General features: G+C 35.6%; 9 protein-coding genes and 1 long non-coding RNA gene across 30 annotated transcripts; 5 read left to right on the top strand and 5 right to left on the bottom strand.

The window, feature by feature from the left end:
• Nucleotides 1-18,567: 18,567 nt before the first annotated feature.
• Nucleotides 18,568-22,210, bottom strand: LOC147539144 (uncharacterized). The gene is made up of 6 exons (XM_086638868.1): nucleotides 21,875-22,210; nucleotides 21,604-21,716; nucleotides 21,094-21,183; nucleotides 19,802-19,854; nucleotides 19,563-19,665; nucleotides 18,568-18,847 (listed from the first exon to the last, which is right to left on the bottom strand). The coding sequence occupies exons 1-6, from the start codon at nucleotides 22,107-22,109 to the stop codon at nucleotides 18,728-18,730; spliced, it is 714 nt and encodes a 237-aa protein (XP_086494994.1). The 5' UTR covers nucleotides 22,110-22,210; the 3' UTR covers nucleotides 18,568-18,727.
• Nucleotides 22,211-31,750: 9,540 nt separating this feature from the next.
• Nucleotides 31,751-33,597, top strand: LOC147539143 (GATA transcription factor 21-like). The gene is made up of 3 exons (XM_086644083.1): nucleotides 31,751-32,321; nucleotides 32,429-32,815; nucleotides 33,013-33,597. Exons 1-3 carry the CDS (start codon nucleotides 32,100-32,102, stop codon nucleotides 33,400-33,402), a joined length of 999 nt encoding a protein of 332 aa, XP_086500209.1. The 5' UTR covers nucleotides 31,751-32,099; the 3' UTR covers nucleotides 33,403-33,597.
• Nucleotides 33,598-43,104: 9,507 nt separating this feature from the next.
• Nucleotides 43,105-43,796, bottom strand: LOC147539142 (uncharacterized). Its single transcript, XM_086643075.1, has 2 exons — nucleotides 43,214-43,796; nucleotides 43,105-43,172 (listed from the first exon to the last, which is right to left on the bottom strand). The coding sequence occupies exons 1-2, from the start codon at nucleotides 43,794-43,796 to the stop codon at nucleotides 43,105-43,107; spliced, it is 651 nt and encodes a 216-aa protein (XP_086499201.1).
• Nucleotides 43,797-46,401: 2,605 nt separating this feature from the next.
• On the bottom strand, nucleotides 46,402-46,953 carry LOC147539141 (uncharacterized). The gene has a single exon (XM_086643074.1). It carries the CDS (start codon nucleotides 46,951-46,953, stop codon nucleotides 46,402-46,404), a length of 552 nt encoding a protein of 183 aa, XP_086499200.1.
• An 11,429-nt stretch (nucleotides 46,954-58,382) lies between these two features.
• Nucleotides 58,383-68,528, top strand: CYP90D1 (cytochrome P450, family 90, subfamily D, polypeptide 1). 3 transcript variants are annotated; one of them, XM_086638867.1, is made up of 9 exons: nucleotides 58,391-59,043; nucleotides 59,529-59,592; nucleotides 59,709-59,853; nucleotides 63,598-63,747; nucleotides 64,196-64,444; nucleotides 64,677-64,766; nucleotides 65,149-65,334; nucleotides 65,412-65,533; nucleotides 68,152-68,528. In XM_086638867.1, the coding sequence occupies exons 2-9, from the start codon at nucleotides 59,585-59,587 to the stop codon at nucleotides 68,237-68,239; spliced, it is 1,038 nt and encodes a 345-aa protein (XP_086494993.1). In that variant the 5' UTR covers nucleotides 58,391-59,043; nucleotides 59,529-59,584; the 3' UTR covers nucleotides 68,240-68,528. The 3 variants fall into 3 exon arrangements, with proteins under 3 accessions (XP_086494991.1, XP_086494993.1, XP_086494992.1); XM_086638865.1 differs by having other exon boundaries at nucleotides 58,383-59,043; nucleotides 59,529-59,853; XM_086638866.1 differs by lacking the exon at nucleotides 63,598-63,747 and having other exon boundaries at nucleotides 58,464-59,043; nucleotides 59,529-59,853.
• A 243-nt stretch (nucleotides 68,529-68,771) lies between these two features.
• SCY2 (SecY protein transport family protein) lies at nucleotides 68,772-79,006 on the bottom strand. The gene is made up of 14 exons (XM_086638864.1): nucleotides 78,606-79,006; nucleotides 77,416-77,916; nucleotides 77,171-77,259; nucleotides 74,565-74,644; nucleotides 74,353-74,442; nucleotides 73,836-73,927; nucleotides 73,565-73,648; nucleotides 72,559-72,700; nucleotides 71,970-72,086; nucleotides 70,795-70,924; nucleotides 70,579-70,702; nucleotides 70,373-70,479; nucleotides 69,659-69,779; nucleotides 68,772-69,054 (listed from the first exon to the last, which is right to left on the bottom strand). Exons 1-13 carry the CDS (start codon nucleotides 78,691-78,693, stop codon nucleotides 69,690-69,692), a joined length of 1,734 nt encoding a protein of 577 aa, XP_086494990.1. The 5' UTR covers nucleotides 78,694-79,006; the 3' UTR covers nucleotides 68,772-69,054; nucleotides 69,659-69,689.
• A 3,901-nt stretch (nucleotides 79,007-82,907) lies between these two features.
• Nucleotides 82,908-89,973, bottom strand: LOC147539138 (uncharacterized). Of its 2 annotated transcripts, XR_015225942.1 has the most exons (8): nucleotides 89,678-89,973; nucleotides 88,370-88,445; nucleotides 87,348-87,492; nucleotides 87,195-87,271; nucleotides 84,659-84,748; nucleotides 83,608-83,732; nucleotides 83,318-83,408; nucleotides 82,908-83,162 (listed from the first exon to the last, which is right to left on the bottom strand). It is a non-coding gene; the product is annotated as an uncharacterized LOC147539138 (long non-coding RNA). The 2 variants fall into 2 exon arrangements; XR_015225943.1 differs by lacking the exon at nucleotides 87,348-87,492.
• A 1,792-nt stretch (nucleotides 89,974-91,765) lies between these two features.
• LOC147539137 (non-structural protein) lies at nucleotides 91,766-95,862 on the top strand. Of its 5 annotated transcripts, none has more exons than XM_086638863.1 (9): nucleotides 91,766-92,063; nucleotides 92,843-92,992; nucleotides 93,408-93,465; nucleotides 93,546-93,851; nucleotides 93,932-93,956; nucleotides 94,067-94,161; nucleotides 94,361-94,485; nucleotides 95,020-95,102; nucleotides 95,526-95,862. In XM_086638863.1, exons 1-8 carry the CDS (start codon nucleotides 92,014-92,016, stop codon nucleotides 95,078-95,080), a joined length of 870 nt encoding a protein of 289 aa, XP_086494989.1. In that variant the 5' UTR covers nucleotides 91,766-92,013; the 3' UTR covers nucleotides 95,081-95,102; nucleotides 95,526-95,862. The 5 variants fall into 5 exon arrangements, with proteins under 5 accessions (XP_086494989.1, XP_086494988.1, XP_086494987.1 ...); XM_086638862.1 differs by having other exon boundaries at nucleotides 93,932-93,980; nucleotides 95,543-95,862; XM_086638861.1 differs by having other exon boundaries at nucleotides 93,932-93,980.
• Nucleotides 95,863-103,835: 7,973 nt separating this feature from the next.
• On the top strand, nucleotides 103,836-116,651 carry LOC147539136 (DNA double-strand break repair protein). 14 transcript variants are annotated; one of them, XR_015224874.1, is made up of 8 exons: nucleotides 103,836-103,941; nucleotides 104,137-104,679; nucleotides 104,761-104,909; nucleotides 105,121-105,200; nucleotides 105,381-105,557; nucleotides 110,524-110,583; nucleotides 115,347-115,922; nucleotides 116,181-116,651. XR_015224874.1 is itself a non-coding variant. In XM_086638857.1 (5 exons), the coding sequence occupies exons 2-5, from the start codon at nucleotides 104,147-104,149 to the stop codon at nucleotides 105,459-105,461; spliced, it is 843 nt and encodes a 280-aa protein (XP_086494983.1). In that variant the 5' UTR covers nucleotides 103,836-103,941; nucleotides 104,137-104,146; the 3' UTR covers nucleotides 105,462-105,763. The 14 variants fall into 14 exon arrangements, 2 of the variants coding, with proteins under 2 accessions (XP_086494983.1, XP_086494982.1); XR_015224868.1 differs by having other exon boundaries at nucleotides 105,360-105,557; XR_015224865.1 differs by having other exon boundaries at nucleotides 105,360-105,593.
• A 3,325-nt stretch (nucleotides 116,652-119,976) lies between these two features.
• On the top strand, nucleotides 119,977-124,893 carry LOC147539135 (glycine dehydrogenase (decarboxylating) A, mitochondrial-like). The gene is made up of 15 exons (XM_086638855.1): nucleotides 119,977-121,266; nucleotides 121,425-121,670; nucleotides 121,759-121,836; nucleotides 121,925-122,025; nucleotides 122,106-122,301; nucleotides 122,411-122,536; nucleotides 122,633-122,818; nucleotides 122,910-123,023; nucleotides 123,102-123,254; nucleotides 123,370-123,558; nucleotides 123,663-123,740; nucleotides 123,823-123,948; nucleotides 124,036-124,134; nucleotides 124,267-124,384; nucleotides 124,500-124,893. Exons 1-15 carry the CDS (start codon nucleotides 120,040-120,042, stop codon nucleotides 124,592-124,594), a joined length of 3,132 nt encoding a protein of 1,043 aa, XP_086494981.1. The 5' UTR covers nucleotides 119,977-120,039; the 3' UTR covers nucleotides 124,595-124,893.
• Nucleotides 124,894-129,913: the final 5,020 nt, after the last annotated feature.

The raw sequence follows: 129,913 nt of genomic DNA, 5'->3' as shown, positions 1-129,913 counted from the left end.
AAATTTTGTAAGTGGTAGTGTAATAGTCTAAGGTGCTGTTTGTTTTTTTATAAGGGTCTGAATCTGAATTAGCTGAATCTGAATTAGCTGAACTGAATTAGCTGAATCTGAATTAGCTGAATTGTTTTACGAGTTAGATGTTTGTTTTCTACATCTGAATCCTTAAATCTGAATTACAATTTTGACGTTTATACCCTTCAGGCCTTCACTAATATATTTGACAAACAACCATATATAAGGTTTCTTTTTCTTCCATCTTGTCTGAATAAATTAGGGTTTCTCTCTTTCATCTCAAAAAATGGAAAACCACACTCCCTCTTCCTCTGTCTCTCTCTCTAACCCAAGGTATAAACCCATCACCGGATCTCTTTCTCTCTCTATAACCGTATGTGTGGGAAGATGAATCCTCGCCGGAGATCTCTCTAATCGAAAGTATAAACCCCTCACTGGATCTCTCTCTCTCTCTCTTTATAACCGAAGGTAACCTTCGTCGGATCTCTCTCTGTCCATAGCCGAAGGTATTAACCTTCTTCGGATCTCTCTCTCTAATCGAAAGGGGTGGAAAGCTCGACCTTTGCCGGATCTCTCTCTCTCTCTCCCTAATCGGAAGTGTCGAAAGATCATCCTTTGTCTGATCTATCTCTCTAATAAAAGGTGTGAGAAGCTGAATCCTTGTCGGATCTCTGTTTGCCATTAGCGAATGGGTTAATAATCTAGGTCAGAGGTATTGGTGGTGTCGATGGAGAGAAAGAGGGAGATAAAGCTAAAGAGAGAAGGATCAGGTGGTGGGGGGAGGATGAAGAAGACGCTGGAAATATTTCTATTTTGGAGGGCATATTCGTCATTTTCATCATTTCAGAAGTTAGGCCTCCTTTTCAGACTTGTTTTAAAGTCTGAATTAAGTGACCATTATTTCAGCTAATTCAGATGTTTAACCTAGTCAGCCAACATTTCAGATTTTCATCAATAAGAAAAACAAACGTCTGAAATCTGAATTGGGATCCAATTCAGATTTCAGATCTGAAAAATGAGAAAAACAAACAGCACTTAAGTTCCTAACAAAATATTTATGTAGTGATTTTTTTTTATCCAAAGGGTTAGTACAATTAAAAAGTAGTCTTAATAACAATCACATATTATTGGACACCTCTGGTGTAGTGGTTGGACACCTCTCTTAAATTCATAAGGTCGCGGTAATCGAGTTTCGGTGGAAGTAGTTGTCATCAAGATTTATCTCATGTAATTTAGATTATAAATAATGTAGTAATTTGTCGGGCTTCAGGCCTCTTTGTTGTTGGACTTAGGCCTCTTTGTTGTTGGATTTTAAGCCTCTTTCGTTCTTGGTTTATATTAGGCAGTTATCGTGTTTATTCCATCTTCATGATGTATTGTAACGACTAACGTAGATCGTAGTCGAATTCTCACAAAAAAAAAAAACATCCTCATATTATTGTCATCCATCATCATTCATGAAACAGGTAAATAGTTCAGCTCTTTCAACAAAAAAAAAAAAGGTAAATAGTTCAACTATGGATATGCCTAAGACTCGTATGGCTACTATTGGGTTTTTATCATTTTTGGGTTCTAATTTTGAAATGGATGGTTCCACACTCGAGTTTAACAGAGAAAAATTAGACAGAGTTTGAATATAAGTCTTATGTAACTAGTCGTGATTCGTGTTTTGGATGATTTGTATTCACTGAACTGCAAATTACATTAAGTCAGATAAAATTTATATCGATAATCTATCTAGTTTTTCTTGTCACTTAGAATTACCCTTCGACCAAAATATTTCAGGATTAAGTTCTGATTTCTAACCGTCTGTACGTTCGGGCAAGTACCAAACTAAAGATATATATTAATTCTAACATCATATGTTTAGGGATCACAAACAGTATAGACTGACACACACAAATAGTTCTCTTCTGGTAGGCTAAGCGGGCTATATTCCTTCGAGCCGGTATCTTATTTCTTTTTCTTTTCTTATACTAATAAAACATATTCTTTGAAACTTAATTTTTTTTTTTGTTGAAATACTTTGAAACTTAATTGATTTTGAGGAAGTTTAGAGTCGTGACAGACATAATAAATTTTACTCTCCACCAAACAAACACACAACTATACATTTTTCATGGTTGGATCAGACAGATCGTTGACTCATTTGTATTTTATTATTATTATTATTATTTTGGTATTAATAAAATCACGAACATTACTTTCAGACAAACTCATAAAATTAACATCATGACGTAGTATTTTCAACCTTAGCATATTTTAGCAATTCATGTGAAAGAACGTAGGTAGGTACATCATAATCAAACTATTTATTTCTTATAAAAACAGCAAAAAAATAGTAGAATATATAGGATAATTAGGAAAACTTAAGTATCAATTATCAATACAAATATAGTAATTAGTTATCTTAGTGATGTGAGGTCTTCTAGGAACCAAAAAATTAGGTAGCTTGTCAAAATATGTCTAATTAAGCTAACTACTTTTGGGGATACCTTGATTCTTCTTTTCTTCATCATTGAAGAAATAAGTTTACTTCATAAAAATATTTTCACATCTATTAGTTCTACGAAAAATGATTTATTAGAGGAGAGATGTTTAATCCAACATTTTTTATGTTAAAATAATATACATCAACTTCTTCTACAACATGCTTTGTTCTCTCTCTCCATCTGATCCTTCTTTCTAACATCTAAATTACTCCCCAAAAAGATATTTCTTGAATAGACGTAAAAATATTTTTCAAGAGGTGTATTTTCTTTAAGAAACCATAATTCTTATGTAATTTTCTCTGTTTTTCTTTTCTTTTCAAACAAAGAATGAAATAAAAGAAGTAAATTTCTTCATGAAAAAAACAATTGAAAACCAATCTCAATTGGTGTATACAAGTTGACTAGATTTACCTCTCTTATAAAAAAGATTATGTAATATTCAAGCGGTCAACTACGTTTATAAAATCTGAACCTAATTTCATCTGATAATTGTAATAAATTTTACAATTGTTGATAAATCAAAAGACAAAAAGTGAAATAATGTGGAAATATTGGTGAAAGGTCCAAATATGGACCCTAATATCATAATATGTCCATTATTAACACAAAATAGGCCAAAAGTCCAAAAAATACAAATTTTGAAATGTATCAAGACTTCAGTAATACGTTTGTCTATTTGTATAAGGAAAAAACAAATATTAAAAAAAAAGGACTTTGTAATTCTTTTATATTAAGTTTAGACTTTAAACTCAATTTATTTTTTATTTTGGACTATTTGCCCACAGACCCTACTGAGGAATGCAATGATTTAACGCAATTAGTTTAAGATCTCTCCTCAAAGTGTTCAAACTACATCAATCAATAAAGAGAAAGCTCTCCGCAACTACTTTGTACTAATCTTCACAATCGAATCCTTTATATGATAATAAAATACTTTAATCATTGTTGTTTAGGTATTTCAAGAAAAAACTTCTACAATTGACTTGTGGGTTACGGGTTTTCAGCTCCGTTCAATGCTAAGAGCATCGCTAATGTAAAACCCAAGAGAAATTGTTTTGTTACATGTGTGTCAAGTCTATGCCCGGATGGCACTGTCCGCTACGAATCGTCCGTGCGTGGAAATTAACCCTCTAAGGTCTTTTTTCCCTGGTTTAGGGCTTCTTAAATAAAATGACTCCTAGTTCCTCTATTCTAGGTGGATCTTATGTATTTTTGGTCTATGTGATTATTTGAAAAATATTTTATTTGTCTAATTACATGTCACTTGGTAACTTGTGATCAATTAGAAATCTTCAAGAAAACACTCTGAATTTATAGTGCCATCTTGAGGATTTCTAAAATAACTGTCTTCGCGTAATGATGAAATCTTAAATAACGTCTACATTGGGAAATATATCTATGACCAAAATATATAAATTCTATATGACGCCACTTCTTGAGTCTCCCTTGAATTTGCTCTAATTGTTACAAAACACATATCAAATTCAACAAACTTGCTCGATACTCTGGATTTCATCGCCAAATCTATCATACAATTTTAGGTCTACTTACAAATAAAAAAGAAATTGAAATTGGTTACTTCAAAAATCCCACTTTGAGGTTAGATAATTTTCTATTGTAAGATAGAAACTAATAAATTTAAGTGATAAAAAAAAGAGTCTCTCTCCCAATAATTAAAAGCAGGGAAGGGTGGCTTACTTGTCAGGAGGAGAAACAAATGAAAAGGAAAGGCTTCATGAATGAAACATTTTCATTATTTTGTACTCCAACAATAATTATAAATTGAAAAGAAAGAAACCAAAAGTGAAATAAGATTACGAAAAGAAATAATAACAACTTTGCATGCATCCACTAACATGCAAATAATTAATATTTGTGTGATTTAGATGTACCTGATCTCTTAAAAATTAGTTATTAGATGGTTTATAATAAGCTCACCATAACTTTAAATTGTGGATTTGAAACTAAGAAATTCTTGGTGACCACTTATTAGTTAGATTCATGACATGAAAGAGTAGAAGTACCAAAGCATCAAAATGGATTGACCGGGACTGATTAATAAAAATTTGAGATTAGTTAACAATTAACAAGTTAATCTTCTATAGATATCATTATTAGTATGCTGATGACAACTATATGTATGTGTACGTAAAAACTTTCAAGTAAAACAGGTGCTAGGCGCAAGAGAGTAAGGGTCCCCCAAAACTCGTACTTATAAAATAGTAGTTAGCTACCTAAAATTTCTTACTTTTCAATGATTAATTATCACATCTAAATTAGCATTATGAATTAATTACAAATAAGCTTAAGAATAATATTGAAGTCAATGTTTAATGGTCAACGAAATTGGCCAACTCCTTCCATTGCCCTGCCTACTTCTAAAATGGTTGGTGATTAATCACCAAAACGTGGACCTTATCAATTCATAACCGGCATTTTTTTCTTGTACAATTTTATTATTTTTTCTAGAAATATTACATTTTCATATTACTTGCATTTTTTTTTGTGAGATATGCACTAAATTAGGTTATTTTATTCTCACCCCATTTATTATACAACCAACTCAACTATTCTTTTCTTACTAACCTATCATTCTATCAAGGGTTATTTTCCAAATGGTCCCCAACTTTGTGACCAGCTTCCTGCCTGACCCCCTACATTATCAATAATTCCCGTATGCCCTCTTTTTCCGTTATCTTTAACATTCCTTTACTCTCTCCTCCATCTCATTTTCTCTCTCTGCCACATCATTTTAGCACGACACATCATCATCTTCTCCGGCAAGGTCGCCGACCGACCAAATTTCCGGCCGGCGACCTTCAAAAATATTAAAAAAAAAAAAATTTATTTTTCTTTTACTTTCTCTCTCCTCTCTCTCTCTCTCTAATTTTTTTTTTTTTATCATCTCTCTCCCTCCACACTCCGGCGGAGGGAAACCTAGGGGTGTACTCGAGTCGAGTCGAGCCGAGCCGAGTAGATGTTCAAGCTCGGTTCGTGTATTTGACTGTCGAGCTCGAACTCGGGCTCGTTCGAGTAATTGTCCACTTGTTCAAGCTCGGTTCGTATAAGTTTGAAAGAGCTCGAGCTCGCATTGTTTTAAGCTCGTTTATCAAAATACTTCAAATTAAAACTTTCTAAATCATCAAAATACTTCAATGATCATTTGTCACATACAATAATAATGATTAATGATTCATATTCCGATAATTATTTAATGGTTGATATTTCATGTACAAGTTTCAATACTAATACGTAATTATGTACTATACTATTATAAGAGTATGTTAAACGAGTTGTTCACGAGTAGCTCGTGATACACTAAAGAATGTTCAAGCTCGGCTCGTTTATGTAAACGAGCTTGATTTTGAGCTTGTGTTAAGCTCGGGCTCGTTAATATTCGAGTCGAGCACGAGCAATAGTCGAGCCGAGCTCGAGCAGCTCGTTAAGAGCTCGGCGCGTGTACACCCCTAGGGAAACCCTTCGCCGGAGTAGGTCTGTTCAAGGTCTGTTCCTTGAACAGACCGGGATCTGTTCAAGGAGCAGACCTTCAAGGTATGTTCCTTGAACAGACCGAGGTACTCCAGCGAAGGGTTTCCCTTCGCCGGAGTGTGTAGAGAGAGAGAAAGGGGAAGAGAGAGAGAGAGGAAGAAGATGAGAGAGAGAGAGAGATAGAGGAAGAAGAAGAAGAAGAAGAAGAGAGAGAAAATAGGAGAGAGAGAGAGGAAGAAGAAGAAGAAGAAATGAGAGAGAAAATAGGAGAGAGGAAGGAGAAGAAGAGAATAAAAATTATTATTATTATTATTATTATTATTTTTTAGTTTGAAGGTCGTCGGCCGGAAATTTGGCCGGCCGGCGACCTCTGCCGGAGAAGGTGATGAGGTGGCGTAACAGATGATGTGGCGTGACATGGCAGAGAGAGAAAAAGAGATGGAGGAGAGAGAGTAACGGTGTTATAACGGAAGGGGACCATATGAGTATTTCTCGTAAAGTAGGGGGCTAGGTGGGAAGCTGATCACAAAGTAGGGGGCCATTAGAGAAATAACCCTTCTATCAATTATATACTATGTTTATAAGTTGTTAACAAAGAGATGATTGATCTAAAGTTATATATCTTGATTTGATGCCTAACATTTATGATTCTTGGGAAAGTCTTAGTAGTTGCGGGTTAAAATTAGTACACACCAAATGAACAACTTAAACTTTCAACAAAAAAAAAAAATGAACAACTTAATCAAAAATTTATAATAGTGCCAAGACAATCATAAATTTGTGATGCATTTTGAAGATGATCTACATAGTGAAATGACCACCTTATGCACAAAAAAGAGATGAAAAAAAGAAAAAACATAGAAGTATAAAGAGTCTCTATGGTGCCATGGTGGTACGGAAATCAACGAAAACGTTATGTAAGAAAAGATAAAGAAAGTTTGGTGAAAAGTCAAGGTTGATCCAAAACTATTCGAAAGTATATATGGGTGTTTTATATTTATTAATTTTATAAACATAGTATGAAAGCGTACATTATTGGTATATGTATTTTATTCTTTGTTGTCTTTGCATCATCGACTTATATTTTTTTTTTTTTTTGTTAAGGAATCGACTTATATTGTTGGTAGGGTAACTAGAAAAGTCTAATGTGATATGGTTAGGTTACAATGAGATAATGATGGAAGATCTAATTAAAAAGTAGATCTCATTATGGTAGGTACATATTAAGGTATGATTTTGATATCTCACTTGAAAGAAACGCTCCTTTGAATTTTGGAAAGTGTTAAAGGGGTTTCCGGTTTGTTTTATATCGGGTGGACCATTCGGGTCCAAGTTTTGACCCGGTTAAAAGTGTACGATACCCATAAATGAAAATAGCATCATATATTCGTATACCAACAATGGTTGTGAGAACTTTTTTTTTGTAGATGTAGAAGAGTTTTACAGAAGGCTATAAATTATGAGTTGATGACTAGGGCAATACTCTCGCTAGAAGAGAATACTAGGTTTCGGTTAAGGTTATTTCTCAAATGACCCCTAACTTTGTGACCAGCTTCCTGCCTGGCCTCCTACTTTAGTAATAATTGTCGTATGGCCTCCCTTTTTCGTTATCTTTAACTTTCTGTTACTCTCTCTCATCCATCTCATTTTCTCTCTCTGCAACTCACATATCACGCCACATCATCATCTTCTCCGGCAGGGATCGCCGGCCGGCCAAATTTCCGATCGGCGACCTTCAAACCTAAAACAGAACTATTTAGGCATGATTTAGAACATATATGAAACCTATTTCAAAGTAATTAGGGAAAATTCGACTAATTTTATCACATAAGACAATTACAGTCCATTATTTTAGACAAATTTGACTAAAACATAACTATTTAGGCATGATTTAGAACATATATGAAACCTACTTCAAATTAATTAGGGAAAATTCGACTAATTTTATCACATAAGACAATTTAGGTCACAATTTAGACAACTTTGACCAAAACAGAATTATTTAGGCATGATTTAGAACATATATGAAACCTATTTCAAAGTAATTAGGGAAAATTCGACTAATTTTAACACATAAGACAATTTAGGTCCAAATTTAGGCATGATTTAGGGCAAAATCAGAATTTAGGGCAAAATTGGAATTTAGGTCAGAATCATAAGTATTACTTATAGACAAAGATAATCAAATAAAGTTTAGAGAGATAGAAAACCATGAAGACTCCCTCGGTTTGTAGAGAGATCGGAAAACTAGAGTGAAATCTTCAAATTCGTAGAGAGAGGGAGAGTTAGACATTAATGATAAGTTGTGGGAGGAATAGATAAAACCAAAACAAAATCAAACCTTACCTATGAAGGAGAGAAGACGACGCCCTAAGCAACAATTTCCCGCCAAAGATAAACCCTAGTTTTCGCGAGGAAGGTGAAGGAAGTCTGGTCGTGATTCTTGTTATGAAAGAAAGTTGGGCAACTCATGGTTTAAGTAGGGGTCCTTGTTTATAATTAAACATGATATGAAGGACTAAAACTAGATTCTATATAAAATCAGATGAAATCAACCATCCACGTCATGATACTACGCCCGTTTGACTTGCCAACTCACCCGGCCGGGTTTTGGGCCAAGAAATCAGCCAAGCCCCTGGAGTTGTATCATTGTTGTTTGGTTAATGAGATTTTGGGGCATGCATGTAAAGTAAGTTGTCTACCAATAGTCGAAAACTTGTATCTGATTTTTATTCGTATTCAAAATATCTGAATTTTTTTTATATCACAGAATTAGCTAATATTTCAACAATTTTGATTTTAGTCTATATGTAACTGTAATATAGACATATTTCAGATTATTTTTATATAGAAAAAGACGTTAGACCATATAGTCAAATGTGTTTTTCAACAAAAAAAAAAATTAAGTCAAATGTATAAGTAGTTAGCTAAAGATAGGATAAGAATGGTACGTGGATTAATATTTAATAAATTTTTTTGTCAAGTTTGTGTTATTTTTTTCTAATTATTATCAAGAACAACAATATATACAACTAAGGGTATCTCCAATAGCATTTAATTCTTTGTTTGTGGGTATGAATTTGTACCCCAACAAAATGGATGAGCTATAGTTCAACAAAAAAAAAAAATGGATGAGCTATTGATTGCAAGAATAATCTCTATCTAATGCAGAAGATACTTGGAAATTGACAAGTTTAGAACCAGATTGAAGTTATTATACTTGGTTTTGGTTCTACAAACTTGGCATACCTTGGAACCAATGATAGTAGGTAATAGAAACACAAATCAAGTGATAATCCAAGGGCCTTTCATCAAAAAAAAAAAAAGTGATAATCCAACTGTTGATTTTCTACATTTATTTTTTTAATCAATTAATTATATATTTTTATTATAATAAAAAACTATTTATACAATCATAACTAAAATTACGAGGAATTTTGAATAAAATAAAGGGATAAAAGCTCGTAAGTAGTTATAGGGAGATTATATAGAGGCGCCACATTTTTGTTAAAAAGACGTCTCTTTTAAAAGCGCTCCATCAATTTCTCATTTTGGTTAGAAGGGCCCCCTCCAGAAAAAGACACTCTACCTTCTCTCATTCGACCAAATGGTAAAGTTCGTAAATAAGCTTGTAAATGGGAGGGTCCTATAAAACTTCCCGTAGTTAAATTGAGTTTGTGGTGATTTCAAGATGATTTCAGGGTTTTTTTTGTTGAAAGATAACTTATATTACTAAAAGGTAAGAGTGTAATTACTATACGTATTAGAAATAACTTTTAAAATGTATTTTCAGAATCTATTGCCTTAAATTTTTCTAGTCTATTTCGTTAGCTTATCAACAAGAATATTGTGATTTCATTGCAACAAAAGAAACTAGATAACAAAGAAATAAAAACTAAATGACTTCCCAAATGGGAAAAAAGGGACAATGGAATAGAAGAGTATGAGGCCAAAAGAGAAATTCCCTATTTGTTTTACTTCTAAAAGGAGAAAGAGGATCGTCCTTTGGGGAATATAGTGTCACTCATTTTGAGTGCACATCACATAAATATTTTCTTAGTCCAAGTTGAACCTTTATTTGGATGAGATTGGACCTACAGTACACTTTCTCAAAAAAAAAAAAAAAGAAGATTGGACCTACACTTTTCCATTCATCTTATATCCATTTCTCCTCAAAGACAATTCAATAGGAGTTGGCTCAAATCGAATACAAAGATTGGGATTACATGTCATCTTACTATCTGAGTCTGCCTGTGATAAGACCACAGTCCACATCATATTGACACATCAACCAAATTAGTAGGACTTATTTTGAGTGTAAATTCCAACTGATCAATTCAACTACAAAATCAACTAATCTATTTTATTGATTTTAGTGAAGATTGGGACATCTTTAATCCAACTAAAAATTGTAAAGTTATTGAGAAAATCTAAGATAGGATTGAGTTCCACTTGGATTCAATTGAGAAAACTTTATCTGAAGTTAGTTTTTTGTGTATAATCTGAATTATATATGAATATTTACGTGCAATGTTGTATGATGAATCCCATCGATATGAGTGTGAAATGAAAGGTTTGTATTTTATTTAAATTAGGCGTATACTCAACCATATCCACACTTTGTAGGATTTTATCTTTCCAAATTCTATCCATTGGGAAATTTCTAAATGCATTATATGGTTAATAGCAAAGTTTGCAAGTTGATAGAGATCACTTTCAAATCTACATTTATATGAATGTGGGTCATATTTAATTGAATCTGTTTTTGTTGTGAGCCTTTTCATCTTAAAACCTTCTAGAAGAAGGCAGAATACAAAATCCCTAGTGTTTGGGGATAATTTATAATGTTGGTTAACTACAAGTTGGATAGTTTAGTTTATTCACTCTCTGGAGCTTCACAAAGTCCATTCTCCGGATCACAAAATAATGATTTCATCTCTTAAATTCCAGGTTTTAAACAGGGCGTATGATATTAACAGGTTGGTTAATTAGATACGTGACGAATTAAGAAGATGAAGATTCGACAATCAACAACAATTTAAAATATTTGAAGACTCAAAAAATCGAATTTCCTATATCAAGGATATTGTACAATACAACGAATCATTCCATAATTCACAATTATGAAGATTAATATTAATAAACAATGTTTTAACAATATATGGACAGTTGTTTCCTATAAATTCATGTTCATAAACTATAACACCATCATATGATTTATATTTTCAATCACTATTTCTCAATGTCATAGTACTTATCAAGTTGTCTCTCTAGGGTTTTAAGCAACAACTTTATGTTTAGATAAGCCATATTAACCCAATCAATTCTTCATCCATTAATGAGCATACTTCTAATAATAATATAATAGGAGTTAGAAAAAGAAACACACTAAAATGACAAAGACCACAAGTTGGGATGATTAATCACTTCTTGGCAATAGAAAAACAAGTTAGGTTTCACATTACCTTATTTTTGTGTTGGTACAATAAATAAATTCAAATTTTTTAAATCAAAATTATTTAGTTTGTTACTCATGTTTGTTGAGGTTTCAAAGGCAAACTATTGTACATAATTTCCATATCTATTCACGACCTAGTTTCTTTATTAGTATATCTACATATAGAATCCCTTGAAAGCTAAAGTTTGTCTTTTGTTTATAACTAATTAATATCCAAAATAGATTATTTATTAATAAAAAAATAATAATAAAATTTTGGGGTTGTTTCAATATACAGAGGGTAGGCAAGATAGATGACTTTGTGTTTTTTCCTTGTACTTCAAGCTTCCTTGTGGTGGCTATGGACATGGTAGATGGGTCCCTAAAACTCCTTAACATCCCCACTATTTCTTCCTTCTAATGGATAAGTTGCACTTTTTCTCCTTGTTGTGTCATTTCTAAGACTCGTTTTCCATTTAGAAATGTTTTTTATTGAAAATTTGTCAAGGTCGTTATTGCTTCTTACACGCATGGTTGGACGGTAACTCAAGAGACTAAATATTGTTACTGAAAGTTCGACCATCGATCATTTCAATTATAAATATCGTTTTCAAATAATATCATCACTTTCTCATCAATTTTCAAGTAGTTAACCAACTTAAATCATCAATTATTTTGATTTAAATCTAACATCCACCTTTGTTATAATCTTTTCGTTTTTTTTTTAAGTTGCAAGCAAAGGATATGGGAAGGTACTTTGTTTGTTATGTTTTTTAATGGTAGATATGGTTGGGGTGTCACTAGTCTCATTCAACCCTAACAATAAGATTAGTCTAAGGCGGCACGTAAATTCAAAATTCTATCTTGAAATAATACTTTTTAGTTTAAGAATGAATTGTTGGTTTATGTTGGCCTGTCAAGAAAACTTTAGTTTATGCTCAGAGGAGAGAAAAAAGAATATAATGGACTCACTTCCAAATCAATCGCACTCCATCTCACAACGTCTACGAATATTTGTTCAAAACATTGTTTAGTCTGTTTGTCTCATATCTCCATGAACTTGAATATGCATACATAAAATATATAAATTTCTTATTTCTTATTTCAACTTTTTTTACATTGTTTTAAAGTATTAGGTCAACAATACTAGTCAAGTGCTAAGTAGAAATTTTTAGGACTCGATAAATTTAAGAACGTAGCTATTCATTTATATGATAGTATAGACTATTCACTATATTAACTTGACATTTAAAATTATTCTCATATTTAATAGTTTTCATATCATCAATTTCTTCTTTTCATTTCAAGCACAACTAACTTGACAATGAAAGAAGCAACAAGTTTGAGTTTGTTAAGCTACTCTTTTTTAAAGGAATTCATTGAAAAAAGTCCTCTTAATTTAACCACCCACTCCCCAACTTCTTATCCATCTGGACCATTTCTCACATGTTAATTGAGGTTGGTCCAACTTAGGTCCATGGGCTTCTCAAATTCCAAATCCAGGCCCAGCAAGCTCAATAGAGGGATTGCAATACTCAACTAATCAAGTGAAACTGGTTCTCTAGCCACCCACAGGTAAAGAATTGTTCCTCCTTCAATGGATTATTGGATTACTTCGGAAATAGTGTCGTAAGTTTTGGGTAAGAACCGTTCTGCCTTTCATTGGATTATTCGGATTAGTGTCGCATGTTTCGAGGCAGCTCTGGCAAGGGGTATGGTCGATACAATGTTTTGAACCCAAACTCAGTTATGTTGAAAGGATGGGAGCCAATGGGTACTGATATTATTCGAAAGGAGCTTTTAAGAAGCCTAAGATACTCCTAGTTCTGCTAGGGCAAAGGACAACCAAAGAAGTTCTACCACTGTCATTGCCTTGTATTCAGCTTCAGCTGAACTCCTAGCAATGGTAGGTTGCTTTCTTGAGTCCCATGAGATAAGAGTTGACCAAGGAAAGTGCAATAACCAGTAGTGGATCGCCTACTATCGAGCTGGACATCCACCCCGGTCAGCATGTTAGAATATATGAGTGATAGAATATTTAGTACCACATTGCCCAATAGATAAAACTTCTCTCCTTATAAAGACTTATGTAATAGCTTAGGAAATCAATACAAATCATTACAATTTCTCTATTTCTTACATGGTATCAGAGCTTCTAGGTTTCTTTCTTGGGTTAGTCGTTATAGTCTTCCGCTAGCCGGCGGCGGTAGTCCCATACCTAAAGATTCTCTAAGATTGGCCCTCAATCCCCAAGATATAATGCAAGAGATTGCAAAGTAAACTTGCAGATTGGAAATGAGGTTGGAAATCAAATCATTACTCCAGCCCGTCACAATTATTCCATCAACATAGAGAAAAAGCACAACAATACCTTCTTTGAATATAAACATAGGATTATCGGCTATGCTCTCTGTGAATCCAATGTGAAGAAAATGAGTACTAAACTCATTAAGCCAGGCTCTAGAAGGTTGTTTTAAGCCATAAAGGGATTTTGGAGAATGCAGACAAAAGAAGATTGATCTTTATCTATGAAGCCAAGAGGTTGACATGTATACACTTTTTATTCTAAGTTCTATGCAAGAAGGCATTCCACACATTAGATTCCATTAGACCAATGGCAAGTGATTGCAATACTTAAAGACCACCACTGTAACTGTTGCAATTTTAACCTATTAACTATTCGAAACTGATTCCTCAATAAAAAAAAAAAAAAGATGCTAGAATCACAAAAGATTTTGATAAAAAAAAGTTCCCAGCTGTTTTCATCTCTCAACAGCCTAGATTTGGTCAAAGTTTAAAACCACACCCGCCACATCAACTGGGAACGGACGAAAAAAAGTTCCGAGCTGTAATGTGTTAGGGATTTTTGATAATTACAAAATAGTTTCCGGTTTGATCCTTCGAATTTAGGTCAATTCAAGATAAGGCCTTTTAGTCAAAGCCCCCACTATACTCGACCACAAAGCGTTCGACCAAAACACGAGAACACATTTTATATAATACTAAACTGACAAAGACTAGAAGTTGGGACGATTAATCACTTCTTGGCAATAGAAAAACAAGTTAGGTTTCACATTACCTTATTTTTGTGTTGGTACAATAAATAAAAATAAATAAATTCGAATTTTTTAAATCAAAATTATTTAGTTTGTTACTCATGTTTGTTGAGGTTTCAAAGGCAAACTATGGTACATAATTTCCATATCTATTCACGACCTAGTTTCTTTATTGGTATATCTACGTATAGAATCCCTTGAAAGCTAAAGTTTGTCTTTTGTTTATAATTAATTAATTAATTTTCAGAATAAATAATTTATTAATAATACAATAATAATAAAGTTTTGGGTTGTTTCAAACATATAGAGGGTAGGCAATAGATGATTTTGTGTTTTTTCCTTGTACTTCAAGCTTCCTTCTAGTAGTGGTGGACATGGTAGATGGGTCCCTAAAACTCTTTAACATCCCAACTTATTTCTTGGTCATTCAAGATAATAGATATACTCCATCATCATCAGACAATAACTAATCTACTTTTATAGTTTTTCTTCCTTCTAATGGATATGGTACACTTTTTCTCCTAGTTTGTGTCATTTCTAAGACTTTTTTTTGTTTAGAAATGTTTTTTTATTCAAAATTTGTCAAGGTCGTTAGCTTCTTATACGCATGGTTGGACGGTAATTACTCAGGAGACTAAATACTGTCACTGAAAATTCGACCATCATTTCGATTATAAATATCGTTTTTAAATAAAAATATAAAATCATCACTTTCTCATCAGTTTTAAGTAGTCAATCAACTTAAATCATCAATTATTTTGGTTTAAGTCTAAAATCCACCCTTGTTTTCATATTTTAATCTTCCAATCAAAGGATATGGGAAGCTACTTTGATTATTATGTTTTTTAAAAGGTAGATATGGTTGGGATGTCACTAGTCTCATTCAACTCTAACAATAAGATTAGTTAAGGCGGCACGTAAATTCAAAATTCTATCTTTCAAATAATACTTTTTAGTATAAGAATGAATTGTTGGTTCATGTTGGCCTTTCACGAAAGCTTTAGGTCATGCTTAGAAGAGAAAAAAAGAAAATAATGGTCCACTCACTTCCAAACCAGTCGCACTCCACCACAAACGTCTACGAATATTTGTTCGAAATACTGTGTAGTTTGTTTGTCTCGTATCTGAATGAAGTTGAGATGCATATATAAAATATCGGTCGATGTTTTGGGAGAAATAAGAATATTTTTCGGTGCAGAAAATTTTGAATGGAAACAATATATTTTTATTTTCTTCTTCATCCATCTTCATTCTCGCCACCATAAACTCTGGTGACTATTAATTCCGGCGGCAACAACACCAGTCATCTCTCTTCATCCCTCTCTCTTTTCTCTTCTCTCTCTTTTTACATTTTTTTCATGACTCCCTTCGCCGGAACTTAGAGAGAGAGAGTAAGAAAAGAGAGAGTGAGAAGAGAGAGACATAGAAGAGAGAGAGAGATGGTGAATAGACAGAGAAAGAGAGGCAGTGAAGGGAGAGAGAGAGACTAGGAAGAAAGAGTGAGAAGAGAGAGAGTGAGAAGAAGAGAGAGACAAAGAAGAGAGAGAATAGAGAGAGAGAGACAGTGAATAAAGAGAGAGAGGCAGTGAAGAGAGAGAGTGAGAAGAGAGAGAGTGAGAAGAGAGAGAGAGTGAGAAGAGAGAGAATAGAGAGAGAGACAGTGAATAAAGAGAGAAAGGCAGTGAAGAGAGAGAGAGAGAGTAAGAAGAGAGAGAGTGAGAAGAGAGAGACAGAAAAGAGAGAGAGACAGTGAACAGAGAGAGAGACAGTGAACAGAGAGAGAGAGGCAGTGGAGAGAGAGAGAGAGAGAAAGAGAGGGAGAGAGAGAGAGTAAGAAGAGAGAAAGAGACACAGGGAAGAGAGAGAGAGACAGAGAAGAAAGAGAGAGAGACAGTGAACAGAGAGAGTGAGGCAGTGAAGAGAGAGAGAGAGAGAGAGAGAGAGAGAGAGAGAGAGAGAGAGAGAGAGAGAGAGAGAGAGAGAGAGAGAGTAGAGAGATATAGCATGCCGTCGTCGGCCATCTCCGACCGATGACTTTAAGGTGCTTTGGTACCTTATTTTTTAATTCCTACTCTTTTGCCCGAAACTTTTTTAGTTTCCCCGAAACACCGACCAAAATATATACATTTCTTATTTTTTCATTTCAACATTGTTACATTGTTTTTAAGTATTAGGTCAACAATACAAGTCAAGGGTTAAGTAGTAAATTTTTAGGATTCAATAAATTTAAGAACTTAGCTTTCATTTATATGAAAGTATAGACTATTCACTATATTAATTTGACATTTAAAATTATACTCATATTTAATAGTTTTCATATTATCAATTTCTTCTTTTCATTTCAAGCACAACTAACTTGACAATGAAAGAAACAACAATTTTTGAGTTTGTTGAGCTACATTTTTTAAAAGGAACCCATTGAAAAAAGTCCTCTTAATTTAACCACCCACTCCCTAACTTCTTATCTATCTATCTCTCTCACATGTTAATTGTGGTTGACCCAACTTAGGTCCATGAGCTTCTCAAACTCCAAATCCAGGCCCATCAAGCTCAATTTAGGGATTGCAGTACTCAACTAATCAAGTGAAACTGGTTCTCTAGTCACCCACAGGTAAGAACTGTTCCGCCTTCAATGAATTATTTGATTACTTCGGAAATAGTGTCGTAAGTTTTGGGGTAAGAAATCATTTATCCTTTCAGTGGATTATTCGACTAATTGGAATTAGTGTCAGTATGTTTCGAGGCGGCTCTGGCAAGGGGTGGGGCCGATACAATGTTTTGAACCCAAACTCGGTTATGTTGAAAGGATCGGAGACAATGGGCATTGATAGTCCTGCAAAGGACAACCAAAGAAGTTCTACAACTGTCATTGCCCTGTATTCAGCTTCAGCCTAACTCCTAGCAATGGTGGGTTGCTTTCTTGAATCCAATGAGATAAGAGTTGACCAAGGAAAGTGCAACACCCAGTAGTGGATCGCCTAGTATCGATCGGGACATCCACCCCAGTCAGCATATGAGAAGGCTGCAAGAGAAGAAATTTCAGAGATCTTCGCTGGTTTGATTGTGATACCCATACCTATAGGTTCTCAGAGATTAAGATTGACCCTCAATTCCCAAGATATAATGCAAGAGATTGCAAAGTAAACTTGCAGAGTGGAAATGAGGTTGGAAATCAAATCATTACTCAAGCCCGTCACAATTATTCCATCAACATAGAGAAAAAGCACAACAATACCTTCTCTGTCGTTGAAGATAAACATAGGATTATCGGCTATGCACTTTGTGAATCCAATGTGAAGAAGATGAGTACTAAACTCTTTAAGCCAGGCTCTAGAGGCTTGTTTTAAGCCATAAGGGGATTTTGGAGAATACAGACGCAAGAAGATTGATCTACATCTATGAAGCCAAGAGGTTGACATGTTTACACTTTTTCTTCTAGGTTCCATGCAAGAAGGCATTCGACACATTAGATTGCCTAATGGACCAATGTCAAGTGATTGCAATACTTAAAACCAATGTAACTGTTGCAATTTTATCCACTGGGTTGAAGGTTTCATTGAAGTCAATTCCTTCTTGCTGATGAAAACCCTTTGCTACCAATGAATCTCTCCATGGCGCCGTCTGCCTTATATTTAAGCTTGAAAACTCATTAATAGACATTCATCCTTTTTTCATGTTGAATGAAAGTCTGAGTATTGTTCTTGTGTAAAACACAAAATACATCTTTCATAGCTTGGAGCCAGTTCTGATCATACTCTGCTTAAATACTACTGTAACTGTGTGTTATTCTCTACTTCTCGTATTCTAGTTGAGGTTTTCATAGACAAACTTTATAATACCTGGACAATATCTTTTCCTTAGAATAATTCAAGAGCACTCAGCAATTTACAGAAACGAAAAGACAATGAACCTTCAATCAGCAGAATATATGAAGATAAGAATTAAACATAGGTTAGTAGAAAGAGAGGCTTTTGATGGCATACTACCTCTGGCGACGGGTAAATATGAAGTTTCGAAGTTTTACTCTATGATGGAATATCAATCAAATTGACGAACGTAAAGTAATCAAATACTGAGGGAGTACGTAAAAATGAATTCATCATATTGGACTGATTAGCAGATATTCGGTTAATTTGATTATGTACATGATAACGAGTTAGTTCTAATAGACGTTAAAACAAAATGAAGATGGTTCCAAATATAAAAAACAAGGCAAGAAAATGGGCTCGCTATATGAAATCTTACTTTGACTTACTCTTGGTTTGTTCGAGTATAGGTTGCTTGGAAGCACCACTTGAGAATCCCATTTTTAGCATGATTTCGTCTAAGCGTTTCACGTTCGTTAGATAAAGATAGCCGACCTACAAAGTAATAGTTACCCGAAAGATAAGCCTCACACTGAGTACATGTTTCCCATTATTAGGTTTTCCGGATGCTTACTTGAAATAGGAAAATCTGTTCAAGCGAGATAGAAACGAGTTTATCGCGGAAAATTTTGGACCACTATAACAATAAGATAGTTCGAAAATTCAAAGCTTCAGTTTCGAGTTTTCATAATTTCTCCAGAAAGATATCGAGTTATATTTGTTAAAGTTTGTAGACATCTAGCTCTGAACCATTGGGCAATGAGTGCAGGGGTTCGAAATCTTTCCCTTTTCAATTCGTCCAAGCATTTGGTTGTAACAATGATTTGAATCTTCAATTTAAAGATCTACACCGAAGCTAATTTTTAATGCTCAATTATATTGCCAACCAGTCCGGCTAAATTACTTCCCTGAAACCAGGAGTTGGTCTAATGGGACCGAGCGGCACTTTTGGGAATGGGAACCGTTCCCCTCGCCGTGCTCGCCCCTCGGGGGAATAGCAGGAACTAAACTCGGAAAATCCCTTGAATCACACGATAGACTAGACTACCACGGGGATTCTTTCGCTCCTCAGATTAGGGGACTAGGAAGATAGATAAGGGTTGATTCTTGGGTTGTATCCACAGGGCTATGTATACCTCCATACATAGGAGTATCCGGTAAGGAGTAATAAGTATCTACCCTTTTTCAGAGCAGGCGAATTGGAACTCACCAATGTTTCAAGTGATGATGCTCTATTGTAGAGTGCAACACCTGCACGCTTTGTGGTTTTCGTTTTCCTGGAGTCAATATTTCTTCCCCATCGAAGGATATCCCTACAATTGGAACTTACAAGACATGTTTAGATAATAGAAAAAATGTATGATTCAATTGCTTTTATTAACATTTAACAGGTCGATATATGTAATAAACAGCCGAAAAAGGGTAAAATCTAAAGAAGGAAGTACTCACCTTTCTTCTTCTAATAAGTAGTCCTCAGCTGTAAGTTTTTTGAGTAATGCATCCTGGAAGTCAATAAATGCAATATAAGCTCGAAGACTTCTACTATTTTCTCGAAAATGTTAATAGTTTCGAACAACGAAAAACCTTCAGTCGAGTAAGAGAAAAATTACAACTAGTGAACTATTCTAACTTCTTGTTTTAAGAGGAACTATACTTTTGGTTCTTTCAATTTAAAACCAACTTAAACCATAGATGTAACTCTAGCAAAAGAAAAGACTAAGAGGAATACAGATCCTTGATTTTCACCAACTGGTTGTCCTCACCAACGTTACCAGATAATCTTCTCCCCCTTGCGTACCGTGTACCTGATTCCCCGTAACCTTTTTCGGCGGGTTCGCAATCCAATACTCCAAATTAACATACTAGAATTTTTAGTCTTAGTTAACCCCAAAGTCTTGGTAAAAATCAATAAACTTGACTAGTTGAGTAGTTAACTACAAGTTTACTAATTAACTTGTTTGATTTTAAGTATTATGGAGGTAGGATGTCTGAGAGTAGGTATATCTATTGTAAATGCATCATATAGAGTATATATTGTCTAGGGAAATAGTCCAAAACGAACTGCAATCGAAAAAAAAAGTACCGAAGAAGTGTACCCTAGCGAACCCGATACTACATGGTAGAGTGCCCCGTACCGGTACCCTAACCACATACCAGGGCGATCTGCATACCAGGTACCATTGGTTCTAAGTTGTTACTTGTAATGACTTTTCATATAATCTTTTTTCTTCTACGTGGTACCTCGAGAAAATATTGAAAGAAGACTTCTCAAAGCAAAGAAGCCTACGGAAAGTTTCAAAGATAAAAATGGGAATAAAGTCAACCTAACAAATACAAGCAGAAAACAAACTTAGGCCCTTTCACATTGTTACAATTAAAATCGAAGTGAAGTGTTTAGATAGTAACGAATAGTAGGGTAGTATTAAGTGCATTCAGCACACATCATTAGGGCTTAAAGCCGAAAATGATTTTAGTGATCCACAATTCACATAATAAATATTCTAACATGAATTCTTGAGAAATATTTCTTTTTAACTTTTGGGAACCAAATATTTCTACTATCTACTTGTTAGATATAGTTAAGTGATTTTGAGTCAAGAAAGAAAAAACTACAGTTCACCGATTTGTATAGCACGCATGATGAAATTAGATTGACATTAATCAAAGAAAAAGTGCACAAAGACAGGCAGGGTATTTGATCATTTTGGACATTGGTAAAATATACAGAATTATGAAAATACCTGTGCTTCACAACGTACAACAGCCATAACACGATCGTTGTATTCTTCAATATTTAGAGGAGGATACAAAAAGTGCCTACGAGCATATAGCTGCATATTTTGAGAAAACAATATATTTTAGATATGCTGAAATGTTAATCTCGCAGTCGGGTGCTAGTCGGCCAATGAAGGATTAGGGAGTAGCACTAGGCCTCAAAATCGAGAACTAGTAGGAAATGTTCGGGCAAATATATATGGGTGTGCCTTTTAATAGACAATAGCTTTAAAAAAGAAAACAGTTTCATCTCTACATCTCTTTCCAATTTTCTCATCAAAATGCTACCTAGGCTCCTAGCCATTGTTTTTACTTAGGTTTCCATTAGACCCATTTCCTCCCATCATTTCAAACTCACATCCTAAGCTCTATTAATGAAAAACCAAATATAATACTATGCATTATGAAATCTTTGAAGAAACCCCATATTTTCTCAATAAAACACAACTCAAAAACCAAAATCAATTAGGTCTCACCTCATATATGCAATCTCCAAGATATGCTAAAGATGCAGCATTATAAATTGATCGAGGCTTCTTCACTTTTGGTGCATTTGGTAACCATCTCTCAACACCCAAATGCAATTCATCTAAAGAAACCCAAAACTAACTTCATAATCTTCCTCAAAACAGTGAAAAATGAAATTATGGGTATAATTCAGATTTTAACAGATATCAAGAAAAGATAAACAAGTTGAAAAATTTGAACAAAGAATAAGGAAATGAAAACCCATTTGTATAAAAGTACCATTTTCTGAAATCTGAGGTGTGGGATTCAATTTGAGTAGGTCTGAAGTAGAGATTAAGTTCTTCTTGACTGTTGTTGAAGTAGTTGGTATAGTTTGAAGAGTTGGAAGGTGAATTTTCTTGTGATTATTGTTCTTCAAGAAAGGGATTGAGATTTGATTAGGGTTACTGGTTTTAGGTCGTATATCCCATGAAGCTTTGATTACAGTTACTGAAACCAACCCAGTTTCAGCCATTTTGGTTTTAGGTCGTATATCCTAAAGTATAGACTTGCACTATCTTTACCTAGTATTTCTTAGCCAAACTTTGGGGTGCTAATAGTCATACCTTTTTTTTCAATTGGGCAGACTAATGGCCTCCCAGGTTTTGTTAAAAGTCTCTCCCCTTTAAAAGCACACCTATATTTTAGGTTTTTGGTTAGAAGCACCTTCCTCTATCAGACTCCAAACAAGGATTTCGGTCTTCGTTTAGAATTTTCCATGATGCGTAGATGGGCGGAGCATGTTATACGCAGGCAACCAAGAGGATTGATTGATTAACCGTCCACAGATGATCGACATAGGGGTAACACATTTATGGTATTTTGCATGTTTAATTCATTCTATTAAGAACAAACAATAGTTGTCTTACTTAGGTTATTTGGGGCCATATAGATCCGTAAGTCATGGTGGTCTAGCTCTCCCAACTTTCACCTTCAACAACGGTTGCATTATTTTTGTGATATTGCAGAGGCGCATCACTCAGAAAGTGTGTTGAGGCAATTTGACTTTGTTCAACATACCCTTGACGCACCAATGAGATTGAAGAAGAAGAGGTGTGAAGTAAAGGACTATAGAGAAAACACTTGGTATTCATGTTTGTACGACAAATTTGGTTCGGAAACTCATTAACTGGGCAACCTTTAGAAAAATGGAGATTTGTTACTTCATTTTTACTACCGATGAAGGATCACCTTTTAACCCATAACACACCTAATTGTTTCGTTTCGTCCACCACCTTTTAGTGTTTAGACATTCACTCGTAATATCCAGAGGTCATAGATTCACTTCTCATTAAAAGTGATATCCATTAATATCGAAAGGAATAGATGCAAAACCTTTATACTTGGGGGGTAAAGCCCAAGTAGAAGCCCACGGACATGATAATCTATCGGCTAAGAACGAGCCAAAAATCATCGTGGGCCGAAGACTCTGGCCCATCAGTCAATTTCATCCCCGCCCCCACAACCTAGGCCACTACACCACTGTTTGTTGTTCTTTACCCTTTACCTAACTTCAAATTGCATTATAAAGATTGAGATCTCCATGGCCAGCTGATGAGAGAGACAGGGATGAATATGTGACCAAGAATAATCTGCCCTTTTGTTAAAAATATACGGCCTAGTAATTTGAAACACAATATTTTTTGATAACCACATTTCTTTCTATAACCACATTTCTTTCTATGTAGTTATTTGATGATACAAAATGTCACTTTCATATGTCTGGTCTCTTTCCCTCCAACCCTGTCTTTCTCTCTCTAACATTTTTTTTTCAGCAAGTGATCCATAAATGGGTTACGTAGCCTGCCTAGTTATCATAGATAACTTAACAATGTAACTCAATTTTTATTGAGGAATATTTCATATTTTTTTTATTTAAGAATAGAAGGCATGTGGTAACAATCCATCCCACGGCCAAGAAATGAGCAAGAGATCCTGTCTCAGGAAAAATAGACCAGGGCTGATCCTCAGATTTTGGAGGCCCAAAACAAGTTTTTAAAAATAGCTAACATGCGTTTCGCAAATTTTTCTTATATTAAAATGCTCCACAGTTTTCTCTCCTAATGTGGGGTTTAAGCATGAAATTGTGTTTCCTGAACTATGCGTTTATGTTCGGACGATCTGATTGAGTAACTCGAAAATTAACTCAGATTCAGAGAAAGTATTAATCAGTCCTTAATCGAATTCCCGAAATACTGATTTCACGAGTAAGTGAGCAACAACTCTGTGAGTTTGGCGAAGTTAGCAGCTTGGTTGGTTTCTTTATCCTGTTAAATAACAAAAAAAGAAAAAAAAAATCAAGAATTAAAACTGAAAAACCTAAAAAATAATGATTTTTAGAGAAAATGAAGTAAGAGAGCAAAAGTTTTCAGCCTTCTTCTTTCTTTCTTTCATTTTGGTGTAGTAGTCTAATGGTAATAATGTTGATTGTGGTATGACGATGGGGATGGGTGTGGAGGTAGATGTGTAGTGATAATCTTTATGGTAGTGAAGGTGTGATGGTGTATCTTTAGTAATCGTGACGGTGGGGGTAGTGGTGGTTGTTTAGTTATAGTGGTGGTGGGGGAGAGTGGGGTGGGTGATGGCGGTAAGGTAGTTTGATGGTGGTCTAGAAAAGAAAAAAAAATGACAAAAATCTAGGTTGAGAAAAATTAAAACTTTAAAAGAAAGTAAAATTTTGATTTAAATCAAGTCGATGGTATTTGCGTTACTGAATAGGTAAAAGACTTATTTTTTGTTGCAAAACGACGCTTAAGTTGTGCCAACTAAGGTGAGATAAAAAAAAATGTAAAGAAAATAAATGCTTTGGGTGGGATTTAAATCAAGTCAATGGTATTCCCGCTGCTGTATAAGTAAAAGACTTCTTTATTTTTTTGTTGCAAAACGACGCCTAAATTGTACCAACTAAAGTGAGATAAAAAAAATGTAAGGAAAATAAATGCTTTGTGTGGGGATTGAGCTTGGGTTGTTTAGTCTCCTTCCTAAATCATTCACCCACTAAACTAAAGTAAAATATTTGATACTTTTATATTTTTGTTAAATTCACGATTATATAATAATCGGAGATATGAAAAAGTCACGATTAATATATAATCGGATAGATAAACATGAAATAATGACACGATATTTAACGTGGTTCGGTCGGATACTCAAGACCTACATCCACGGAAAAATTACTTCATTATTAATAATCACCACATACAATTGTATGTGGGGTTGATCGGTTACATAACTCAATAATTTAAACTCTGTGACCCAAATCATATTTATAGAGTGATTCGAATTATCTAGTTTCCTAACTAAACTTAGGAAAGAATACAATATAAGAGATATATTGAATATATGAATATATCTTCTGATCTTCATATATCTTGGTCTCTTCTTTTATCGTCGGATCTCTTCATCTCGATCTGTCTCATATATTTTGTATCTTCCGATATCTTGTACATTAGTAGTCACCATATCCAATATATCTTCCATATCTCAATAATTTTTTCTAAGAATATAAAATTATAGGCCCCCATTACTTCCATTTCCGCGTCTTCTCGGGAGGCCCTTTGACCCCAGGGCCTAAGCGAGGCTTTGGCCCCAGGACCGGCCTAAAATAGACCAGATCTAAGTGGAAATACGTTATTGTCCTTCTACTTTTTTTAAATGACACACGGGAAAAATGACGTGCTGAGAAACAACGTATAATGAACAAACATTTATATATGTAGTATGATAATTCATAATGTGTTATGGAAAATGCGTGATTTTTAAAGAGAGAAAGAAAACTCTAAAATAGAATATGATCGTCATGATCAGGAGAAACAAAATTCTGTGAAACTAAATATCAGAAGATATTCCAAAGATTGTCTATGTAATACTATAATAAATAGACAAATTAATCCGTCGAACGGAAAATAGAATTAGATTTAATACATGTAGCAATTATTGTTCTAGAGAGAGAAACTATACAAATAAAGAATCGGAAGATGATGTACACAATTTCTTTCTGGATTCGATCTCTCTCGCTCTAGATGACATTAATCACGCACTAATGATAAAATAACTTAAAATTCACAAATATTAAAGGCCCAAAAATAAGATATCACTTTTCTAGTGATGTTGAATTCCATTGGAACTCTGAGTGGCATGCGATTATCACTTTTCTTCATGAATTATTCTCTAAGAATTTGCACATTTATCATACAAAGTTGTCTAGTAAGTCTACAACTTATTTGTTAGATTCCTAACCCGAGAAAAACCAATTTTTCGTCCTACGACTGTGAAAGGTCCAACTTTCTTGGTGCAGCTTTGCCCTTGCACTGTTGATTGTACCATATATATTATGAGAATGTATGTACCTTTTTTTTTTTTTGTTGAAAGGGAATGTATGTACTTGATTAAGTTTGTGAACATCTTTTTGTATGTTACTTGAATTTAATTTTTGTCTATTTGAACACTAGTTGTCGGGTTGAGGCAAAATCTATCACTCATTACCTACGTTGAAAATAAAATTTTATAATAATCGAACCATAGTTAAAATTCATCGGTACATTAATGTTGCTATTAAATCATCTAAAGTAGAAATATGTAGCATACTTTTTCATTCACTATATCTTTTTTGTTAGTTTACTACTATAGATTGTATTGAATTAATTTTTTCAAAAAGTAAATTGAAACAATTGTCAAGAAACCTCTTGATATATTTTGTTTGTATAGATTAAGCATATAAGACTATGAATCCTTCATTGTTCAGATTAAATTTGTTCAAATAAGCTAAGAAGTTGCATGAACATTTATAAATATTTCGAACCTTTTATATACACACACGTGGATACTTAGAGAATTCAACACAACGTAGAGTACGTAGATGGGATTTTATATGAAGTAACGGAAGAAAAACCAAGACCATCGTGTAATAAAAGTACTACATCAAGTCATCAACAACTTCAAATAATAATTGAAGAATTATCGACAATTTTTATGATTTAAGATGAAAATATTCATACTCAAAATCATTAAGAAATTAACCTATACAAATTAATATTTCTAACAGATAAATGGTGGAAATGAGAACTCAGATGGATGCTATGGTAGGATCTCTCCAAACTCAACTAATCTTTGATTAATTTGTTGAATATGTTGTAAATGTTTGATTTATGGGGGATGACAAACACACTTTGTAACTCCCAACACCGTAAATTTTCCACTACTATAATTGTATTCAAGCACTATTAAGTTTGTAACTCTTGTATTATATATGTAACTCTTAAAGTAACCTATATAAAAAGGTCTCTAGCTAATGAGCAAGATGTACTGAAGTAGAGAAATTCTCTACAAATACAAGAATAAATTTTAGTTCCTTCTTGTCTACTATCTCTTGGTTTATATTCATACTACCTTTCTTTTCTCTCTTTTATTTTGATAACACGTTAACAGAACGAATTGTTTTATGATCAAAGGGAATAAGAAATCATCCACAACCTTGATCAAAATATAAACAAATCGAATATCGTGCACTACACCAAAAGGATATGAAAATTACATAAATGACATGACGAAGGGGTTATACTGAAAACAAGTATGAATGTTGATCCTATTAATTCCATGGTAAAGTCAAGGTAAGTTATCCATCCAAAATAAATTGATATTATTCTCATAACTGATATCTAGTTCGGTATGCATATCTTAAGTGAATATTTGGATAAATATTTTACAAATACATGACGGTTAATATTTTTTTTTTAAAGACTTTGTACAATTTTTTAAGAATGACACATATAGATCTTCAAAGAGAATTTCTTTTCAATATGTGATTTGTAGTTTACATTCTAAGATGATATTTGTATCATACAAGTACTTAATTTTTTTAAATCCGTGAATGGAGAATTTTACAAGGAAAAAAATCAAACCATCTGAATTTGGTTACAATCAAATTGAAGTCTCTATCGGTTTATGAGATTAATTCATCAGACATGAAGTTTCGTGTGTATGACATGAATCTTCAAATCTAGAAATTTCTAAAAGAATTTGAAGTATAAAATTTATATTAAAAGATAGTAAACCAAATCTCTAAGTATGAAATACCCGCTATGAGTTGGTTAATTATCACCGAAAGGGTTACACCTTGCAACAAAAATTTCTAAAAGAATTTGAAGAAACTATCAAATGAGATACAAATGTGATCCATATTTCCAAATTGTCTAAAAAGAATATGGCTATAACCATTAATAAGATACATGAATGAGAAAACTCATTGAAATATATTCATGTTGTGAAAATGTGTGAAGATGAATCATTTTGGATGACGTATTTCCTGAAAATAGTGGCTAGTGAGAGCTTATTGATAACAAATAACTCTAAGTAATTGGACAAATTTTTATGAAGTAATTCGTTGCATATGATTTTTTCTTACGAAATAATTAAGTTTTGAGACTTGAAGTTTAAGCATCTAACCATAATTACCCTGAAGGTGATAAAGTAGATATATGTAAGAAATGAAAAGTCATGCAGTCTATAAAGCGTTCGGCTTACATTTACAAAATTTTCTGTATGAATTAAAAATTCCCAAGTTAAGTTATGAAGTATTGACAAATTTTATTGTGAGGTTTGGGGTTTAGGGTTATCCTAAACAGTTTGTCAAAACCTCACAATAAAGTATCAGAAAAGATTATTCGAGAATTTAAATATATATATATATATATATATATAATATCAGAAGATTTATTTCGAGAAATTAAAAGGCTCCAAGCTTCAAAGCATCCCATATTGTCTCGATTTATCATTTGTTGCAGAAATTGAAGTCCAGAAATACCTAATGTAGTACAGATGACAATACGTTACATATATTGCAATGTGGTTTCGAAAAGCAACCATGATTCATATATTTCTATAAATGGAAGAATTCATGAATATTATTTTATCAGAAGGAGTATCATAAAAGATTCAATAGTAAATTGTTACGCGTCAAGGTTTTAATGAGGAAATTATGCGTATTAAAAATTGTTTTAATTTCTTAAAAGTTGCAGTACTTTTCTTCGTTCAGGTTTTGTGCTACTGGTTTTTTCTGACAAAGTGAACTATCTTAAAAACTATAGTGATCAAAAGATAAATTTTAACACCTATTATGTGTGTTAGGTTAACTGCGCGTAGAATTTATAATGAACTCTCATTGAAATGTGATTAGTACATCAGTTTCACAAATTATTATAGTTAGCTTATAAATTTACATGATACACAAATATGAATCAATAGAGAACGACTTCAACTGAGACCTCTGAAGGGTTTAACAATGTCGAATCTAAAGTTTGAATCAACTTTAAAGCACTATATGAATGCAACTAGAAATGTAACGTTATAATTTTTGTATATATATATATATATATATATATATATATCCAAAGGGATGGATGATAAAATGTTTAACAATACCCTCAACTTTCAAAAGTGAGGGCAAGTTTATGAAGACACTGTATATTGCATTACCACACTGTACTCCCTTTCCTTCGTTGAGATTTTTTCCCACGAGGTTTTTCTTCAGAAGGTTTTTATGAGATAGATTATATGCTCCTTCAAGGATTTAATGAAAGACAAAATTCACACTCTTTTCCCATCACTATGGATTTGTCTCATTGGATTTTCCTAGTAAGGTTTAATGAGCAATTTCTGATGTAGATAGAAGGAGATGTCCTTCATTCAAGATGACAACACGTTCCATTTGTCAGATACGACAAATGATGACGAAGATCATCAAGTCCGGTCGTTTTAGAGTTCGTAATGCTTAGCTAGAAGTCAACTACAATTGTCGAATTACTTGGATAATTCGCGGCTAACTGCGACCGGAACCTATAACGGGTTACACCTAAGAGTTTCGATTCGATGGGAATATATGACTAGAGGGATAGTGGATAAAGAAGTATAGATTAGATCCAAACAGATATTTCCCAAAAAAGTCCGGCTAAATAGTACGACAAAGATAGCATGGGTCGGGCCAAATGCTTAGGCCAAAACATGGTCGGGCAAGGGGCGTGAACCATACATGGGGTTGGCCATAACATGACCAACCATATTAGTTGGGCCAGCCAGGTGAAGCTCACTTAAGGGTCTGCCTTGGCCAGCTACACTAAAGGGAGTCTCAAACCGGACAACAAATAATTTAGAGCTTTCGATCTTCGGAAAAAGCAAACAATTTAGTCCCTGGAAAAGCGATTCAGATATATCTCTAACCCGAACTAGTTCATATTTAGTTTATGCATGAGAGTTTTTCCATCTTTTCTCAAATTTTCTCCCGATTTCACGTACATATTTTTTTCGAAATTGACCCGGACCGCTTGGAGGTCCAAACAAATTTTTTTCTTAAAACTAATTTTTGAAATTATTAAAGACAAAATCGGAACACGTCATTAGTAAAAAAATAACATAAAATAAATTTAGGCCCCGTTTGACATAAAGTGTCAATAGTATCTCCCAAAAGCTACTTGTCTACAAATTCAAGGAATGTAGCAAACCACGATTCTATATCTTAGAGACCAATGTAAAGCAGCATGCAAATTTTAAAGTTATGAATGTCAAATTACGTGGTTATATGTTGTATGTAAATGTGGAAACTAGTATGGCCATAAAAGTGTTTCTATTTGTTTTGAGCACAGATGCTTGCCTTTTGTAATTTTTTCTTGTTTTGAGCATGAATGGGTGCCTTAATTTTGAACCAAAAATTTAATTAGCCCGGCCAACTTACTTATGTTTGCCCTAATGTTATAAGGGTTTGAGTTTTTATCAATCTAAATAGTGTATCCTAAAGTCGATTTTGGGGAGAGGGTTAAGAGGCGGCTCAGTGTTGGTAATTTAGTTAGTTACAAATATTAAAACCCTTGAGAGATATCTTTAATCTTTTTTCTTTTCGTAGTGAAAATCATCACGTCAGTCGTTGAGTAGGTTCACCAACCAAACTACGTAAATCTCTTATTTTTTGTGTGATTGTTTACTTCCATTATTGTTTTTTCTTAGTTTGCTTCTTCGTAGTTGTAACACGATTTAAGATTTTATTCTCATGATTCAAGAGATTGGTCTCGCTCTAATAAAGGTTTCTCTGTTAATTCTCTATACAAAATTCTAGAAGAACAATCAAATGCTAGCTAATGGTGAGAATAGTCCCACATGAGAGAATGGGTAACTAGCAACCAAGAATATAAAGTATAGGTCTTCTCCACTCATTGTCAATTGGTTTTGAGTTGGATGGCCACAAACTTAACATGGTATCAGAGCTATCCCCACACGTGATAGACTTAAAAGCCACACGTGACCCACGTCACCCGTAAAGAAAAAAACACACGTGTTAGGCTCAAAGAACACCACACGTGAGGGGGCGTGTGAGAATAGTCCCACATGAGAGAATGGGTAACTAGCAACCAAGGTCCAAGAATATAAAGTATAGGTCCTCTCCACTCATTGCCAATTGGTTTTGAGTTGGATGACCACAAACTTAACAAATGGCGATCCCTTCCCGACTTATTTCTGGAACAAGACAACCATCTAAAGTATCTTTCCTCCTTTGGTCGATCCTGCACAAAACTCTTAATAGGGCTGCCTCTGAAGTTTGGAAAGATTACTCCCGCAAGAATAATGATTTGACTCATTTGGATATCATCCAACTGATTAAAGAATGGAAACAAAAAAAATGAACAGATAGAAAAAGTTTGTTTAGGTTTCGCATTCCAACTGCAATCATACGGAATATATGGCTGAAAGGAACAAACGGGTGATGGATGTTTTGTATGACAAAGAAGCTACAGTGGAAGAAACAATTATCCAAGCAAAAATGCCCATTTTCTACTAGAACAACAACCCGCCATGGAGAAAACACTTGGTTTTCTCAAACCTCATTACAAACTGGGGTGCTTTAATTGGGCTTTGAGACATTTGTAATCTTTCCTAGCCTAATTCTTGTTATATTTTGTGAAGTTCGTCTTCTCATCTAACCTCTGTGAACATTTTGATCGAAACTATTCTATTTCTTCGAAAAAGAAAAAAAAAACTTATTAAGCTTGATCACCCATATGACCTAGCCACAGTAGAAGACTGTTTTTAAGATCAAATTATATATAACTCACTTGCTGAAGAAATCAACTTGTGTAAAGATGTAAAACATAGTTCAACTTACGCAGAGATAGGGTTTTATTAATTTAGGTCAGCTAGTTGCATTTCAAACTTATTTTGGTTTGTTTTTTTGTATTTGTTGTTTGTGGTGGCCAAATTGAAGTCACGTGAATACCATTTTAGCCTTTCTCCTGTCTCTCCTTTAAATCTCATTTACTTGTTCCTTCATCATGCTCGTTTTCTTTTCTTCCTTCACATATCATATCTTTCTAGGTTTTTCCCCTTCTTTCTTGGACAACAATAAGATCCTTGATCACTTCATTCTTCCACTTTAGTCTATTGTTCTCACTTTCTCTCTATCTATCTATATATCTCTACCTCCATGACTACAACTTATCCAAACCCACAACACTCACCTTCTCTTGATCCTATAGAGAGTACTAATTATGAAGTTCATGATCAACACATAACTTTTAGTTCACCATCTTCTCAAGCTGGCACTTCTTCTTATTCTACCTCTTGTTCACTTTCCTCATCATTTCCTATTTGTTTCAACTCAATCCAAGATCTAAGAGAAGGGTTTGATAGAGAAGGTCAACATGAAGTAAGAAGTACCCTAGGTTTTCTTTTTCAATTAGTAATTGAGTTTTTTTATATGTTACATAATTATAATTGTATTAATTATATCTTTTTTTTCATGATCTTAATTAGGGTTTTCAAAAGTATGTCTTGCATGGTGGATCATCATCATCATACTCCTCAATTGATGATCAACAATTATGCCCATCTCCACTTCCAGTAGTGGAAACTGATGGTTCTGATCAAAATGACAATGGAGGACTAAAATTCACCATCTATAGTAGTAAACAAGAAGCAGAAGATGATGATCATAACAAGGGTAACGAAAATGGGTCTTCGTCGATTAAGTGGATGTCATCTAAGATGAGGTTGATGAAGAAGATGAAAAACAATAACCCTAATAGGACTGTTAGAGAAACTACTACAAAGATCAAGTATGATCATGATATGATTAGGGTTTGCACTGATTGTAATACAACCAAAACTCCCCTTTGGAGAAGTGGCCCAAGAGGTCCTAAGGTAAATCCTCTCTCTCCCTCTCTTTGATATCTATATCTGGTTCTTTGTTATCTCATGTAGATAGACTGTGAGAATAGTCCCACATGTGAAAAGGGTTATCTAGTAATCAAGAATATAATATATATATCTCTCCTTAATTGTCAATTGGTTTTGAGTTAGATGACCACAAACTTAACATAGATTGTGTAACTATGCAGACACTTTGCAATGCATGTGGTATACGACAACGAAAAGCAAGACGAGCAATGGCAGCAGCTACCGCAGCAACAATTCATCATATAGAACCGATGAGAGGACTAAACCAGAAAGTGATCAATAAGATGATGAAGAGATCACCACCATCATCATCTTCAAAAGATGAATACGATATCATACCATACAAGAAGAGATGCAAAGTTCTTTCCCCATCTCATAGTCTTGTTGATACTAACAACACAAATGATCACACAAAGAGTTGCTTTGAGGATTTCATTATAAATTTGATGAACAAACAGAATAATTCAGATTTTCACCAAGTTTTCCCACAAGATGAACATGATGCTGCAATCCTACTAATGGCACTCTCTTGTGGCCTTGTTCATGGTTGAATCTTTTTGTTAATTGTTTAGTAAACTAGGGCTAAGTTTTGTCTTAATTAATTTGTTTTAATTATTTTTCTATATAGAGCATATGTGTGTGGATTAGTGATTGAGTGAAAGTAAGAGTGTAAGAGGTACCTTGAAATCAAGTGAGAGGACTCAAAAAATCAATAAGAAAAAATTAAATAAATAATTGTTCACTAATTTTAGGGTTTGTGATTTTAATATTATCTACTATATTTTCTTCTCTTTGCTGGTCCACTATTTTTAGGTTTATTTATTAGATTTTGTTCTTCTTCCTTTCTTTTGTCTTTCTTGAAAATGGATTAAATAATTGATATTTAATACTAGGTTAAAATATGTAGTGTTTGTGATTTTAATTCAGTCCTTTTTAAGTCTATAGGTAAGCTTTTCTTCTTCCTTGTCTTGTCTTGATCTATAAATAATGCAATTTGGAACTAGAACCAAAAAGATAAAAACAATTCTGGTATCTAACTCAAACTCAACTTTTCTTTTTGAGTCTTTCAAGAATTGAACCTTTTGGCAAACCAAAAATTTGAAGATATTATAATCAACTATATTACCATTTCGAAAAAGAAAATTCAAGATATTTCTTTACATGTAGGAGACGTGGATTAGGCGCCAGCACTGGCCGTCCGTCAGAAGGAGCCATTTATTTAACATAACTTGTGAAGCTCGAAGAATAAGGACATTAGTTAGATAAGATGGCATTATAACCACACAACTCCGTTGCTAGAGTACTCAGATCCACCATCTACGGTGACTAGTTCAAGCCGTTCATATTGTATTTCAACTATATTTTTGTGTGAAACCCTAACTTTATCATGCTGCACACTACGGTAATGGTTCAAGACTCTTCCCTACATTTTATTTTACTTACTTTCATAGTCTAATTTTGAACATATGGTACTTGCAAAAGGCAAGATGTTCAAGGGTTATATGTCGTCTCTTCTTTTTCTCTATCCCAGATCCGCTCTTTCTCTATTTCTAATATATTATAATAAATATACATTTTACGATCTTAGAGTAAATCTTTTATCGATCTTCATTATCGCGTATTTAACACTTATTTGTAAAGAGTTGATAATTATGAACTTGCATTGATCTATTCTTGATTAATTTCTTAAAAATTTATGTTATTCATAATAGCCTAATTGCAAACAAGTACAAATCAAGAAGATCATCAAGAAGCAGTACGTGGGTTTCATACAGAGAAATTCTATTCATCCATCCATTTGGTCCCTTCCCCAGCCCTCCACTTGATGTGGCGACTTGTCACTTGAGTTTAGAATAAATGGAGAGAGAATGCTTGAGTGAAATGTCGCCACATCAGGTGGAGGATTGGGAGAGGGACCAAATGGAGGGACGAATATAATTTTTTATTCATAAAATCTAATTGAAATCCATTTTTGAATAAAAGATGGTCTGTGACTCTGTGGTCATACTGGTTATAGCAGTACAGCTATAGCTTCCAATTTTTCTGTGAAAGCAATGGGACCAGAGTCCTATGGAGCTGTGAAATTGACAAAAATGAGGACATGGAGGCCTGTGAACAGGTGATCCTTAGAAATATTGACCCTTAGTATATTATCTAGCCTTATGACCTTATCACCTTCTCATGGGGCTCTTGGCTTTTATCAATTCACTAACTAAACTCCAATTTCAAACCCATCTACATAATAATTTTGAATGATATATAAAAGTGTAGTTAGACAATCTTGATTTAATAAATTACTGACTTTTAAATAGTATGTTTACATTTCTATTATATCACTTCTAGTTTCTTAAATGTTAGTGATGAAACGGATAGAGAAGAAAATATTATATTGAGTTGGTTGGAAAAATTTTGTCTGTCTAAGAAAACGGAGGGTTTGGTGTTAGAAAGTTGAAATCGTTAAACTCGGGTTCCGCTTGGCAAGTGGTAGAAAGAATGATTGGAAACAAATTAATAAAATTTCCATTTTTTTACTTTAAATAATGGTGATAATGGTGAATCGATCAGGTTTTGGTAGGATGATATGGAGGAGGTGGTGATTTCTAGTTTTTTTTTTTTGCAAAAATCAGCAGACTTAGGGAGTCTGACTCAAAAATAATTACAATTGGGACCAAATAGAAATAATCCAAGTTAGGCTAGCTATACCACTAGGAGGAAACAATCCCTCCCAACAAAACAAAAACACAACAACAAACACAACAACGACAGAAAAGAAAGCCATTATCGTTTCCTCAATCTAATAACACCCTGTCTATCCTCCTCAACTAGCTGCAACAGCTCGGCATCTAGCTCCCCTGGCCCAAGCACTTCCTCACCCGATCCAGGCGCCTTCCTGGACAGCCAATTTGCAACATGATTGAGCTCCCTATAAACATGAATAACCGAGCAAGTGATTTCCGATCCTTCGAAGAAGAACATGACGATTAAAGACTCTATTGTAGTGAATAGTGATGGAAATCGGTCAAGATGTATTGGGCTAAGTCAGCGAGATCAAGAATCTAGACTTGGAGCATCTCCAATACCAAACTCAAAAAATCTCTACTGGTCTTATCAATAGCAGAGCTAGGAAATTTTCTTCAAGGAGACATATTTTAGTTATAATAAATAGTAAAAAAGAAAATATCATGATCGATAGTTGATTATCAACTTACGTTATCAGCCTCTCTCCAAATCACATAACTTATTTTGTTATAAGTAAATTGTTCAAAAAGTTATGCGGTGTTCAAACCAGTAGTCCTTATAACACTCTCAGTGAATTCCCTACGACTTGTGAAGTGTTTTAATTACAATCTCAATTTAATACGGAGTATAAATGATTATTCAGAGCTATATAACAAATGACATAGATATTTTGCCATGTCGAGGGTCGTGTGGTGGGGGTGCAGACAGGGGGCCCGCACCGGCCCCCCACCACCAAGGGGCCCACTTCTTAAAAAGGTTCAAGTCAAATTATATATTATTATATATTATCATAAAGATAGCTCTTCAGACGTATAATGTCCACCAGCTCAATTGGTAAGCTCCGAGTCACACACACGTCATGTTTTATTTTTTTTATTTCTTTTGTGGCTTGGTTAAGAGTAATATCGATGAATCACCCTTTATTTTTTGCTCCGTTACACTTTTTTCATAACTATTGTATTATCTAATGTGATATTAAGCAATAGAAATCTTAATTTTTTTTTTATAAAATTCCAACAATTATTATGTATATATATATATATATGTTAAGATCCAACATTTTATGACAATTTAGAATTTCATTACATTAAATGTAGTTATAAGTATAATTTAAGATAGAGTAAAAAAATATTCTTCGTTCGCAAATCTCTTATAAAAATGATGTCAAATAATAGATTTTTTTCCTACAACTATTTTCTTTAAAATGCATTTGGATTCATCTACAGTTTTCATCTCTTGGTTCAAATCAAATATTGTTGAGTTGGTCATTTAGAGATGTCCCAACATGACACTCTAAGAATCGAGTGTCCTCTTGAGATATCTTTATTTAACTACCTCCACGTTATCTTAGAGATTTCAATTAAGCATTTTATTGGAAAAGGGTTTTAAGAAGAAAAAAATTTCTTACAATCCTATGTGGTGCTCCATGTGTTGTAAGATTGAGTAAATTAAAGATTGAGTATTACATTGGAGATGCCCTCATGGACATATATGCAAAGAGAAAGTAATAATAAAGGGATATTTGATATTGAGAAATATAAAAAATTCAACAAAAAAGGGAAAGAGATTAAAAAATTGAGACAGAGAAAGTAATAATTTAGGTTTCTTCTTTTGCCAGAGACGAGATGAGACAGAGAGAGGAGTCCATGAGAGTTGAGAGTTGAGACGAGAGAGAGAGGAATCCAGGAGATGATTTCGGAAGATGAGAGAGATGGATCTAGGTTAATGAGGGTGTCTTCAATAGAAATTTATTTATACCAAGGATAAAAACCTTAATCTAAGGGTTTGGTAATATGACAATCGGTCACAGCTTCAAAACCGAGACCAGACCAACAACTATAATCAGGTGGTCCGGGTATGGCCCTATCGGGTTTTGGGCGGTCACGGGTGTCTCCAGACTCGAACGAACACCGAAAGGTTCACTGTCAACGGGTTTTTTTTCCCAGCCCTAGTTGGGTACTGGTGGTGGTTGTACGGCGAAGAGAGAAGAAGTGCTCATCCAAAAGTTTTAGAATGTCAAATTAGAGAGTCCGCATTTCCGATGAAGTTACTTGTGTATCTCCTACTAGGAACTAGGAAGGCAATGAAATAAATCTATAAACACGACTAATAAAAAAAATAAGCAACGACTTTTCTTCATCGATTGAAAGGAGAAGAAAATGAAGACCAAAACAGACTATTTGTAGCTCACGACTGCCCTTAACTTGTGAGAATAGTCCCACATAGGAAGAGAACGATCTAGCAACTAATAGTATAAAGTATATGTCATTTCCACGCATTACCAATTGGTTTTGAGTTAGATGACCACAAACTTAATATGGTATCAGAGCTACGCCTATCACGTGTTCTACGTCATCTGAAAAGAAAAAACACATTTTACACTAAAAAACGTTGTTAAATGACCACGAACTTAACATTGCTAACGTGACGGAGTCCTATTTAGACTTAAACAAATAAGTCAATCTTTATATTATTATTATTATTATATGCCCTATCAGGTAATGGATAGGTGAGAACCCTAATAACCTTATTAGGGGCCTCTAGGGTACCCTAAGGGCATTAAGGCCATTCAGCCAATATCATTCTTGTTAGGGCTGTGCTTTCATTGATTTTGTCATTATGGGGGTGGCCTAGAAACGTGGCACTTCAAGTGAAAAATGAAACGGAGCGCCTTTATAACTTGGGAAATTTTAATTAAACTGAGCCTTTTTGTTGTATACACACATGTAAGGTCATTTTGGTTCAACTCACATGTCTGAGTGGTAGATGGAAACGGTAACTATCAAAATTTCTATGAAAACTACCCGTATAGTATAGCCTCCCTTCATGCGTCCACCATTCTCTGGTGCAGTGGTTGGACACTCCCTCTTAAGTTCATATGTTTGTTTAGCTTCATGACTTATAAGCCGGGTTCAGTTAAGCATCTAATATTTTTCAAGTCCGCCATAGTTCTTAGGGCACTGTTACAAACCCGGACCAGCGATTTCGGTGATTTTGTTCATTGGACTAAATTATGATTCACAAATCACAAGTATGTTAGATGCATCTAATATCTAATAACACCGATCTACATTTGTATTCAAGATCTTTACAAGTCATATTCAGCAAAAAAGAAAGATATCTGCAAATGAGAGTACAAGATGCATAAAGTTCAAAATGAGGCTTTCTAACCCACAAGATATCTTTAATTTTATAACACTCTCTATGTATTAATGATTCGAAAGTATGATTAGATGCATGTTTAGCATGTAGAATCACTAATTATGACATCCATCTCGAGCCAGCAACTTCACTTTAATCAGCCTGCCCCTTGGTAGATGTGTTCGGCTGCCAAAAGGAAAACAAAATTAGGCCTCAAAGAGTAACATGATTAGTCTTGATTCGAGTAGAAACATATATTCTTATGTTTTTATGGGAACCGTAAGAAGATAGCAATGTCACTTTGTTGACGCATAAGTATTTTCTACGATGTTGTTGTAATTTGTCCATTTGAAATATCGAAAAGTCACCAATCGCACAATAAATATAAACAAATAAATACATACAAATAAATAAATACAAATAAAAATTGAAATATATATGTAGACGATATCATGTGGGTAAGATACCTTTTCTCGGATAATAGAGTAGAAACTAATAAGTAGAAACTAATACAAATTAATAATAGATTGAGATAAACTCTTTTCTTTTAATTAATTCTTGTGTATACAATAGGAGATGTTCTTCCCCTTATATAATTACAAAAGTTACATATATAGAATATATTATATAACGTATTTAGTATATCCCATATATCATATATATCATATATTCAATATATATCCCATATTAAGAGAATATATTCTATATTATGTATATATGATATATTGAGAGAATATATCCTATATTCAACACTCCCCCTCAAGATGGAGCATAGATGTCAATCATGCCCAACTTGTCAATCGCTTTGTTAAATATTCGTCCGCAAACTCCTTTTGTAAGAATATCTGCAAGTTGATCTTCTGATTTTACGAATGGAAGACATATGAACCCTTTGTCAATATTTTCTCTGATAAAGAACCGATCCACTTCAACATGTTTCATACGGTCATGTTGAATTGGATTATGTGCAATCATAATTGCCGCTTTATTGTCACAGTGCAGATCCATTGCTTTCACAAGCTTAAATCCAAGATCCTTCAATATATTTCGTATCCATAGTAATTCACACACCCCTTGAGCCACACCCCGTAACTCAGATTCTGCACTTGATTTAGCAACAACTTTTTGCTTCTTAGCTCTAAATGTTACCATATTCCCACATACAAACGTAAAATATCCAGAGGTTGACCTCCTGTCTGTTATATCTCCTGCCCAATCTGCATCGGTGTATCCCATTACTTCCATATCACCACCTTTCCGGAATAAGAGACCTTTTCCCGGAGATTTCTTCAACTACCTTAGTATTCAAAAGACTGCCTTCATATGTTCTTCACTTGGATTATGCATGAATTGACTCACGACGCTAATGGAATGTGCAATATCCGGTCTAGTATGAGAAAGGTAAATTAGTCTCCCCACTAAGCGTTGGTACCTTCCTTTGTCACATGGAACTTCATCTGAAAATATTCCCAAGTGATGATTTGCTTCAATCGGTGTATCTACCGGTTTGCAATCAAGCATCTCAGTTTCAACAAGAAGATCTAATATATACTTTCGTTGGGACATGAAAATACCTTGACTTGATCTTGCAACTTCAATGCCTAAGAAGTATTTTAACTGCCCCAAATCCTTCATCTCAAATTCCTGCGACAAATAGTTTTTCAGAGCCTCCATTTCCACTGAGTCATTTCCAGTAACAACCATATCATCAACATAAACAATAAGAGCAGTAAGTTTGCCTAACTTTTGTTTTATAAACAAAGTATGATCAGAATTACTTTGTTTACCAAATGCCTTCATGCTCTTTGTAAATCGTCCAAACCAAGCTCGTGGTGACTGTTTTAACCCGTACAATGCCTTCTTTAATTTGCATACTTTTCCTACTTCAGAATTCGTGACTCCAGGTGGTAACTCCATGTATACTTCTTCTTCTAAGTCTCCATTGAGAAATGCATTCTTCACGTCAAACTGTTGTAATGGCCAACCTTGATTGGCTGCAAGAGAAATGAGTACACAAATAGTGTTTATCTTTGCCACCGGGGCGATGGTCTCCTCATAATCCACACCATACGTCTGGGTATACCCTTTGGCAACAAGTCTGGCTTTGTACCTGTCAACACTTCCATCTGGATTCGTCTTTACTGTAAAGATCCAACGACACCCAACAATACGATATCCGTGGGGTTTATCAACAAGTTCCCAAGTGGAATTCTTCTGTAATGCATTCATCTCTTCATTCATAGCTTTCTTCCATCGTGGATCTGATAATGCTTCCTGCAAATTACTAGGAATAAATACAGAGGATAATTGATTCATGGTGCATGTAAATGACTTAGACAACCTATTGGTGGACACATAATCAGAAATTGGGTATTTGGCTTTAGAATTAATATCTGGTTCATAAGTAAATTTTGGAATACCTTTAGTAGATCTTTCTGAACGTCTAGGTTGAACATCATTAACAGTGATAGGATCAAGTAATACCTGAGGTTCGACATTCGGAGGCATGTCTTCGGTAGATGGTGTTAGAAAGTTGGAGTCACAGGCAACTTCTACTATTTCAGCTTGATCTCCCCCTGTTGTCTGATCCTCTCCATTCTCATTAAATTCATCTTCACTACCCTGATCCCCCCCTGTAATCTGATCTGGTTCACTCCCCTTTCCATCATCACCTAGATTACTAGGCCTATTGAAATTACTTGTCAAATCCTCTAGTTCCTGAAATATATCCCCAATAATGGGGAACTTTCCTTCACTATCATTTTGTTTCTCCCCCTGAAGGGAAGATCCCATAAAATATGCATCTAATTCTCGAAACGAAACATCTAATGAGATATATACTTTCCCCTCCTCAGGGTCATAACAACGATAACCCTTTTGAAAATCAGCATATCCAAGAAACACACACTTTCGAGCACAATGATCTAATTTTCCTCGTTGATGTTTAGGTATATGAACAAAGACAACACACCCAAAAACACGTGGTTCTAGGTTTGGCATTGCAGGGATGGTGATAAGGTCATAGAGTTTTTTGAAAGGGGTCTGAAATTCAATGACCCTAGATGGTGTGCGGTTTATCACATAGGCAGCAGATTTTAACGCCTCTCCCCAATAATTTAATGGCATATTCATTCCGAAAAGAGACGCACGAACAACTTCTAACAGTTGTTTATTCATTCGTTCAGCTAACCCATTTTGTTGTGGGGTATAAGCGTTAGAAGTTTGATGTCGAATGCCATTATTTATCAGGAACTTCGCCATGTCATTACTAGTAAATTCTCCTCCGTTATCAGATTGATACACTTGTATCCTCCTTTGGAATTGGGTCAAAACCATCTGAAAAAATATTTTAAATACTTCAAAGACTTCACTTTTATGAGTGAGTAGCGATACCCACGTCATACGAGTACACTCATCGATAAAAGTCACAAAGTAACGAGCTCCAGACAAAGAAGGAATACGTGCAGGACCACATACATCACACTGAATAATACTAAAAGGTTCTGAACTTTTATTGAAACTTGGAGAATATGTAATACGGTGACTTTTAGCAAGTTCACAAATATCACACTTAAATTCTGAAACACTACACTTCGAAAATAACGATGAATTTAATTTCTGAAGATATCCGAAGGAGAGATGACCCAATCGCCGATGCCATAACCAAACATTAACTTTTGCTTCTTCAATTCCTCCAACTTTATTCACCTGATGAATCCTCTGCTCTCCACTACTAGAGGTCCAAATAGTAGAGAATGCCCTTTCTAACACCACAACCAAGAACCTGCCGCGTCACTATGTCCTGAAAAATACAGAATTGAGGCCAAAACGTCACAGTACATGCAAGTGCAGCAGTGATCCTACTGACTGATAGGATATTATACTCTAGCGCGGGAACAATGAGGACAGAGTTTAATGTCAGATTTTCAGATATGTCAGTGGAACCTTCCCCAATTACAGGAGAGGAACCACCATTAGCTGTGTATATAGAGGTTTGGGTTGAAGGTATAATGGATGATAATATGCTAGTGTCATTTACCATGTGATCTGATGCACCAGTATCAATTAACCAAGTATTATTCAAAGAATTTACAGATAAAACACTACCTTTAATTTTCATACCTGACTGGGCAACATTCACTGATGGAGGAATTATAGCAGAATCCTTCTTCGCAGATATGTTTTTCCTAGGTCGCTTTGTAAAATCCCACCATTCCGGATACCCAATGACTTCATAACACTTCTGTTTTGTGTGTCCCTTCTCTCCACAGTGGGTACACTTAAGATCAAGGCGTAAGGGTCTAGCCTCTTTGTGAGAATTCCAGGAACCTTGAGGTTGTCCCTTTTTATAGTTGACTGCCATAACTGAAGACTCAGTTACAAGTGTTTGGGTTCCCATCACCTGTTTGTGAACTGACACCCTTCGTATTGTCTGATAAGACTGTTCCAAAGTAAGTGGAGGGTCTTTTCGAAGAATCTCACCACGCACCTGATCATACATACTATCTAATCCAGAAAGGAACATGTGAACTCTAAGACGTCCTACATATTGTTGTAAGATGGCGATAGACTCAGCACTTTTTCCTTTCACATTGTTGCGTTGGTCAATTTCTTGAAAAATTGCTGCTAATTCATCATAATAGGTCGCAATAGATCGACCACCTTGTTTTGTTGAGAAACACTTCCTATGTAACTCAAAGATTTGAGTTTCATCAGATGTGTCTGTATACATAGCTTCAAGAGAGTCCCAAACTTCTTTCGCAGTTTCCAAACAAACATACCTGTTCATTAGTGTTGTGGACATTGAGTCACACAACCATCCCTTCACCTTATCATTCTCCGAGTACCAATTTTCATATTCTTCACTTCCTTCTGCAGGTTTCGCTTTAGTGCCACTAATATACCCCCACATCTTCCGACCATTAATACGCATCTTCATGACCTTTGACCAAAGGGTGTAATTATTCTCATTCAGGGTATTACCTAATGGAAAGGGTGCATCGATGTGGTTATGAACAACGTGAGGGTTTGATAGTACCATTGTTGCATCATCATTGGAACCCATTGAGCTTTCAATTTTAAGATTCGCAGCGGAATTCAATTCAATTCAATTCGAAATAACCAGGTTCAATTACCGAACCTGCTCTCGATACCAAGTAGAAACTAATAAGTAGAAACTAATACAAATTAATAATAGATTGAGATAAACTCTTTTCTTTTAATTAATTCTTGTGTATACAATAGGAGATGTTCTTCCCCTTATATAATTACAAAAGTTACATATATAGAATATATTATATAACGTATTTAGTATATCCCATATATCCCATATATCATATATATCATATATTCAATATATATCCCATATTAATAGAATATATTCTATATTATGTATATATGATATATTGAGAGAATATATCCTATATTCAACAAATAGAACTATTGTCATTGTTAATTTGTTATTCATACACAACGCTATATAATATCTTTGAGGATCTATACAATACGTATAATTACTACTAAAATAACTTTATTTTTCTCCCTGTAAATTACAAAGTATAAACCGTATATATCATCAGTAGAATTTATTAACAGTAAGATTTAGACTCTAGTCTCTACCATTATACCATTATCACTCGAATATGGTTAATTTCCCGAGGAACCACATCATAACATACCAAGAACAATCCATTATATTGCCTCCTAAACTTGGAGAAACATGATTATTTGAGCTACACAACTAGTATAATGGATATTTGGTCAACATATTTATGTTTGACCAATGAGTTAATATTGAGCACTCAAATTGGTCTTATGGAACAGGTCCCATTGCTAGTCTTCAAAGCCTTCGATCTATATTTTTGTTTGTGAGTAAGCACTTAAGTGATTAAAATATAGGAACAAGTTCCTTTTATTTTGTAACAAAAGCTGATTAGTTCCACGTTTACTTTTAGCTAGGTTGATTTCCAATGCCCCAAATCATTCAGTGGTGGATAATATTGACATAAATTCTAAAATTCTAGAGGTCTCGGCCGGGTTCGATTACTAGAGGAGGTAGATCTCATAGTTTATTGAACTTGGATTAGTAAGGTATAAGTAATGTAATTGGGTTTAGGGCATAGTTTAGTTGAGCTTTCCCGTCCTTGTAAGAGTTTGAATTAGGCGGTTGTCGTGCTTCTCATTTTACCCTCTTACTCTATCTTTCAAGGCATTTATTCTCTTTACCCTCGTTGTCTGAAAGTATCTGCGACAGACAGACGAACTACCATCTGCTGGTGACCTTCAACTTTAGAAAATAATTTAATTTTCTTCCTTCTTCCTTCTTCCGTTCTCTTCAACCACCTGCACGGCTGCACCACAATCATCGTCGTCAACATCTCTCTCTCTCTTTTTAAAACCCCAAATAGGAGAAAAATCTCAATCTAATACTTCGGTTTTTGAAACTATTAAGACAAATCAGTAGATCTTATACTTTGCTTCTTCAAAGACAAAGTAGCAAATCTGCTGCTTCAGTTATGTTAGACGAAGCGACAAACCTATTGATTCATTTTCTTTTGGAAAAAGAAGGAATCACATCTTCAGATCTACTTCGTCTTCTTCATAAAATTAAAAATTAATATTGGGGTTTCTTTCCCAATCTGGGGTATTTCACGCACAGAGATAGGGAGAAAGTGAGAGAGAGAGGGAGAGAAAAAAACAAAGACGAAAAATAGAGACGGAAAGAAAAAAGAGCCAGAGAGAGAAGAAGAGAAAGAGAAAAGAAGAAAAAAATAAGAGTACAATTTTTTTATGTTGAAGGTAACCAACAAATCTAGATAGGTCAAACGTGTCACGACGAAACTTTCTCGGGAGGAGAATAACTCGAAAGGATAGAGAGAGAAATCTTTTAAAAGAAAGGACAAAATAGAAAATAGATATTTCATGTTAAGTTTCGGTAGAAATAAAATTATGGTGTGGAGACTATTGGGGACGCTAGACAAAGCTAGGGGCCAACTAGGCGAGTTGGCTATGTTATGGTGCCCACCTTGGTCATGTTATGGGGCCATTTGCTAAGTAATTCTTAATTTTATGTGAATATATATATATATATGTGTGTGTGTGTGTGTGTGTGTGTATTAAAATAGCTCAGCCGGTTACTTGAGGGATAAGTTTGACCTTCTATTTTTATTGGGAGTTTGACAGATATCACATCCGGCGGCTGGTATAATATTCTTTTCATGTAAATTAAATCAAAATAGAAGGGTATTAGTGTAAATCGAACAAAATCAGTTAGGATATCCCTACGATAATTACTACCCACATATTTCTCTCCCTACTCACGATTTTCTGTCAGGATTTAATTTTTATATGAGTTGGTTATTATCTCTTCCATATTTATTCTCCCTTATCTTCTTTACAGGGTCGTGTGGTGGGGGGTGCGAGCCGTGCGCTCGCACAGGGCCCCCCACCACAAGGGGCCTACTCCTGAGAAGTTCCTAATATAGTACTACAATACGAACATTAGAAATGGAGGTGCAAATCTCCACAATAGACGCATAATAGCTCAACTGGTTAGGCGTGCTGAGGTAGTAGAGTAGCCGTGTAGTCATGGATTTGGCTCCTCACATGGTTTGTAATTTTCAATTTTTTTGACATCGTTTGTTTTTTTTTTTTGTTGAAATACCATAGCATTAATGAAGCAAAGAGTTCTTACAATACATAGAAACTAGAAAATAAGGGATATTATGCCATATTTTAGTATGACTATGCTTCCTCGACCATTTCGCCAGTTTGTCTGCATGGGAGTTTGCTGCCCTTTTAACATGATGAAATTGGATAGCCTCGAACGAACTACATTTATCCTTGATTTTCTTGATGTGAATCTTCGATTGCCATTGGATAGAGTGACGACTGTTGCGGATATGCTGTATCAGGTTTGCGTTGTCACTTTCAATGATAATCGAGCTGTAAAGCTTGTCTGCTGCCCATTCCATCCCTAGGAGGATAGCCTGAGCTTCGCCTTCTTCACTATTCCTGGCTCTAGAGGATTTGATCTGAGCTTCAATGAATTTAGCCCCACTATCATGAGCTATCATGCTGAGACCTACCGTTGAAGTGATGTTGAGAAAGGATGCATCGACATTAATCTTGATGAAATTATTCACCGGCGGCTGCCATTTTTCACTTGTTTTTTCTTTTTTCAGTTTCGGAGTTTTGACCTTGATCGGGTAATGTTGTATCATGTTTATAATTTTTGAAAGGTCGTTGATTTCATGCTGAAAGCAATGGTCACATCGCATTTTCCACAAGATCCACAGGATAGTAGCAAAGTGAATATTGTTACTAGTATAACAGAGGTCAGGCTGTTCTTCCCACGAGAAAATCCATTCTTCGATAGAGGCAATGTTTTCAGTTTTGATGTTATAGTGGAACCAGTTTTTGACATCGTTTGTTCAAGTTTCATGTTTTTAGTCCCTCTTTACTTTAATGTCTGGTATGTGCAAGTTTCATGTTTTTAGTCCCTCTTTACTTTAATGTCTGGTATAGTATATTCATTCCAAATGAAGCATTAAGGTCACTCTTCTCTCAAATCTTTTCTCTTTAGAAATTTATCTACCTCCTTATTTATGTGTAAATTCATAATGTTAGATATTTCACATGATAAGTGAGAAGCTTAATTTTCTCATTGTCTTTTCAATTATTAACAATTGGTAGCTTCATAAAACTATTGTGTTTCATTCTATTCAAAAATTTTGATTCTTCTTCGATTTCTTTTCACGAACGCGTAATAAAAACCTAAGTGTTAAAGACATTTTTTTGTTGATTTAGTGTTAAGACATTATCCTATCACTTAGTTACATTTTTCTTGAATTCCAAAACAATGCTACGTGAAAATTAAACCTTTTTCAAAATTTGGCACCGGGCCCCTAAATTGTCAAGCACGGCCCTGCTTCTTTATTTTCTTTCCAAAATCGACATCATCTTTATCACTCATTGTTTTCTGTCTCTCTGTTTTTTCAAAGAGTTCTTCTTAGGAATTTTGATTTAATTGTCATCTCCGACGTTAGTCAAGAGGGATCTGTCGCATCCGTAAGACGCGGCGGAAACCTAGTATATATATATTAACAAACGCGCATGGGGAAAATGACTTTGGGATACAAAATTTTAAGTGAAAATTATGGATTTTAATTATACAATTTTCTAAGGCAATAATCATACACAACTTTTTTTCCTCATCTCCTTCTACCTCCGACCACCACCACCATCTTTATCTTGTTTCCCTCCTTGTTAATTGAATTTCTCTCTCCTTTTGTCGATATCTCTAAGACTTTTACTCTCTCTATCTCTAAATATATACACACACACGTATATACTCTCACTATTTAGGGAAAGGGAAGGGTTCGTTCAAGGAAGGGGAAGGTTTCGAACGAAGCAGAATGGTTTCAGACAAAACCTATGAGGGTTTCTCTTGAAACCCTTAATACCCTCAAGGAGGGTTTCTGGTGAAAGTCTCGTAAAGGATTTCGCCTGTGTTGAGTCAAATATTGGTGAGCCTATACCAACTTAAGGAGTCAACAGATTAACAGAGGTTACGCGTAAGCAGACCAATCGTCGAAACCATCAGAAGTGGATCCAACGAAACTTTGCCACCTGAGCTCTGACACAGGGGGTCGTCATGATCTCTCTCTGTCTTAGTTGGAGGTGGTGGTGGGAAGAGAGGATGAAGAAATCGATCTAATTCTTTTTAAGGGTCTCCGGAGAGATTTGGAAATTTGTCGATGTTCCTTGCCCATGTGAGGAGTAAAAGTAGTGGTGGGTTGGTGGAAACCCAAAAAATTCCACCTCAAAATTTGAAAGCCCGAAACAATAGTTTTCACCGAGTCAAAACTAGGGAGGAATATGATTTTGCACATTTTAACAGGAAAGGTATGTTCAATTCACCCTTATATCTTTCTAGTGAAATATTATTTTATTTTATTCTCAAATGAAATATCAAGAAAAAAATTATTTTCTTTTGTTTACAATTTCTGGCCATATTATTCTGCCGGACGAAATTTATCATATATAATTATATATATATATTCTAATGTTTAACATGAGTTATATGGGTTGGGCAAAGTGTATGATACAAAATTTTGACAAATTTCTTGGTCTAAGATCGTCTACAAGGACGGCTCGGGTTCAAAGCAACCAAAGCAGTCGCTTTGGGTCCCGACGTAGTCAAAAACTTTATATATCGAATTATGCATGTTATTCTCGAAATAATATTTATTTTTTAAACAAATTATGACATGAATTAAATATAGTTTGGTGGTTCAAGAGCTTAGATTTCGTACAAATTAAAGTTCTAAGAGTCGAATCCACCTCTAAACACTATTAGAATTTTATTTATTTTTTCTAACAAACACTATATAGGCTCCCAAAATTTTATTCTGTTTGGGGTCTCTTACATAATTTGGCCGGCCCTCATCATGTAGGCGTTTGTTCTCAATACTTTGTGGAGATATGCATCTTCAAAGCCCTAATAAAGTGTACTCAGTTTGGTAAGGTGGTATGTATATATGTATTCATTTTGTCTCGATAAAGACCGGACCAACCTATCATTATTTTAGTAGGTTACAGTTTTAACATAACATTATTTAATTAAAGTAATAACTTAATTTACATTCACAATTTCCAACATGCATACAGTAGACATGATCTCTATTACAATCACTATCAATTTCCATAATTCATGCCACCTAAAAGTTAAAACCAATTAAAAAAATTCAACTTTAAAAAGAAATATAGTAGAAAATAATGTTCCTAGCTATACTTAAATAATAGGATTGATGAAAACTCCCCAAAATGCCATATGAGTTTGATGAGAAAGCACTTTCAACTATGAAGTATAGAAAGATTTTTGAGTTAGGTAAATGGGACAAAGAGGTGGGGAATGTTTTGGAAGTTAATTGATGTTCTTAAAAAAATTTAAAATTATCAAAGAGACAACAAGAAGAGGGTCATTGTGTCTCAATAAGTTACTAAGACTAGTAATTGAAAGTCAAAGTTAGGTTAAGAAGAAAGCAAATTATAATGGTGTTTTTTTCTTTAAACTATATGAATAAAGTTGTTTAATTTCTAGGGTAAATTAGCTAGAGAGAAATAAGTTGAGGAGAGAGAAAGGGCCACCACATGTGGCTGGGATAAGAATAATTAATTTATAAGAGCAATGAATGAGATTGAAAATAACATGAGAGGTTGGATTTAGTGTGAGGATTGGGTGATGATTTTCTTGTAGAATGAAGGAGAGAGAGAGATAGAGATGGGAGGGACAAAAGGGTGGTCATATGATGATGGAGAGTAGGTTGGATTTTATACCCTCACATGAAGGCACGAGGGTACCAGTTTTAGCCCCCCCCCCCCCCCCCAGCCCCCCCCCCCCCCCCTTGTAAGACGTTCAAGTTAACCCACTGTGCCACGAAATACTTATGGCCCCCCCCCCCCCCCCCCCCCCCCCCCCCCCCCTTGTAAGACGTTCAAGTTAACCCACTGTGCCACGAAATACTTATGGCCTTATGGGGGTGGGGACGCCATCTAATTACTTCTCAGCTGTCAACACTTGGCCGTTCAGAGTGTAGACATAAACCCCAAAACTTTGGATGTCCTGGATTCGAGTCTCAAACGAGGTGGAATCCATTGTATATTGAACATAGATTATTAAAAATGTAAATAATGTAATAAAGGCTTTAGGCTTTTTTTTATGTTGTTGGACTTTAGGCTTCTTTTATTAATAGTTTATCTTAGGCGGTTGTCGTGCTTATCACATCTTCATGATTTATCAATGTCTTGTAACGACTACGTAAATCGTAGTACATTTCTCAAAGAAAAAAAATCTTCTTATCTAAATCTAATTCGTGTTAATTAGTTTGGCCCCGATTTTGAGGCATCCAAAAATGTTTTTGGAGGATAAAGACATTATTCAATTAGATTGACTTACGGGACAACATTGGTTTGATTCCAAAAATCTAAAGTGCATAATCTGAAATCTTGTTTAATCTTGTTCAACAAATAAGAGAAAATTTTAGGATATACAATTATTATTCGGATAAGTTCAATTTTAGTTCAAGATCAATAAAACAAGAATGTCTGTTTTATACGGGTAGTTATTGAAGAGTCGTTGAATCCAAAATAGTTATGCTCTCTTTTTTATTGACATGAACTTCTGAATCCGTCGTAATTATGTTTAGCCATGAGCTATCGAATTCGTTGTAATTACGTTCACTAAGTACAATCTTGTTTTCATGGGCCTCTGAACTTATAGTAGTAATGCTCACTAAGTGCAACGCCAAATTTTTTTAGACTGTCCCTGATTTTGTTGTAACTATGTCATGCTTGTTAGTCCTCCTAAATTGCTCGTTGTCCTGTGTGGAACATCTTCTTGAAGCATTCTCTGGATTCTTTCTTGAATTATCTATCTTTTTTTATAATATATTTTGTACCAGACTAAAGGTGTCTGACCACTTCGATTAATCAACAATTCAAGAATATCACCTAATTGTTGGTTCATATGCGTTATGCTTTATTGCTTACATTGCGGCGTTGTTGAGTGTCTATCTGATGTAGAACTGATGTGACACGAAAATGTCACATTTGGAGAGCCTAACTTAGACTAATTAGTCCTTTTCGAGTGTAATCAATAATATTTTATGTGTTTTTCATGTTAGGTACTTATTTTGGAGTTAAGCGTGTGATTCGGAATAAAAGGAGCGAATTATCACTATCATTTCATGTGCCCAAAATGAGAGAAAATGACTTCAAGCAAATCAAATTACAAGTGGAGGCAATGACGAGTCCGACGGTGAAAACGGAAGTCAATTCCGAGTTCGGACGGGGAAGTTATGAAAGAAAGAAGTCCGAGGGTATTTTAATCCTTTGTGACAATTTGAAGATGTAAAGACAAGGATGGAGGCACCTCTTGGTTTCTAAACCAAGCCCAAAGCCCACACAAGCCCAAAGAAGAATGACAAGGAAGAATTATATGAGCACCCTCTCTTTATGGATTAGAGTCAACAAAGTCTAAATGAATTGACTAAGTCAAGGGACTCTAGGGTTTTAGTAGTTTAGGCTACTATTCATCATCTTCATCAATCAAGCACCAAGGAAGAGAGAGAAAGAGGAGGCAAGGCTTTTAGAGTTTTTCGAGTTTTTGGGTTCTAGGGTTTTGGTAGAGAGAGAACAAGAGAGAAGGAGAAGTGTCGGCCAGAGCAAGGCCGGCCAAGAACGCAGCAGAATTAAAAGGGAAAGATAAAAGTAAGTGAAGAATAATAAAGAACGGTAAATAAAGGCTGAATAACTCTAAATAACTGAATACTTTAATAAACTTGATAGGGGTTTCTCTTCATATCAACATCCAAAATAAAAGACAGACTAGACCTTCTTTTATAGGATATCGTATATACTTTCCTAGATAGACTCAAACTGGACTTTCCTAAATAATTGAAAGACTAAAATATTGCAACTTCCTAAATAGATAAACTCAAACTTAGACTATTCCAATTATTGGAAACACTAAAACAATATAATTTTCTAAACCTAGATTCTATATGAATCATACTAAAATTGTGACTTTCCTAAATCTACTCATCATGGTCGGACGGCCTATGTGGCCGATAGGCCTATGGCGAAAGTGTCCACGCCGGGTGCCCCTGCATCAGCTTCCTCTTCTCCCACGAGGTTCGTCCTGAACCATTTCTGAAGGGAATTTAATTCTTCCGAACCCTCGTCAATAGGTAATAACGTCACAATCTTCTTGTTCCACAGGAACTTGTAAACATTCAAACGTCCACGGTAAGTAGCATCCACATCCGATTACCATGGTCGACCTAAGATGATGTGGCATAAATCCATATTTGTAACATCACAAGTAACTGGAGACAAGTAGGAAGAACCAATAGAAAGAGTAACCGTACACATTTGATCAACCCATGTGGTAGAACCGAATTGGATCCACGCGGTTTTATAAGGGTGAGGTTTAGGAACCATTGGAATTCCCAAGAATTTGACAAGTTTGGTAGAAATAAGATTTTCTACACATCCATTGTCAATAACAATAGTACACACCTTATCCATGACCGTTCCCCGTGTAACGAACAAATTCTTTCCTTGTGAAACTTCCTTCTCAAAAGGTGTAAACAGAATTTTCCGAGTAATTAACATAACTCGATCACCATTGTCAGGAGTAAGGCTAATATGTTCGCCTTGTTCCTCATCGGAATCGGAATCCGATTTCTTTTCCACAATATTTGCTTTACCGCGAGAGGAGCATACATTAGAATAGTGTCCCGTTTCAAAACAACGATAACACTTAACCGGTGGTGGTTTCTTATATGGGTTATCGGCAACTGTTTTGGATCCTTCATCCGTCTGTTTTGTTTGATCCGAGTCATCCGGTAAAGTCCTAACCGATTGACTGCGAGTGTTGTGACCCCGAAAAATGGAGCGTGAATCTGATCCGAATGATCTAGCTACACTGATACATTCGGAGACAGAGGTAAAAGACCTCAAGTTGACCAAATCCTTAATGTCATTCCGAAGACCGTCTTTGAACTTTTCCAATTTCATTAATTCCGAATCAGGAAGATTAAGCCTTATAACGAGTCGCTGAAATTCCGAAGCATACTCCTCCACCGAACGTTGTCCTTGTCGACAACGAAGATATTCGGCACGTAATTGATTTTCATAGTCCGGAGGGAGGAAGCTTGATAACATTAATGGTTTGAGTTCCAACCAAGAAGAAATATGTGGGAGTTATAGTAATCGTCTTCGTTCAGATTCCTGTTTCCACCAAGTGAGAGCAGTTTTAGATAGTAACCAGTTACACAACGTACCTGTTCAGGACCTTCCACTTGCATAACATCAAAGAAAATCTCGAGTCGCGAGACGTAATCCAAAAAATCCTCTATATTGATCGAACCATCATATGACGGTACTTCCATTCGAATACGATAAGACGAGTTAGGTTGGTGATACTCGGTGTCGGTGGGGTGAGGGTGATGTTCGAGTTCGGTTTGTGGATTGTGGTGTCCGATGGGTGTTATTTGTGGTTGAGTTTTGGTTCGGTTATATGGTGGGTTGGGTTCTCGGGTATGGTTAAGGGAGAGGTTGGTTTCTCGGTAGTGTGTTCGGGTGATGGGTTGGTATGTATCACGGTGATGTGGGATTGGGTTGTGTTTGGTTTGGTGATTATAGGTGAGGGTGGTCTCGGTTTCATTGTTACTAATTGGGTTTAGGGTTTCTCGTGGACGGTAGTGGTGGGTAGGCAGTGGAGTGGTGGCACGGGTGTGGGCGAATGAGCGGTTTTCGGTTTGCTGTTTATTGTAGGTGGCATGGGGCTGGTAAGGTGGCTGGTTCTCGGTTTGGTTGAATGAGGTGGGTGTGTATTGGGTTCGAGGGTCAATGTAGGTTTGGGGATGTTTCGAGGGACCGATGTGTTGGGATTTTTGTTGGTTTGGACTGTTTCGGTTCAAGGGAACGTTGTGGCTGTTGGTGGGGTTGTGGTGTTCTGGAGTGGTCGAATGATGGATTCGGTCTTCGAGGTAGTACGGGTCGGGTTGTTGTCGTTGAATGTCGATGGTTGGAAGAACCGAATCGGTGAAGGAGAAAGAAGGTGGTGTTGGGGTGTTGGTGTAGGAAGGGTACGTTATTGGTTGTAAAAGTGTGTTTGGACGGTAGGTCATGATGAATGGAGATGTGATAATTGGGCAAGGGTTAGTAATGGTGTGACCGAAGAGAGGTGTGATGTTTTTGGTAGAAAACCCGAGAGGTGGGAATCGGGTAAGGTTCGTGGTGTTGGTGATGGTTGGTGTAGGCGGTAAAGGTGAAGATTGATGATTGGTTACGGTGGTGGAAGAAGGTGTTTGTTTATTACACATACCTTCGATTTGCTTTGATAGGTTGTCGATGGATTCGGTGATTTGATCAAAACGTTGATCAATACGGTCGAATTTTTCTGTGTTTTCCTTTCTGTAGTCACTGAATCCTTATCTAACTTCTTTACCAAAGACAATCGTTCTTTGATGTTGTCCCATTCGGAAGAAAAAGTTGGAGTTTTCTCCTTTGGCGGTGTAGCGGCAGTAGTAGTGATAACCATTGTGAGTGAGTAAAAAAAATTTATGGCTCTAAATACCACTTGATGTAGAACGCAGCGGAATTAAAAGGGAAAGATAAAAGTAAGTGAAGAACAATAAAGAACGGTAAATAAAGGCTGAATAACTCTAAATAGCTGAATACTTTAATAAACTTGATTGGGGTTTCTCTTCAACATCCAAAATAAAAGACAGACTAGACCTCCTTTCATAGGATATCATACTTTCCTAGATAGACTCAAACTGGACTTTCCTGAATAATTGAAAGACTAAAATGTTGCAACTTCCTAAATAGATAAACTCAAACTTAGACTATTCCAATTATTGGAAACACTAAAACAATATAATTTCCTAAACCTAGATTCTATATGAATCATACTAAAATTGGGACTTTCCTAAATCTACTCATCATGGTCGGACGGCCTATGTGGCCGATAGGCCTACGGCGAAAGTGTCCACGCCGGGTGCCCTGCATCACTATCATAACAATATTTCGTTATAATGTGCAATGACAGATTGACCGAGAAAATAATGTGAAATCTTTTTTTGAATAAGAGAATTAACTCTAAATCAACTTTAGATGCATTTTGGTCATATCCATCGATGTGTTTAAAAGTGATGTTCGCGTAGATAATATTGAACCAAACGAATCCTCAATTTGGCACTAACTGGCTTAGTGGAAAATACAGTGAAACCAACCGTTAAAACTTCAATTTGATTAATTCCTCACTTTGCAGAACCAAACAACTTCTAGATGAAGACATTCTAAATAAATAGAATACTAAAACAGGAAATTGGACCGAAGACTCAATTTTAAACATTTTTTTAGTGAAAAAGACAAGTTATATTTTTTTTTTGTTAAACCCCGAATTTTGTAGTTTTTTTTTTAAACCTCAAATATTTGTATTTTGTTTGGTTAAAAACCCAATATTTTTTTATAAAGGTGTTGTAAAGCTGTTGTAAGGTGTTGGAAGGCGCTCCAAAGTTGTTGTAAAGCAGTTATAAAGTTGTCGCAAGGCGTTGTAAAGTTGTCGCAAAGCACTGCAAATTAAGCTTTCGCAAGGTACTGCAAAGTTGTCGCAAGGCGTTCCAAAGCTGTTGCAAGATTTTGGAAATTAAAAAAGGGTTATTTCCCAAATAGCCCCCAACTTTGTGACCGGTTTCCTGCCTAGCCCCCTACTTTATCAAAAATACCCAGATGGCCCCCTTTTCAAGATTCTGTTATAACACCGTTAACTAGTCATCATTTCTCTCTCCTCCATCTCATCACCTCTCTCTGCCACCTCATCTTCTCGCCACCTCATCGTCTTCACCGGCGAAGGTCGCCGGCCGACCAATTTTCCGGCCGGCGACCTTCAAACATTTAAAAATAATAATTTTTTTATCTCTCCTCTCTCTCTCTAAATTTCTTTTTTCTTCTCTCATCTCTCTCTAAACAGATCTACAGAGAAGAGGTCTAAAGTGGATTCGCCCCATTAAAGCAACCACACAAAATCAGTTAGGCTTTTTCCGACTCAACAGTAAAACCCCAATTTTTTTATGCTTCCCTGAAATTCGTAACCCTAGAACACCTTTTTTTAAAAACCCTAGAACACCTTGGTCGAGCAGAAATCAAGCCCTAAAAATGCCCAAATCTATTACTAGATCACAACTTTAACCCTCTTAATAGACAAAAATGGCAAAAGATTCAGTCGTGTGGAGTACTTCTCAAAAGAGAGGGAGATGGCTTTTGATGCTACTTTTTGTCTTCTCAATCTCGACTTTAATTGTCTTCATCGTTAGACCTGCGTTTGATTCTTGTGATCATCATCATTAGTATGAACGGACTAGTGACACTCAGATTCACTCAACCAGACAGATCGAAAGCCCTAAAAATCCGCTTTATTTTATGAAGTCGAACCTCGTTCTTTTGGTTTCTCATGAACTTTCCTTATCTGGTAAAATCTAGATCTCTTCTAACTCTTTGTTCTTTCACTCGAAATCAAGCTAGTAATCTATTCTCAGAAATTGTTTTATGAATTGATTCAGAATGTTGTTATTTTATACAAGAAATCATTTTTGTACTCGGATTTAAGATGATTTAGAAGAAATTACTCTGCCTATGTTAGTTTAAACCTAAGTCCAATGATTAAAGTTGGTTTAGATAATCGATCACTCAAAAACCCATCTCTATTTTCTGACATTCTATTGCTTGTTCTTCAATATTTGTTACAGAGGAAGTTAGAGAGAGAGAGAGAGAAAAAAAAAAAGAGAAGAATAAGGAAGAATTGAAGTAAGAGAGAGAAAGGATAGTGGTGATTCATAGTGGGGAGTAGTGGGTAGTGAAGAAGAAGAAGATGAAAAAGTAAGAAATTTCTTCAGCAGCAGCAGCTGTCACAGTGAGAGAGAGATCAGGAAACTTTAGAAGTAAAGAAGACAACCCACTAATTCTTTGTTTATTAATTTCTCCATGAATCTATCTGATGAGATAAAGTTTGAACAACTAAATATTGATTTGATTTCTCTTTTATTTTCCTTTTCATCTTTTTGAGTATTTTATGTGGGTGATAAAGACAATAATCTCTTCTTTTTTCCTTTCTTCACTTTGGGGGAAAGATTATGATTCCTTATGTGTTAAGGAATTACCTGTTTATAGAGATAGAGATTGGAGAGATAGAGGTTAGAGAGAGAAAGGTCCGTGCACCTGTCTAGAGAGAGATGAGAGAGAAAAAAAGTTTTTTGTTTTTAATGTTTGAAGGTGGCCCGCCGGAAAAGTGACCGGCCGAAAAATTGGTCGGTCGGAAAATTTGTCGGTCGGCAACCTTCGCCGGTGAAGACGATGAGGTGGCGAGAAGATGAGGTGGCAGAGAGAGGTGATGAGATGGAGGAAAGATAAATGATGACTAGTTAACGGTGTTATAACGGAATCTTAAAAAGGGGGCCATCTAGGTATTTTTGATAAAGTAGGGGGCTAGGCAGGAAACCGGTCACAAAGTTGGGGGCTATTTGGGAAATAACCCATTAAAAAATTAGTCAGGGAGTGGAAGACTACAGCTCATCCTCAAAGTATATTGTCTTGTAATTAATTCCTAGAACCAGCAACGGTTGGATAACCTAAAGGTACCCCCACAAGATTCCTTTGTCCTTTGGCTTTGTCCTCTGGCTTTGCACTATTGTAATCAACATATGGAATTGAATTATTATAAAAGTGAAATTTCTTTTGGTGAATCACATAATATTACAAATCACATTGTTTTCATGAATAGTTACACACCAAGAAATAAGTTTGTTTGACTACTAATTACAAACATTGTATTACCTTCAAGTTACAGTCTCATAATTTTCATTCTAATTTCCACAAATAGAAAGCTTAAAAGTTACCTCTTCACTAATTAAAATTACTATTTACCTTATCTGTTTAAGCTAAGTTGAAAACAAGCTAAGTTTAAGTACTAACAATAATTTTAGACGAGTGTTAAAGGGCCCAATTTTTGGGTTCGACCACGCCCCAAAAGGTGGTGTGGCCGGCCCCAATTGGTCAAGTCATTTTTATCTCCTCACGGACTGACCAATTGGGACCAGACTCGTCACCTTTGTTACGTACGATCAAATCAATATTATCCTCAGAGTAGCTCAGCTTGTCTGACAACATATTCATTTTGTAAATACCAATAATCCATTCATTTCAGGAGCAGGATGCAATTATGCATATTCTTCTTTACCCTTTAAGCCTTTGTGATGAGTTGGTCAAAGTGAAGTTATACGAGCCAGATTATCATATTTATAAAATATATATATATATGTTTAATTATAGAATAAATTGCTCATTCATTTATGTTAGAATGTGATCATGGTCGTTGTCGACACGATAAATATTATTATGTATATAAAATTAGGGTTAAGAGATGTTACAATGTAGAAGCAGAAGTATAAAAAGAACCCAGTATCTATCAAACGAACAACAGTTATACGTTGAAAAAAAATGGAGTGCAATTTAATCAGTTTTTGGGTTTTCTCTGCAGGAATTTTGATCTTGTCTGCCCTAATTATTCTATGTTGTACTACTCTAACTTTTATACTTAGTAGGTATTCAAGCTTCACTCATAAATCATCAACAAAACTTCCTTTGGGTACTTTAGGATGGCCTATTATCGGCGAAACTTTGGAGTTTATCTCTTGTGCTTATTCCAATAGGCCTGAAAGCTTCATGGAAAAACGTCGTCGCCTGTAAGTACTACTTTAGCTGATCACCAACAACTACTATCTTTCATTTGACTTTATTTATTAAGAAAAAGACACAAGAAACATCATGGGTTTGTTCTTATTTAGTAATCGAAGAAAACGAAGAAATTAAATTGTTTTTGTGTTTTTGAGTTATAAATGAACTCATTTAGACATATGAATAAGGAGAAATTTATATTTATTTTTTTTGTGATTTTCATGACTTACCTTGAATTTCTTTTTTTTAATTGATTAAGTGTAAAAATGATAATTTGTGGGTTTGTTCTTCTTTTACAAGCGAGATAACCGAAAAAAGAAGAATTAAAATGGATGATTTTAGTCATTAACAAGCTCAGATCCTCTTTTAGATGAAAAACTAAAAGAAATTAAATCATGGGTTTTTTTTCCTAATATTTCATCTAATTAAAATTACAAAACAAAAACGAAGAATTAATTAGACTTTTCGATATTTTATGTGTACAATATTATAGGTACGGGAAAGTGTTTAAATCACATATATTTGGTAACCGGACGATTGTGTCAATTAATGCTGAGGTGAATAAGTTTATACTTCAAAGTGATGGAAGAGTTTTTGTGCCATCTTATCCTAGTTCACTCACTGAGTTGATGGGGGGTTCATCAATTTTGCTAATTAATGGGAATTTACATAGGAGAGTTCATGGTTTAGTTGGGTCTTTTCTTAAGTCATCACAACTTAAAGCTCAAGTCACTCAAGATATGCAAAAATATGTTCAAGAGTCTATGAGCACTTGGAAAGATGGTGACATTATCTACATACAAGATGAAACCAAAAATGTTAGTATTTTCTCTCTCTCCCTCTCTCTAGATATTTTTTTATCTTTATTTGATCAGTATTTATCCATACATTAAGTTAATGAACAAAGCACATAAGTTTGATTGTTTACTTAAATATTATGAAAGAATGCATCAAAACTCAAAATTTGGTTTCTAATGGGAAAAAACCATCCAAAAATAATAATAATGTAAAAAAAAATCTATTTTTTAATACTTTTTAAACTATTGACAACATATATAAATATGTTATTAACAAGACAGTCATATTTTTTTCTATAATCCCATTTTTACTCTTCTATGTTGACAACATGTATAAATATGTTTTTTTGACAACATATATAAATGTGTTATTGTAAACTGTTGACAGCATATACAATTGTGTTGTTATAAATTGTTGACAACATATGAAATAATGTTGACAATGTATGAAATAATGTCATGACTTGTTATAAAATTAGGTTTCCGCCGTGTCCTACGGACGCAACAGATCCCTCTTGACTAACGCCATAACATTCTCAAATTCTTCCTACAAACTAAAAACTTCGATAATTTTAGAGAAGAGAGAAATATAATTGTAGAGAATAGAGAGAGAAATATAATGAGAAAAAAGTGGGGCAGTAGTTATTTTAGAGAAATAATTAATGGAAATATTACCCTTCTCTTTTGAGTTTATTTACATAAAGAGGGATTTATACCAGCCGCCGGATATGATCTCTATCAAGCACCCAACAAAAATGGATGGCCTAGACTTATCCAAAATAACCGACTGACCTGTTTTTATATATTAGATGTTGACAACATTCTTAAGTATGTTGTTAACAACATATACAGTGCATTAGCCAAATATCATTTGTCCGTTAATAGGTTTGTCAAATACAATATAATAATAGGCATAACATTTTAATTTTGCAAAAGACAAATGGAAAATGCATTAGTCCAAATGATTATGTCAAAAACAAAACAAAAATGCAGAAATCATTTTTTTCTTTACAAGACAAATCAAAAAATGTTTAGACCAAAATGTAAGTGTCAGTCTATGTTTGTCAAATGCGAAACACTTTTTCAAAATAATTTTTGAGCAAAAACGAATTTGTTCCAAAATTTACAAAATTGTTGAGAGCAAACTAAGTTTTGTTCAGAAATTTTCAAAACTGTTTTCCACGTTGATTTCGTGGGTAAAATTGTACTTTGACAAAATGAGTTTTTTTTTCAAATAATATTCAGATTTGGTCCTGATTTCCTATTATACCCCAAAGAAAAGCCGCTTCGCCGGGGAGTTTAGAGGGAGAAGAGAAGAAAAAAAGAAAGAAGATAAAGAGAAGAAAGAAGAGAGAGGGAAGAAGAAGAAGAAGAAGAAGAAGATAAAAGTTTTTTTGTTGTAGTTTGAAGGTCGTCGGGCGGTTGCTGTCGGAGAAGGTGGTGAAGTGGCAAGTGAGATGAGGTGGAGGAGAGTGGGAGAAATGAGGTGACTTCAATGTTTTTAAAGAATTTTGAGAATTAATTCCATTTTGGCCCCCAAGGGTACTTCTGAAAAAAATTTAAAAAAAAATAGCCGGTAGCCAAATCGAACTGTCGGACACTGTGAAGGCTAACGAGGTCACAAGCTAGGGGCAAAATGGAATTAACCAATGGCGAGGCTTGTGGGGGGGGGGGGGGGGGCACGTATCCCACAAGCCAAACCTAAGGTTAAATGACATGCTCAAAACAGTGGTGAAAATTGCTTATTAAGTATAGGAAATGGTTGTTTGGACCCAAAAGATTATCATAATAATTAAAAAAGGCCAGCGCTTTGGGGAAAGCTAAATAGTTTCCGGGGTGTGAAGACTTGGTCAAAAATTGGTCAATTTTGTTTGACAATTTTATTTAGGGGGAAAGCAAAATACTTCTCCACCTCACCTCACTCTATCTCCACCTCACCTCACTCTATCTCCACCTCACCTCACTCTATCTCCACCTCACCTCTTTGTCTTCTCCGATTTGGTCGCCGCCGGAAAGTTTTCCGGCCGGCGACCATGAAGAAAAAAAAAAATTTCACTCTCTCTCTCTCTCTCTAGAAACTCCGGCGAAGGGGTTGTTTCTAGAGAGAGAGAGAGAGAGTGAAATTTTTTTTTTTTTCTTCATGGTCGCCGGCCGGAAAACTTTCCGGCCGGCGACCAAATCGGAGAAGACAAAGAGGTGAGGTGGAGAGAGTGAGGTGAGGTGGAGATAGAGTGAGGTGAGGTGGAGATAGAGTGAGGTGAGGTGGAGAGAGAGTGAGGTGAGGTGGAGTGTTTTTTTTTTATTTCCCTTTAAAATTTATTTCCCCGGAAAATCTCTAAAATTCCAAATATTCCCTTTAAAATTTCACAGCCCGGAAACTATTTAGCTTTCCCCAAAGCGCTGGCCTTAAAAAAATCTAGATCTTTTCCTATTAAGTAGAAGTTACCAAAATATAATGGGTACTAATAGGTCAAGTTTAAAATAATTTTGATAATTTTTGTTCAGGTCATTTTCTAATTGTTTCGTTCTCGAAATACCCTTGCCAATTAGATATCATATTCTCTCTCAAGACGCCCAAAAAGTTTTAGGATTTTTGTTTTCTTCTTCCTCCTCTTTTCGATTCTTCTGTATCTTCTTTTTCTTTGAATCTTCTTCTTCTTCGTCGATTTTCTTCATCATAACCACCATTAAACTCGATTTCAACTCTTCTCTGAACATGAACAATATTTAAAGATGAAAGATGCATGATACATGTTTTTGTTTTTGTTTTTGTTTTTGTTTTTGTTTTTGTTTTTGTTTTTATTTTTTTTTTGTTCTTCTTCTCGATTCTTCTCTGATCTTCTTATTCTTTTGCTTCTTCTTCTTTTTCTTCGAATCTTCTTCTTCACCGCCGATTTTCTTCATCATAACCACCGTTAATTGAACTCTATTTAAGCTCTTTTTCCTCTCTCTCTCTCTCTACTCCTTCTCTTTGTTCTTAGTTTTCTCTTCTTCTTCATTTTCTCTTCTTCGTCTCTTCTTCTCTTTCTTTGTGTCATCATTATCACGTTATCATGGAAAAAACTTGATTTCTAAACACATTACCATCAATCTACATAGAGGAGTTAGAGAGAGAAAGAGAGTAAAATTATTATAAAAAGAAGTTTAATTCCATACCAACCTTGATCTATGATGAAAAGTTAGAGAGGGATAGAACCTTGGTTCTAAACCCTTGATCCAAAACCAATATTAAAAATCCTCTTGGACTGGTCAATTCGAGACCTGAACTAAGGTTTCGAACTGGTCCGAGGCTTCGCTTTGAGTTTTGGACGGATCGATCTGAAACCTTTATCCTCGGGTGCCCATAAATGTTGAAGGTCAAAGGAGATTGACCTCAATCTCCTTCACCGGGTGCTACAAGCAATTTTCGGGTGCTTTTAGCCGCTCCATATTTACATCTTCCGTATCAATACGACTTTAAAACACCCAGCGGCCATGAGCCCAAGACGGGGGGGACAATCTATTTCTTGATGCTTATTCTTAGGTTAAATGTTATAAAAACTAACAAAGACAGAACTTAAGTAAAATAACTCACGACATCATCATTTTGTAGTGTTTTAAATATAAATGAATAATAGTTTGCTATTTTATCTGAAAAAAACATCAACTCTCATATTGTAAAAAGAATAATTAGGTTTTTTTGATTTATTAGTATGGTATCAAATTAATTATAATATTAATTGTTAAGAAATTCAAATTGTTTTGTTTATTTATTTATTTGACCAGGTTGCCTTCCATATACTAGCCAAAGCTCTAATTAGTTTGGATCGAGGTGAAGATATGCAATTTTTAAAGCAACAATTTGAAGAATTCATGAAAGGCATTATGTCTTTACCTATAAAAATTCCAGGGAGTAGACTTTATAGATCATTACAGGTTCATAATTAACTCTAATTTTATTTTATAAATTAATCTTATACTTTAATTAATTACTAATTAGTGATAACATATTTATTTTTTGTTGCTCACAAAATTTAAATCCTCAACATAATATTAAGTTTGTGGTCATCCAACTCAAAACCAATTGGCAATGAGTGGAGAGGACCTATTCTTTATATTCTTGGTTGCTAGTTACTCATTCTCCCATGTGGGACTATTCTCACACGCCCCCTCACGTGTGGCGTTCTTTGAGCCTAACACGTGTGTTTTTTTTTCTTTACGGGTGACGTGGAGCACGTGTGGTTTTTAAACCTATCACGTGTGGGAATGAGTGGAGAGGACCTGTTCTTTATATTCTTGGTTGCTAGTTACTCATTCTCCCATGTGGGACTATTCTCACACATAATATGTTAAACTTCTTTTTTCTATGTTTATGATTATGCAGGCAAAGAAAAGAATGGCGGAATTTATACAAAAAATTATACAAGAGAAAAAGAAAGATAAAGATCGTTCCAAAGTTCCGAAAGACGTCGCTGATGTTTTATTAAATGATACAAGTGAAAAATTAACACTTGATTTTATTTCAGATAATATGATTAATTTTATGATACCAGGTGAAGATTCGGTGCCTCTCCTTATTACCCTTGCTATAAAATATCTCAGCGATTCGCCTGGTGCGCTTGAACATTTGGTGGTACGTTCCAAACAATTAATTGACAATCTTCTCCTTTTTTTCGATAGAAAACTTTATTTTAGTTTTGAATTATCACACCTAAATCTATTCTATTTAGTCGTCATTGACTAATAAAATGTATAACAATACAGGTTTGTTTAGTTTAATTACTCCAAAGAAAAAATTATTTCTAATAAATGTTTCTTAATTAAATTTAATTAGCAACATGATTTTTTAATGTTGAAAATATCAGGAGGAAAATATGAAGTTGAAGACACTCAAAGCTGAGACAGAAGAACCCTTGTGTTGGAGTGATTACATGTCTTTATCATTCACACAAAATGTAAGTTCAAATGAAAATTTGGAAGACAATCAAATCAAATTTTGTTATCCTTTCGTTATGTCTTCATTTTTTTTTTTTAAATGTCAGCATACTTTAAAGGGTAGCATACTTTAAAGAGTGATTTCGTGTCTCGAACTCTTGATCACTTCACGGAATTCACAGATACATGCATAAATTTCCTTTTAAAATAATTGTACTATAAATGTTCGTTCATGTTATATTAAGAGTCATTTATTTTTGCAAACGTGAACATGTATATATCCTTAGCTTGTGTGTACATCTACACCTCTCGAATGAGAGATGAGTTTTGCAAGTGGAATTAATCCATCTACACTCTTTTTCTATATCCTATATGTACTGATTTGCCCTAATTGAACAACAGGTCTTAATAGAGACATTAAGGATGGGAAACATTGTAGTAGGAATCATGAGGAAGGCAGTGAAAGATGTAGAAATAAAAGGGTATTTGATACCAAAAGGATGGAATGTCTTAACATATTTCAGATCAGTTCATCTTGATGAAACAATTTATGACTCTCCTTATAAATTTAACCCTTGGAGATGGCAGGTAATTATTTTGATTGCCCTTCATTAGGAATAATTACTACTTGTGGTTATCATTATTTTGATTTAATTAATTAACAGGACAAAGATATGGGAACTTGTAATTTCACTCCTTTTGGTGGTGGTCTGAGGCTTTGTCCTGGCATTGACTTGTCCAGGCTGGAAGCTACAATTTTTCTTCACCATTTTGTCACTCAGTTCAGGTATAGTGAGGTCCCAACTCTCACTCTATTTTTGGATCTATTAGCAATTATTAATATCACTGGGGTCTGGGTCTTGATATTATTATGTTTCTTTCAAGTTTATGGCTCAAAGCCAATCCCCTTCACCATGATAGAGACATAGAGTTGAGACTTTTAGCTAAGTTATGGTTTTTCCCTATTTATTCAAATAGTAAAAAAAAATGAAGATAACAAAGTTCTTGTGATAATTCCCTAACTTATCTGATAGAGAAAGCTACCATTCCACTGTCTGCCAACAACCTTAGGTTGGAGTGGTAAGAGGTATAATCTTCCGTCTTATAGGTCAAGGGTTCGAGGCACACGCTGAATAATTCAAAAAAAAAACCATTCCACTGTCTTTTTTTTTTTGTGAACTGTTCAGTGTGTCTCGAACCCTTGACCTCTATGATGGAAGACTATACATCTTACCACTCCAAGTAAAGGTTGTTAACAACCATTCCATTCCACTGTCATTATGCTCAATAGTGAACTATTTCCCCACAGTTTGATGAACGAATATTTCAATGATAAAAATAGAGATAAAATAATTAAAGATGATGCTACATCCCACCAACTTTGTCATTTTTGTTAGTATACCACTTTTTTCTTCTTGACAAGAGTTCTTAAATTACTATACTACACCTAATAGGTTAAGATAATAAAAGCATTCTTTCAACGAAATGAAAAAGACAATAAAAGCATTCAAATCATTAAAAGATGAAGCCCTAATGATATTGATATCTTACCCTAATTAGAAACAATTCTGTTTTATTTACCCAACTATATTCTTATATTGGTGGTTTAGTGAATTTCTAGAGAGTTGACTCATGGATAATATAGAGGGGATCCCGATATAGAATAAGAGTGACGTATATTAAGTTCATGGTTATTCGGCATTCTCGTAATTTTCTTTTTTGTCGTGCACGATTATTTTCTCTTTTTTTAACAATAACATGGTTACATTTATTGGTGTTTGATACATCAAAAGATTGATATATCAAAGGATGAATTTGCTCATATCGTCATTAATTATCTTAATCATACATCTAATGGCCATACAACTGCCATATATTTAATCATTTATACTAGTATTAACAATCGGGGTTCAATAAATTATGGATTTCACCTCTTATTCGAATCGAGTTTAGTACCTCAGATATTTCAAAGTAGTTGCAATACAAATTGAGCTACCATTTGTTGGTCTCACTGATTTCTCGAGCTTTCTCACGTGTGAAATTTTTTTTTAGCTCCAAAAATCTATGTTTTTGCTAGTGACTTTAAACACATGTGATTGATGGATGCATCTCAAATAAACTTATCTCTAATAGCTTAAGATCAAGAGCTAAGAGCATTGATAGTAATATGGTCTGAGTGATGACAGAGCATGCTCATTATCTACGATGGACATACCTTATCGTCAATCGGACTATTCTCAGGCAAAAGTCTCGGGCCTAATAGTATTTTCCCTATGAAAGATGGAGAGCCACCGTGTTTAAATTACATGCCATCTTTGACACATAGTAATAACTTTTATTTTTTAATAGTTTGTCAAAGCATCAAAGCGTACGAGAATCTAGGTCATTTTTACTTGCATAAATGTATGATTTGTAGATGCATTAGGTACTTTAGTGATTTCGTTATCGATAAAGCTAAGTTCACACAGTTTTATTGACCTAAAAACGAATGTATAGATAGAAATCTCAGTACTGCCTCCACTACTTGTAAGATGTGGAGAGTGTATATATCAACATAAAATAATGGCCAGCGCTTTGGGGAAAGCTAAATAGTTTTCGGGGTGTGAAGACTTGGTCAAAAATTGGTCAATTTTGTTTAACAATTTTATTTTGTAAATTGTTAGGGGGAAAAATAAAAAATCTCCACCTCACCTCTCTCTCTCCACCTCACCTCTCTCTCTCCACCTCACCTCATCATCTTCACCGGCGAAGGTCGCCGGCCGGTCAATTTTCCGGCCGGCGACCTTCAAACATTAAAAAAAAAAAATCTCTCTCCTCTCTCTCTCTCTCTAAACAAAAAAAATTTTTTTTTTTTTTTTTTAAGACCTAGATCTGGTCTGAACAGACCAGATTTAGGTCCTTTCTGTTCGTGAGGAACAGATATGTTCCTCACGAACAGAACAGATCTGTTCGTGAGGAACAAATCTGTTCCTCACGAACAGACCTAGATCTGGTCTGTTCTTCAACCAGATCTAGGTCTTAAAACCAAAAAAAAAATTTTTTTTTTTTTTTAGAGAGAGAGAGGAGAGAAATATTTTTTTTTTTTAATGTTTGAAGGTCGCCGGCCGGCGACCTTCGTCGGTGAAGATGATGAGGTGGCAGAGATGGAGGAGAGAGGTAAGGTGGAGAGTTTTTTATTTTTATTTTGAAACATATTCCCCATAAAATATGTTTCCCCGGAAAATTTTCAAAATTTTGCATATTCCGTTTAAAATTTCACACCCCGGAAACTATTTAGCTTTCCCCAAAGCGCTGGCCAAAATAATACGTCAAACTTTTGTCATCCTAGCATCTTTGTTTCCTTTCATAGAAAGAAATCGTTTGTTGTATTAACTTTGCCAAAATGTATTGTTTTTGGTCATTTAGGTGGGAGGCTAAAGAGGATACTATTATTAACTTTCCTACCGTAAGAATGAAAAGAAGAATGCCTGTCATGGTCAAAAGAAGGACATGAATTCGAGCACACGTGTGGCGAGGGGCCTATAATTATAAATCTACATAGTTGTCCTTTTTTAACATTTATCATATTATGTGGGGCATAAAATAATATATTACTTGTTTTATTACAACATCTTCATCCTTTAGCTTTAGAGTCAGCTCAGTTAGATCTGGATTCTCTTCTGACTATTCAGCTGTTGAATCAGACCTGCCGATATAGATCCCCTGTGAATACAATGTAATAAGGAGGTGGTGTATATATTTTTTTCCCCCATTGTGTGAAATGTGAATATGATTGGTTTGAATTTGAGTTGGTCAAAGCTTACATCAACCCAAATCAGCTACTCAGGCAGACAACCATGAAATGTGAATTTAGTCGATTCAGACCTCGAGTCAGACTTATATCTAACTTGGAAAAAACATATAGAAAACAAGGTTGTTGACCCTCAAGTTCATGCTTTTTGGTACAATCACAAATTTTACGAACTAATCCTACCGAGCAATTACCCTTTTGATTTCTTCAACCCACTCGCTAATATAACAAGTGATGACGATAAACTGAACATATAATATAGATCAACCCACTAAAACTATAGATTCAAGTAGATAGCAAGAAAAAGAAAATTACACGCAAAAATCACACTAGTAATAGAGCTGGCATTGGTTTACACTATATAGCAATGGATCCCTGTATATCTCGGCCCAACTAAAGTTTGAAGGTCTGTTGTAGCTGTCCATGGCAATCTCTGATATTTTCGCTGAGGATTGTTTCTGATTACTTGACGGATTCCAGCCTCTGTAACCTCGTTCATATTACAGATAGAGCTTTACCTGCACATGTACGATATATTTAAGAAGTGAAATATGTGAAAGTGGTGTCAGTGATTCCACATGGTAACTTCCCCGATTTCTTTCAAAAGTAGGATAAAGATGTATAATGAGCGTTTTTGACTCAGCAAGTTCTGAACATGCTTGGGGTAACCCGAGTCCAAGCCGAGCTCAAACTATGTTTTATTTCACCTCTTTCATATTTACGTGTTTCCCTCAAACAACAAGATTCGAACTTTGTTCTCTGCACTAGAGACATACATGTTACCACCCAACTGAAGTGGACTTCATCTTTTCTCTTGTTTTCTAGTAGAAACTTGGAAATTTACTAGTCCGATAGTTGGTTAGCCTGGTTATATGAATGTATATGTATATACCAAAAAGACGACCACTGGCCTAGTGACTCCAGGTCACAAAAATGCAGAAATAATCCATTTGTTGGAAAATAGTTTCAGTATTTTTTTTCATTTTTTTGCCAAAAAGAGAAACTTATAAGAAGGGAGATCTGAGAAACTTGTCAAAATGGTTTCATCATTCTTTCAAATTCTATAGTAAGACGGATATACCAGCACAGACATGTGAGAATCAACGAGTATTACAAGGTTACCTCGGTTCAATTGGTGCAGGTTATCGGATCCTTAGACACCATACCGTTGTAGAGCTTTGCTCAAAGCTGGCATAACATTATATGCTTGATACGACCTTCTAAGTTCAATAATTGAACCCACCTGAAAATAGTAAAAGGGAAGTATAAATATGATTATGATGACTAAGGTCAATTGTTAACAGTAAATTTTTTATTTTTTATATACATCTTTAATACGCTATTCAGCTAGGAGAGAATAAAAGTTCAGCATAACAATTGACAAATGAAGAGAATACGAGTGAAAAATGAATTGCAGAAAACATAGTTTCATGAAAGATTCAAAATGGTATGTGCTTGTAATGGGAGCCGGAGATAGATACAAAATCACGCCAAATGTCTAGTAGTCTTGGAGTTGGAGTATTTTGCATGGAGATAAAAAACAATACTAGTAATTAAAAAAAAATTAATTGAAGTGAACCCCCACTGAAGCTGCAGCCGAAGTTTTTGCCCTGTCTAAACTAACTGTGTCCAACACCATGTAACTATTGGACACTAATCCAGGTAAACATATAGATGCACAGAAGAAAGAATAGAATAAACCAAAACCAAACATAAAATGGAACTATTCGAGGAACAAAATGAGCAATGGGTGCATTTCTATCTCGGGATACAAGTACTCTAATATGATTTTAATGCATGGAAAACTATAATTGCTGAAGCTAGTTCTTTACTTACAATGATCAGAACTGATGTGAAACCTATTGAAAATCCCTGATTGATATGACGTAAATGATGATCCATCATAGATGATGATGTGGCAAGTATACTTAATAGTAGTCCACCTGCATTATTTCCCCCACAGATAGAGCAAATAGAAACGAAGAGATTAATGTACTACCGTTGTTAAGGAACATGCATATAGTTTTGGAGAAGAAACATACCCCAAAAACGGGTTGATGCCTGAATCTTAGTCAAATGCTCTATTGTGGCCTTCCCCGGCTTTATATTTGGTATTTTTGCACCCATTTTATTCAAGTAATCTGCTATCTCCTTTGGCAAGTTGGCCTGAAAAGGTAAATTTATATTTTCAGTACACTTAGATAGGACTTGATTTGTTATAAGATAATATTGAAAAAATCTAGTCTCATTATACTTACAATGTCAAATATGTTGAACACGAAGACAAAAAATGCATAAATTGAATAATAAACCCATGGTTCAGCACCGAGCGAAGTCTCAGGATTCAATATCTCTTTAACATGCTCCCAGAATGGCGAACCAAGGATACTGCCAATAGAAGTATGGCCTCAAAAATTAAAAATCACTTATGCGCAATGCAAATTTAACGTCAAAGTCTGTTAAATACAAGAGGGAACAAGGCACTGCTGAAACAATCTACTTTAGGTTCCAAGGCAGTGCCACCGAAAAATAAGCCTCAAAACATTTCTTGTCGTATAAACTCGCTTTCCATTAAAAGCTAAAGCTAGCTCTCAAGGAGCGGTACAAATATATCCAGAAAAAATTAGAAAATGAAAAAGGTCGCATAAAACACGTAAGGCTGACGCTATAGCTTTTAATCTACCTTAGGATTCTCTGTAAAAAAAATGAAAGCTTTAACTACAGAACTAAGAAAACCTAAATGAATTGAGAGTCTGGGTCTCTTAATGGAGAATCGCATTACAGAGGGTACTTTGAGGCATTTGGAGTATTAATAGAAATGATTGTAAAAAGTCTTACTAGCTTCGTTTTAGGTGCTCTGATAACACAATTTTGTGAAGAAATAATGGTATTATTATATTAAGCCTCAAGAAGTTCGCCTTTATGTACCTTTCCACCTTGTACACATATTTCTTGCAGTGTACCTTGAGGCTGGATCTTAAAGCCTAGCCATCAAGTGAGCCTCAAGATGCAGCGTCAAAATACACATCCAACTGAAATCGAACCAGTAGCACCAAGCGTCAAGTACCTAATAGGGTAAGACAATAGCGGATGTTTCCTTCATAGGAGTTAACCATGTCGATGGGCCCAAGCTCTAAATCTTTCGTGGGCGAGAAAAATAATGTGAATCACTTTGGAATCCGAAAACTAGTACAAAAGAAAATCCACAAGTTCCCTACGATCTCATATCTATACAACAACAAATCAGATGATCATAAGTCATGACCATCTATATTCATTCAGGTCATTCGATTGGATATATGTTTGGAGTAAAGTTTAAGTGGAGACTGAACTGAATTTTTAGAGGAAGTCTAGTATGGCAGTATGTTCCGAAGTTAAGTTTTTATCATGTCTTATACATTATAAAAGGTCCAAAATCACTCTGACCAACTACCTTGCCAGGATGCTAGGAAATGCCAAGAGATAAGTGGTGGTGAGAACAGGCTGCATTCCCGCTGGATTAATGTTGAATGGTATGTAAGGCTCAACCTCAGTAATAGGAGATTCATCTCTGCGTAGCAATCAATGACTAATGTCAATAATTCATGCATATCAGTACTTAAAAACCAAAATAAGGGAACTTTAGAAAAAAGTAGAACACAAAAATAATTTATTTATTTTTTGAAACTTTGAATGAATATATTGAAGAAAAAATTATTTACAAGAGGTAGGGGTAGGCATTAATCTTAATATTGGTGTTAGAACACGATAATAATCATGGTGTAGATTCCAATTATGCAAACATCCTCCAGAATTAATCTTAATATCGGTGTTAAAACCGTGGAGTATACATCAGATTTATCAATAGTTCTTTTTGAAGAAAAGAAACCGTAACATCTAGCTAGTAACATAAACTTGACATAGACTATGTTAAACCTAGAACTGCCACTTCCAAAATAAAACATCATAACTCGATTTAGTGTTTTCCAATAGTCTGTGTTAGACCTAGACTGAAATCTCGATAGCAAAGTTGAGGACTTAACCTTGCAGCAGAAGCAAGCTTAAAACCATAATACTGCAGTTTGATCTTTCTGCAACCCTCAGTTACGACAACAGCCCACATAGTGACTACTGTAAAAACTCCTAGCACCGCAAGAATATAAAGCCCAGAATTCACGACATTTCCTGCAATAAATAACATGTATACTTGATCATCACAATTACAATGTATTGGTTTTGCAAATGACTAGGTAAAATGGTTAGTGCCAGAAAGAGGTTCTCGTTCCAAGGGTTGATTAACAGTAAGACCCTCGATTAGCCAGTACCCATAATCTTATCACTAAACGCTAAACTTGGTGTTAAATAAGAAATTTTGCATATTTCATTCATTGTTGAAGTTGATCTTTTCAGGACTCCTTGTGTGGGATTTTGCAGAAGCTGGTTATCCCAGCTCCAAGCACTCGGACAGATTTTAAGGGTGCTAACAATCATGCTGGATTCGACATATGAATAGTTACAGAGGACAAGAGTGTCAAATAGGTGCTTAATGTCTTGCTGTGTCCAACTCTGTGTCATAAATATCAAATACGCGTATCTATATCAGACCATCAGCTTTCCCGTAAAAAAATATAAAATATTGATTCTCCGTGTGAAATATATGTACAAGCATAAAGGTATTGATACGGCTAAAAGTCCAGAGACACATTAGCAAGTGATGTAAGGGATTTTTATAGTATTAGAATCTTGTAACAGTAAATATTCGAGGGCAAACAGAACCTAATGAGAAGTGAAGGTAACAGTGTATGTAACATGAACATCGTTACAGCCTTACAGGTATCGGTGTCCGACACCTTAAGTGAAAAAAAGCCAAAATGGCCATACGGCTGTACAGGTATCGGTGTCCGACACCTTAAGTAATCCCTTTTTTACTTCAATTTCTTTTTAAAACAAGAGTATCCGACTACCCAACATGGCGAAAAATATCAAAATGAATTACCCTTGTAAGGAAAATTAAAATAATGAGATGCTCTTGATGATTTCTTCACCTACCAGACAGCTGGGATAACATCTTGTATAGAGTATCAGTGTAGCCAGTCAGTATTCCAGTGCATATAATAAGAGACGACCCTTGACCTGAAGCACACACAGCCAATAAGAGTCAATTAGGAGAAAAACTATACTACAATATTTGAATTCAAGTAGCAGTACTAAAGTTTTACACATCCTATATCAATATTGAATATTACTCCCGAAGACTATATTCAAAAACAAATGTTCAAGGAACAAACAAAGAAGTAATCCGAGTTGTTGAGAAGATTACCAAATCCAGATTCTGTAATCTTGTCACAAATCCATGTCATGGTCATTGCACCACAAACCAATAATATAGACGTCACGATCACATGCTTAACTCTGCGAATAGCAAACTTTAAATTTCTAATTGGAAAAGGATGTACTTCGACTATAAACAGAAAATGTGATAGAACTGTCAAAATAAGATTTAACAAAGCTATGTACAGTTTTTTAAAGCAGTACTTGAAATCTACTAAACTTGAGTGACATATCAAAGAGTACTTATGGATGCTTTAATTGAACTTAATAATTCTCATGCACAGCAAATTGACAAAAAGAAGACTTTCACTTTAGAATGTTATGTCACTGGAGAACAAAGGAAAATACCACCAGAGATCATTAGGGGGTGATTCATATCAAGTAAAACAATGACATAGAGTTATAGACTAACTCCCGTAATACTATCATCTTTTAAGTAGAAATGACACAAACAATATATTACTAATCAAAATCCAAAAGATAGAAAAATCCAAATGATATATTACCTGTAACTAGCTGCATATATTGAATATGGAAGTGAATAACAAGCCAGGACAACTCCTTCTAAAATAGCGAATCCAAGTGACATCCACCATCTGCAATGGACACAAAACCGCAAAAGGTTTGCATCCTTAAACATCGATTTAATAAAGATCTGAGGAAGTAAAATTGCAAAGCAAGGATTCCTCTCACTGCTTGAGATGAAAACAGGACACACATATAACTCTTAATCTTCTCATGGCCGTCCAAACCTTCTTTCCGCAGCTTCACTAGGGAAGGAACGACGTGACAAAGTACCTGAATATGTGATTCACAGGTTATAGCTGCCCAATGGGCATGCAAGATAACAAAAAAAATTCAAAATACATGACTGACAAACTTGGTGAAACAGCCACTTTAAGCTTTTGTAGCAAAATTAAAGAATGTAGGAGAAAATGTTCTGGCTAAGTTGGTTAACACACAATCAAAGATGAAGCACAAGAGCTTATAAAGTAAATCAGGACACTGTAAAAAGACTGATAACGCTAGTTAAGAGTCTTAAGACACTAGGCCATATGCTATGTGTTTTAGTATTAACGTTTTTTATCAGAAGAATATTTATTATCTTTAGAATCTTCTTTTGCTTAAACGGCTATGCTTTTCTCTATTTCATTCACGGTTTTCACTGCCATGAAAAAATGTTTGCAAGTTAGATGCATTCCACAAGGAAGAACTAGTAGGGAATGCTACCAAAATCAAATAACCGACAAGCGAAACTTATGTAAGATGGGCACAAGTACCGGCATTCGTATATTGATGCAAGTTGTTAGACACAGTAAGTCAAAAGATGCCGAAACAGTTATAAAAGTAACTTTTTTCTTTGAGTTACTAGGTCCTTTTTTCTAGTTACAACTTTTCCCTTCTGTGTCATCTAGTATTCTAGTGCTACCTTATACACAAAATAAATTGACCTAGAGTGCCATTTTATGGTCATACTAACATAATTGCGTGAATATACACAGTATACTTACACAATCTCATAGATAACCACTTAAAGCGACTGAGAGTGTGATGTAAGCGGTGGGGAAGCTTGAACAAACTGTGAAGAACTAAAAGATCTAACTAGAAAGTGAAGTAACAGGCAACAAATAAACAGATAAGTAGCAACCAGAGGTTTGTATAGTAACTTCAATAAAGGCAACAAAACAGCCCCTTTAACAGGGTCAAACTCCCTAGACATTGATTCGAAGTTTAAAAAAAAATAGAACTGCTTTGCTCTTGGTTGCAAATAGGAATAATGATACTACTAGTGGGCACTTCCATACAGGGAGGACCTGCACCAAATCGTGTCTAACAAGAATATCTGAGTATTTTGAAACGAACACCAAAGTGTCCTAGTGAGAGAAATAATAGGTTAAAAAAAGTATGTTACATCAAAACAAATGGCCTAAATTTTGAAGTTTGGTACCAACTACAGATTGATATTGAAATATACAATGAATTGTGAATAGCCGATTAATCTACAGATCCGAATTTGATTGATCTATCCAATTTGATAAGGCTTGACATCCCTACCTTCTAATGCTCATTAAGCAAAAGTTAAGTGATGGTTCTATTTTTACGCCAAGTCGATCTCATGAAAACAAAGGAATCTTCAATTTAAAACTCTCATGGCTTAAGCCGAAGGTAACATCGAGTAAGTTGATGTTGTGGGGTTCAAGGTTCTTAAGAAGGACCCAGCCAAGAGTAACATAGATGTACAAGAGACAACCTTGGGCAAGTTGATATTAGATCAAGTGTGCTTATGTGGTGTAGTGCACGATAAAGTTCAGCACGGCAAGGTGTGAGCACGTTAAGTTCCACGGAACGGACTCGCAGGAGATATTGGACATGGACGCTAAGCAGTACAATTCGGCCGAATCAGCCGAGTGACTCGAGGCTCGGCTCGGACTTGGACATACACCGAGGCCCAAGCCGAGTCTCACCGAGTTCCCGAGTCTAGGGTTAGCCCGAGTGACTCATGTGCCTCGGGTATGACTCGGGTCTGACTTGGTTATGATTGTTTTTCCCTTTATTTGTCAAATATGAATGTTGTTTTTGATATTCTAGTTATTTAGTTTTATACTTTAGTTACTACAATAGAAAATTAGTCTAGTAAGTAGTAAGTGTACGAGTTTTTGGTTCTAGTTAATAGTTATTACTATTAGAGTATGAGTCTACTAGAGTGGTTATTTAGTTGTTCCTAACTCTACTGGTAATTTAGTGTTGATTTTTGAAGTTTGAACTTGATTATATAATGAATCGTCATGTTAATCATATTATATACATAAATTAGTAACTACTTATGGGTAGTAAACACTAGACAAAAGAAACAAGGAAGCTACGGGCAAACTCATTAAACAGGAAGATGAAATATTGACTCGGGCTGACACGGCCGAGTGACTCGGTTGACTCGCCCCCTGACTCGGACTCGGACTCGGACCTTGGCCGAGCCGAGTCCAAGTCCGAGTCGTACTACTTAGCATGGACGTGCTGGCATGGTGTTTGGTATGTTGCATGAGTTCTACAGACCAAGACCAACATCGAAGCTTATGGACATTTTGGTGTGAGCTCTACTTGAGATAGATTCATGAGACCAGTTTAGAACTAATGGTAGTTGCGACCGAGTTCCATCGCAAAAAATGATGCATGAAAACATACATAAAAATCATCCTTGTCAAGTCAAAATATAATCTACCTAACATCATATATGGACTATGATACTGACAGATATCAGGGTAAAACTGAACGATCATATAAAGGAAAACGAAACTATAGCAAAACTAGATGAATGAATCTGGTCACCTGCATAAGAATTGATGCTCCTATTTGAGGACTGATTCCGAGCTGGAACAGTGACAGTTTAAGCTCCGCCGCAAAATCACCAAGTTCATCTGCAACAATAAAATGCTCTTACCGCAAACAACTAAAAATGTAAGCTTTTTATGCAAGACGATTTTTTATCAGTACGGAATGCAAACACATGACTCGTAGAAATGTAAATAAAAACTAACAAGAAACTGAAAGCAACATGTATAACGAGAACTTACCGACAGACCCAGATACAAAGCTAAGGTAGTCTTGAGGTATCAACCGCCTATCAAAACCAGGCAACGGAATGAAATATCCAATGCGACTAATTACAATTAACACAGCTGTCACAAACAACCTCCTCCGTATTTCACTCTTGAAAAAAGATTCAGCAGCATTATTGACGACAGACCCAAGTCGAACAAAATTTAAGAATCTATTGTTGAACATTTTAGGCCTGGTTTGTAAGCCCTCGCCGTCAAACAAACTGATAACATCTGGTACACCATCAGGTATTGATGAGCTAATTGCAGGGTCTGGACAATGTTCGGGTCTTGCCTCCACATCCAAATAGTTACCCCGGAGCTGATCTGAACAACAAACAGCAAATTTCTTTTTTATTTTTGATGATGCTGATGACTTGTTTATCAAAAGAGAATGTCTTCTGAGTGAGTGTGATGCGCATGTACGACTAATATAAGCTGAATTACACAACGGGAGATTGCTTTCAACCAGTCCACCTGTATAACATCGACAAAGCGGAATGTCAAACACAATAATCCTTACCCATTAGTTTAGAGAGTTTACATACCACATAAAACATAGCACATTACGATAATCTGATAAAGTAAGACCAGATTGCATCACAATATTCTAAAAACTCATTTAGTGTACTTCGTTTGGAAGATACATCAATCATACAAATATATGAAATTGGTGAGATAAGCCACCAAACTAAAACTACTATGGGTCTCCACTCAAATAGAATTTCGAAACCCTTATGGGTATCCTTATTGAACCAATCTTTTCTAGAATATAAATAAGGATTTCTTTCTCATTTCACTTCTAAATATTTATAAAGAACAGAATTCAGATTAAGAGTTGCACCAACTAAACACCAATTATGAGCACTTGGCTGTGATGGACAAATTAGACTAAAGACACTGAGCTGGTAAAACTCCCCCAACCCTAAAAAACAACAAACGGTATTCAAATCTTCATCTTAAGATGGTATTTCAAGAAAGAAAGAAAAAAAAATACAATTTTTGAACTTCATTCACACGTAATTACCATGAATAAGAAAACCCAAATTACAGTTATCAGAGAAGAACCAAAATGAAAGAAAACAGAGGAGAACGGACGATGATACTAGGTTTAGTGACTGAAACTAGAATAACGAAGAGAATCGTTGAGAAAGAGTGATTATGACCTCGATTTCGGAGAAGTTTTGTTCTGAATAGAGTGTGATTTAGGTTAGATGAAGAGAAGTTCAAAGAAGAGGAGACTGCTGCTGCCATTGGAGAGGGAGAGAGAGATGGAGAAGTAGATGAATCTTCTTCTCAGCTTCTTTTCTCTGAGCTTGTTTCAATTTTTGTGAACAAAGTAACTAAACTGGTCTAGTATAACACAGAAGGAAGTTCTGGATGAGTGGATGCCTCTAAAATGCCCAACCCAGCTCGAGCGGCTAAAAGCACTCTGAGAAATACCGTTTATTTTATCGGGCCAGTCAGACACCGGACGGTCTCGGTTCGGGCTTTCCAACAACAATTTACAGAAGCTTATAACTTCATTTTCATTTGCGTGAAGCAAACCAATATGAAGTGAACGATTAAGTATGAATGAAATCAGTAAGTAACTAAGTATGAATTGAATTAATAAGGACTAAAGATTTAGAGAAAAACATAACACAAAGTTATACAAACCTTCGTAGTACGATGCTCGATGCAAAACTTCAAATGGATGTAGAGACTCAAAGAGAGAACGATATAATTGGAGAGAGAAAAGAACTAAGATGATCAGAGATTATGTTCTACATGAGAATTAATCCAAAGAGATATGTCTCAAGACTTATAGCCGACAACTGTTCAGGTTGAGAATTTAGGATTACATTCTTACTTGGACTTTGAAAGAAAATAGAGGAAAAGAGAATTAGGGTTACTTAGAGGGTATTTATAAAGAGTTAAGCTTTGAGATATGGTTTGGTCTTCTATATCTAACGACCATCATAAGTCTATAAAATCCGACGGTTTATAACCTCTGAAAATGAGGACGGCTTTATTCAGTAACTAGTATTGGTCGAGTATTTGGATGGGCCATATTGGTCGGTCGGTTAAAGTCCAGTCAGTCGAAATAGAATTTTGACCGTGGTCCTCCGCCACTTCTTTCGGGCAGGTCGGACACTGACCCTTGTGACCATCGGGTGCCCATGGGCACTTTTGTCTCAATTAACGGATCAGGTAGCTGTCTTCCGGATCTTTTTCCCACCATTGCCCAAACACTAATAATTCCAGAACATTAAACCCTAAAATACAAATCATATTCAGATCTAACATCAAACAATCAAATTATATCTAATATTGAACAATTAAATTAGGTTAGAATTTGTCTTAAAGCAAAGTTAGGGTTGAATATGACAGCAACCCCAAACACAAGCAAAATATCAACTCAAACTGGCCAGTTCGAGTCCTTTCTCTTGGTAAGACGGAGACATCAAGCAAGGGATTGGACTGACCACTCTGAACCCCAAAGGAATGGCTTGTACTGGTTAGTATGAAACCCCTCGAACGGGTCGAACTCGGGTGGAATATTAGGTAACACTTTAAAATCTGACCTTAGTTCGTTTATTTTATTGGGCTAATCAAGTGGAATCCAACTTCGATTTCATGTGTCTATAGTTTCTAAGGCCTAGCCTGTCCATGACAGGTCCGGGCGCTGAACTTTATTCCGAGCCCTAGGGTCAATTAAGCAGCGGGAGCGGCTAAAGGCACCTGATAAAATTGTTATTCGCGTCGGGTGCCTGTTAGCACTCAGTCCGCCCAACTATTTTTTTCCCCTTCTTCGTCTCTTTTTCTTTTTCGGATCATCATCAACACCTTATCACAGAAAGAAACTTGTTTCCAAATCGATCGTCATGGATCAACAATAAGGAGTTACAAAGATTAAAAAAAAGGTTATTTTCGAAATTGCCACAACTTTCTGACCAGCTTCTTGCCTAGCCCCCTACTTTATCAAAAATATCCAGATGACTCTTTTTTTCAGTTACCGTTATACCTCCGTTAACTAGTCATCACCTCTCTCTCCTCCATCTCATCGCCTCTCTCGGTCATTTTTTCGGGCGACAACCTTCAAACATAAAAATATATATGTACACATATATATATTCCTCTCTCCTTTCTCTCTCTAAAATAATATTCTTCTTTCCTCTCTCTCTAAACTAGGGTGTTCAGCTGTAGTGGTGGGCGCAGTGGTTGATGTATCCTCTTGGGGTGCGCAAACATTTCTGATGAAGTAGGTGATTATTATCAGAACAGCCGCCACACTTGCCGTATCGGTTGAACCGCAACCTCCGTCGGTGAAGGATGAAGACAGTGTTGATGTTGGAGTACTTGGACTCCTTGTTGAATCCAAGGAATGAAACTTCGGTTTCGGTGGAAATTTCGGTCGGCCCAAAAGTGGAAACGTTTCGTGGAAACGTTTCGGTCAGTGTGGAAATTTAACAAATCTACGGAAATTATATAAATGTGATGTAGTTGTGCATAACAAGACTTTCAACCATAACTAAGCATAAAAAACATGTAGTCTTGACTCTAACATGAAGTAAGGGGTAAACTTGCAAAACCGTTGACGGGTTTGTGACAAAATTCGTTAACTTGAGGGCTAATCTATAATAAAACAGTAACACTGGGGGGCTAACTTAAAAAAGATAACTTGAAGCTATTATGGTAGGGGGTAAATATTAGAAATTAAGGGAGACATCCCAAATGAGGGTTAAGGGCGCACCCTGTAAGTGTTAAAAGTGCCTCCCTTGTGAGTTAAGGAGGTGCCCTTTACCCTAAAGGGGGGCGCCTTGATAAATCCCCATTAACCCTACAAAACCCTTATACAAAAAATCGTCTTCTTCTTTTCTGATGTTTCCAGCCGACAAACTTTAGGGTTTTTTATTTTCTCTCTCTAGATTTTGGAATCAAACCAAAATCACTTTAAGTTTCATGATTTTGTTGGGGGTTTTAATGGGAAAGATGATAGTAATGAATTGGAGAAGAAATTTTAAAGAAATCAGAAGAAAGTTTGAAAAACTCGACTCCAAATTGAGAAGAAAAACTGCATAAAGTTAAGCTTAAGGTATGTTATTTCTTCATGTTGAGAAGTTTATGGAAAATGTCGAAATTTCTTGATGTTTCGACCGAAATCTTACAAGAAATTCATGTAAGTGTGTTTCTGTGCACCTAATTCAGAAAACCGACATATTTCGGCCATTTCGACCGAAATATGTCGACTTTTCATTCCTTGGTTGAATCTAGAACAGAAGTTGGTTTACTACAAAGATTACAAAAACTATTTTCTTGTTTCTTCCACTTATTATTAACAACTGATCTTGTTTTTGAAGAAATTATTGAAATCTCTGATCAATAACTCAAAACCCCCCTTATTCCCCTGCAAAGTAAAGGGCATCTCGTTCTCTCTCTAAAATCACAAACCCAAAATAATTTCTTCCCAATAACAACAAAAATCAAAACCCACTTCAAGAAATCTGAAATCAAAAATGGGTTTTGATTTGTTTTACAAATGAGAAAGATTAAAATCAGAATCAGATCTTGGAAGATTTCACTACCACCACGAAGAAAACTCAAACTCACTAACTTCTTCTTCTTCACTATCATCATAATAATTTCTTACTATCCCTTCTCCATCTTTAGAACCCAATTTCTTTTCTCTTTCTTGATATCTTTCTTGTTCTTCAACTTTCTCTCTCTAGAAATCTTCTCTTACCCTCAAACACTCTTCCTTTCTTTCTTTCAAAAACCTTTATTTCGTTATTCTTCGTATTTTCTTTGGATAATGCTACTAAGACTCCCAAAATACAGAAGAAGTTAAGAAAGTAGACACTAGAAGTAAAAAATTTTGTAAATCTCTTTTGCTTTGGTAAAGTTGAATAAAACTCAGACTCTCAAAGTGCCTACTTTCTTGACTTCTTCTGTACTTTGGGAGTCTGAGTAGCTTTGTCCATCCATTTTCTTTCCCTACTTTTTTTTTCTCTATTTTGTCACCGTAGTCGTCTTAGTATTACTAGTAGTACCCCTTCTCTGTTCTGCGGTGGATGCGTGGAACATAAAAAGGGCAATGGAGTGCCCATCCCCGTTAGGTCACATGAGAATATATATATATATACTAGGTATATAACCCGTGCCTCCGGCACGGGCGCTCATGTTGAACATTTTTAATGTAGGCCAAGGCGCTGATGTTTAACATTTTTAGTATTATAACATGTTGAATCTCCTCTAATCAAAACTAATTCGCTTAGTGCAAATATAACTTATTTATGCTTTTCTTTTCTATTGTTTGATGGCCTTAAATCGATTGATGAAAATCTGAGAACAAAGAAGACAATAATCAAGATTTAGAAACAAAAAACCGATTACTTTCTAGGAAAAAGATTTGAGTCATATATGATAATGACTCAGAACAGATTTCAAATTCATTTTGAACCGACTTAAAAAGAAGCAAGTGTACAAAATAAACATGGGAAATGGTATTGAACCAACCGTTGGCGAATTTGGTTGTGGACAAAAAATATTATATAGCCGTTATAGAATCCAACAAAAACATAACCACAAATATTCTTCATTACAATTCAAGATTGCACTTTCCCGCTTCGCAATTCGCTCTCTCTATATGAAGCGGTCATTTTCACCTGAGTATAGGAACCCTTTATGATCCATAGAGCTAAGAACGTTTGCCAGTTCTCCGAGTTCAACAAACTTCTTACCTTTGAATAAAAATTGTTTCATGTGAATAAAAGCAAGAAAAGAAACTTGTGCCTCAATGATAGACATTAGAAACCACAAAAGAGTTTAAGAGGTTATAGATATAATCAAAGAATTGAGTTAGGAGTGAGTGCAAGGAAAAAGAAAACAAACTAACCTGATATCTAATGTCTACTTTCCCATCTTAGGTTGCTTCCTGTCACGCTGTTTCTACTTTAACTTTTCAATGTTCTCTTTTTCAATATATGCTACATAAATAACATTCCATATCAGTAACTTAGTATTGTCAAAAGGAACTGGAAGTGTTATCATTTTAATGAAGTCAAATGCAAAAGCAAATATTTCCACCATCAATTGCACACGAGTTGCAAAGAAACATCAACAGTTTGCGTGGTGGCAGGAAAAAATCTGATTGGGCATGCAAAGTATGACCACAAACTAAGGCACCTTGTGTTTGGTCGTGATTAGGACACCAGATATAAGCCACATAATCCCAATCAACCCCTAAGTAAACAACAAAGGTAACAACTCAAGGATCTCTGCTACTCCTGGCTCCTTGACAGTTGCAACCCCTACAAAAACCACACATATGCATGAGAGGAGTGAAACCTTATCGATTTTATATTCTCTCACCCTCTGGCATATACCACTATTATATGCCCAACAAGCATTCAATTATTTGTATTGTATATGCTTTTTAAAAAGGTACATCATCATTACTATATAACTGGCCAGAAAGACACCAAAGCCAAAATAAAAAGTTATAATGCCTGCACCATAGTTTCCCCATATATAAAACAATATCAAGGTAAGAGAATTATGTGCTAGAATTTCTTCTATACTAATATAAATGGAACAATACATGAATCCAAAAAAATCATCATAATCGAATAAAAGAGCCTATGCAATGTAATTTCCAACTTTACAGTTTGACAATAAATTCTCATCTTACTGCTTCGACAATAAGAAAAAGACGAAAGAAAAGAGTAAGGCCACTTAACCCGTCGACAGTTGCAAAAAAGAGAAAGATGAAGGAAGTTAGCCAAATATGGCTAAAACGAAGCCCAGTGAAAGAAAATGAAGGGAAGTGATTGACTAATGTTTCATGATACTAAGAGTAAGTAATTGAATTCTTCTCTTCCATTCCAAGACCTTTAAAGGAGAGCCTAAACAATAACTTTTCAAAAAAAAAAATTGAGACTCAACCAAATATGAATTTTAGGCCTCTTATTAGAGAAATAATCCCAAAATAAAAACATTATTGCTAATTTAAATCTAGAAGTAGTAAACTATGAAAGGAGAAAATAACGAAGATGATGATGGGTTTCATTAGAACAAAAATTCAGATATGCACTAAAATGAACGACTTGTGAACTAAAAAAAACTTATGAAAAGAAAACAATTAAGGAACTATTTAAAACTTATATAGATTATTCAATCATTTACTCTAACATACGCATCAAAGCGAAAATTAGTAAAAAGGATATTGATTCCATACCTAAACACTTCTGAATAGAGATATGTAGTGAAACAATTGTTCCAATTACCATCATCAACCTCACATCTTCTATCCTACAGCTTTAGTCCACTACAAAAGCAGAAACACTTAAGGCATAAATAAGTAACATAAATAGTTGGTTGATACTACATCTATATTATTAGCTGAAGCAAGATTTGCATGCTTCAACTGTAGTTGGTCGAATAGTATTAGCTCATATATAAATCATGAGTAACATCAAGTATCTGTATGGAACCACTAACAAAGATAAATTATTGTCGCACTTGCCTCCAGAAAACCATATTAACGTTCATGGTTTTGTATGTCACAATGTCCTTTTTCTGTGTTAAGTCTAAACTAAGAGGTCTTAAACATTAGTTCGTTACATCGGAGACGTATTTTTCTCATACTGAGTTATACTATTGATCTCATGGTCCAACTACTCTACTACTACTACTACTACTGCTTTTTTTTCTGTGGGGTCTAAACTAAGAGTTTTTTTACATCATTTCGGTACATAGGAGACGTATTTTTCTCGCAATGAGAAGTATTGTTTATCACACCGTCCAACTACTCTACTACTACCACTCCTTTTTTGTGTTGGGTCTAAACTAAGAGGTCTTAAACATTAGTTCGTTACATCGGAGACGTATTTTTCTCATACTGAGTTATACTATTGATCTCATGGTCCAACTACTCTACTACTACTGCTTTTTTTTTTCTGTGTGGGGTCTAAACTAAGAGGTTTTTTACATCATTTCGGTACATAGGAGACGTATTTTTCTTGCAGTGAGTAGTACTGTTTATCACACCGTCCAACTACTCTACTACTACCACTCCTTTTTTGTGTTGGGGTCTAAACTAAGAGGGCTGCTACATTGTTTCGGTAGGTCGCAGACGTATTGTTGTCAATAATGAGTACTATTGATCACACTGGTCTTTTTTAGACATCATGTATAAAGTTTTTTTCTTTTTGAAGCGATAATGTTAAATATGAATCCAGTGCTAACAAAATCATGAAAGGAAAGAGAAACATCCACCCAATTCTAAGGAGAACTGTATATAGGAAAGAGAATCATCCACCAAATTCTAAGGAAAACTGCATATAAGAAGCTATATTCTCCCAAGAGTTCAGAAAAAAAAAGACAAAGAAATACTCTTAAAAACGATTATTTTTTTCTAAGGAAACACGGAAACACTCCACCAAACTGCACATGAAGTGTGAAATCTAATGATAAGAAAAAAAAACTAATTTTCACAATTGTGTTACTTAGATTTTCCTGTTTAACACTGACCAAAATGTGAAGCAAGTAATGAAGATTACTGTTTATAGTGATTGGTCGGGACCGCTAAGTAGTACAACCCGTGGAGTACGACCAAGAAGGAAACTACAATCTGTTCTTTCATCTAAGACTCATCCCCATTGCTGAACTACTAACTAATAGAGTTTGTGATCTTCTACATGGTTATGTGAAAGAACTAATTCTTGAATTCTTCTACATGCTCGAGTTTCTAGAAATTTGTTTAATGTCGTCTTGCGAGATAACCAATCTCTAAAAAAGGTTTGTGATCTAAACTATCTTTGATTGGTCTCTATATATTATAGTTCTTTCATCTAAGACTCATCCCCATTGTTGAACTACTAACTAATAGAATTTGTGATCTTCTACATGGTTATGTGAAAGAACTAATTCCTGAATTCTTCTACATGCTCGAGTTTCTCGAAATTTGTTTAATGTCGTCTTGCGAGATAACCAATCTCTAAAAAAGGTTTGTGATCTAAACTATCTTTGATTGGTCTCTATATGTTATAGTTGTTCCTCACCAAACAGGAAAAACTATATAGTATTGTTTGGTCTGTTAACACAATAGCAAATTCTTAACTAAAGACATGCAAGTATTGTAACCACATGACTATGAGTACACCTACCAAATTCTTGTCAATCTGAATTAATAAAATTGTGAAATCTCAAATGTAAAATCAATGTACTAACAAAACCCAATATAGGATTACCCGTAATTAATCTACTTGTAAGAAGATACCTATTGTAATGCCTAAGGGAAATAGCTTGAATGTTTCGGAATGTGTCAAAGAAATGGAAGCGAAAAGTAATGAGATGTTTGTAACTACTTATGCTGTTGCCCGATGAAAAAAAAAATTCAGGGAGTTATTAAGGCATCATCTGCATTATATAGAACGAAACCGTTCGTGTAGGGATAAATCATTATACGATATAAATCATTATATCAGTAAAGCACTTTCAAGTACATGAAAGTAAGCATAAAGGGTCATAATATATCACTGGAAGTTTTGGGATCAATAATCAAATTCTTAACTGAAGACATGCAAGTAATTTAACCACATGACTATGAGTACACCTACCAAATTCTATAATACAATCTATAATCTGAAAAAATCACACAGACATTTCACCAAACATGTAGTGTGCAGAAACATTGCATCATTTAATTAATCAATTGAAACTCAAGATCAGAAGAATGAATGATTCAGACAATTAAAAATCTAAAAACTAACCTTGTCGGCGACAACTCAATCCCTAAACGTAGAAGCACAAACAGATTCGGTGAAGTGATCGATTGAACACCAAAAATCTAAAAATTCAGAAAACCAAAAATCAAATCCAAAGAATATAACAAAGAACTAAAAATTCAAATCACAAACACTGACCTTGCCTGCGGCTACTATCAAATTCTGGTCCAATCGTTTTTATGGAGAAATTCTCTCTCACGATGGTTTTTATGGAGAGAAATGAGAAGAGGCATGTCGGAGAGTTGTGTCTGTCCAAAGGTGGAGAGGCTAAAAAGATGCATTCCTACAGGCGCCCGGGTGTAATGAGTCACTCAATCCAAAGGTGGAGAGGAAGATGAATGAAGAAAATATTGTCATGACTCAAAGTGCTAACTGGGTTTCATGAAGGACATACTTGGCACACGTACACAAAAGTTCCAGAAAACTTAAAACCATGAGGTGGGTTTGTGTTAATCAGGGCTTCAGATAGTTACTTTCGAAACAGTACAGTTACATACAAGAACACGTAAGTATGTCAATTCAGACAAATAAGCAATACGACTCTATGTCGGACCATAATCCCAGGCATAGTTATAGGACTGAAACAACAATTAGAAAGAGGCAATCAGCAAAAGCATGAACCAACAACCGATAAAATTTAACGACAAAGTGTAGACAGAGATAAGTGCGACACTTTAGAAGAAGAAGAGGATTTTGTGTTGTATATAAATAAGACGCATTCTACTATAGCATCGTTATAATCATGAACATATCACAGCAGAAAAATGGAATCACACTTGAGGACGATAAGACATCACTTATCATTTGGACGGAAAAGTTGAATACATAAGAATAGACCAACAATTAGTAATTTTGAACTTCAAAGTGCAGGCAGAGATAAGTTGAAGGCTTTTAAAATTATGGCTTAAGGGGAACGAACTCGAAGACCTACATATCGTAGCATTTTTTCAGTTAACTGCTAAATTTTTTATACGTTTCGACATCCAAATATCGAGGTTCACAGGCACAAAACAACAATATTGAGGTTCTAGTATGTTCTAAACATGTTTATTTATGTAGTTCATCGGAAAACTCTGGGAAATCTAGGCAAAACGTAACCATACGCGATCATTTGAGATTTACAGCAATAAGTATGGAAGTAAGAAACTGAAATTACTTACGAAGTGATTTGCAAAAGAGGCTAAGCGTAGTTTGAAGAGCCGAAACTGAGTTCAAGCGTAGTTTGAAGAGTCAAAACTGAAAAACAACAACATGATATTAGTGTATTTCTTAAAAAGATAACAAATTGGTTCATAATAAATAATATCGGCCAAATGCGAGACGAAGATGAATGAAGAAAATATTGTCATGACTCGAAGTGCTAACTGGGTTTCATGAAGGACATACTTGGCACATGTACACAAAAGTTCCAGAAAACTTAAAACCATGAGGTGGGTTTGTGTTAAGCAGGGCTTCTGTTTTATTTTTTCTGCTTGGTGAGTTTTATTCCGTGTATGGCCAGTGATAAGTGCCAGAGAGAAAAAGGAAGGCAATTAATGGTGATGATCTTTTACTGGCAGTGGCTACTCTATGGTTTGAGGATTATATTGATCCTCTTAAGGTGTACCTTATAGGCACAAAGACGTAAAAAAGGAAGACAATTAATGGTGAGGGTCAATTCATTTCATCTCCAATCACCAATCTAAGCGTCGGCAATGGAGCATTTGAACTCCAGAATTTAAAAGAACAACAATAATATAACTCACATAGATGGTTCCAAGTTACAACACTTTGTGGGCATACGATCTCTATACAACCAAATACTAATTTCTATCAACTCACATAGATGATTGCAAGTTACAACAACACAGAAAGAGATTTTTATCATTTAAAACATAAGTAAACAGAAATTGGATGTAACAAAGTTTGAGAGCTACCAAGTTACAACAACATACAAACAACTTTTTATCATTTAAAACAAAAGAATACATAAATTGTATTTAACAAAGTTTGAGAGGTTCCTAGTTTGAGGGGTACCAAGTTACAACATACAAACAAATTTTTATCATGTGAAACAACAGTAAACATAAACATAAATTGGATATAACAAAGTTTGAGGCATTCAATTTGAGACATTTTGTTTGAGACATTTTATCAAACAGGTTGTGAGCGTATGAAGTCTATGCAGATTTTTATCACAAAAGTACCATATCAACTCCAGACAACAAAATAAAAATTCCCAGACAACTAAATAGATTACAAGACTACTCTCAATTTTGATTCCAATAGATGAACAAATTAAATAGATTACAAGACTTATTTCTCACATAGATGAAGCAACTACATACTTATTTCTAAGATTCCAAATCAAAACAGACCAAAAGAACTCATTTCTGATTTCAATAAAACTACTCTCAATTTTGATTCCAATAAAATAAATTAGATGAATAGACGAACATGAGAAAAAAGACGAACAGAAGCAAACTTACCTCGCTTCCTCTGCACTGATAATGGAAGGTGAAACGAATGAAAAAATTCTTGAACTGGAGCAGCCACTGTTTTAATAGAAAAAAGATTGAATAGATGTATCCGGCGGGAAATAGATGCGTTGGTCCTGGGAAACAGATGTGTCTGAATCCTTTCCCCAACTTACGTGGCTGAATCCTTTCCTCAAATGAAGTAGTCAAATCCAATGGTTGATGCTAATGCTGACGTGGGACGGACGACCGGATTTATCTCTGGGTTTGTCCCAGTCAGCACCCATCCACCTATTTTATTATATAGATAGATATATATATATATATATATATATTTATGTTTGAAGGTTGCTTGGCCGGAAAATTGAACGGTCGACGACCTTCGCCGGTGAAGACGATGAGGTGACAGAGAGAGGCGACGAGATGGAGGAAAGAGAGGTGATGACTAGTTAACGGAGTTATAACGGTAACGAAAAAGGGGATGATCTGGGTATTTTTGATAAAGTAGTGGGCTAAGCAGGAAGCTGGTTACAAAGTTGGGGCTATTTGGGAAATAACTAAAAAAAAAACTTATGTTTAGAGAGTAAAATCATCAAGGAAATAATTTTGGGATCTGTTTGATACGGTTGTAAAGTGGGTAAGAAAATCGATTTTCTTAAGAAAATCGATTTTTGTTGTTTGATAAAGGCAAGTGAGTAAGAAAATGCAATTCCCATAAGAAAAAAATGTTGGCGAAAGGGGCTTCAGATTTTCCCATGAAATAGATGGGCAAACGGTTTTCCCACAACCTCAAAACACGCTCTCTCTCCTCCCATTCTTCTTTCTCTCGTTTTTTTTTATCTTTCTCTCGTTTTTTTTGTCTTTCTCTCTTCAATTGCTGGTATCCCTCTCTCAAGTTCTGAATCCAGCCATGAATGGTTCAAAAAGTAATTGGTTTTAGCTTCAACTTGCTTCTCCATATTCACCCGATTTTGTTTCTCTCTCTAACTGTTTAACTCGGTTATAACAGTTAATGCTTCAATTTATTTGATCTGATTTTCTTTCATCCGTGAACAAGCAGATTCATAGAGGATTAACCCTAAAAGAGTTCATAGATGTTGATAGAACCCTAAAAAAGAAGAATGGCTTGATCTCATTGATCTTTGATTTGATTTGATTTTGTTGCTTCTATTTATTTGATTTGATTTTGTTTCTTCCGTGAACAAACCGATTTTGTTTCTTCCGTGAACAAGCCGATTTTGTTTCTCTCTTTAACTGTTAAACTCTGGTAAGCAAATCGAATTTCATTGATCTTTGATTCGTCAAATATTGATTTAGTAATGAAGATGATTAACCCTTCATAGATTTTGATGGAACCCTAAAGAAGAAGAATGGTTTGATTTCAAGTTGTTCCATCTTTAGAATCTCAAATGTTGATGGAACCCTAAAAAAGATGATGATGACCTCTTGAAATCAAACCATTCTTGTTTTTAAGAGATCCATTAAGAAAACCCAAATGGAGAATGAAAAAGACGAGAGGTGAGTATGATTTAATTTGGGAACTTCTAAGAGCGCCTCGTGTTATCATTAAGGCGCCCCACTTCATGAATATAAAAGGTGTCAAAAGTAATAAAATGGGGCGCCCTTAAATATTTTTCTCAAATTTTCTAATGTCTTACCAAACAGTAACAAATGCATTTCTAATAAGAAAATCTTGACTTTCTTACCCACGAGAAAGAAATCGATTTTCTTACTCACACATTCTAACGTATCAAACGGACCCTTGATTCCAAACTAACCTTGATCTATGATGAGGATTAGAGGGAGAAAGAACATTGGTCCAAAACCACCATTAAAAATACTCGTGGGAACCCTGCTCTCAGACTGGACAATCCGAGACTTTGCTTAAGGTTTCAGACTGGTCAGTCTGAGACCTTAAGCAAAGTTTCACACTGACCAGTCTGAAACCCAAAGCAAAAGCTCGGACTGGACTAGTTTGAAACCTCTCGGATTGATCCGATTCTGAAGCCTTGCTTTGGGTTTTGGACGGATCAATTCGTGTGCGGGTGTCTATAGATGTTTGGGGTTAAAGGAGATTGACCTCAGTCAATCCCATCCTCTGGGTGCTAAACACCGTTGTTGGGTATTTGGGGACAAAAAAGTTTTGGCAAACGGAGCGAAGACAAATACAAATTGCTCAATTCAAAACTGTAAAGAGAGGGAGAGAGTTCTGAACTGATGATGTGAGAAAGGCATACTCATTCTTCTCCATCATTCAGTTTGTCCATCTTCATCATCTCAGTTCTTTTAAAAAAATAAAACCCTAACTAGAGAGAGAGAGAGAGAGAGAGAGAGAGAAGGAGGGATCGATGGAGATCGGGAAGGAGGATCGTGGTAATCTCGGTCGACTGAAATCTAGGTAAAACTGTTAACCCTGCTTAAACCCTAAATGAAAATTTATGTATATCTTCATGCGATCAGTGAGTCTAGTAGTAGTAGACGAATGTCTCTCTCCATGACAATTTCGACTATCTCTCCGTATTGCAACGAAGTGATCTCTCAAACTTGAAATCCGAAGTGATCTCCGTATATAGCTAAAATCCTTCTTTAAATACCTAAATTTGGACCAAAGAATGATAAGAAAATATATTTTGTACAACTCTTTCCAAATATTAACATTTAAAAAGTTTGTTTTCGTCCACCACCCCTTGAAGTAGTGGTTGGACACACACTCTCCATCCCGGAGATTTTAGGTTCAATTCCCAGGGAAGTAAAAAATCTATGATTTATTGAACTAGGATATAAATAAGATATATGTAAGATTAAAATGAGCTTTCAGATTTTATAGAATGGCCTTAAGGTGTCTTTATGACTTTTAGGACCCAAAATGTCTTTGTGATGGTAGTTATCGAGTTTATTCAATTCATGATGTTAATAGTTTTATAATGTATCTATACCATGTAATAATGTAATGATTCTTAAGATTGAGTATATATTAAAAGGAAAAAAAAGTCGGTTACCTCTTCCACGAAAAAATTGATTTTCACCTCCAAGTATTTTCACACGAGCAAACATACCCTCAATGGTGGTGTTTGGTGAAAGGGAAAGAGGCCCAAGTCGCTTATAAGTACGTTCGAAATTAGATGCAATTTCAAATTCCAAATGTCAAGTACCCTCAAGCAAAAAAAAAAATAACAGGAAAATGAAAGCGAGTGAAGGTGAAGGAAGATCAGAGAACGAGTTCACTGAGATTCAAACAGTAGCAGAGACATTGGAACCATCTGTTATCTTCCATGTCGTCAAAGAGATCGTCGGATTCGTTCTTTACATGCACCAACAAATCCCTGCGTGAGTTCTCTCCTCTTTGAAATCCTAACCCTAACACTAATTTTTCATCATAAATCTTAAATTATCAGTTTTGTTTTGAGTTTCATTAAAGCTTAGAATCTTAGCTCTGTCACGAGTTTGATGCATACCTGTTGGTTGAAGTTTCCAATTAGAAATAAAATAGAAGTTTTCAATTAGAACTTGAAGAAATAACGAAAATAATTAGAATACTTGAAATAAATTGCATAAATCTGAAATAACCTTGAGTCTTCAACTAGGTTCAACTTAAACTCCTGAATTAATAGAGAGGAACTTGAATTAACCCTTGCATAGCCATAAACTTGAAATCTTGCTGCAAACAAACAAAGAATTACAAATGAACTTGAATTAACCCTAAGGAATCGGAGTTTCTGATTTTGCTTTAAATCTCTTGAAGCATTTTGCAGGATATAACTCTTGAATATGATACAATGAAGTCAGAATGTAAAGATTTGGTAGGTTAGCTGAGTGCAGATAGTTTCTACAGTATGTAGCTTTTGGCTATGGTTACTATCCTAAAATCTGTAAGTTTTAGGAGTTGGCCTTAACGCAAGCTGAAATAAAATCATCTTTACGACGAAAGCACAATGGAAGGATGAGAGAGGTGAAACAGGGGATCAAGAAACTGGATAAATTGATGAATGCTGTCTCTAATATCCAAACTGCTTTACAACTGATGCTCAATGAGGTTAATGGTATTGAGGGAGTCATCTTGGTTCTTGGGGCAAGTCCAATACGGCCACAGCATGTTTATGAACTTTTCTTCTGCCAGGGGAAGGTTCTTGCAGAATCCTCAGCTGATTATACTAAAAATAGAACAGCCGAGGCTCTTTCACGAAAGGTTCTAACTTTCTATCACTACCTTAGGATGCTTATATATTTATCAGTAACTAATAGAACAATTGGATGTTTTGTGCTCAGGCTATTCGAATGCTGATCTCAAATGGTGCAGGATCTGTTTCCTATGCAGGTTATTCTTTAATGTGTCTTTTACAAAAATCAAGCTTTGCGAAATAAATTTACTATAATCTGATGCATTCATTTAACTTGGTTCAGGTCCAACAAAGCTATTTCTTCTTGTGAGAGCTCCTGCTACCTTCAATATGCCACTGCATTTTCTTCCTAAACGCGACTTCAGATACAGCAAGAAGGTAATTTCAGCTGACGGCAATCCAGACGGTTAAAACTGGTCCACATTTTGATCACCTGTCTAGAGTATTTCCCTTTATTAGTATGCTCTTCTGACTTTCTGGATGAATTCTTGAAGTTGGTATTCATGATTGTTATTACTATTACAAAAAAAAAATCCATGTGTTTTGCTGACGACTGCGTTTCTGCATGCACTTTCAGATAGTTCCGTCCAGATTACGTATCAAGTGCAAAGTCAAGGATCAGGACATAGTTGCTTCACATAATGCATCTCAATCCAGTAACTCCAGTAGTTTGCTGCATTCTACTTCAAATGATTTAATATGGTTTGTGACCTTGCTCATCGATTTACTCGTATACTATAAATCAGTTGCAAATGTACTATATTACCTTTGCTTTAGTAGCCCCCCTCCCCAATTTATTTTATATTTCGCCTGGCTTCATCGTAGTACCAGTGTTCCATTGTTCGTGGTTTTATTCAATTTATAAGTTACCGCAATTGATGTTAGTTAAGTGACATCATAACTTTAAGCTAATCTGAGATACTTCAGATGTAAAAGTACCAAAGACATGATATGATACCCTTGTAAAGCAAGAACTTAACTTGCAGTTTGTAGATTAGAAAGGTTTAAGTCATTGTTCCCGCCACAATATCATGTAGGGCAGGGATATATTTGGTAGTTGGTACCCATTGAAGATACAACTATTTTACATCAAGTATAAACTATGAAAAGCCGTTTGAACTGGTTCATATTATTTTCTTCACCGATATTTTAGTTCTCCTCATTATCAATATGTTGTCCTGAAGTCGGGCTTGTTTCAGAAAAGGCGTGGAAGCTTCTTAGTTTTCTGTTTTACAGGTTTCAATGTAGACACACAATCAAAGGCCTACCTTCCAGGACACCACAACCGGAAGAATGAAAGTGGATAAATCTTTACAAAGGTTTGCTTCTTTCTCTCTCTTGTACTCTGAGAGAATCGGCACGGTTACATTTCATGTTATTCAAAATGGCTACTTGATACGCTGATACGCATTATATAGTAAAGTACTCAAATCAATTCAGCAGATGACTCGTATTACAATAAATTGTAGAATATGGTCATTTGAGTGACCAAATACTAAAGTTTATATGGTCAATTAAAATGTTGTAAACCAAATATGCAAGGACACCCAAAACAAAGAATAGAGCCTTTTGGAGCCGTGGCAGGTCTCGGCTTTTCTCTGCCAATATGACTCAAGTTCACTTGCAGCAAAAGTTCTGAAGTGGGAAAGCAAAGATAATACCAACAAGAAAGATACCAAAAGTTATTTGTTTGTATGTTATCTCGCAGTTCATAACACTGATGTTACAAAATCCATTTGCAGAATGTTCTTTGATGCAGTGAAGAAGAAGATTGAGGATACCTACACTAATAGATTACTATCAGTTATCTGGATGTATTTGATGCACGCCGATCCTCTAGATGGAGTAAATCAATCGGCAAATTAAAAGAAATGACTGATTTCTTTAGATGTCCCATGGAATTTTGGTTTATGTTTGAGTTGTTATCTTCTTACTAGCAATGTGAGGGTGAGACTAATTTCTAAAAATAGAACAACACTCTGTGGAAGACTTGGCTTTTGCTCCCCCTTGCTTTTGTTTTTCCTTAAATTCCAATTAGACTCGGGTAAACTGATGTGGAGTTAATAAGTTTTATGTGCATTTCACTTGTTGCCACTGCCAGGTTACTTGAGAAGACCTACCTAGGGGTTGGAATCGGCCGGCCCGGTCGGGTCGGGTTTAAATCGATCACCGGGTTGCGTCGGTCGGATTTTGAAACTCTTTGTCCATTCCGACTCTGAAACTTAATTGGGCGGGTTATTTTCTGAAAATGTTATTCCTAAATCACGTCCAAGTCCATCTAATTTTTCGGATTCTCAGATATCTAACTAAGCAATACGACTCGGACTCGGCTCGTCCAATGGTGGAGTCAGTCGAGTCACTCTGAGTCATTATGAAGTTGTTAGTAGTGTATGTATATAAAATAATAACATGATAATACTTAATATAATCAAGTTCAAACTTCAAAATTAAATTACTAATAGAGTTAGGAACAAGTAGAATTAAATAATCACTCCAGTAGACGTCTATTAGGAACAAGTATAACCAAATAATCACTCCAGTTGACAAGTACTCTAATAGTAATAACTATTAACTAATAACAAAAACTAGTAGACTTACTAGACTAATACTCTATGGCAAGAAGTAAAGTCTAAAACTAAATAATTAGCAAACTATAATAACTTAACCATCCTAAACTTCCATATCATCACCATATTCTTCACTACTATCACCATCATCATCCTCTTGAAATTCTTCTATGTGTACTCTACCTTGTGGCATCTCATATTCAAGATCCACATCATCATCTTCTTCATCCACTAGTTGATATGAACTCGAGTATGGGGTACGTGATGACTCGTTTGAGTTCTTGTTCTTTGTTGTGCAATCGGGGTTAATGTAAACAATATGAGTAATCCAAGACAAGCAATAGTAATAGTAAAGAACAATCACGAACAGAACACAGAGATTTACGTGGTTCGGTTGGTGAGACCTACTCAACGGCGACAACTGCGCGATGATTTTCACTATGATAAGCACACAAGTTTACACCAGAGATTCGTGAGATTGTGCCTACTGATATCTCCTTAGGGTTTAGTTGATATAGCCACTAAACCCTAACCCCACCGCCTCACCGACTCTCTACAACCGACTCTCTATACAACCGACATTATACACGGATAACACTAATCACTAACATAAGCCTAGCTTCCGCATTCCAGCTCTGTCTCGGAGTCCAACTCTGCCTCACAACCCTGCTTCGCATACCAACTCTGTCTCAGTAATCAGCTCCGCTAACGGGTCCAAAATTTGGTTTGTAAGCGGGTTGGCGGGTCATAACCGGTTCGATACCAATCCATATTCGAGTCACTTCTAACATTCTTGGACCGCCAAACTCACCAGGTCCAATTGCATCACGAACTTGAGTCCAAGTTAAACTATCATCCTGCATAACATAATCATCTTCCATTGGCTTGATCCATTCATCTTCTTCATCATGTTCCGATAAGAAAATGAGGTGTTTGCCCCTTCAACATCATACCTCAGCTTGTTAGTGTAATTACGTTCCAATTTTTTGTTGTATTGGATGAACACCGTATCATTCAACTTCTTTGATGAAAACTGTTTCTCTTCTTTTGAGTGAATCTGAAATAAATTGTTATGTTTTTGTATTATATTTCATCTATTTTGAACTTTAACTTATACTATTCCTAATATAATAAGTTGTATCTTATTTACATGATCAAACGCACTCCAATTCCTCTCACATGGCGATGCACTACATGTCAAGCCTAAGAATTTTATTGCGAACTTTCTGAGTATTGGAACATCATCATCATATGAAGTCCACCAATCATCTATTACGAAAGAATGAAACAATAGCAATAAACTTTTAGTGAACTACATAGTTATTACTATTACTTATGTTAAAAAAATGGAGATATAAATATATGACTTACGAGGTAAGACTTTGTTTTTTGGTTCTTTGAGCGGTCTCTGATCCTAATATACAAACTTTATCAGTATATTTTCTCAAGTCAGCATAAATTTGATCTTGCTGCTCTGGATTAGTTACCATCTTTTTAATAACGTGATGCAAGTGTTGATGTAATTGATCATTCCACCTCTTATCAATCATTTCAAAGATCTTAGTTGTTACTCGACTTGAATCTTTTCCTAATTCCTTTCTATCTTGAGTAGGGATAAAACCATCACTTCGTAAAGATAACCCATGCATGATTTTTATTCTATATATACAAGTCGAGCAACATCAACTAAGGGAGCCATTACTTGACATGAAAAGAACACATTGTTCCAAAATTTAGTTTTGGTAACAATTGTCATCATCATTTTTCCGTCTTGTTCCTTTGAAAAATTTGATTTCATCCATTTTTTCGATGGAAACAATGTTTGCAATGGAGCTATATGCCCATAAATGCTCTTAAGCGTATAAAAAAATGTTGCAAATCTTGTTACACGCAACTCTTTTCCTTCCGCCAACTCCCTCATCATTTTCAAACTCGCCCAAGATTATATATATAAGTGCCCAGTCTCTTACCTTGAGCAATTGCATCCTTAATATTTTTTAGGTTTTTCACCCAAATCTTGAAGCAAAAGGTTGGTGCAATGAGCTGCACAAGGAGCCTAATATAAGTGCAGATATTTACTTTCCAAACAACTCCCCGCAGCCTTGAAATTTGATCTGTTGTCTGTAATAAACTGTCAAACAAAACATATGAAAATTTTAATTCTCCCTCATTATTAATCACTAAATCAATGAAAGAGTTAACTAAGTAAAAAAAAAGTGGGATTGATCACCTGGGCTATATTTTCTACTCCAACTTCAGCAATTACTTGATCAACTTGATTGACAATGTAGGCAAAAAATTTTAATGCTCAGATGCATCAATTGACTTCAAAAAAATTGTACCTCTTTGGACAATTGACTAAGAAATTTATCAATGATCGTCCTTTACCATTTGTCCAAAAATCTGACATGATCGAACATCCATATCTTTTCCAATGCTCCTTGAACGAACCGACAAATTTTTTTTCTTTCTCAAGATGATAAGTAAATAAGTTTGATCGACATTGACGATAAGATGATGTTCGCATACTTATGTATGATAATAACATTTCAAACTTAAAATTTCAATATAAGTAAGAATATATTAAAGATTAACTATATCAAATTTAATTACTAAATAACTATTACCTCCTCCATACTCTACGATTTTAGTTATCATCTCTTGGAAACTTAGATAACGTACGATATTGAATGGAATCCCAGCTTCTAACATCCACCCCGTAATTGCTTGCCAAGCCTCTTCCTGTTTTGCTTCTTTTATAGGATTGTTTTTTTCGAGTGTAGCTTGTTTCATTTTCTTCAAATCAGACCGAAAATGTTTATCTAAAGCACCTCTAATATCGCTTACCCTCTCCATCTTTTTCCTTTTACCGGAGGATGACTCAACTTCTGCTTCTTCGTCTTCCTCCACTCCATCTACTCTTGTTTTCTCATCCTCAAAAAATTCATCAATTTTTTTGCTTCTTCTTTCGTGTATCTATTCTTTTCCCTTCATAAGCTTCAAGTTGCTTCATTATCTCAATTGTAACTTTCGGACAAGGTGCGGCGTTTCCTATTTTATGCATAAGATGGTTTTTCATTCTATTTATCCCTCCATGCATTTCCTTCTTACATAGCTCATGTATCACTATCTTTTTATTGTTGGGATCTTTCAAAGTTGTCCATTACCAAACAATATCATCTTTCTCCTTAGGAATTGCAGTGGCCGAAGTATTTGTAGCTTCCTCCATTCCTAGAAGTATATTACATAATACATTAATAGTAACATTAGAAATTCAAAGACAAACTTGAAGAATAAATTTTAAAGACAGACTTGAAGAAGCAAGAACATGTACAAAACTAAGTTGTAAACAATACTTATGAAACAGAAAAGAAACTAGATATAATATACAAAAACAGGTTGTAAAAGTTGTTTATGGAATAATACATGTTAGTATATTACATTAATACTAACATTAGAAATTTAAAACAAGACTTGAAGAAGCAAAAACATGTACAAAAACAAGTTGTAAACAATACTTATGAGTTGTGAAACTGAAAAAGAAACATGAATATTGTACAAAAACAGGTTGTAGAAGTTGTTTATGGAATAATACATATTAGTATATTACATAATACATTAATACTAACACTAAAAAGTAAAAAAAAAAAAGACTTGAAGAACAAATTTTTGAAGATAAAAAATCAGGAAAAAACAATAGATTCATTAATTATAGATAAAAAATAAAATAAAATTTTAGTACCTACCTAGAAGAAGTAATCCACTCAAATCTTTTGCAAGCTTTCTCACTCTAAAATCTGCTTCTTGCTTTTGATGTGAATACTTTGATGCTTGAAGTTGTAGAGATAAGAGAATACTAGACTCTAGGTTGCTAGCTCTAGTAATAGATTTTTATTTCTAGTTTCTACACAATCTTTTGGTATTCCAAATATATTAAACACGTACCAATTACCAACTTATGAAAGTTTCCATAAGTAATAAATTATGTTTAGCTTAATAGTTATTCTTTCTAATTAGATAAGAACTAGGAAATATCACATAAAAAAAATATTCATACAAATCAAACTACAACAATAAATAAAAAAACAATCTCTGTCGAGTCAGTCCGAGTCACTCGGGCTAACCCTAAACTCGAGAACTCGGTGGGACTCATTTTGGTGCACTGCCGAGTCCGAGTTGAATCCCGAGTCACTCAGCTGATTCGACTCAGTCGTACTGCTTAGGTATCTAATAGTCGGGTACATGGAATCCGTCGTGGGAATCCATCATGGTCACTTGGTTGGATATCGGGTTATAAGACTAGATGGGTTAAAGGCCAACAGAAGGGTACTTGAGCCCGGATATGGGATTTCAACACGAGTCTTCTAGGCACCTTAACCGTTGTCATGTCCTAAAGGCCAGCTGATGGGTAGATGGGTAGAGCCGAGTCTGATACGCAATCTGAGCCATGGAACATGAGATTTGCAGAATTATGTTTGACAACTTGAGCTTTGTTCTGCTCGAAAAATGTCGGTTACGCAAAAGACCTGATAACGCTGAATATCCGCTTGCGTTATCTCCAGGTATGATCATATTTGCTATGATTAGAAAGGTTTTATTAACAATCCTTCCACGAGACCTCCTTTAAGTCGATGATTCACCAACATCATGCAAGCTTATATAAACAAGTTTTCCCCGAAAAGGGATCTGATATTTATCTTTTACTTGAGCATGAGGTGTCGTCTAGTAAGAGACAAAATAGAAAATTAAACATTAGCTAACTTTAGATCATACTCATAGATGATACTATATGTGACACGGTTTTGGATGGAGAAACAAGCTTAAGAAGACTACACTAATAAAAAATTCCAACAACTCCACTAAAAATCAACTTCTTTGTTATATCTTTTTCTAGAGGTAATTCATTAGTTACACAAGTATGTAGAATATGACATACTAGATCAGGTTTTGATTGGAGAATAATATCGTAAAATAGTAAACTTCACTGTTTCATTTAGTCAACAACAACAAGCATTATCATGTAGTTGCCATATGTTTGAATTCAAAGGTAAACTGTGTATGCATGTTATATATGTGATGGTAAACAATGATTCTGATCTCCTTCCAGATAAGTATAATCTACGTGGATGGAGAAAACATTGTGAAGAGAACACAGACAAGGATGCGTGTTGGTGGTGAAGATTGGGGGAGGGGGGGGGGGGGGGTAAGTCAGATCTTATTCGTTATGATCAATTATGTAGATCATTTGAAGAACTGGAAGACTGATAATCGGCGCCAGAGGTACCTCCAGTTGTGTGAAAAATAGAAGAGATTAATCATCACTTATTTATAGGTTTAGTGTTAATGCTACTCCTTTGAATGCTAATGTTAACTAAGTCACATTGTGTGGCGTCCAGAACACAAAGATTTGGTAATGTTTTTCTAATCAAAGATTCTTTTGCTCAATTATTATTAAGTTCTTAAAATGTAACTCTATAATGTCTGTTTTTTTTGTAGAATCTTGGTAGTCAATCTGAGATGTCGGCTACTCAAGAAAGTAATGAGGCATCATCGACGCAAGGAAACAATTATCAAACATATGAACAATATGCCCATTTCGATCCTTATGGAAGTGTAATTGTTTCTATACTAAATTTATACATTGATGATGATCTTTAGCATCTTCATGATTTAATATAATATTTTATTGTAATAGGTTGGAACAAAATAAGAAATTTACCCGTATCTATAACAAAATTACAACTTCGGGGAGCTCTTATTGATCGAAGAAATGATAGTTCAGATCAAAGTTGATGTTTACGAGAATGGAATGAGACACTTTGTATTCACGAGACATTTAGTTTGTTTCAATGCAATGAGACATTTTGGATTCGTGAGACATACAGTTATTTTCATGCAATGTATTTTGGCTTAAAACATTTGAATTTATGTCATTATAAAGACAAACATAGTTCAAACATAATCTCGTTGCTTCTTTACAACATAAAAGCAAGTACATGATTCACACGTATTCTCATTCCTTAATTTTTCTTTTCAATAGACACAACAACCTTCGTAACCGATGTTGTGATATTTACAGATTTCTTCTCGACAATTTGAGCCAGTTTTTCGAACATGTTTTCGAGCTCTGCAACTTCCATCGATGACATGCTTCCTTCTCCTACTTCAATCTTCTTATCTGATTTGGTCTTCTTATCCGATTCAAATGACTCACTTTTATCCCACACGAATACTTACATTCCCGCACCGAACAATTAAAAAATAGATGACCATTATTTGGACCATCTTTAACAACTCGTAACTAACGGATTATACTTGCTTCACATTTGAGACATTTTTTTTCTCGAACACTCAATGAAGTTGTGTCCGGCTTCTCTGAAGTTATATCATATCAAATCGTTATACCCACTCATGGTTACATGTTCAAACAAAAAGTTAAATTGGATAAAATTATAAATCTCTCAAATCCATCAATTGAATCAACAAAGAATTATTCTCGACAGATAATCATAAACAAATAATAAGGAACAATTTCATTAGAATTTGATGAGATACAAAAGTAGACAATTGGATCAACCTGTTTAGTGTGGCAATTTTGAATATTTTTTAACTTTGATTTCAGACTAAAAAACCTCTAAAGATCGTGAATGGTCGATGTTTCTTGGAAATGAGGATATTTTCCGGGGAAGACAGTTTTGGGTGGAAACAAATTTTTTTGTTTCCTCCAAACACTACCCACTTCTTATGTTTTGATTTTCTTCTCCCGCCATCTTCCTTCTCACCAACTTTAACTCCAACGACTATTATTTTATTTTCGGCGACAACAACTCCGGTAATCTATCTCCCTCTCTTTCTCTCTCTCTCTTCATCCCTCTCTTTTATCTTCTCTATCTTTGTTCTCTCTCTCTTTTTTTTTTTTTTTTTCATAGTTCCGGCGAAGGGGAGTTGTCTGGGGAGTTATCTTCTCTTTCCTCTTTTTTTTTCATAGTTCTCTCTCTTCATCCCCTTCGCCAGAACCCTCGTCTGGAAAACCAGACGAGTTGTCTGGTTCTACTAGATGAAGCTCGTCTGGAGCTGGAGTCCAGATCCAGACGAAGGAGTCCTTCCTTCGTTTGGTTTTCCAGACGAAGGGTTTCGGCGAAGGGACCATTCCCTTCGCCGTAACTTAGAGAGAGAGTGAGAAGATAGATACAGAGAAGAGAGAGAGAAGATAGAGAGACTGAGAAGAGAAAGAGAGAGGAGAGAAGAGAGATAGACAGAGGAGAGAGAGTCGACCGACCGGGCCGGAGAGAGAGGGCCGATCGGAGAAGAGAGATAAGGTGTGTTTGATTTGAGTTTTTTTTTTTTTTTTTTTTTTTTTTTTTTTCTGTTTTCCACCGTCTTCCCCGAAAATTTTTCTGCTTTCTCCAAAACGGTGGCCATCATGAATTTTTGGTCCAAACCTCCAAAAATGATATAAAAAACACAAAAAAGACTCGTGGGTCACGCCTGAACCTGTTCGCACTTTAGGTGATCAATCGAAAAATAACCCTAGTAAAATAAATAATATTTTCCTCTTCTCTCTTCTCTCTTCTCTTGATAGTATCAAGAAGTAAGTATCTGTTTTCAAAGAACAAATTAGGGTTTACTCTGTTGCAATTTATCATTTAAAATTATCATCAAGAATTATTTTTTCCTCATATTTGCTTTTCTAAAATCGTATTTGTTTGTCTATCTAGGGTTACAGTTTTCTGTTATTAGGTGAAAATTAGGGTTTTGAATGAGAATCTAATCCTCTTTGTTGCAGTATAACGAAAATGGCAGGAAGAAATCGAATGCCTCGTCATGCCATGGATAATGGTCGACGTGGGTACCCACCTGAAGGTCCATATGCTCGAGGTCCTCCAGTACCACGACCTGGACCTCATCCAGCTATGCTAGAAGAAGAACTTGAGATGCAACATGTCGAAATTCGGAGACTCTTGGCTGAAAATCGTAGATTAGCTGAAGATCGAATGGGGTTACAAAGAGAATTAGGCGGAGCGAAGGAGGAAATTCATCGATTGAATATTGCGATGGCGGATATGCGTGCGGATAAAGATGCACATTCAAGGGAACTAATCGAGAAAGGAATGAAGCTCGAATCCGATCTTAGGGCGATGGAACCTTTACGAAGTGAAGCTATACAATTGCGTTCCGAAGTTCAGAAATTGAATAATGTAAGGAGGGATTTGTCTGAGAAAGTTGAGAAGTTGACGAAAGATTTAGAACGGGCACGGTCTGATAATCAGCAAATTCCGATGATGAGAGTGGAAATTGATGGAATGCATCAGGAACTTATGCGTGCTAGGTTTGTGGTTTGAATTTTTTGTAGTTTGTTATTTTCAAATATGTGATTTTTTAAGTGCTAAATGATTGGAATATGATTTAGGTCTGCGTTTGAGTATGAGAAGAAGGCGAATGTTGAGTTGATGGAGCAGAGGCAGGCAATGGAGAAGAACTTGGTTTCCATGGCTCGTGAAGTTGAAAAGCTACGAGCAGAGCTCACCCGTGGTGATGGAAGGCCACCATGGCCTGCTGGTAATATATGTTCTATAGTCTTGTAATGAAGCTTTTAGATAAAAAATATTTTTTGTGTTAGAACCTTTTCGGGTAGGTAACTAGGATTCTAGTTAGAAACAGAACTTTAAGTACAGGGAAACTAGAATCACATGTCAGTTTTGCTCTTGTTTGTGTTTGAATTGTTCTGATTAACTTATATTAACTCGCGGTTGATATGTTGTTGTTCAAGGTGGACCACTTGGGATGAGACGGAGCAGTCCCGAAGGAGGATTTCCACCTGCTTACGCTGATGGATATGGCCTTCACCAGGTAAGTCTGTTAACACAAGTCGTAACCGTATTTATTTTTTTTCTCTTGGCATTGTTTTTCTTAACAATGATTCAATGAATCAGTGATTTCAACTTCGAAGTGTCGTTGAAGGATTCCAAACTTGGAACTGTATTTATGTTGATATCGTTGCTTTATCAGGTACCTACTGGTGCTTCACAGGGTGCTGACAAAGGTCCACTATATGGCGTGGGTTCTGGTTCGTGGGGAGGAGTTGATAAGCATCGTCTTGGGCGTCGCTAGTTCTTGATTGCTTGTTATCTTGATGCAGAAGAGTTCATTCTTCTCTTGTCTTAGCTTTATACAAAGCTTGGTTCAAGCGTGTTAGATTCGTAAAGGGTATGATTGCTCAGTAGTCTTCGAAACTAAATGACGGTAGTCACCATAAACTAAACTTGCCAGTAGTTATGCTGTACTTTTGTTTAATGTGCTTTAAGAAGTATGTATTTTTAGTGATTAGATTTTTAACTTCATGCATATATATGATGTGAACTTCTTTATCGATGTTAATCTTCATTTCGTGGTGCATGGTGCACATGGCATTACAGTGGTGACTGTGTTTCCTTTAGTTTATCTTCAGGAAATATTCTATTACCCTTGATGTCAATGGTATTTAGTTGCATCTCCCGTCTAGTTATTAACTTGCAAGCAGATGACCGTTATACTTATTTACATGTGATTCTCTAGTACTCCTTGATGAAGAGAATTAAAAGAGATGTTAGTTTTAGATCTTGTATTGAGCAAAACTATAATTATTTATTTCAGCGCTCAAGGTAGATATCTTAGGTAAGTGTTACTGAATCAATGATCCATTGTTCGAAATAGCTTCCTACTGCTAATTTGTTTGAGATGCCTTAGGCTTATTGTGTTACTGTCCCGAACTACTACATAGATGTATATCAGTAAGAAATTTGTGATGAACTTTTGATGTGGATATTTGGATTTAGAAGTCATGAAGATGGGTGATGCATATACGATGTGCACCTGAAATCAGATAGAGTTGCATTAACAATCCATAATTTTATATTTGTTATTAGTTTACCAAGCTCCTTCAATCGGTTCTAGGAAGTAGGAAGAAAGTATAAATGTATCAGTTCAAACTAAGTGGCATTATTTCGCTTCTTAGCTAAATGTCAACGTTATTGGCCTTGAAAGCTGGTCATTTTGGTCCTTTTTTGATGTGTAATTCACTGGATAATAACTTATGGAGCATTAAGAGAGGGAACTAGAAATACGTTCGTACACTCAACTTGTAATCGTTCTTTTTAACTTTTCCAAGCTGACCTCTCTTAGGTGGATACGAAACCAAAATATGTTTATAGTGGACACATTCTAGAAAACTTAATGTTTGAATCATATTTGTGCACAACTCTGCATGTTATTGGATATGGACTTTGAAGAGTTGAGGTTTGAAGGGGGTGGTTGCTGGTCTAGGTCTAGCCAGTTAAGAGTGAACCTCCGTATTCGAGATGCATACTATCATGAAATAATAGGTCCTCATGCAAGAGAGTGGCGCTGGATTAGGCGATTATAACATTTCTTCCCATTTATTTCTTGTCTCTTTTTTTATCCACATCGGGGTTCAGAGGATTACTGAAGCTATGATTGGATTCACTCTAGAATGATAGAAGTGGAAACTACTATGGTGTATTTGGTAGCATCATTTGTGAAAACGTGTTAAGAATCTCGGAGCATGAATCATGCTGTTCTCATAAAATGGCTTTGGTTCTTAGTTGAAGGGTTAGTACTTGGGGATAAGTAATTCTTAAGAGATATGGGGTGATTGGGACTGCAAGGCTCCTAACTTCCTGTACTATAACATGGCCTGGAGGTATCTTTAATAGAATGAGTGACTTCCACAGCAATGCTCGATCAGCATGCGAAGTGGAGATAAAAGATTCATTAGTAGATGTTTGCTGCTAAAATTGGCCTTTCAGAACACAATTCCAAGTCTTGTCAAACATCTCATGCGAGCAAAATGTCATCAGCAAAAGAATGCTACAGGTGCAAAGCTAGAGAGTTGGGACCTTCACTTCAGAAGACATAAATCACTGCATCGGGTTCTTGGCGTCATTTTTCGAGGTACTCAGGCTTTTAACCCACAAAGACGAAAGAGTTCGGGTAAAGGATGAAGGATGTGGGTGGGGTGTTCTAATTAGGTTATGAGATGTAAGGTTTCACCTGACTCTTAAGAGGGAGGAGCTCTCTGAAACGATGGCTGGCTGAAGTTCTTTCCAACCAGATTTACCTCCACACCAGAGGTACTCGAATGAGGAGATGACCAATAATGTTACCTGCCGTATTTTGTGGCAAATGGGGTGGGAGAGGGGGGAGGATGGTGGTGAAACCCCAATTCACTTGTACGGGTGGGAACTTGGAAGGTAGACCCTTGTGCAATAGTTTGGTCGCCTTCGAAAGCAAGAAACCAAGCAATATTCAACAAATGAAAGGTGGACTTCAACTACATGTGGAATTATGTCCAAGGAAGACTGCTTTCAGACTCGAGGGAAGTTGTGAGCCAAACGGTTTATTGCACAACGATTTCACCTGCATTTGGATGCTATGTTAGTGATAAGTCTTAATTTACGTTATCCTGTTTCCTTTTGTTCTCTTGCTTATTCATTTTCATGTGAAGCATTCGACGTTCAAAAGAAACGGGGGGCAGTGAACGTTCACTACTTTTGGTTTGTCACTGAAGAATAAGGTTTACTCTGTAAATATCGTGATCATTTAGCCCAGATAGTATATCGAAAAAGGCTTGCTGCTCAACCTCTTTTGCAAGTTTCTTGTCTTACCTTTGGAAGTATGGTTTGTGAGAATGCATAGGAGGCGCCATAGGTTATTTGCTACTGTCAGTGCCAAAGGTTATTCGCTACTCTCAGGTGTTTTCAGGAATTGATTTAGAGCTAGCTTAAGTGAAGCATGGTCAACTTGGGGTCTCTTCATATAAATGACTGCAAAACAGAACCAGGCTGGCTCATGGAACAAAGAGATTTATTTTTGGAGAGTGAATATATGTTCCACGTATATGGTTCATACAAGTATATGGATCGAGAAAGTAGATAGCTGTTGACTATCCAACTCAATGGACTATTCTCTAGCTTGGAATTTTGTTACCAATTGCTAATGATTCATTTCAGTTTTAGTGTACTCTTGGCTATCTCGGTATCATTTAGTTGTTGCAAATTTGCAATTGTCCATCCTTATAAAAACAAGTATCTCCTGCTTGGGTTAACATTGTCCCACAATGTCTGGATCGAAGGATGGTGCACATGATCCATTCAGGAAATGTGAAAACAGATGGCGGTCGTGTCACAGTGTATCGGTCACCTATGGTCTGCAACCTGTAAGTGTTTGTTTCTGTTCTATTGGTTCATTACTTAATTTATTTTTTCTCTTCTAAGGTAGACTTCTTGCATTCATATGCTTATATCCTATTACATCCTTTAAACTGTTCAATGTTGAAGCTTCGTGTTGCTGTATGATGCTAATAGAAGCTTCTATACAAGAGATTTTAGTTATAAGAGCATGGGGCTGGATTGTTGGAATCATGCCTTTCAGTAGAAATCTACGAAAACTGGAACCTTTGAATTATGTCATAGCCTGTGACTCTGATTGTCAAGCTAGATTTAGTATTAACTCAGGAAAGACTCTCTGAAGAAACAGCCAATTTGGAATTTAGCACATTAGAAGATGAGCATCTGCTGACCTGCAGTAGTATATTGTGATTCTTATACCTGTTGGACTAGGTTGCACCAAATATCCTATTTAAATGTCCTAGAGCAGAAAGTTTTAGACCTTTCGTGAATTTTGAGAGATAACATAGTTCAGTTTATCAAGGGAATGATGATATGGAATAATGGAAATAACCAAATAGGCGATATGGGTAACCTGATCTCTCTCTTTTCAATCACTTTACTGTGAAGGCTGAGATATTGGTGGATTATAAATTTGACATTAAGATCGTCAATAAAAGACGAGGGAATAGAAAAAGGTCTGTACCCTAGATATAATGTATTCACTCAACAAGTCACGGATGACTTGGAAAATTTGTGGCTGTTGAGATTTAATAACTCAATTATTTGTCATTCATCATCTTGCACAGTTGCAGCAGATCTTCATTCTGCTTGAACTGTTTAACAAACTTGAATTCTTAAGTGGTGAACTTGATATTGGGATAACTGTTGGTTGGGACCAAGTGAGCACCCAAAATCTTCTCTAATTTGCAAGTCAGATGGCATTTAATGCATGACGCCGGATTCAAGTCAAGTTGATAAAGCATAACCACATTTTAGTCTTATTAGTTATTAATCAGTGGGGAAGTAGTGTTAGAGGGGAATGAAAATTAGATGGGTAAACAATAGATGAATACTGTGGTTGCCAGTTGGTTGCAGTGTGATTCTAAGAATAGTTCAGTTTTGGTTTAAGGCCTGATCATACTAGATCAGGACTTTTCATATGCCTAGAAAGCTATCCTGGAGCATAACATCTAACTTTCATCCTAACACTAGTACAGACTGTCAGACACTATGAGTTGCAAAAGGTCTTAACAGGGACAAAACTGTATTTGTGTGTTCTATTGCAATTGTTTAGATTCTTTAGATCTCTTTTTAGACACCAACCACCTTAACCTGGAGTGGTACTTCACGTCCTTAAAAGGATTGAATACAAATACACAAGATGTACATAAGTATCTAGCAATCTTAAGTGCAAGCGCCATTGAAATTCTACCGACTGTAGGAGTAACACTTTACGTGGGATAACAAGGGAATGTGCATTGATGGCTTGATACGTGGTAAAGAGTTTTGCATCACAAACTTAAAACTTGTTGAAGTTTGCAATCAAAAGTGACTAGACATTGGGAAATACAGATACAAGTGTTCTTAGGTGCTGAAGTTGTAACAAGAGGCCAACGACGAAAAAGAGCATCTTTGTAAGGATAAGAAAGTATGTTGTGGTTAATTGGGTTACTTCCATGTGTGATATATTCCTTCTTGGTTCTCCTTTAAATCAGTGGCCAGCTTTAGTATAGCTGCTGTTCTGTTTTCTTTCTCAAAGGTTACGTATCCTTTTACCGTCATTGATGCAGCTCTAGTTTTTCTTAATGATATTTTGTATGTAACAATTAGGAATTGCGGAAGCTAAGAAGTATATTTTCTGTTTATATGTAACAATTAGCAGTTGCAGAATCAAATTCATGTTCATATTGACATAGTGCCTTACTTTTATATGAATTTAGATATTTTACTTAGTTTCTCGTCTTTCTGATATAAGTTATCTTTTCTTTCCTTTTTCCCATTTTCAGAGGTAATCTCCAAACTACAATCAATCGAACCATATCATAGGAGCTGGAAAATATCTTCAGGTATATCTCGCTCATACAGTGCTGTGAAATTTTTGTTCTTTATTGTGGACTTTTGGCCCCCTCTCTGTTCAAGGAAGTAAAACACTCTCAAAACGTCCATAGAAAATAGAAGATCACATTTTGAGTATTGAAACTTAGCAAAAACAGGCAGCGAACATCTGAAGAGATCCACTTGCAGTAGAATGATACTTTTTAGGTAAATTGATAAGTACACTGCATACATAATTGGACTAATTTTGATTACTTGTACTTTTATGTGATCTGTTGGCCTAAGTAGTTGGATCGCCTATCCCCGCCAAGTAACACGCGTAGCCTGTGTCAGTCCCATGTCGAACTCCCCTAATTAGTTGTTATGCATGACACTGGTTGGATTTTAATTTGAGTTACTATGCATAAACATATCATACATGTTATGCAGTGTGTGTACATATAGGTCTACATATTCGTTCTTCAGCCAACGCCGGAAAGTTGTTTTTTTTTTTGTAAAACTTTGAATTAATATTAGAAAAAAGAATGTCAAAGGATACAATGTAAGGTGAAATAAGAGATAGGTTACATCATAATGTCCGCCTACTTAAGCACAAAATCACTATATGACTTATCCCTTGCCCATGGGATTAGTTTACTCCATTGGTAAAGTTCAGCTAGAATGTCTTCTACATCTATAGCACTGTTGGTGTTACGTCTCCAAAATTTTTTGTGTTCCTGTCCTTCGAAATAACCCACATGATTTTCCTTCTTCATCTTCCCGACTTTTAAATGTCTCCATTGATCAAGAGTTTGAGTTACTTAATTCGGATGGTACCAGCTATTTCTTGACGTGGCTATAAAATCGCAGAAGACTCTAGCCTTCTCGCACTGTAAAAATAAGTGTTCGACAGACTCTTCCGCCTTCTTGCATCTGATTCATCTATTTGTTTTAGATAGGCCTCTTCTTTGAAGGTTATCTACTGTAGGTACCTTTTTTTTGTGAAGCAGCCCATAGGACGAAACTCACTCTAGGAGGGATTTTTGCGTTCCAAATGATCTTATGAAGGCTCGGATTAAGGGTTGGCTCCCCTGGATTCAATCTCTTATACCTGTGGTTCACCGAGAATCCCTCTGTTTCCTCTATTTTCTGTATCTTCCTGTCTTCCTCAATAGGTCTAAGCTCCTTAATAACTGCCAAGAGCTGAAAATAGATGGGGACCTCTCAGTCATTAAGGTCCTTCTCAATAATATCTTCCATGCTGAATGGTTCCAGTTGAAATTTTGGTGTACCATTGCTTCCTTTGCGGAGGATATATGAAAGATGGCTGGGAACCTATCTTTTAATAGTATTGTTTGACACCATACATCATGCCGAAAGCTAATATTCTTTCCATTCCCCACCCCAGGGACCATCTAGTAAGAGAGCCGAACTTTTTCGCTCTGCCTTGTATACCTTTCCATATGCCACATCCAAAAGAAGATTTGGTTGGTTTCTGGATCCAACCTCCCTTCACTGATTTTTTCTGCAATGCGCCATAGCATGGTTTTCTCTGAGGCAAATCTCCATAGCCACTTTGTAAGGAGGGCATCATTCATAGTCCTCAAGTTTTTAATCCCCAAATCCCCTACTTTTAAATCTTGACAGATTGGGCTACAAGCTACCCAGTGAATCCTTTATCCCTCTATCATCCCAGAGAAAATCACACATTTTCTAATCGATCACCTTTAGCACTGAGATTGGAATGCTCAATAGGAGAGGTAGTATAAGGTAATGCTGATAGAACTTCCTTGATAAGGGTTAACTTACCTCCTCTAGATAGAGTTTTAGCCTTTGGCTGATAGCTTTTGATTAATATTCTCTAATACTGGATCCCAAAGAGCCTTGCAGATATCCTTGACCCAGGGGGAGTCCCAAATATGTAGTTGGTAGATTTTCCGAGCTGCAACGCAGTATACTTATATCTGCCTTATAGGGATTCCATTAATGAGGATTGAGAGTGAGGCTAAAGATAGGCATCCGTACATCCATGATCTCCACTTGTATCCCAACCCATCCTCTCCATGGCTTGATATAAGAAGTCCAAGCATACCGTATCACATGCCTTTTCAAGATCCATCTTCACAAGAAGCCCTTGTTTATCTTCTTTTCTTTGGAGTCGATGAGTTCATTTGCTATGAGCACACCATCTAAAATTTGCCTACGGCTACAAACACTCCTTGAAAAGGTATATTAATGTGTCTAACATCTGTTTTAGCCTCGTAGCCAACACTAGGTAATAATTTTGTATGGGCCACCCACTAGGTTGTTTGGGAAAAAAATTGCATAAGATTTTGGCAAAATCTTTAAATGTTCCTTGGATAGTCGGCTTCTCTCTTAATTTCTTCTCCTAACGCGTGACATTCGCCTCCATTTCTCTGGGGCGACCTGAAGAAGTCGTCTAAGTGCGCTTTCGACAACATGGATATTTACATATAATTAGTGAAAACTGAAAACTCAGCTGAAACTCTATCGGCTGGGATTGGGAATCGGCCATTGTCCGTTCACAAGGTGATCCCGCTCCCAACTGCTTAGCTGTTGGCTTTCTTGAAATCATTCGACGTTGTCATCAATCACTTGCGTGATCAACTATCCTGGTTTCCTTTACTTGTGATGATCTTTCTAGCAAGGAATTAAATTTCGGTTTCGGTGGAAATTTCGGTTGGTCCAAAAGTGGAAACGTTACGGTCTGTGTGAAAATTTTACAAATCTACGGAAATGTTAGTATCCTTATTAACGTCTGTGTAGAATGAAATGTTAATATGTAGGTGCCTAATATGCAATAAAATATTAGGCACCTACATATTAACTATCCTGGTTTCCTTTACTTGTGATGATCTTTCTAGCAAGGAATTAAATTTCGGTTTCGGTGGAAATTTCGGTTGGTCCAAAAGTGGAAACGTTACGGTCTGTGTGAAAATTTTACAAATCTACGGAAATGTTAGTATCCTTATTAACGTCTGTGTAGAATGAAATGTTAATATGTAGGTGCCTAATATGCAATAAAATAGTTAGTTAGAGGCCTAAACTGAAAATTTCACCCCTAATAATCCTAAAAAAGTTAAGTTAGAGGTTAATCTGCAATAAAACAGTTAGTTTAGGGGGTAAATTGCATTATATTTTAACCATTCTGTTAAGTAAAAAAGATAATTTTAAAGAAATAAAATCAGTTTTTGTAGGTTCTAAGGGTGCCCCTCCAAAGTATTACTGGTACCCCAGCAGGGCAATGGGAAGGGGTGCTAATAATCTTCCTGGCTTCAACAGGGTGCTTTTAGATATGCTTTTAAAAAATCAGAAGCCCTGGTCTCATCCCATCCTTTCTTCTTCTTCTTCAGCCGCGACTCTCTTTCTCTCTCTAGGGTTTCAAGTTGATCTTGAAATCTCTCAACAGCTTTCTTAGGATTTCTATGGTGAAGACGAAAATTAGGGAAATCAACAAAAATTTTTGAAGAAATAAACCAGGAAATTTGAAGATTAAGGTATTTAGTTTTGTTTTTACCTTATTCATGTTTGTATTTTAGGTTAGTTTTGGATTTCGGCCGAAATTTAAGAAATTTCGGCCAAAATCTTGCAAGAAATCTATGTAAGTTACAATTCGTGTCGGTTGTTGCTAAAACCGAAAAATTTCATCAATTTTGGTCGAAATTTTTTAAATTTTATTCCTTGCTCTCTAGTTAGGATTGGTTATCTAACACTGATTCGGTCTACCGTTTTTGGTTTAATTTAAGAATGACACTGCTTTCTGTTTATATATACTTATCGTGGTTGTGATCGGGCATCAGAGAAACTCTAAATACAAACAATGTACACAACTTCACATTATTACCTGATACCTACAGCTTAGTTTGTGGTGTTTTATGTTTTTATGAATTATAAGATATACAGAACTTGTGAAGCTCACTATAGTTCTTTTTTTTCGAAAACATTGAATAAATCTCACTGTTTCCAAAAAAAATAAGCATATGGAACTTACTCTCTATGTTGTATTAGGCACAGAGAGAGTCCAAGTGATGGGCCTCTAGGGCCTAAGCTTAGGCGTGCTTATGCGTGTCTTAGGTTTGCTCCTGAATCCAACTTATGCAGCTATCGTATCTGCTTGTTAGTTCATTAATTTCAATTGGATGTACATGGTTTTACTATGTTTTATACCCAAACTCATCTTTTTGTTAAAAAAAAAAAGCATTATAAGTTTTTTGTGTTTACTATGTTTATATCAAGAGATCTTCATGTATCCTACATGTATCAAGTGGGCATTGTAAATAAAAGGTGCTTTATTTGCTAAGTGTATTTTGTTCTCTCATGGAAGACCTACTAGGAAGCTATTTAGCTACCATTCTCATTCTCAGAGAACATGTCCATGGGGTTTTGTGACCGAAATCTCAATTTCCGTCAGAAGAGATCCAACTCTTACGAGTTCACTAGTTGTTGATGCCATGGCAAAAGTATAAGTAATCTGAATGATTGTTTTCCGTCAGAAGAAATCCAACTCTCGTGGAAGACCTTCGTGGAGGCTACGTAGCTAGCTTTTCTTTTCTGTAAATCCATTGCTAAGTTGATTTAAGTTTGGTTGAAGTTAAGTTTTATTCTCGAGTTCTTGCGAATATTTGCTTATGGATTTATGCGTGTAAGCTACATGAGCTTGGTTCATGGTATATCGGGAACCTGAAGATTTGTAGATACCAGTCGTATTTCTTGCATTATTTGTTACCAAGCAGATAGAACTGTAATATCTGATGTTCCTTTTCTCACTTTGCAGGTAATAGCAGACCAATAAACAGAAGTCTTCTTCACAATGCTGCCGGTATATCTACTTTACTAGTTGGTGTGGTGCTTCCACGTTAGTAGACCACTTTTCCTCTCCCTAAACCATCACTAGAAACAAGGGGGAGGGATGAAGCGTTAAACTTGATTAGCCATCTGAAGGAAACAATTACAGGTAAGTATGAGAGACAGAAAAAGAGACTTGGTTGACGACGCTTCGATTGTATAACAATGTCTAATGGAGAGAGCACCTTGACCTGAGTTGAGGTGTTCCTCGACCACACATGACCCTAATTTTACAAGCATGCTCTCAAGTATTTAGTGTGTTCCTTAGACCACATGCTCTCAAGTATTGTTGCATTACAACCCCATTATTGTTAACCTGCTGGTGTCTAGTTCCCCCTTAAGCCAGGTTCAAATTTTGTTGGTCAGTGAGGGGTGTTAATGAGTTCATGATAGGAAATGTTTATAAATATTTCCAATTCTGTCCCCATTCCGGTGACTACAAATATACCCGATTCTTATAGGCGAGTTACTTTTTCTTTTGAAAATATAAGGTCGTGACTATTGTGTATGTTAATTATGCATCAGTCACTTCATTGAAGTTTCTCGTTTAGTTTAATTTCTAATTGATTATCAAGAATACACTAAACAACAAATCCGTAACCATTTTTTATTTTATTTTATTTTATTTAGTACTTTAAAAGCTTATTTATCTGGCTAACGGAAAGGAGGCAGAGAGGTAACTTCTAGTATATTTTGGTTTTGGGTGGTAAGATATTTCAACATCGTAGGCAACTAAGGGTACTTCACAGGCGCCCTTCCATAGTGCGGGCGATATGATAAGAGTGCCTTTCAAGTTATCCGACAACTAATAGGAACGTCATACTCGGTTTACAGTGATTCTATTTTTTTGGAAATGTGTGATTTTTTTATATGGATCCGTGTCATTTACGTCGCGATACAGTCATTTTATGCTCTTGTCGTCGAGTTGGCTCATTATGTTGTCATTCACATGAGCATGTGCTAAGCATCCAAACACTTCAAAATGTGACACCCCTGGTTTCTTCCTGCCCCAAGTCTCTTCGGGTGTAACACTCTTGACGGCATCATGAATTGAATATGTTTAACAATTACCACTTAAAAGACATCTTGTGCCCTTAGGGTTGTATAAAGACCTTTAAGGTTATCATGTGGTGTATGAGAGTCCATTTATTTGTATTTTTTGTACTTCATGTATATTCAAGTGTAATAAATTCTGAATTTTCACTTGCATAGGAGTCGAACATGGGATCTCTAGTATGCAGAGTGGATTATTTTCAGTGTTTTCTGCATATCCGGGACTAGCACCGACTCCTAAATGGCTAAATGTGGTTGAGCAAAACAAAGCCCCACAACCTTGCGTCATTAAAAGAACTCATATCTCGATACTTTATGACTCAACTTTACAAGAAGTGATCAAACGAGGTGCGTCCTAAATATGGTGGATCAACCAAAATCGCAATGTGACCCTTTATTACCTTATTTATTATTTTTATCGAACAAAACTAAAAGAAGGAACATTGAGGGGATTTCAGTTATCATTATCAATACCGGAAATTAGTCATTTGCTCTTTGTATGATGTCCAGACAGATGATCAATTTCTAAAAATCAAGAACATTCTTTAGCTCTAACACACACTACAAGTTGGGCAGAACAGTGGCAGGATTGTTGAAGGTCAAACAAATGGATACAAATGACAAGTATCTAGGAGCCACACTGTTTATTTCACAGGCAGTGAGAGTAGAACTAATCTGTTCCTTTCTCCCAACTGTCCCAAAATTCTAGATGACTAGTTTGGAATTCCAAACTAGATCTTGACAAGCATTGAATCCATACAGATGGACTTCTGGTGGGGGAAGAAGAAAACCAAGGGATTTAGTATTCTGAAAACGGACAACATAACAGTAAAGTACTTCGACGAAGGGAATATCAAACAACCGAAAAACAGTGGAAGTTTATGGTGGTTGACTTGTATCAAGAAGGCGAAGCACATGCCTTCAATGGAAAAAGAACCAATGTGTGAAATTGGAGATGGAAAAATCATCAACATTTGGACGGACGGATACCAGAGACTGAAGCTTTCACTCTCTACCCAACCAATAGTGTCTACCAAACTGCCAATCAACTTATTAACCAAGCTAGAGGCACAAAATGGGACATTAACTTTTAGCAGAAGTCTTCTCTTAAGAGATAATCAACAAAATTATGGCAATATATGATCTATGATTGCCCCATTCACAAGAGCAATCTTCTTTTATTTACCTTTAACGGTTAGAATAGACAAAATAAGTAAAGGGTCAATGAAGGATTTTTTTGGAGAGATAATAAAGAAGGACAAACTCCATCCTCATACTACTTTCAATGAAAGAAATTGATGATCTAAAAGATGATAATCGGTTGACTGAGGTCAATGATTTAACAGAATACCAAAGGTCCAACAGTCAACTCGCGTCAACTCGACGGAGAAGTTGTATTCGAAAGAAGTATGCCACTCAAGCCCAGAACAGAGGGAGGGGGGTGGGTCGACATGATCGTCCTAGGCTCCTTAAGCCCTGCCCTGACTCAATTACAACCATGTCTGTCTTGGGATTTGCGAGAAGGCTATGGAAGTCCACATCAGCCAGGCCGATACCTCAAGCCCGAAACATGAGAAGGTAGAAGTGTCCCTCGCGCTTACCGACTTAACCCCAATTCTAATTAAATATCTCAGTTAGAGAAGATCTTAAGTGTTTAACTGACTTGCGCTTCAAGAGTCTTCAAATGAGGAAACATCTTCTAAGAAGATCTATTAAGTCAAAAAGATTTTACAAAGGATCTTGAAACAGAGGAACTCCTAAATATCCAGGATACGAGATAACTTCAGAAGGAAACACTAAATCCCCTAACTACGAACAAGTAGTCTCAATCCAACACGGTGGATGTGAACCACCTCATCATCACCGTTTATCAACAATCGGACAATCGGACAAAACAACCTATAAAAGGGCATTAACTCACCCTGAACAATGTAAGAATTTCAAAGTTCAATCAATACTCAATCTTTTACCTGCAAAGGAAATCTGACTGTCTTGAGCGTCAGAGAGGTTTTCTGAGATCCATCACCACGTTATCTTTATTCTGACTGATATTGGATTGACAAATTTCTACCTCAGTAAAAACCACATATCCATGATTGCTCATGGAGAATCAACACCCTCACAACCAGTATACTTAAGAACATAACAATAAATAAAAGTGACCAATATATGGACAGCCATATGTCTTATGTGGACAATATTTTATATGGGCAATTAAACAATCAGAAATTTTATTTAGACAATTAAATTTCGTTCAATATCCTAAAATTTTCAGCCACAACTCTGCCAGTTACCAAAACAAATAACAAATGATAATTGAGAAAAGAATAAATCAATACCACAACCTCACATCATAAGAATCTAGCTAATTGTCTTACTAACCCTACATCTTGGGAGGTTTATCTCACAACAAAAGGAAAAACAAAAGAAAGAGATAAATGTTAAAAACGTGGAATTGTGACATTTGTGAGATGAGAGTAGATAAGTAGGGAGTGAAAGAGAACATGCCACCAAGGGTCTATATCCTTTTTATTTTCTAGCCAATGCTTCGAAAAAGGACTAATATAGATCACAACTTTTTGGTTATTTCACCATCTCTCCCCCAGTTGTGGTTATAAGTTTCCCCTGACATTAACCATACATATATTTAAAATATGACTTTATGTTCCACTTGAATTCCAGTCAGGATATCTAGTCAACTTATTTTTTTCTCTAAATCGTGTCTGACCAAGTTGAGTGTAAAAAAGGAAAAAACCATTTAGTTGTTATGTGTGTGTCTGACAAACAAAATCACGATCGGGAAGTTGAAATGTTGAACAAATATAGTAGCTGGATTTCTCATTTTATTGACTATTTGGGAATTAATTCTCTTCCCATGTGCTAGAAAAACCCTTGATTAGAATTTTTGAAATATTATATATATTACGAAGGCTTCTGTTATAAGTTATTGTATACAATCATGATAGAGAAACTAAAAATATTGTCATGAACTTGATATGAATTACGATCTAACGACTCAAAATTACCATGTTTCATCAAGAAAGATAATGTGACGTAAATCCAACTGTTCACTTGAAATTCACGCCAATTTTTTTAAGCATTCGAGACATTTCCATATTGCATAACCATAACCAACACCTACAAAAAAAAAATTAAGAAAATGAATTTCATCTAAAATTTTATTATTTTTGTGATAAATTTATTTATATTCAATTTGGTCCATTGAAATTTCATCCTCTTTTGCTGCAACACCTTCCATTCATCTCCCTCTTTGGCTAATTCTCAAAACCCAATAGCCCTTCCATGGTTGCCACGTCAACATTATTCTTCTCCCTCTTAGATTTTCTCTCTCTAAAAACAAAACAAAACAAAACAAAAATGATGAGTGAAGTCTCTTAACCTACGCACTCTTCACCCAACACCACTACTACCATATCATCCTATATTCCTATCCCCTGTTTCAAACCAACTATATATTCCTCCAATGGCATTCTCTACTCTCTCTCAAACTTTCTCTCTCTAAAACTCCCTCTCTCTCTCTCTCTAGAATTCTACTAGGAGTATTACTGATGGAGCGTGCTAGGCGACTCGCAAATCGGGCGATTCTTAAACGTCTGATTTCTGAGTCGAAACAGCATCCATCATTTCATTCCTCCCCTGCTCTGTTTTCTTCATCAAGGTATGTCTCATCATTGGCTCCTTCAATTTTCCCAAGATCTGGGGTTTCTCCAAATGATTCAATTATGAGAAAAAATTTCATGGGTAGTACTCAAAATCGATTGATTTCAATTGAATCATTAAAACCCAGTGATACATTTGCTCGTAGACATAATTCAGCTACTATTGAAGAACAAATCAAGATGTCTGAATCTGTTGGATACCCAAATCTTGATTCTCTTATTGATGCAACTGTTCCTAAATCAATTAGAATTGAAACAATGAAATTTTCAAAATTTGATGAGGGTTTAACTGAAAGCCAAATGATTGATCATATGAAAGATTTAGCTTCTAAAAATAAGGTTTTTAAGTCATTTATTGGTATGGGTTATTATAATACTTCTGTTCCTGCTGTAATTTTGAGAAATATTATGGAAAATCCTGGTTGGTATACTCAATATACTCCATATCAAGCTGAAATTTCTCAAGGTAGGCTTGAATCTTTGTTGAATTATCAGACAATGATTTCCGATCTTACTGGTTTACCGATGTCGAATGCTTCTCTTCTTGATGAGGGAACAGCTGCTGCTGAAGCAATGGCTATGTGTAATAACATTCAAAAAGGAAAGAAAAAAACTTTTTTGATTGCTAGTAATTGTCATCCACAAACTATTGATATTTGTAAAACTAGGGCAGATGGGTTTGATCTCAAAGTAGTTAGTACTGATCTAAAGGATTTTGATTATAAATCCAGTGATGTTTGTGGGGTTCTTGTTCAGTACCCTGGTACTGAAGGTGAGGTTTTAGATTACGGGGAGTTCGTAAAGAATGCTCATGCTAATGGGGTTAAGGTTGTTATGGCTACGGATCTTCTCGCCTTGACTATGTTAAAACCTCCTGGTGAATTCGGAGCGGATATTGTTGTTGGTTCTGCTCAGAGATTTGGTGTTCCAATGGGTTATGGAGGTCCACATGCTGCTTTCTTGGCTACCTCACAAGAGTATAAGAGAATGATGCCCGGAAGAATTATTGGTGTTAGTGTTGATTCATCAGGAAAGCCGGCTCTTCGTATGGCAATGCAAACGAGGGAGCAACATATTCGAAGAGATAAAGCTACCAGCAATATTTGCACAGCTCAGGTTTGAAACTAGTCTCAACTAATCTTTATGCTCTCAAGTGTATGATTTACGAGTAAGATTTGATCTTTTCAAACTAGTATTATTTTACTGATTTGGTAAAAATATAACTAGTGTAGTTGTGGGTTGTTCTTTTATTGATCGATACTCGTTATTTGTAGGCTTTGCTTGCCAATATGGCTGCCATGTATGCAGTCTATCATGGACCCGAGGGCCTTAAAACTATCGGCCAACGCGTCCATGGTTTAGCTGGCACTTTTGCAGTTGGTCTAAAGAAACTTGGAACTGTGGAGGTTCAAGCACAACCTTTCTTTGATACAGTAAAGATTAAGTGTGCTGATGCCCACGCTATTGCTGATTCCGCGTACAAGAATGAGATGAATTTACGGGTTGTGGATTCCAACACTGTAAGTTTAATCTAACTATTATTGTTCGTTTCTTGAATATTTATTAATAAAGTTACATATTTTGATTCAGACTCTTTTTACCTTTCAGATCACTGTGGCCTTTGATGAGACAACCACCTTAGAAGATGTAGATACACTTTTCAAAGTGTTCTCTGGTGGAAAACCTGTCAGTAACGATTTCCTCACTTTGACAAACTTTTCCAACTGAAATTCGAACTTAATTTTCAAATAACCCTTACTATTATAACTCTCAGGTAAACTTCACTGCTGCATCTCTTGCACCGGAGGTAGAGACTGCGATTCCAGCAGGGCTTGTGAGGGAGAGCCCATATCTGACCCACCCAATCTTTAACTCGTATGTCTTTTTTCAGTTTACAAGCTGAACTTTTTACTTCGTCGGCGACTCTGATATCAAACTGTTTTTACCTTGTTCAGGTATCACACAGAGCACGAGCTTCTTAGATACCTTCACAGGTTACAAGCAAAGGACCTCTCATTATGCCACAGCATGATCCCTTTGGGATCTTGTACCATGAAACTGAACGCGACAGTGGAGATGATGCCCGTGACATGGCCTAGCTTTACAGATATGCACCCATTTGCCCCCACTGAACAAGCTTCAGGTTATCAGGTGGAATATAAACTCCCCACTGAATTTCTTGGCTGGAATTCAAATTCTTATACATTTTAAGCCAGAACCTTTTTTAAATATTCGTATTTTATGTTTTTATCTTGTGTAGGAGATGTTCGATAATCTAGGTGATCTCTTGTGTACAATCACTGGTTTTGATTCATTTTCCTTGCAACCCAATGCTGGTGCTGCTGGAGAATATGCAGGGCTGATGGTTATTCGTGCATACCATTTTGTAATAGCCATTCTACCGTAATCTTTTTAAACCTTCGTACCATTTTGAAGTTTTTTATGGCTTATATCTATGGTACTTGTTTAATGTAATCCATAGGCAAGAGGGGATCATCACCGAAATGTCTGTATTATTCCGGTATCTGCTCATGGGACCAATCCTGCTAGTGCCGCCATGTGTGGAATGAAAATTGTTGCTGTTGGAACTGATGCTAAGGGAAATATCAACATCGAAGAGTTAAAGCAGGCAGCTGAAGCCAATAAAGATAACCTATCCGCTCTTATGGTATTGATATTTAGAGTTTCGAGATTAGAGAAGTTCTGTTTGAAATAAAGACTATCAAGAGTTTAACTCATCATATTTATTGAACAATCAGGTTACTTATCCTTCAACTCACGGAGTCTATGAAGAAGGAATCGATGAGATATGCAAGATCATTCATGACAATGGTGGTCAAGTTTACATGGATGGGGCAAACATGAATGCACAGGTATATTTATATCACATTATGAATTTCGAGATCGAAATCTAATACCTTAGTTCTAATGTTTATATCATCCTTACACAGGTAGGTCTGACAAGTCCAGGATGGATAGGGGCAGACGTTTGCCATCTCAATCTCCATAAAACATTTTGCATTCCACATGGTGGGGGTGGCCCTGGGATGGGTCCCATCGGCGTGAAGAAACACTTGGCACCATTCTTGCCATCACACCCTGTGGTAAGAACATCTTCACACTTAATACTTTGTACATCAATAGAAAAACTTGAACATTTTCGTGTTTTTATTAAAAATAAAACGCCCGTAGTAACTTTCTTTCTTATATTCTGTGAAGATATCCACTGGTGGTATACCGGCCCCAGAGAAGGCCCAGCCACTTGGAACCATCGCTGCTGCACCTTGGGGTTCTGCACTGATTTTGCCCATTTCGTATACATACATAGCCATGATGGGATCTCAAGGACTCACAGATGCATCAAAAATTGCTATCTTGAATGCTAACTACATGGCAAAACGTTTGGAGGTCCGTTCTCAACCACTTATGTCTTTAGTCTTTTGAATATCACTTCTCTCTCAAAAATATCGTAATTTCAATTTTACTGATAATTGTAAACTGGATTTTGGCAGAATCACTACCCGGTTCTTTTCCGTGGTGTCAATGGCACAGTTGCCCATGAATTCATTATCGACTTGAGAGGTTTTAAGGTGCTTGAGGACTTCTTTACTATATTTCTATTGTTACCATATTTATTTTATAAGTTTAATTGATCATAAATGGTAATTGCAGAATACTGCTGGTGTAGAACCCGAAGATGTTGCTAAGCGTCTCATGGATTATGGGTTTCATGGGCCAACCATGTCATGGCCCGTTCCTGGCACACTTATGATTGAGCCGACTGAAAGTGAAAGCAAGGTTACTTATTTTTCTTGAAAACGACTTTTTAAACCTTTCTACTTTCTCTCTTTTCTCCGTTATAAGAAACTTCCTTTTCTATTATAGGCTGAACTCGACAGGTACTGCGATGCTCTTATTTCGATTAGAGAAGAAATTGCAGAAATCGAAAGTGGTAAAGTGGATGCGAACAACAACGTCCTCAAGGTAAGATAGAGATATAAATTTGTATTTGAAAAGTAGTCTCTAATATCGATTTATACTTGCAAGTAAGATATCTAGCAGTATAAGCGAACTAGTAAAGAACCGATAGAGAGTAATTATAAGCAAAATTTGCAGGGAGCACCTCATCCTCCATCTCTTCTCATGGGAGATACATGGACAAAACCATATTCACGAGACACCGCTGCTTTCCCAGCATCCTGGCTCAGATCTTCAAAATTCTGGCCTACTACAGGTATATTTTCACTCGCCGTGTTTTCTACTCGACTTTAACCTCATCAAGTATGAAAGAGCTCTTTCTCTATCCACCTTTAGTGACGACCTGGTGATATTGTTATTGTTACTCTCAGGACGGGTGGACAATGTGTATGGAGACCGTAACCTCATTTGCACCCTTCTCCCAGCAACACAAGCTGTGGAAGAAGCTGCTGCAGCCACTGCCTAAATCTCTAGCCTTGTTGCTGATGCTGCGGATGCATCTACAATGGTTACTCCCAGGAAACCAAAAAGTCAGTTCTCTTCTTAACTTCCTCTCTAGATCGTGTATAGAACTTTTTTACTTTTGATACTTTCATGTCGCAGCTACTTATCCTCCCTCATCTTATTTATATAATCATCGATAATCTGCTTCGTTTATATGTTGTTGGTAGCAACTTAGGTGTTGTAATCTGTTACATTATCGTTACAATGTCTGCACTTAAATGTATCTGTGTTCATTAGAAATGTCATATGCAGTTCTACTAAGATCAGGATGCAGTTGAGTTGAGATGAATAAGATACATTTAAGGAAAGAAAATACCGAAAATCGGTTTAATGAGTTCCGGGTCAAAATATGATATTTAAGCCTGAACTAATAGCCGTAGATTTTTTACATGTCCCGACATCGTATTCATTTCTTGAAAATATACGGGAGACCAGTTTGAGCTCAAACTCCGATTTTTATTGAGCTCGAGTTCGTGTGAAATTTGAGCCGAATTGCAGTCGTAGGCTTTCACGTGATACAGTTAGACGTGGAAGCCTCTTGCCATATCTCAGGAAATCTACAACAGACTAGTTTGAGCTCAAACAACGATTTTAACGAGCCTAAAATGTTCGCAAATTTCCATGGCATAAAGTTGGACATGGGAGCATTATACCGTACTCAAATATCATAGTTTTAGATCGAATTCGTTCAATCATGGCTCGAAAAGGAGCAAAGGTAAAATGGACTAGTTGCTTCTGAACAAGAAAATTAGAAAGTAAATCAATCAAATTAAAAGCTGCTACATATAAACTTGATATTCGTGAAATGCATGACATGATATTCTACTAGGATAAAAAAGAAGTATTATTATGACCGAAAATGTTGAATCTAGTGTATCTCCACTCATTATCAATTGATTTTGAGTTAGAGTGTCACACACTAAATATGGTATCAAAAGTAGACCTGTATTTGGTCGCCCCACGGTCAATTGTGCTCCAATCACCTAAGAAACACATGTGATAAGCTAAAGAATGCTGCTCACTTAAGGGGAATGGTGGGAATAGACCGACATGTAGAAACCAACTTTATGTCCAAAAATATTTTATGCGTATATGTATCGCCAGTATAGGTATGATACAAGGCTTCCTACTTATTCGATTGGTTTTAAGTCTGGTGTCCATAAATTTAATAGGGAAGACTATTTGGATCTTATTTCTTAACACAAGGAAACCATTTTATTATCATAAACACTCATATAAAGAGTACTAGTAAGCAGTAACTAAACACTCATATCGCGAAGTAAACTCTTTGATTCGCTTCTTCGACATCTCAAAACGCTTTCTTATGACTTGGTGAATGCTTAGCATAATAAAATGCTTCGCAACCTTCACGAATCAATTCACAGCTTGATGGCATATCTTCGACATACTTGTCATTATCGAAACCTTGCCTGCAAACCAATCTACTTATCAATTTGGGAGACGCCTCCCAAAAGTGGCTACTTTACAATCAGTAGACGTTTCTCCTTCTCATCGTATTGTTCAAGCCGATACAAATGAACATGTTCCCAGTCAAGGGTATCAATGCCATTGTTGAAACTCCTGGATTAGAAATCTGTTCAACATATCTCTTTACAAGCTAAAATCCGAAAAAAAAAAATTATGAACTAAAGACCATGTTTCAATGAATTTTAGTTTGAATTACGATAATGATAGACACTCTTTTCCTAATAATACACCTGATTCTTACTTAAGGTAGTTTTCCTAAAATCAGCAATTTGAATGTTCCTTTAGGTAGTTAAGTTGGTTCTAATTTGGGGAAGATGTTTTCAGGATAATAGTTTGTAAGGGGCTTTCACCCAGTCTTCCATTGAGTTCCTTGCGCACAAAGGAAGTCAAAATTGTTATGCGCATAAAAGAAACAATTCATCTTCGTCTCCATCTTCTTCACCTAGTACCACCACCACCACCACCACTAGTGGCGGATCCAAGATTTGGACTCAAGGGTAGCAAAGTTATAGAGAGGAAAAGATTCATTAATTACATTAACATACCAAACATTACAAACGCAATTGACATCTACCTCTTTTCATATTTTGCAATGTATGAATAAGCGACTCATTGTCAATTTTGCTAAGTCTTGACTAACTTCATAGATGAAAAAACTCTTTCAACAATGTCAGTTGTAACGGACAAAGTCAACGGTAAAGTGATAAGTAAATAAAGGAAGGAATTTGCTTTATCTCTCTAAGTTTCCATTAATTTTCTTACAAGAACTTCGTAACATCTAAATTTGAGAAACCATCATTTCGCCTAATATATGGTTAATGCAGTTATCAAGTTGAGTATAAGCATCATAGTTGTTGGTTTCACATTCTTGCATATATCTCAAAGATATACTAGAATTATGGTTATTTCTATATTTACCTTATTTGTTTCATATTCATTGTGACACTCTTCTAGTATAAATAAACATGGAGGTCAGTGGCGTGGTTGAGAATTCGGGGGTCCGGTGAGAAAAAAAATTTGGGGGTCCCTTTCTCTAGTAACATTAAAGCGTAAATTTCTATTTCAAATGTAACGCATTTAGCAAAAATCAAAATAGACTACGTTAAAAAACATTTTTTTTCCTCACATGAATCTAAGTTTGTGTATTTTTTGTTTCGAAAAATTTATTTAAACAAGAACCACACGCATGGAAGTAAACTTATTTAATGAATGAAACAAGTATCACACTTTGCTTGTGGAACAAACAAACCTAAATCTAGTGGAGCAAACAAACCTAAATCTACTTGATTATCTACTATTAATAGTTGGTGTTGTTATTTCTAATAGTTCAAGATAACAAAGAATTGAGAAAATAAACTAAAAAAAAAGGCAAGGGATAGAGTTTTGAACTTAACACCTCATGCTTATTTTGTAAACTGCCTACCAACTAAGCTACCCATCTTGTTTGAATTATTTTACATTGTCTAGCTATTAGACTTGGTTCAAAATTTAGGGGCCCCTCGAACAAAACAAAAATGTCGTAGTTTGAAGGGACCCGGTGCGACCGACCCGTTGCACCCCCTCAAGCACGCCCCTGATGGGGGTATATAGTTTACCTCAACTAAATTCTTTTGTGGTGGGATTGATGAGTGTGATGAAGCATAAGGAGGTGAAGATCCTGATTTTTGAGGGAAACAGCAAAGTTGCTTACGATGGTCTATAATTCTACAAACACTGCATACTAATTTCAGGAAAGCTGGGTAATATAATCTAAAATCCCAATGTGAATCCATAGTTAAAATCCTTAATGATTTGATGAGGGGTCTTTGTATGCAAAGGTTAAATTTAACTTTTACTGTACACAATTGCATCGCCCCTAATTTTTCAGGTAAAATTTGTATGATCTCTCCTACATCTCCTATCAACTTGTGGAAGTTCCTGTGATTTTCTAGAGGTCTATGGAATTTGTTTAGGAATGTTTCTAATGGTTCATGTAGGAGTCCATGGGGTAAACTTTCGATGGGCCAAGACACTCAGTGAAGATTTAGTAAACACTCATCTATTATCCAAAGTCTCCTTAAAAGATTTAGGTTTTGGTTGAGGAAAACTATATACCTTCATATTTATTTATACTAGAATAGTAGATGTCAAGAAATCACTACTTTGAAAAGGTTGGTGAACAACACAAAAAAGAATTTCATAATATCATGGCAGACCCAAGTTGATTTGGGTCCCAAAGCCAATTTAAAAATGGGGCCCTTTTAGGTATAAAAGGAAAAATAAAATACAAAACTCCATCCTGCTTGAAGGCGTTTTCGATCCTATGCCCATCACCACCCAAACAAATTTCCAACCAACTGAGCTATAGGTTGTTTTTTTATTGAAAGTGTAGTTCTAATTTCGTCTATTTACGTCGGAGAAACCTATTAAACTTAAAAGTAAGAGGCTCTCAAGTATGTCGGGCCTAAAGCAGCCGCTTTGGGCCTAGGCCGCCCCTGCATAATATTTTTACATGAACATTTTATTTACAACAAGATCATGTCTCGTTGTCACACGATCAGAAAGAATACGACAAGTTTAATCAAAATAAAGATGTAGGCTCTACTATTTAGATATGAGACATATCGACATGAAGAGATCTGGCGATCAAGATGAACCCAAGATATTAGAAAAGGTGGAACCTATTTCTAATTTTAAAATATCTCTTATAATTATTTAATGGTAATATTAAATAGAGATTATCTAGTTTGCTAGTTTAGTTATGAGCGACTAGGAAACCCTAAATCCTAAATTTCTCTATAAATAAGAGATGGGTTCTGGGAGTTATTTCATTCGATTACATTAGTTTACATTCGATTATTGTAACAAATCACCACAATTATATAACTGTTGTAGCTTTATCCGAAGATGTAAGTCCTAAATATCCGACTGAACCTCGTTCTTCATTTACGTTCACCTATCTCCAATTATAACATAATCGTGACTTTTAACGTGGTATCATTAAAGGGTTTATCGATCATGTTTCATCGAATTTTTTTTGCTTCTGCTATTTTTAACGATTTTCTTTTGTTTTGATTCTACTATTCAGTCATTCTGTTGATTTGTTCGACTTTCACAAAAAAATTCATGTGATTCTTGTTCTCACTTTCAAACCGAGAACACTGGGTAGAAGATGACATTATTTTATCAGTTACGACTAATGAGGCTTTTGAGAAGATTTTGAAGAGAGTTTCATGACAACATAGAGGTCGGTCACGAGGATGACATTCTTTTACTACTAGAGCCAAACAACTTGAAGCTTTGAAGGATGATGGGCCATGAAAATGCCCCATTTGAGTCGTTTAACTTAGGCGAGTTAGTCCATTTCGAGTCATTATTATAATAAAAATGGTTGGTTTTCTTGATTAAGTGTCTTTTGTAGAGTTAGGTGTGAAAACAGATAAAAACAAGAAAAAGATACTTAAAGGACATTTAGATCTATTAGAGCCAAGGGTATCCTAGTGTTTTTGTCAAAATCAGTATACATGTGAAAAGTAAAGTCCAAGACGAACGCGTAGGTGAAAACGGAAGTCATATCAAAGTCCGGACGAGAAAGTTATAGACGGGAGAAGATTCAAGGGATTCCTTCGCGAGTTGATGACATTCGGGCACTAGTTGGGCATGCGAGACAATGTATGACATATGGCGCTGTTTGGAGGCCGTTACGTCTTAGCTCTGTGTCTCCACGAAACATCAAATCATACCTTAAGGGGGCAAGATTCTGTGAACGACGACACAAGATACTCCTATAGTCCCGCACACACCTCCGCGTCCA

This window comes from Eschscholzia californica, unplaced genomic scaffold, assembly GCF_041429995.1.
Source record: "Eschscholzia californica isolate CP2 unplaced genomic scaffold, dmEscCali1.0.p SCAF_5, whole genome shotgun sequence".
NCBI classification, from domain to species: Eukaryota; Viridiplantae; Streptophyta; class Magnoliopsida; order Ranunculales; family Papaveraceae; genus Eschscholzia; species Eschscholzia californica.
Note: the sequence above shows the minus strand (reverse complement) of the source record. Positions and strands in the feature narration are given on the sequence as shown.

What these genes read in the sequence shown, in the direction of transcription:
- LOC147539135 (XM_086638855.1), top strand. Translation starts at nt 120,040, where the DNA reads ATGGAGCGTGCTAGGCGACTCGCAAATCGGGCGATTCTTAAACGTCTG. An exon ending in TCTTGCCATCACACCCTGTG is followed by an intron (nt 123,255 to 123,369) that starts GTAAGAACATCT and finishes TATTCTGTGAAG; the next exon opens with ATATCCACTGGTGGTATACC. An exon ending in CGACTGAAAGTGAAAGCAAG is followed by an intron (nt 123,949 to 124,035) that starts GTTACTTATTTT and finishes TTTCTATTATAG; the next exon opens with GCTGAACTCGACAGGTACTG.
- LOC147539142 (XM_086643075.1), bottom strand. Translation starts at nt 43,796, where the DNA reads ATGGGTTCCAATGATGATGCAACAATGGTACTATCAAACCCTCACGTT. An exon ending in TATGTATGATCAGGTGCGTG is followed by an intron (nt 43,173 to 43,213) that starts GTGAGATTCTTC and finishes ACTTTGGAACAG; the next exon opens with TCTTATCAGACAATACGAAG.
- LOC147539141 (XM_086643074.1), bottom strand. Translation starts at nt 46,953, where the DNA reads ATGATACAACATTACCCGATCAAGGTCAAAACTCCGAAACTGAAAAAA.
- LOC147539143 (XM_086644083.1), top strand. Translation starts at nt 32,100, where the DNA reads ATGACTACAACTTATCCAAACCCACAACACTCACCTTCTCTTGATCCT. An exon ending in ATAGAGAAGGTCAACATGAA is followed by an intron (nt 32,322 to 32,428) that starts GTAAGAAGTACC and finishes GATCTTAATTAG; the next exon opens with GGTTTTCAAAAGTATGTCTT. An exon ending in GTGGCCCAAGAGGTCCTAAG is followed by an intron (nt 32,816 to 33,012) that starts GTAAATCCTCTC and finishes GTAACTATGCAG; the next exon opens with ACACTTTGCAATGCATGTGG.
- LOC147539144 (XM_086638868.1), bottom strand. Translation starts at nt 22,109, where the DNA reads ATGGCTGAAACTGGGTTGGTTTCAGTAACTGTAATCAAAGCTTCATGG. An exon ending in ACCTCAGATTTCAGAAAATG is followed by an intron (nt 21,717 to 21,874) that starts GTACTTTTATAC and finishes GGGTTTCTTTAG; the next exon opens with ATGAATTGCATTTGGGTGTT. An exon ending in TACTTATTAGAAGAAGAAAG is followed by an intron (nt 19,666 to 19,801) that starts GTGAGTACTTCC and finishes TTCCAATTGTAG; the next exon opens with GGATATCCTTCGATGGGGAA.
- LOC147539136 (XM_086638856.1), top strand. Translation starts at nt 104,147, where the DNA reads ATGGCAGGAAGAAATCGAATGCCTCGTCATGCCATGGATAATGGTCGA. An exon ending in CAGGAACTTATGCGTGCTAG is followed by an intron (nt 104,680 to 104,760) that starts GTTTGTGGTTTG and finishes AATATGATTTAG; the next exon opens with GTCTGCGTTTGAGTATGAGA. An exon ending in AAGGCCACCATGGCCTGCTG is followed by an intron (nt 104,910 to 105,120) that starts GTAATATATGTT and finishes TTGTTGTTCAAG; the next exon opens with GTGGACCACTTGGGATGAGA.
- SCY2 (XM_086638864.1), bottom strand. Translation starts at nt 78,693, where the DNA reads ATGGCAGCAGCAGTCTCCTCTTCTTTGAACTTCTCTTCATCTAACCTA. An exon ending in GAGCATCAATTCTTATGCAG is followed by an intron (nt 74,645 to 77,170) that starts GTGACCAGATTC and finishes TCACATATTCAG; the next exon opens with GTACTTTGTCACGTCGTTCC. An exon ending in TGTTCAACATATTTGACATT is followed by an intron (nt 70,703 to 70,794) that starts GTAAGTATAATG and finishes TTACCTTTTCAG; the next exon opens with GCCAACTTGCCAAAGGAGAT.
- LOC147539137 (XM_086638858.1), top strand. Translation starts at nt 92,014, where the DNA reads ATGGAGATCGGGAAGGAGGATCGTGGTAATCTCGGTCGACTGAAATCT. An exon ending in AGGATCTGTTTCCTATGCAG is followed by an intron (nt 93,981 to 94,066) that starts GTTATTCTTTAA and finishes AACTTGGTTCAG; the next exon opens with GTCCAACAAAGCTATTTCTT. An exon ending in ACTTCAGATACAGCAAGAAG is followed by an intron (nt 94,162 to 94,360) that starts GTAATTTCAGCT and finishes ATGCACTTTCAG; the next exon opens with ATAGTTCCGTCCAGATTACG.
- CYP90D1 (XM_086638865.1), top strand. Translation starts at nt 58,799, where the DNA reads ATGGAGTGCAATTTAATCAGTTTTTGGGTTTTCTCTGCAGGAATTTTG. An exon ending in GTGCGCTTGAACATTTGGTG is followed by an intron (nt 64,445 to 64,676) that starts GTACGTTCCAAA and finishes TGAAAATATCAG; the next exon opens with GAGGAAAATATGAAGTTGAA. An exon ending in TTAACCCTTGGAGATGGCAG is followed by an intron (nt 65,335 to 65,411) that starts GTAATTATTTTG and finishes ATTAATTAACAG; the next exon opens with GACAAAGATATGGGAACTTG.